The 144,179-nt window shown below is 39.8% G+C and overlaps 5 protein-coding genes and 1 long non-coding RNA gene across 16 annotated transcripts; 3 read left to right on the top strand and 3 right to left on the bottom strand.

Annotated features, from left to right (window-relative positions):
* Window positions 1-1,127: 1,127 nt before the first annotated feature.
* LOC143892895 (uncharacterized) lies at window positions 1,128-1,938 on the top strand. The gene is made up of 2 exons (XR_013255647.1): window positions 1,128-1,228; window positions 1,330-1,938. It is a non-coding gene; the product is annotated as an uncharacterized LOC143892895 (long non-coding RNA).
* Window positions 1,939-15,252: 13,314 nt separating this feature from the next.
* On the top strand, window positions 15,253-77,152 carry LOC143846211 (senescence-induced receptor-like serine/threonine-protein kinase). Of its 9 annotated transcripts, none has more exons than XM_077354633.1 (13): window positions 15,275-15,404; window positions 47,494-48,043; window positions 53,968-54,449; window positions 55,797-55,935; window positions 56,093-56,164; window positions 56,439-56,510; window positions 56,589-56,669; window positions 64,801-64,958; window positions 65,493-65,710; window positions 66,920-67,046; window positions 67,122-67,190; window positions 68,205-68,394; window positions 76,384-77,152. In XM_077354633.1, exons 1-13 carry the CDS (start codon window positions 15,332-15,334, stop codon window positions 76,790-76,792), a joined length of 2,640 nt encoding a protein of 879 aa, XP_077210748.1. In that variant the 5' UTR covers window positions 15,275-15,331; the 3' UTR covers window positions 76,793-77,152. The 9 variants fall into 9 exon arrangements, with proteins under 9 accessions (XP_077210750.1, XP_077210751.1, XP_077210752.1 ...); XM_077354634.1 differs by lacking the exon at window positions 15,275-15,404 and adding an exon at window positions 45,871-46,022; XM_077354639.1 differs by lacking the exons at window positions 15,275-15,404; window positions 47,494-48,043 and adding exons at window positions 50,831-50,983; window positions 51,069-51,461.
* LOC143846213 (uncharacterized) lies at window positions 71,936-75,212 on the top strand. The gene is made up of 3 exons (XM_077354642.1): window positions 71,936-74,396; window positions 74,487-74,691; window positions 74,787-75,212. Exon 1 carries the CDS (start codon window positions 72,601-72,603, stop codon window positions 73,753-73,755), a length of 1,155 nt encoding a protein of 384 aa, XP_077210757.1. The 5' UTR covers window positions 71,936-72,600; the 3' UTR covers window positions 73,756-74,396; window positions 74,487-74,691; window positions 74,787-75,212.
* An 894-nt stretch (window positions 77,153-78,046) lies between the features above and the next one.
* Window positions 78,047-91,050, bottom strand: ATMND1 (Mnd1 family protein). Of its 2 annotated transcripts, XM_077354643.1 has the most exons (10): window positions 90,936-91,050; window positions 89,661-89,741; window positions 85,335-85,451; window positions 80,293-80,331; window positions 79,995-80,102; window positions 79,494-79,556; window positions 79,346-79,397; window positions 78,778-78,822; window positions 78,495-78,574; window positions 78,047-78,276 (listed from the first exon to the last, which is right to left on the bottom strand). In XM_077354643.1, the coding sequence occupies exons 1-10, from the start codon at window positions 90,936-90,938 to the stop codon at window positions 78,241-78,243; spliced, it is 624 nt and encodes a 207-aa protein (XP_077210758.1). In that variant the 5' UTR covers window positions 90,939-91,050; the 3' UTR covers window positions 78,047-78,240. The 2 variants fall into 2 exon arrangements, with proteins under 2 accessions (XP_077210758.1, XP_077210759.1); XM_077354644.1 differs by lacking the exons at window positions 85,335-85,451; window positions 89,661-89,741; window positions 90,936-91,050 and adding an exon at window positions 80,675-81,327.
* Window positions 91,051-93,647: 2,597 nt separating this feature from the next.
* Window positions 93,648-98,658, bottom strand: LOC143845931 (GDSL esterase/lipase At4g16230-like). The gene is made up of 4 exons (XM_077354326.1): window positions 98,205-98,658; window positions 96,479-96,712; window positions 95,445-95,697; window positions 93,648-94,006 (listed from the first exon to the last, which is right to left on the bottom strand). The coding sequence occupies exons 1-4, from the start codon at window positions 98,580-98,582 to the stop codon at window positions 93,780-93,782; spliced, it is 1,092 nt and encodes a 363-aa protein (XP_077210441.1). The 5' UTR covers window positions 98,583-98,658; the 3' UTR covers window positions 93,648-93,779.
* A 9,954-nt stretch (window positions 98,659-108,612) lies between these two features.
* On the bottom strand, window positions 108,613-118,111 carry LOC143845549 (SNARE-like superfamily protein). 2 transcript variants are annotated; one of them, XM_077353927.1, is made up of 4 exons: window positions 117,917-118,111; window positions 111,270-111,335; window positions 109,065-109,133; window positions 108,613-108,945 (listed from the first exon to the last, which is right to left on the bottom strand). In XM_077353927.1, exons 1-4 carry the CDS (start codon window positions 118,055-118,057, stop codon window positions 108,811-108,813), a joined length of 411 nt encoding a protein of 136 aa, XP_077210042.1. In that variant the 5' UTR covers window positions 118,058-118,111; the 3' UTR covers window positions 108,613-108,810. The 2 variants fall into 2 exon arrangements, with proteins under 2 accessions (XP_077210042.1, XP_077210041.1); XM_077353926.1 differs by having other exon boundaries at window positions 111,249-111,335; window positions 117,917-118,104.
* Window positions 118,112-144,179: the final 26,068 nt, after the last annotated feature.

Genomic DNA, 144,179 nt, shown 5'->3' on the forward strand with positions numbered 1-144,179 from the left:
TCATAATCTCCCAGACATATTTCGGGGATCAAAAGAATTACACATGAAAAGACCAAATTACCCCGAAGTGCTAAAATTTGGCGAGACTAGGGAAAACCCTGAGAAATTCTAAAAATAGTAGATTTTCGAAAATTTATGAACGGACTCAAGATTTCTTAGACACAACTTAGGGACCAAATATGATATGTTTGGAAATGTCTAAAATACCCCTGAAGTGCAAGACTAAGAGAAAATCTTGAGAGATCTAAATTTAGCAGGTTTCCCAAATCTTACGAAATTACTCATAATCAATCAGCCGTACCCTCGAGATGGTTTTGGACATATGAGAAATGATTGAAATATCCATAAGATGATGAAAATGTAGAAGCCCCATGAGTTTCTAAAAATAGCAGCATTTTCAAAATTTGTAAAATCACTCAAGATTTCTCAAATATAACTCGGGGGTCAAACGAGACATATCAGGAATGACCAAAATACCCCTGCAGTGCAAAATATGCAAAAATGAGAGAAATCCTGAAAATTTTAAAAATAGCAGGTTTTTTCATTTGCTTGGAAACTTGAACTTTCATCTTCCAGAGGCCAAAGGAACCCCCTAGAGACCTTCAGGATCGCGAATCAACTTCAAAACTCCCATAGTGAAATGAAATCTACCCTAAAATGCATGGATGCCTAATCTAATGCTGAATACGGATTTAAAACTCGATGATACTACTGAATCTTTTGCTTTTTAAAGCGTAGCAAAATGGGGGTGTCTACACTATTAAATAGATTATACATGCGATTTTCATTATCTACATCTGTGTTCGGTAATTTAATAACTTGAGTCCATGGCATTTAAAACATCATAAATGTAAAGCTTACTTAAATATTAAATACCATATATATAGTTATTAAATATCATACACATGTGAATTTCTCTATAGCTATCAAATGCCTTATAAATTTAAATTTCTTTGTGGCTATTAGATACCTTTAAGCTCTTGTTCTTTATTGTTTTATTGCTCTATGCTGAAGGAAATCATGACTGTTAGATTTAACATTTGTATCATTTCTCATTTTATTTAGTACTATTTCCATGGAATTTATTGGACATCCATCATTTCATAATTCAAATGGTAGTTTTGGCTAGAATTCAGGTCTATGCACATCATATCCGTGCAGAAAGAAGCACCGAAAGTTGTACAACTTGCTCTATGCCGAAGGAAATCAAGACTCTTCTGGAACTGATGTATATTGAACAATTTTGTAATGTAATTTTCATTATAGCACTTTTATTACATGAAGTCTTCTCCAGTTGTACAACTTGCTTGACCTATTTTCCTCTCACAGATGATGTGGAGATTGATGAGGGAGCTTAACATAGGATGGGGATCTAGATGACTCTATGAAGAACCCTAAAGTGGAAGAAATCCCTTAACCTGTGAAAGCTCTAGGCAGGAAAGGAAGGTGTTGGCTCAAGAAACATTCCGTCATAGCCTGAACCCCAAATATACCATGAAAGATATGATCTTTGGGGCATTACCATAACACATCGAAAATAAAGTCTCAGTTAGTTTTGCAATTACCCCTATGACTTGAATTCACACAGGAAAGATAAATCTCCATAATTTTGACAAAATGCAGAAATGACCTATACTCACATACATCATGAAGAAATGATCCCAAAATCATATGTCCTATGTGCATAATGGAGGGAATCTCAGTTACCTTGCAAGTATCTAAGACAACTTGAGCTTACAGATGTTACAAGGAGATGCTCACCACAACATATGCCCAGGCATATATATAAAAAGAACAGGAAATTTATGTTGCTTTGCAAACATCCCAAATTTCACAAAAAGATATTCACCCAAGCATCAAATTGTAATCACACCTTATTCACGTCGTCCTTTACTACTCAATGAAGCATATGCCTATCAAAACATGATTGAGCTATAACCTGATATCATTCAAAGAATTGTCAAGATATCATCATAATTCTGAACAGGATCTTGCAAGCTCGCCAAAAGAGAAAAACACATTAGGTCACATACATGCCAAACATGGTGGTGTCAATATCAATAACTGCCAATTAACATCCATGTTACTATGATTTAACAATGGCCCTGTTCTTTGACAATAGTATTACCCGAGACATTATACCCTCTAACTATATCTTCCTAAACCATGCTCATCTTTGGCTGTTTCAACAAAAGTAAAGGAGCATCATGGCTACCATATACTTTTAAGCAAGTTATGGATCTAATCACACCAAGGTTAAGGCACCAAGACCCTGGAATACCAACATGGGTCCTGCAAATGGACAACAGCTTAAATGGGAACACATATCAACTGTAATTACTAGATTAAACCTAAGATGAAGATCGTCACAAGAGACAGTGTTTCACATCTAACACATAGAGAAGGTCAGAATGGTTTGATTGCTGAAGTTCTCATGATTTCACAAAGTCTGCTCTCGAATTGCCATTTCACAACAAAACTAGCAGACCTCACTTCCAACTATCATAGTTCATGCTTAAGTGGGGATTACTAGCAGGCATTCATGGGCAACAAAAGAGCAAAGTTGAACATACAGTTTATAAAGAACATGGATAAGCTAAAATTATTTCTAACGAATAAATGAAGAGTAGGAATGCTCTCCTAATTGCAGGTAATACAGAGCCTAGAAGTTTGAGTTAAAATTGTGATTTATGCATTTGAATTCAAGGCTATGGAATTGAATAAACCTAAATCTGCAGGGCCAACCCATCTATAAAAATCAAGTATCATTCAGGTTTCTCCCGGACAGAACATTAAAACAAAAATCAGATCCAAAACTGAAATTCGAGGAAATTGGCCATCACAATGAGAGTCAGGGATCAAAGCTATGGTAAAAATCAAATTAAATCCACATTCATGGACCGAACACCACTCAATCAGAGGAGAAACTGGTACAAAACTAATCATTCATGGCATGAAATAATGCAGGAGATAGAAAATTTCAGCTTGACCAAGTGATACCTGCTATAGAGGAATTCTTCACATCTCCTTCTTCCTTTGAATTGTGCACGAGCAGGGTGAAATTTACAGAGATTGGCGGTCAGTTTGCCAGGACTTCCAAAGATCGGAGGTGGCGGAGATCATGCCGGAAAAGATGAGAATTCTCTGCAATTGATGATAGGATTGGTGGCGGAGAGCGAAGCTCGATAACGATTGAGACTCGGAGCAGGATTGCCGGAGACAGCGCGGATCAGATTTGGATAGATCTGAGTGAAGCTTGGTGGTTAGGGTTTCAGATTGGTGAAAGAGATGGAGATTGTGGCCGGAATCCATGGCTGTTGTCGGAGTAATGGGTTTGGATTTAGATCTAGGATTTTAGGGGTCAATGTAGAAGAGGTTTTGAGGTGGGTTTCAAATGGCGTAGGAGCAGGGTTAAGGTGGTTTGGGTAGATCTGATTGGCGTGGGCGCTCCGATCGGAGAAGAGGAGATGGGATAGGGTTTGATGGAGAGATGGCTGTGAAGTGGAGGGTAGAGATGGTGGTGGTTCTTGGTGTGGGTTTTGAAGAAGATGGTGGTGGTGGAGGAGATGGGGAGGGGTTTTATATGGAAGCAAGTGAGAATGGTTTGGTAGTGACGGTAATGGTGGATGGGTGCTAGCCGGAGCTCTAATCCGCCGACAATAACGAATCGGCTGGAGATCTATCGGAAAAATGGCCGGAGAAGAGGAGATTCGACCGGAGAAGAAGAGTTTCGAGCTGGGGTTTCATCAAGCTCTGTCCTTACCTCTCTCTCTCTCTCTCTATCTTCTCTACCTCTCTCCCTCTGCAATATCCTTTAACGAAATAAAGAAGACCCCCTTTTCTTGAGAAAATGGTTGAGCCTCACCTTTGCTTCTCCCTCTCTTGTTCTCTGTTATGGGTTCTAACAAAAAACTAAATGAGAAGCAAGGGATATGGTGGTGGAAAAGGGACAGATGGAGGTGATTCAAGGGTTTTAATGGTGGTTGGGGTTTCAAAGAAAAATCAGAGGAGATACGGTGGCTGGAGGTTGAAGATGACAGTGGTTGGAGGTATCTCTGTGGTATTGACGATGGCTGATGGTGCCGGAGAAGATGGGTTTGGATGGATAATGGACGAGATTTTTCTCTTCTCTCTGTATTTCTCTCCATCTCTCTGTTTCTCTTGATTTTAATGGTGAAGAAAAAACCTCTCCCAAAAACCCTAATCCTAGTTGCCTTTTAAAGGGAAATGATAAATTAACACCCCCTTTAACTTCCGATAGACAGCCCTCCTCAAGTGTATTTATAATTACTCTTTTAATCTCAGAAGGGGGTGCCTGGGTAGAACATACCTCTAAGAGAAATGATATATTTGACCCCATTTATTCCTTGGACAACCTTCTCTAATGTATCTTCTCTTCTTTAATTCACCTACAGGGCACTCTTATGCATCTGATTCACCCCATTCTGCATTTCTTTATATTAAGCTCCAATTAAACCCAAGACATGGGTTGGGGTGTGACTTGGGCCAATTTGCGGAGTTCAGGGATCACTCGCGCTTCAGAAAGGTTTTTAGCGATAATTTGTAGATGGGCATTTTTCAACTTCGGGAATTTATTCATCTATGGGAAAAAGGGGGTCGGTCAAAATGGGGTGTCTACAGGTCCCACGGATGGCGCCAATCTGTTAGGCCTAAAATTGGTAACAGATACGGCAGTGACGTGAGAGCTGAGCTGGAGGACCCGAGGAGCCGAAGTGAAGGAGCTGAGTCCTGCACAAGAGCACACGAGGTCAGAAGACCAACCCAGAGTCGTTGCTCCTGACGGGCCCTTCGACACTCAAGTCAGTATGAGAAGGAGTGCAGAGCTAAAAATTTAGGATTGGTAGCTTAGAAGTTATTACCGCTTGCTTTGAGCCTTGAGAGGCCTTTTATAGAGGGAGACCTGGGGTGGTTGGATTACCTACCCCAGGACAGGTGTCGGCCTTTTTGTGGGTTTAGGTTTACCTACTCTTAGGTAATTACCAGATTGCCCCTGGGCCGATGCTGGATTTGTGGTGGGCCCTTCTGGGCCACGTGTCGACAGGTAATTAGTTGTTATTTTTCATACCCATCATGTATTAACTACAAAGATTTGATTAAAATCTTCTAATATGATAGAATTCACACCCAAGGTTTTCAAATGTATGTTTCAATGAAGCGATCGGAGATTAAGTCATAATTTAGTTATCGCTCTTTCGATGAATTTACCGGAGACTAAGGGTGTGTTCTTCCACATTTCTTAATCTCAAGTATTTAGATTGGGCAAAATGGGTGGAAGAGAATATCGCGTAGAGAGACTCTGCTTGCTCGGATAATTCATTGGAAATCACTAAAAATTACAGAAATGGATGGAATGGGTCGCTGTTTGAAGTCAATGCCTTGACACATTTGTTTCTCCTACTTGGATAGATGACATGAAATGAGCATTTCAATAGATTAATCATTTTTGTGTTTGTTTCGGTGTACATCCAAAAACAGCTAGCTAAGGTAACGCATTAAAACATTGGATACAATTGAATTGAATTGGCATGCACTTCATCTCTTTTCCCTATAAGGTTATGGTGGGTGACGATAAAGATCAATGGGTGAAATTAATTAAGGTTGCTGCTAAGGTTTTGTAAGAATATATATTATGAAACTCATAACAACTAGACATCGCGGCGAAAATTGTGTTCATATGGTTGGGAATCACAAGATTTGGAAAGCAATGTATAGGTTGTTGTAGATAGGATTGGGTTTGAACATCACACTTAGCAGGAGAAGTCACCCATGCATATTAATTGGAAACTTCTTAATTGGGTGAGAAGCTTACTCCCGTGTAAAAGCTCATTTTGTAAGTAAAGTTCTTCTCGCTCCCGAAATTTAGTGAAAATACGCTTCCCACGTGCTTCCTGCTTCGTATGCATTTCTTCTTAATTAATATTATGCGTCCTGATTATGTAGTTATTTTATCCTAAAAGAGTATTTTCTTCTTTTCATAATGTAGAAAGAGCGTATTTAAAAAAGGAAAATGATATATGGGCCAATTTTTCTTACTGGACAGCTCTAGTGTAAAAGAGTATTCGCAAATACACTAGAGGGGGCAGCCCCTAGTTAGAAAAGGGGGCAAAATATATCATTTCCCATAGATAAAATAGTGGATTTAAAACTTAAAAGCTCATGTTGTTTAAAATGAAACTTACACAGATATTTTTCAAAAACTAATATATTAAATCTACATGAATAAAATATAAGCAACTGTAAATCTCTAAAATTTACTTGTAATTCTAATTAATCACGAAGTCTTCAGTACTACTTATAATCCTTACTTATACTAACCCTTCCTCATATTATATGCCTCATAGTGACTTTTAATAACACTTCCACACGTTTCTAGTTTACTTTCTTTAGAGTTTTTTCTCTTTTCATATTTTTTATTTTATAAATCCCTCACTTCCTGTATCGCTCCCACTCTAAAAACTACTGTCTCACATAACATAAATGCCATCGATCTCTAAGCGGATTGGTGGGATGTGAATCATGACGTACAATCATATTAGAAAGATAGAATCATCAGAATGGTGATGATCACCAATGTGGGGCATGGTATCAAATGTAATCGGATCAGATCCACTACTGTAGCAAGAGATTTGGAGGTGTAGGGAATTTAATCGGGTAGAACTCACCCCTAAAAGCTAGCCGTTAGAGGGAGGGTGCCCATTCCCTTAGAACCCATCGCCATCCATTTCACTTATCCGATGTGGGACTACTTGCTTTTGCGTGGAACACCAACAATCTCCCCCTCCATGAGGAAGCAATGTGGACCATCTCGCCCCTCTACGCGGCGGCAACGTGGGAACCACGAGATACTACACCGGGGTTTTTGAGATCTTCCCCGAGGGACATTCTCGCCCTCGGAGGCAAACCGTAGTTACCACGCCCTAAGCTGTGATACCATTTGTAGGGAATTTAACTGGGTAGAACTCACCCCTAAAAGCTACCCGTTAGAGGGAGGGTGCCCATTCCCTTATAACCCATCCCTATCCCCATCCATTTCACTTATCAGATGTGGGACTATTTGCTTTTGCGTGTTCTTGGAGTGGGTCCCACTTAAAAAGGCCAAGTGAGACCCACTCCAAGAATGAAATAGATCCGGTGATTTTGTATCACCAACTCAACATGAGGGATGCTTATAAAATCCATCGGGACAACATGGCTGCTACCAGGCGATTGATATTGGTATAGAGAGGCAATGGTTCCTATATGATGAATAACACAAGGGGGTTGTATGCATGTAAAATTAATTATGGAAATGCTAAAGTATGGAAAAAAATCCCCAATTTAATGGAAATCAGAAGCCATGTGCAAATTGTCGACTTTGTGTGTATCCTTATACTTTAATGGATCCTCAACTTCAGGGAGACTGATCTCTTAGAGATAAAACCTCGTTTGAATTCTCAACATTGTTGAGATAAAACTCTTGTGCGGATCTGAAACTCTCATACAGATCCTCAAAACTGGAATGTAAAGGATGTTTGATTATAGTAAAGGACAATCAACATTAGTTCATAGACGCTTAGTGATCAATACAGTTTTGAGCTGGGAACACCTTAGCCACGCGTGTTTTTATTGGAAGGGGCATAGTGATTGGTTAACGGTATATATGCGGGCTCGATGTAAGCCCAATAGATAGGTGTGAGGAACAAGAATCCGTAATTGGTGAACTTATGTATATGTATATGGGGTCTATCCCTACTCTCACATAAGAAGATTTACTATTTCTTCCAATTAGAATCAACATAAGGTTATCGTGGAGAAAGCAATATTAGAATGTTGAGAAAGGCACCTTGTTTCCTATTTTGGTGGGCGGGGTGAAATAGAAAGAATATGTTTTAGAGAGAGAGAGAGAGAGTCTTTTCTCGTGTTTCTCTTGGGAGTTCTCTTGTGGGTTTTTCTCTTTGGTTTCTGATGTGTACGATATTGGGTGAGAGAAGCAAGGAAAGGTTTGTTAGAGTAATTAGGTCAAGCAAGAGGTTGCTTGAAGCATTACACCCAAGGTATCTAATTTGGAATACCAAGTTTGTTGCCTCCAGCCACTATATATATTAGATACACTAGGGTTTTAATAGGTTAGTGGGCTCTAGCCCAAATAGGCCCACTACACCGGTCCATTATCTTATTGGGCTTATATTAGAACATACATGGGTTATATTATATACCCAACAATCTCCTCTTATGTTCTACATATAGCACAATCCAATAGATAGATAGTGTAATATTCAAAACAAAATATTGAATCATCCACATCACCATATGGTCTATATCATAAAAGATCTGTAATCCAACTGAAAACATGAATCCTTTTATGACAAACCAAGAGTTTTAGATATACAACAAGCTAAACTCAACCAAAAGGTAGTTTCACATATAAGTGAACCCCACTGATCTTAGATGAATTCATTCATGAGATATGATTCTCATCGAGATCCAAAATAAAGTTCCCCAGAAAAGTGAACTCTATGCATACTGAAATGTAAGCATAGTCTTTATGACTTTAGAAGATTTACTCATCAAGTAAGTCATCTCCATCAAAGTCCAAATCAAGACAAGCTCCTCCTTTTTCGCCAATCCCTGTGAATTACCAAATATGGATTTCATGAAAATGAATCCAATCATTTGTGTAAAATACTAAAGTATCTAGTTCTACCTGAAGAAGAATTTAGTACAATTCTATAATTCACGAAAGTATCTAGTTCTACCTGAAGAAGAACTAGTACAATTCAAAATGGCTGAAAAAGTATCAGTATCACTCTCACCATAAGCATCATTGTCAAGTTTCAATAAAGAACAAGACCTAAACAGCTTCTTTTGCAAATAACCATTCCTAATTGTCAAGTTTCATTAAAGAACAAGACCAAATAGTTTCTTTTGCAAAGAACCATTTCATGTTTCTTTTTTGAATGTTACAGTCATCTTATCCATATTTGAGTTAAGCTGTATCATCAAGTTTGGAATGTACAACCTTTCCCAAAAAGGACATGTCATCAAATGTGGAATGACACACAACAACTGTAAACATCGTCGAAACATATCAAGTGCTTATCTTGGCCAAAAGGGAGATTCGGAGATTCAAAATAACATGAATGTAGGTTAAGTCCTGTCTATATAGACTTTAACCCCATCTCCCCCACAGTTTTTAATATTCGATCTTTGGTCAGCCCCTATATGAGAGCATCGGCCATATTATCCTTCGATTTCGTATCAATCAAAGTGATAATCTCGTGTTCTTAAGATAATTCAGCATGGTATTTTCAGCTTAAGATGTCTCCTCTTACCATTAAAGAGTGAGTTCTGTACAATCGTAATTGTAGCTTGATTATCACAGAACACACTTAAGGAACTGATCCTTAACTGGGTCAGTGGAATGTCCATAACCAGAATCAAAATCTTTATCTCCTCTGCTTTCATTTGCAACTGAAGCTAGAGCATAAAGTTCCAACTCGACTTCCACACAACAGCAGTAGATTTGCTGTCCCCTGATTCTGATCCCCATGATTCATCAGAATATTCTTCCACGAGAAGTGGATGGCCACCATAGTTTTGAGCATACTCTTGAGTACACGAAAGGTATCTCATCAGCCTCATAAGGGCATCTCTATGCTCATGGCCATGATTGCTAGTAAAACGACTCAGCATGCCAACTATAAAGGCTATGTCTGGCCTAGTGCAACACAAACATGAGGCTACCAATCAGTTTAGAATAATCTAACTGACTCACACTGTCTCTTCCTTAGAGATCAACTTCTTGGTATAATCAAAATGGTGTCTCAATCGGTTTGCACTCATTGCATCCTCAAAAAGGAAAGTAGTTTTTCATATAATGGGCTAGGCTAAGGGTGATTCCCTGCCTTTCAAAAAACTTACTTTCATACCAAGAATGATGTTAACAACACCCAGGTCTTTTCATGTCGAAGTCTTTACCCAAGGGTAGTTTCACATTTCTCATCACAGAAAGAGATTGGAAAGAAGAATCAACATCTACATACAAACAAATAACCATGACCTTATTCGATGCAAAACGATAGTAAAGGCATTTATCCGAGTTATATGTCAGAAACTCAAAGCTCTATACTACTTTGCCAAATTTCTGATGTCACAATTTAGGTGCTTGATTAAGACCATAACAAACTTTGTATAATCACATACATATATCTACTTGCAGCCCGTAGTCTTAGCCCCTTTTGGTAAATCGACTAGCTGCCAAGTTAGATTTTCTAACAAAGAGCTCATTTCATCATGAATGGCTTCTGCCCACAACATAGAGTTCCTAGATCTCATCACGTCTTGATAGGATGATGGATCATTCTCCAATTGGTAGGTTACAAAGTCCTCACCAAATTCTTGGGTACTCTATCATATGGAGGAGCATATAGAGATTTATGATGTGATTTGCAGTCAAAGTTGTCTCTCCCCAAATGCAACTAGGCATGCCAGTTAACATTAACATGGAGTTTAACATGGAAGTTAACGTCTTGTTCTTACACTCAGCTATGCCAATTGATTGAGGCGAGAGAGGAGCAGTAGTTTCAAGGATTACGCCCTGAGAGGCACATAATTTCTTGAACCCTGTCAATGTGTATCTTCTCCTTCTCTATCACCCCTAACTCTCACACTTGTCAAATGTAATTGACATATATAATGGTATCTTATGAGTATTAGTAAGTTAGATCATTTTCTGATAGTGCACATGTCCCAATCGGTTGTGTAACAACTTAGGAGCCATTAGCGGTGAACTGGCCTAACTAACAGTCTCATTATCTAAACTCAAATCAAACATACCATCTATCAAATATGCACAATCAAAATAGTATGAGTTAACAATCAAAGTTACTCTACCACACATAAATGAAGTACATATGCCAGTATAGTCTAAAAACATAGTCTAAAAGACTAATAGAACTTAAATTCTTTTGAAGAGCAAGAACTACTTTAACAATTTTTAAAGTTCGTATTTGTCCTGAAGAAAGGACCAAGTTCGCAGTACCAGCGTGAGGCACCTCTACCTCTGCTCCACTGGCCACTGTAACGGTCTCTTTCGCGGCAACAACATCAACTAGTAGTTTTTTGGAGTTGCAAACATGACAAGGGGCTCATGTATCTAACCACCAATCTGAAGAAGTGCTGGCCTTACCGTTACCCAACATAGCAACAAAACTCTTAGGCGCAGTCTTACCCACCATCATATGAGCGTCATTTTGTGGTGTGTCAGATTTAGCCTTCTTAGGGTGTTTACACACTGCGGCAAAGTGACCCCATTTCCCACAGTTGTGGCACTTGCCCTTCTTTTGCTGAAAGATAGTATTTTTGGCCTCCAACTTGAGATGTTCACTTTTAGGTGACTTGGATTTTTGAGAAAATTTCTTGGGATATATTACCGCGTTAGCAGCATACTGTTGCTGTCTAACCATCTTCAAGTTATTCCTGGCTCGATTCTCATCTTCGATTCAAATGAATCGTTTGAGATCATCCAGTCCCACTTGCACCTTTTTCTGATACATTTCAGATTTAAAAGAGTGTCATGCATATGGTAACTTATATATAATTTCACCCACAAGAAACGAATCACAGACAATTATTTTTTCATTATTCAACTTAGATCTCAAATTCTCTAGATCAGTAACTTGAGGAGTGATTTCCTTATCTTCGTGAAACTTGAAATCCATGAATTTGTCCACGAGATGGATCTTGGACAATTCCTCATTTTTCTTGAATTGAGCATCTAAGTTGTCCCAAATTGCTTTAGTAGTATTATATTTGCTATAGGTTTCTGCAAGACGGTCTGAAAGGCAATTCAACAAGTAGTCTTCATAGAAATCCTCATTTCTAAGCCATTGAGATTCATCAACTTCTTCATCCGTCTCAGCAAAGGTACTCAAAACAGTGTAAAAACAATTCATATATTTTAGACCGAATTGAGTCTTTCGCTTCCATGAGTTAAACTCAGATCCACCAAAGGATTGAAGTTTGACCATCTCAAAAGGCATACCATTCTTTCCCATTGTATTATTTATATGAAATAAAAAGTGGAAAGAGTGCACCTGATTGCGTATCACGAGAACCGAAGTACGAACCACGCGAGAACCGAATCCAAGCCCTGAACCGCGAGAACCGGGAACCGGCTGCGAAAAAACAGGCAAAACCGACGAGAAAGGGACCAGACGGCAAGAAGTACCAGCCACAAGAACTGGCTACTATTCTTTCCACTAAACCGGTCGCTGCCACTACAAAGAACCGGCCACAAGGAGAGAGAGACCGTCAACGGTATTCACCCAAACAGCGGCAAGAGTCCAACCGGCATCAAGAGCAGGTAGGTAGGAGATTGACTCCCTTGTCTTTTTTTTTTCTTTTTCTTTTTGTGAAGAAATCCACGCCCGAAAACTTCTATGGGAGTGAAACCCACTTCAATCAATTCACAAAATTTCATCTAAAACCAAAAATGAATTGCAAAAAGGAATCAAACCAACTGCTGTTGGAAAGAAACCCACACCCAATCGATTTTTATGTGGAATAAACAAACGCCCAAATCTAATTTGAAGTGGAGGAAAACCACGGCCAAAACGATCCTGTGGAAGAGGAAACCCACTTACAAAAGAGATTGCAGCCAATGTCCCTCTGTTGTTGTCAAATTGGGAATACGTGGTGAGGATGGGTAATAAGCCACTAGAGAGAAGAGGCTCCACCAGATGTGCTTGCTCGGATGAGGGCGGGAGTGGCTCTAACAAATCTCCAAAAGATTGATGAAGAACCACCAGCGAAATTTCTCACGAAGGAGTTCTCTTTATAGAGATAAATGTCTGTTTTGGTGTATGTTGCTCAATCGGATTGGTGTATATCTTTCTGGACAAAAACCAAATGATTGGGAAGAAGGCCGCCAAGGAGTGATATGGAGAGAGAGGCTAACGACCCAATATGGCGAGAGGTGTTGACGATCCAAAAAAAAACATCGTAATTTTTTTTTTTTTAGGGTTTGACGAACATGCTTCAAGATTGTTAGAGTAATTAGGTCAAGCAAGAGGTTGCTTGAAGCATTACACCCAAGGTATCTAATTTGGAATACCAAGTTTGTTACCTCCAGCCCCTATATATATTAGATACACTAGGGTTTTAATAGGTTAGTGGGCTCTAGCCCAAATAGGCCCACTACACCGGTTCATTATCTTATTGGGCTTATATTAGAACATACATGGGTTATATTATATACCCAACAAGGTTTGCAGGTTTTTGGGTTTGTGTTAATCCATTGTAATCCTTGTATATTGTTTTCTCATAGCGTTTTCTCGTAGTGGCAGATCGTGTTTCTCGCCTATAGATGTAGGCTTGGCCTAACCATGTAAAATCTTGTTGTTTATCTTATGGCATGGCTTGTGTTGTCTTTACTTTTCCATTTATTTGAGCACGATCGGATTGGATTTGCATGGCAGATTTTCTCAACAAGAAGTGTTATTATCTCTACCTTGGAACATTATTTGTGTTGCAGATGAGCGGTAACATCATGGGATTGAGCGTCGAGGTTTTACCAAGGATCAAAAGCCATACTAGGATGTACTTATTGTTGGGACTCAGGGTAGAACTCACGCTTAAAAGCTTGCCATTAAGGGGAGGTCCATTCCCTTATAAGCCCATCCACATCCTTCAATCTTACCAATGTGGGATCTTTGCTTTCACGTGGAACCCCCAACACTTATGCCCGATCTTTTCCGTGTTTACTATTTCAATCGCATACTTATGGTTTGATCATGCAATGTTACGATGACAATGGAAAGGTTAGGGTTTACAAAGAATCAATGGCCTGGAGGCATATAAGATGACACCATTTTTATCTCTTTTGATCAATGGGCTAGGATCATGTAATGAGTGACGGATGTCAAAGATCCAAGGACCCAATTACCCCATATTGTGGCAGTCCATGTACAATATATCTTTCTCTTAAGGCCATGTTTGTTTTGGAATTGAGTCCAAAATGAATTCTAAATTGCGTATCAAATGCCTAATTTGGCCAAGAATAAGTTTTCTGATTCAAAAAATGATTCTCAAATTCCAAAACAAACAGGGCTAAACGGGGCGTGAACGGTAAGGAAACAATGAATCGTTTCCAAAGGTGCAAAAGTAACCTCGAAAATTATCATCATTCAAGAATTAAGACGTTTTGCTCTCAATGTGGAGGGACCCATTAGCAAAGGCTTGACCTTGTCTTAAGTCGTTTTCGTGGTGTAGGGGGTAGCTTGAGAATGTGTGGGTGCTTTTTTCAGCCATTAGAGGCCAACTCTGACTAGAATATCTCCACCAGAAATGGGTGCTCCTACGGCCTAAGAAAAATTTATCCAACATGTACGTATATTTTACGTAAATAATATATTTGCCCCTTTTTCTTCATCGGGCCACTCTCTTGTAGAATAAAAAGAGTAGTAAAAAATAAACTAGTGGGGTGCTTGGGGAAGAAGAGTGGGGAAGCAATATATTCATCCTTTTTTTTTTTTTTAACTTAGGGGAGCCCCTTCTAGTATATTTATGACTATGTTTTTACACGGGTAATGATAAATTCGCACCCGATGTAGGAGAGCCCCCCTCTGCCGCATACCCTCCTTTACAGGGGTGCGAATTATCGTCCAGGAAGTGCGGATTTATCACCGCCCTTTTACATTAGACGGGGTTGTCCCAAGTAGAACAAAGGGGCTCATATATCAGTTCCCTGTCAATTAAACCTTTGCATTTTATTAGAAACAACAAATGGATTCGAATTTAAACTACCAGGTTTTAAAGAAAGCAAGAAAGAGTGGTCATGTGCATTTTTTGCCACATAAGGATGCAACTTCAATTTTCCTTACAAAATCTTTTTCAAAATGTTAATTTCCCGCATAGTCCTCAAAAAATTGGAGAAAAAAGTGTGCATAATTTTGCGAGTACTTCAGAATTATTCCAAACTGCTTATATCTTAAGTATGGAGTTGCAAAATTGGAGATATTTTCAAGAATTTTATAATTATTCAGATAATTTTTAGTTATGATTGTCCTAAAGGTTCTTCTAAAAAAGAAGTGGAAAAACATGAAGTCTTTGAAAACGTGATTCCCTCACATAATTCCATGGAATGAAAGTCTCCTTATAAATTTTCTATACCCACATCAGTCAATAAGTAAGACCTTTTGCTCTCATCTTAGAGTGACCCATATGCAACGGCTTGACTGCAGAGTCAATCAATTTTCCATCAAAGAGGACTCTTTTGAAATCTAGAATAAGAGGACTCTTTTGCAAAAGGGAGGGAAGATTTGAACAGAAAATGGTGATGGGAGGCATTTTCTTGCTGTTGGCTTTCTTGGTTTCTGCTGCTGTTTTTGTCCATGGACAGCCAGGTTAGTAAGCTCAAAATCTTGTGTTTTTCCTAGTACCATTTTCCAGTAAAATAAGTTATATAGTGATGCCAAACCATTCATTCGATGGCCCTCACATAGATAGGGTGTGCCCAAAAAATCAGCTCCATAGGATCATCCCAACCTTACGATTTGTGGAGAAAAAAATGACGTGTAAAAACCTTAACAAATCTGTCCATTTTTGCCTCCACAGTTTGAAGGGTTGCGATGATCCAATTGAGCTGATTTTTTGGGCACACCCTATCAATGTGAGGGCCTATAGAATGAATAATTTGTTTCACCCAAATAATGTGGGCCCACTGTATTTTAAGCCGACGAATTTCTGGGCGTGCTCGGCAAACGTCTATAATATGCATGTTTTTCGATTTTCTACCTAAATCGAAAGAATGGTTTTCGCTATTTAATAAAAGGAAAATGATACGGAGACCTAGAGTACCACCTAAAACGGGACCTGCAATGAGAATATGCCAAGTGTTAAAGAAAAATTTACATTTTGGTATTTCCCTAAACTTATGGGATAGTGACGTTGTGGCATGAAACAATTTGTTCAGTCCCCTTTTAGGTCCTACTCTCGGTTTCCCTAGCATTCTTAATTGGAAGAAAGAGAATCGGTGTTGCAAACATGGAACCGGAGACATTCTGTTGTCCGTACAGGTAGGGATTGCAATCTCATTAGCCTTTGCTTTTGCTACAGACGTCCTTCAAAATTACTGATGGTTGTTGAATTCCTTAAAAAAAAATTCCATGGAAAGTGCTTGAAATAAGTTGAAATAGTGGATTACAAAAGTTGTGCTCTGATGTATTTCCATTGGAATTGAGTGTTGCATGTCTGCAATGTCCCAATGTTTTGCACGTCACTTGTTTGTGGAATGTTTTCAAAGGGCTACTTTCTAAACTCCTGAGTTGCACAAATAATTTGGAGGAATAACACCTAAACCCATAGTTGTGAAACTCCTACGAGTCGTATGAGTCAACTCCCGATTCAAGTCAATTCGCATGGGTGATTCGCCTATGTTGAAGACTCGTACCAGTCGTCTGGTGACTTGAACGAGTCGCTGGGAGTCGACTCTGTTATTTTATTTTATTTTTGTATGTGTGCTGATATCAATTTGGGGATTTCACATATGGAAGATTTTTGCAAGAAAAGGATTCAATTAAAATAAGGATGGAAAGGGGTTCTATATCAATCTTGGGGGAAGGTTTTGCAGAACAGCTCCAATTCAGGGTGATTGTGGGCACGAATTTGCAGCCTGCTTGAGGGTCCTCCTTCAATCATGGACGTTACTTGTTCCATGCCATGCAGTGAGAGACTATCTCATGGAATGGGATGATTCCAAGGACAATTACTATAGGAGACAGATGAATATAAACCAAACATGTTGAAGGAAGCAGGTAAGAAGAAAAAAAGAATGAAAGGGATGTGTTTGCAGTGTTTGCGGATGGGTCCGGCGGACGGCTAGATCAGCCGTCTGCTGGAGGACGACCTCACAGAGGTCGTGATCAAGGCACCGGAGGATCAATAAGCTTTGATACCATGAAGAATTTTAGAGAATTTCTATTATTCACGTAGGTCAGTCACCGGATATTGCATATTTATTGGTAATTCGCCAATTTCTTGGAAGACCAAGAAACAAACGACTATCTCACTCTCGTCGGCTGAGGCTGAATATAGATCCATGGCAACGACATGTTGTGAGATCACATGGTTAAAGTATGTGCTAAACGATCTTAAGGTGGAGCATCCACAGCCAGCTTTGCTTCATTGTGATAATAAAGCAGCCCTACACATTGCTGCGAATCCAGTTTTTCATGAAAGAACAAAACATATAGAGCTTGACTGTCACCTCATTCGTGAAAAATTACAAGACGGGCTTATTAGAACAACATATGTGTCGAGGGGTTTAGTTCATAACAGAATATGATACCAAACTATGTACAAGGAATGAGAGCCAGATCCTAGAAAATCAAGGTAGAAGAGATACCAACTTAATTGTTGGTACCTTGCTCGAGGGCATTTTGTAAGCTCATAAAGAGCCTTTTGAAGGAGATATACATGGGAGGGAAAGAGGTTGTCGATAAGGCTAGGTGATTGGGCCATATAAATCTTTTCATTCAAAATAGAACATAAAACCAACAATGTAATTGTGTTCTATCTATCTACTGTAAGGATTGTGAAACAACCAATTACTCCAAAAGCTTAACCCTATTTTGGGTTGGGAATTACATGTGGATTTTAAATATCAAGGTGATTTGAACCAAGACCTTTGCTTTCTTTGATGAAACAACCAACTACTCTAGAAGCTTAAGCCGTTGGAGATGCGTTATTTAATCTTTTATACTTTAATAGGGATTTCTTTTTTTTACTGTTTTCTCATGATATTCGCCCCTACAACATTTCAATTCTGTAACCATTTTAGACAATCTCCAATCCAAATAAAGTCGTTAATTATCGATTTTATTGCAGGCTTCATAAGCATTGACTGTGGCATAGCTGAAGGGGTCAACTACACAGACCTCGAAACCTATATAGATTACACTTCAGATGCTGGATTCATAGACACGGGAAAAAACCATAACATATCCTCCACTTGCCATCTCAAGTCAAGTCAACGGGTGTTTCAGAATCTACGAAGCTTTCCCGAAGGAAATCGGAGCTGTTACACCTTAAAACCTGTGGTAAAGGGAAACAAATATCTGATCAGAGCCTCATTCATGTACGGAAACTATGACGGCCGAAATAACACGCCTGTGTTTGATCTTTATTTTGGGGCAAATCTCAGGCACCCCATGGACTTTCAGGATGCAAATAAAAGGAAAAATATAGAGATAATGACGATGGCCTCCATGGATTTTTTTTCCGTCTGTTTGGCAAACACAGGGTCTGGAACGCCTTTCATATCGGCTCTCGAGTTGAGGCCTCTCAAGAACGGACTCTACAGAGATGTGAACGAGTTTCAATCACTCTTACTCCACCACCGGTTCAACCCAGGAGCATCTACTAATAGAGATGTCAGGTATGTGATAGCTGTGAAACAAACAATTACTCCAAAAGCTTAAGCGGTTAGTGTTGGTGTTATTCAATCATTTATACTTCAACACTCCCCCTCACATATGGCTCCTCCTCTTTCTTTCTTTTTTCCGGAGAGGGAAGAGGGGGGGCATGAATTTTTCAATATCAAGGAGTTGTTGAATTTTAACCCAAGACTTTAGCTCTGATGCCATGCGAAACAACCAATTACTCCAAAAGCTTAAGCGGTTAGAGTTGGTGTCATTTTATCATTTATACTTCAACAATAGCATTGCTTGAAAAAATCTTTACATGGTTGGGAAATGTTATAAGCACAACCATATTTTGATATTTACGCAACTCAGTTGTCTTTTCTTCTTTAATTGGTTTGTGAGAGATTTTTGGGAAATGTTATAACTTTTTGGCAGCTCTTTAAATACTAAGAGACAAGATAGTTCGTGAAAATATCAAAATATGGTTGTGTCGATATCATTTAACCTCTTTTTGGTGTTGTTTAATAATTTATACTTTAAGGCTCCCCCTCAGGTGTGGCCTCTTTTGTTTTTTTAGCACTACATATGGATTTTTAATATCAAGGAGTTGTTGGGTTTTGAGTTGAAACCAGGACCTGCCGTGAAGCAATAGCTCCGAAAGCTTTGCTGTTAAGAGTTAGCAATAGCTTTGATACCATGTGAAACAACCAATTACTCCAAAAACTTAAGCTGCTAGAGTTGATGTTATTTAAACATTAATACTTCAACAGGAACTAACTCGGTAACTCAATGATTGATGGATAAGTTTTTGGTTGACTCGGGTGATTCAAAGGACTTTTTAATTGACTTTGCAGTGTCAAAACAGAGTGAACTCGTGAGATTTTAGGCCCTGTTCTTTTTGGATTTTAGGAGATAATTTTGGGTTCAAAACTGATTGTTGGGGTCAAAATTAAACGCAATTTTGAGTCCAATAATCAGTTTAGGAGTCAAAATCATTTCTCAAAATCCAAAAAAGTACAAGGCTTACATTAAAGCATATCACAAATTGATTGTTAAAAACCTCAACTATTAGAAGGTTGTTTAGGATTTAGAGTTTAGGGAAATTTTAAAGTGGAGTTGTCAGTTTTGTGGTTTTTTTGAAGACTGCTTCAACTGTTTGACAAAATGCCTTAGAGGACTGGCCAAGCCCTTAGCTGAGAAGCCTCCACAATTGGAGGCTCCTCCGTCCATTTCCCTCATTTGCCGTGTTGAGGATCCTTTCCCTGCCCTCCCTCAATCAGCAGGAGCAATATCTTTGGTTCCTTCTCCTTTGCTGCCCAAACTAACTATCCATACGACTATTACCAGGTCTAGACGTAGCTACATCGAAAGCTTTTTCGTCCCAAACTCTATCTGGGAGGGAAGAAATCCTTTGAAACTACTTCTGGGTTTCCTGCTCTTTTCTTCAATGACAAAGAGATCCTGAAAGGTGTGGCACCTTTCCGGCCTGCCTTGGTAGCCTAGTTGCAACTATCTGACGACCATATAGTTACCCTTCTGGATCAAAGAAGCCTAATTCTCAGATTTGGAAAGGAGAGGGGCTTCCTAGCTATGTGGTTAGCTGATAATTTGAAAATTCAGGGGTTTCTATTCAGGTTCTAGAGGTGGTCTCCTAAGTTCAGCCTGGGTGATGAGCTCCCCCCATCACCAGCTCGAATTTGGATTACCCGTCCCGGTCTCCTCAATGAGTACTGTTTGATTTCTATTTGCGGATTGGTGGGGAGAGTGCTCAAAATGGACGTTCCTACAATTCAAGGAGTAATAACTGATCTTGCTAGGCTTTGTGTGGAGTTGGATATCAGTGCCTAACTCCATGATTGGGTGTAGTTGGGCACTCAATCCACTGTTGATGATGATGGAGAAGGAGAAAAGTTAAGAGAGAGAGAGAGGGCGATGAGATATGTTAAGAGAGAGAAAAGTGAGATTCTATTATAATAATAACCTCTCACATAATATGATATATATATATATATATATATATATATATATATATATATATATATATATATATATATATAATTAGTGTTACACAAGATTATAAAGACTAAATTACCCTTCAATACTCCCCCTCAAGCTGTAGTGTATATATCATACAATCCTCGGACTTCTCCAATGGTTCGGTGAACACATCAGCCAATTGATCTCTAGGTTGAGTGAACACAGTACATATCTCTCCCTTTTTTTTGCTTCCCACAAATGGAATGACAATCCACTTCAATATGCTTCATCCTCTCATGAATGACTGGATTTGAGGCGATATGAATTGCTGCTCTATTGTCAAAATATAGGGATGCGGGAGATGAGGAATCAACACCAATCTCAGACAAAAGTGACATCAATCAGGTCACCTCTCCACATGTGTGAGGCGGATGCAGGGAGAAAGGCTACTGAATTAGTTTTGGCTACTGTTGCGGGGTCTAAGCAGAGTCCCCAACAAGAAAGAACGGCTCAACAATAAAGAGCGACTCTGAAAGCTAGCATGAAAACTCGAGCTCGATTTGTTACATTGGGTTACCGTACTGTAAGGAAAATAATGCCTGGAATCCTGCTTATAGTGGATAGGCATACAGGGATCAGGAATCCTCCGTTACTACTGGTCCCCATACTATTTTCCTTAGTGTCTATTTAGCGGGAATTGTTGTGAACTCAATTATGAGGCATGATGCCACATGACATGGCATTAGTTTCTACTTCTAGTAAGGCCCTCTATTAGCTATTTCTAATAAGGAAACTGTTCATTCTTCTTGTAGAAACAATCAATGGTAATGAAGAGAGTATATGGGTTTGTAATGAGTATGGGCCTTTTTGGATACCACAAAAAATCATTTGCATATAATCTTTTGCATGTAGTCTTATCTGCAGCTAATTCCAGGTGCAAATAATTGTTATAAATAGTTTTATACCTCTAAAAATCATTTCATATGTTGAGAGGAGAGAAGAGAGAAGAATGAGAGGAAAGAGTGAGTTGGATAATGGCTCCCCTCACTTATGTATTTATATAAAGAGGAGAAAGAGTACAAAGACCAAAGTGCCCTTAGCACACATACACCTTCTAACACTGCCTCTCAAGCTGGAATGTATATATCATACATTCCTAGCTTGTTACAAATATCACTCAGCTTCGCTTTACTTAATAGCTTGGAAAACACATCAGCCAGCTGATCCACTGATCTCTTAAAAGCTGTGCAAATCTCGCCCTTCTGGATTCTCTGACGGATGAAATGACAGTCCACCTCAATATGTTTGTTCCGCTCATGAAAGACCGATTTATAGCAATGTGAACCGCAACCTTATTATAACAATATATCTCTGAGAAGGAGAAGAGGGAGTGAGACCAATCTCTGACAAAAGATAACGCAACCAGATGAGCTCTCCACTCGTGTGTGCCATGGCCCTATATTCAGCTTTTGTGCTGGATTTAGCTACAACATCTTGTTTCTTGCTTCGCCATGGCACAAGTTACCTCCAGCAAAGGTACAATATGCAGTGGTTGATCATCCATCTGCTAGAGATCCTGCCCATTTGCATTAGTGAACACTTCCATCTTCCCATGACCATGCCTCTTAAACAATAAGCCTCTCCCTAGAGCACATTTCAAGTACCTGCTAATCTGAAGCACCTTTGTCTAGTGAGAGGAACTTGGTGAGCTCATATACTGGCTGACTACCTGATGTAGGATAGGGAAGGGAAAATAGAAAAAAAAGGGGAGAAAAGAGAAGAAGAAGAGAATAGATGAGAAAGGAAGAGAAGAATAGAAGAAGAATAGGTGAAGAAGAAAAGAGAAGACGAGTAAGTAGAGAAGACGAATAGGGGAAGAAGAGAATAGAAGAAGAAATCTGGGAGTGAAGAAGAGAGGAAATTAGATGGGAGAAGAGAAGAGGAATAGAGGAAGGAGAAGAAACTTGTAGAGGGGAGAAGCCAATCAATCTTTATTCAATAATCACAGGATGGTTCGGATCAGTTGTTGGACCAAAACGGACAGACTCCCAAAGTTGATCGTTGTAGTGCTTGCACTTGTTATTGACTTTAAAAAGTGGGCTCGATATACTCTAAAAGTTGTCACGAACAACTTTTGTCTTGATGGCGAAATCAAATTTTGAGCAAAGAGTGCCCGGATGAAGAGAGAGAAACTAGTGATGGAGAGAGGAGAGAGAAAGTGTAGAGAGAGAGAGTTGACTTTTTTCTTTCTCCTTTTTTCTGATTTTTTTAAAGTGGGGGGTGCCAAAAGTTAAAAAGGAGGGTATGGTAACTTACCGGGCAAGTGGCAAATTAGTTGAAATAGATGAATGTGCAAGTGGCAAGTCTCTTGAAATTGGTAATTGGCAAGTGGCAGAGGGCATTATTTCTTTCAATATACCACAACAGTATGGTTTCCCTCTTGCTATCTGATAGGAAGAATTAATTGGCCGGGAACAAATTTTCTTTGACTTACCTTTGTTGCAATCCAAAGAGGGCTACTCTACTTAAGTAGATATGGACACATGACTGACTTTCCTTCTTTACTTGGAAAGGGGTTGACGGACAGAGGATGGCAGCAATCGGTGGCGTGGCAAGCTTTCCTCCTTTCAGAAAATGATGACTTGATATTCCGGCGATTTGCTGCGACAATGATTTTTTTTTTTTTTTTTTAAGGATCAGATTTAGGTCAGTAGAACAATAGATGGTGGCCGTTCCATTTCTGATGGTGGAAGGAGGGTCGGATATGGGCTGAAGTAATAGGGATTGTGGACTGCAAATAATGAATGCTTTTGGGTGGGGGGCTGGATTGGGAAGAACTAATGGCGTGTGTATCAGGTAATAGATTATGAGTTCTAAGAGGGCTGGAGAGTAAGGGTGTATACAGGTTCTGGAAGGGCTGAGAAGATGGAATTAATTAGGTTTTGGCTCACTTCTACTGGCTGATTTACATTAAACAAAGGGTGTGGGAAAGAGGAAAGGGTTAAGTGGCTGAACAGAAGGGAGTTTGAGTTGGGGTTTGCGTCAAACTTTCAGGGGTTTTATGCACCGAAACTCAGGACTGATCGTGCAATGATTTGAAGCAGGGAGAGGGAGAGGCTACTTCTCTGGACTCGGTTCTTGCGGCTGAATATTGGCGATGCAGCTTGCGATGGATTGAGAAGACTTGGAAAAAAAATCGCTAGAACCTGTGTCGCGGATTCAGGACGAAACAGACAGAACACCCTGTTTCGTCTGGAATTCCCCTTTTTTTTTTTTTTTTTTTCATCTCGTCTTTCCTCTTCTCGGTTCTCTTTTCTTTTTCTTCTTATAATGTCATTTAAGTAAATGTCTTTACTCTTTTATTGTCTATTTGCTTAATATTTACATGTAAAGTCATTTAGCATTTACTTAAGATTTACATGTAAACAAGGGAATACCTCCCATTTGGATCTATTAAAAATAGGCCACAAAATTATGAACTACATGTAAACAAGGGAATACCTCCCAAAAGTTCATAAATTAGGCCACAAAATTTTAAAAAAATGAGGGTTCAAAATCTTAACCTCCATATGATGGGGTATTTTTCCAATTTTAAAAATTCATAAATTCTATCATGTCTAAAAAATTTGAAATCCCAAAAGTTCAGTAAAAAATCACATAATTTGGTCTCTAAAAAGTTTTCATCTTATCAGACACTGGTCAACATAGGAATTTCAGCTCATAGTGATTTTCCTTTAAGTAAATGTTGGATCTTTTACATATTTTGTTCATTTAGTTGTTTCTTATATTTATCCATTTTTTTGGATTTCTTTTCATATTTTTAACTATTAAAAAAATTTCTCTTGCCGTAAGGGAATGAAATGCCGAACAAAACAGACAAAACACCGTCGTTCCGGTTGAATGGTGAACGAAATGGAATTTACAACTTAGGCCATGATCATCTAACAATTCTCCCTCATTTGGAAGAAGTTTTGCATTCAGGTCCATGGGCACAACAACATGTTCCAACCCGAGAGAACCTGTCTCATCTAATAAGTCCAATACATACTTTCTTTGTGAGATGGAAAGGCCACTGCTCGAATAGGCTACCTCAATCCCAAGAAAGTATCTTAGGCGACCCAGATCTTTGGTGGAAAACTCTTTCTGCAAGAAAGCCTTCAACTTATGTAGCCCACTGAGCCACTCCTAGTAATGATAATATCATCAACGTATACTATCAGAAGAATATATCCGGCATCAGACTGATGGCTAAAGACCGAGTGATCAACTGTACATTGTTTCATGCCAAACTGCATAACAGCATCATTGAATCTCCCAAACCATGGTCTAGGAGATTGCTTTAGGCCATAAAGAGATTTTCGCAAGCGACAAACTGAGAACATCTCCCCTGAGCAACATACCCAAGATATAGGGGCCAACCATGAAGAAAGGCGTTTTTCACACCCAACTGATATAGGGGCCAACCACGGTTAACAACCAAGGAAATCAACACACGAACGCATTAATCTTGGCGACGGGAGAGAAAGTCTCAGTATAGTCGACCCCAAACGTCTCCGTATACCCCTTTGCAACTAAACGCGACTTGAGGCGCTCAACTGTCCCATCTTGCAAGTATTTGATGGAGAAAATCCATCTATCACCCCATGGGCTGAGCACCTCGAGGAAGAGAGACCAAATCTCTAGTCTAATTAGCCTGAAGGGCATCTATCTCAAGATCCATAGTAGCGGGCCATCCTGGATGAGCAAGGGCCCCGATCACAGACTGCGGCAAAGAAACAGAAGACAGAGAAGACACAAAGTTACTAAATACATGTAACGACTCGGAACAACCGAGTCGCTATGAGCATAAGAACCGATTAAAAACCATCATTTCTTATATACAAGGCAAAAGACTAAAGGGAGAACTAATCACATCCACAAACTATTATTCCATAATTAAACCAAATAAGTGATAAAAGTTCTCCAACTATTCCATCATAAAACTAAATATCATAAAAAGTCTTCCAAGTCCAAAATGTTCTAAGCTTCAGAGAGAATTAAAATTTTACAAAATGACGAGGCTCGTCATTAACTCCTAATATTTCCTTACCCTTGCGCACGCCCTTTAGATCTCCCCACCTACCTTGGTTTTGTCATCCACTGTCGTGAAACCTGAAATGCATACGCAACATTAGATACAACGATCTAGCAGGGTCACTCAGCGACCCAAACAAGTATTACAGATCAATAAAAGAGTAAAGTAGTAACGAATAGTGTGAAAATATGAAATATACAGGAATAGAGCTCATGAGGATAAATAAGATAATGGTAATAAGAGTAAATCATGACTAGTGTGCAAGGTGACATAAATACCAGTGTATAAGATAGAAATAAGAGTAACAAGAATGTAAATTCACAGTGTATAATGCATGACGTGTGGGACGGCAACCCAAGGTACTTCAGCTTCCCATAGCCTTTTACCATTGCCTGTACGAACAACCCACTTCTCCGTCCAAAGATGGCGGCCATGAGGTCTTGTTACGGCAGACCCTACCGCCTCAGGGACTCTTGGTCCCAGAGGATTCCACATCGATAAGGGTTTGCACTCACCACCCGTGTCATCCAAATATCCTGCGATTAGCTCAATGGCCTCCCATTCACCCATCCCATTAACTGTGCTCATGTAAAATTCTTACTTTTCTGGGGAATAATGGCATAACAATAATTTCCTTTTAAGTAATAGCGTCTGATTATCATATGAAACATATAACATTACTTTTTCTTTGAGAGAACCAACAGATTTCCAAGTATGATGTGCTGCAGGCATAATAAGTGAAAGTAGTGCAGCATTCCATAGATCTAGGCACATACATGATATTATTTCAAGGAAACTACATTACTTGCATCTACTTCCCTTATTGTAAGTCATACAAAGTTTAGGTCTAGTAGTCACCTGCGTTTTCAAACCTAATATATGCAGAACTTGAGACGACCTCACTGTTGGTGTGAGGGAGATAAACCTGAAGATAAAGTCACACCCACACCTCCTAAGTTTGATACAATATTAAGGAACCGACGTAAAGATTGTAATTCACTTGACACACATAAGTACACAGAATTAATGAAATGATCGAATATGCACAAAATTCATTTAAGACCTTATGCACATGTACTGTTAAGATAGAATATACACAAAATTCATTTAAATCTTATGCGCATACACTGGTATACACAAAAATTCATTTAAAACCTTATGCGCATACACTGGTAAGATGGAATATACACCAAAAATTCATTTAAACCCCATGCGCATACACTGTTAGTATAGAAATACACTCAAAGCTCATGTAGGAACCCTATGCGCATACTGTTAGATTAGATTTACACAGAATTCATTTGGAACCTTATGCGCATATGCTGTTAGATTAGGAATACATACACAAAATTCATTTAGGAACCATATGCTCATACTGTTAGATTTGGATCACACAAAAAATTTCATTTGGAACCTCATGCGCATATACTGTTGGATTTGGAATACACAAAAATTCATTTGGAATACACTCTTTGCCTCCTATTTGTTATCTTTTGGAACTGTTAAATTGATAGTTCATGTTCTATCTTAAATAAATTGTTGAGGCATATTGTGGCAATGTAAACTACTAACCATGACAGGTGTAATTAAATACCCCTCATAACAGAGAGGGAAGAGGTGCGTATAAATTCTCATTGCTTGCATTGTAAATTAGGATGTGGGTGGGAGGCAGGGAGCCAACCTTGGGCGAGATGCCAAAAGCCACCCAGACAAGAGCGTACGATATTGGGCTAGTGATGCATTTCGGGTGGGCGTATTAAGGTGACCCAACGGAAATCCTAGACAGGGCCCCGCTTAAAGATGGGTAGTAGGGTAGGCATGTCCCTTGATGGTCGAGGATCGACGGTCGATATATAAATACCATTATATGAAAGAAAAAGGGAGGATGTGTAATGTCGTACGACCTTGGGGTAGCCATCTCATATGTTTGTAGCATTTTTCTTTTACATGCATTCTTATTTTATGTTTGCTCTCTATTCCTATCTGTTAATTGTTTTGTCTATGCTAGTACATTGATGATAAGAAATCTTTTTATAATACAATTTCATTTTTGTTTGCTCTTATTGTGCGAGCCACTAGATGAGCTTGCTCGTTCTAACTCAGTTACTACACACAATTTGTGTAGGTGATGAGAATGGAGCATTCGCGAATGAACATACATAATCAAGCATCACGGGATTGGGGAAAGTTTTCGTAGAGTTTGAGTTAGTGTTGGGAATGAGGAGTCTGTCATATCCTGTAGTAGTTTGTGATTTATTTTTTTTTAATTTTCAAGAATTGTAGTTATGGAATTTTTAGTCTTATGGAATTAATATGGTGAGTCAGCTTGTTTCCCTTTTGGGATAGAGGTTTGGATTTTGCGATTTAAAAATCATGTTTAAAAATTTATCCCAAATTCGGGTTGTTACAAATCATTCTGCTTGTTTCTAATATGAGAATCAATCATTCCCCATTGTAGCTTTTAAAGTGGATAAGAAAGGAAAGAGGAAGAAGAAGAAGAGTGTGAGAAATTGATAAGTTTCCACTAGGGACTCCTCATGTATTTGACGTATATATAGAGCCCAACTTAGGGTTACATGGTACAAAGACTACAATACCCTTCAACACATACATAAAGACCAAAATACTCTTTAACACCCCCCCAAACCTGGAGTGTTTATACCATACAACTCTAGCTTGTTAGAAAGAAAAACTACAATACCCCTCAACACCAAAAAGTATAATACCCAACAAATAAATATAATCCTACACACTCCAGCTTGGTACAAAACTCCCCCTCAAGCTGGTTTGGTGAATACATAGTGAAAAACATAACAAAAAATGGGCAACGGCCATAGTGAGTACAATAACGAGATCAACGGCCAGAAGAACAATAGTCTCCCCCCTGAATCATCACTACCACCAGACCAATTAGCATAGAGCCTCCTCCTGAATAGAGCAATGACTAACTAATCTACATACCAATAACGATCAAAAGGAGGTGCCTGAGCAGGGAAACAACAACGATCCACCAACAAATAAGCACTTCAAAGGGGCGTGCAACCAAGAACGACAAAGTACCACGAGTAGACATCAGCTGAGCACCACATTGCTAATAGAAGAACCCCAACCATCAGAAAGGTGAGAGGAACCAACCACCAAGGAAAATGCGCTCAACAACAGGGTGCACGACAACCAACCAACGACGGCCAACCGTACGTCGCCTGGAGAAACAACCAACCAACGACGGCCGCATGGCATGTCGCCTAGGAGAAACAACCAACCAATGACGGCCGCACAACATGTCGCTTGGGGAAACAACAACAAGGCTTAAAGCAACGCAAACGACCGGACTTATAGCCACAATGAATGCGTAAAACTACGCAAAGCAACTACACACATGTAGGAGTACCACCAAGGTGGATTGCAACGCAAACCACAACAACTACAATGAATGCGTAAAACTACACAAAGCAACTACGCACACGTGTAGAAGCACCAACAAGGTGGATTGCATCGCAAACCACAACAACCACAATGAATGTGTAAAACTACGCAAAGCTACACACATGTAGAAGCACCAACAAGTTGGATTGCATCGCAAACCACTACAACCACAACAAAGGCGTAAAACTACGCTAAGCAACTACACTCACCATATAGATGCATCAATAAACACGACTCACTAAGCGAGTCCACCAACAATACCTAGCGTTGAAGGAACAAACCAACAACGCAAATAGGCAACTGACCGACCAACAAACTACCAACTAGAGGGCGATACTACATCATCCCGGAGACGAAAACAACTCAACACTTCATCCATGGAACTACATTAGGCGTAATGCCTTTAACTTGCAGAGGAAAGAACAATTTCAAGCCACCACACCTCTCTCAGACATTTCATCAAACAATTGGCGGGCACTTTCCATATCAATACAAACTCCATGAACCACCCACCTTGCACATATCCGGCGATCATGGCACTCCAAGAAACTAAATTCCTCTCCGGAATAACATCAAACAACTGGCGAGCCACACCAAAAGCCTCTAATTTTGCATACACAAAAAAGGAAAGTCATCCAAGCTACAACATTTGGTTCAAGCATTTCGTCAAATAGACGATGTGCAGACTCAACACACTTGCAAACCCCATAAAAAAATGGACGAGCGCATGTTGCACGAACAAGTCTGAATCAAATCCAAGTTTAATAGTTAGAGAATGGGCAGACCAAAAAACCACAGGAAACCACCTTTAAGCTCAAAATAGCTTATCCATTCAAAACCCTAAAAAAGGGCTTTTTGATTACAACCTATGGGAAAATAAAACCACTAATGGATTTGGAAAAAGTTGACATGAGCTTAAAAGCAAAGTTGGCATGTGTAAGAAATTTAATAAGACTGAACCAAACCATAAAATCCAGTGCAAACTTACTTGGATTATCTCTCTGAAATCCCAAAATTGCTTATAAACTAGAAATCCACTTTTTTAAAAAAATTAAATGGATGGTGCTGGAAAATCTAAAGAAGGATAAAGACGAGTATATATATATATAGAGAGAGATCTATGGGAGAGAGGGGGTTCACGGCACAAGGGAGAAGAGATTACGGAGAAATAGAGAGAGGGTTTACGGGGTTAGGGCTGAGAGAGAGAGAGAGATGGGGATTGCTACAGGTCCGACGGACAGCTACTAATCTGGAGAGAGATAGGGATTGCTAGAGGTCTGGCGGATGGCTACTAATCTGGCCATCCGCCGGAGAGTGATGCTTCTAGGATTGTTGTCAGCGTAGGATCGGAAGCTCGGATACCATGTTAAAGTGGATAGGGAAGGAGAGAGGAGGAAGAAGAAGAAGAGTGAGAGGATGAGTCTCCACTAGGGAGCTTCTCATGTGTATGATGTATATATAGAGCCCAACTTAGGGTTACAGGGTACAAAGACTACAATACCCTTTAACACATGCATAAAGACCAAAATGGTCTTCGATAGTAGCAAAAAACAATGATAATGGAGGGTTTGTGTGATTTTGTAATAAGTATGGGTTTCTTTGGGTAGCATTAAAAAGCATTTTTATATAATCTTATGCATGTAGTCTTATTTGCATCTAATTCTATATGCAAATGATTTTTATATATAGTTTTTATCTACCTTATTTTATGGCTTCCATAATGGTCATAGTGTCTCATTTGCAAATAAGATCATCTTCAAATAATCTTATAGGAGGCCCTATCCTAATGAGATTGTTTTATACAGGTACCCAGATGATCCTTACGATCGCGTCTGGACGCATTGCGATGACGGTTCTTGGACTCTATTAAGCAATTCTACTATCGTAAAAAACAAGCAAGACCTTGGATTTGAACCCCCAACAATGGTCATGAGTACTGCAGTCCGTCCACTCGGTGTCAATGATAACTTGAAGTTCAGCTTTCCATTGAATTTCAGCAACTCCGGTTTACAGTTCTATGTTTACATGCACTTCACCGAACTGCAATTGCTAGAGGGCAACCAATTGAGAGAGTTTACCGTCTCTTTGAATGGTGCCTTTTTGCTTGGCCCTTTCTCTCCTAAGAACCAGATTACAAGCACCCTCTCCACTCCATCGCCTTTGACTGGTAATGAAAATTATACGATTGCTCTCGACAAGACGAGGAATTCCACCCTTCCTCCGATCCTCAATGCCTATGAGATTCATTACGTCAAGCAGCATCTAGAATCACCAACAAACGAACAAGATGGTATGTTACCATCCAAATTGCCTTTGCTTATTGTTCTTCTTCATTTGGATGAATCATCCAAACCATTTTGTTTTATTTTGAATATTAGTATTGTTAGTACTTAGTACTCCAAGTTCTTCACTCCGTTTGAGTGGTGCCCCATGAATCCAACATTTGAGATTTCCCTTCATACAGTAAGTTCACACATGCCATTAGACATGTTAGGGGAGAACCTATTGGGGAAATTTAACATATTTTCATAAAGTCCATGGGTATCATGGTGCATGTAGAGGAAACCTATGATTTAGCTAACACTTTGAATTTATTGTTGACTCGTGCGTTAACACGTGTCGACCCTGACACATGTGTCCACATGTGTCGGCCCTCCTTTCGACACTTGTAAACATATTGCTACAAGTGTAGACTTAGTGTGGGTGTGTCGACACGTTTTTGTACTGTGTCAAGTTCGAAATATTGTTTTATTATTAAATATTATGTTTACCTCTTTTTTAATTATAACTCTCATTTTATTACTGTGTCAAGTTCTATTAGCCAACTAGTTTGGGACAAAGGCTTAGTTGAGTTGAGTTGAGTTGTTTACCTCTTCTTTAATGATAACTCTCATTTTATTATTAACCCTTCTTCACTTATTATTTTATGCTATATTCCATACCCCTCTCTTCTCAAACCTAAAACCTAAACAGACTCTCCTTCCAATATTATATTCATTATATCCGATTGGTGTCTCTTTCCTGTTGCATATTTGAGAAGGAAGAGAACTAGATCAGATTGATGATTCCATTGCAATTTGATTATCTAACGTTTATTTTACACTTGTGGTTGTTTAATATAGTTTTTAAATGAATACACGTTTATCTGGTGCAAATCATGATTGATAATCAGTAATTTTATATGTATGTGTGTACTAGCATATTCCCATTTTTGGATTTTTAGGGGTTGTAGTGTCGGACATCTCATATCCATGTCGGCACTAAACACGTGAATCCATGTCCACGCATCGTAGGAGGAAACCATCATGAGTAAATTTGTTAGAAAACTACTAAAATAACCTCTTGATCTAAATTTGTAAAACGTCAATATAAGTTTTGATGGAAACACAGAGAAAGAAAGAAATTACAATGAAACAAAAATTCAGATTTGCATGTTTCATAACTTCTCACTATGTCCATCAATGAATCCAAGAGCTTCCACAATAGGCGAAGATTAATCTAAAGGTCTAGGAACAAGGCCTATAAAGAACCCAACCTCATTCCCATTACAACAGTTCCGCCCACACATGGAAACTATGTGGTTTTTATATGATGGAAATACTCTTATTTTGTGCTTTAAGGTCATTGCGATTGGAGGAGGGAACATAGGAATATACATGGGATAGAATTCGAAACATAAATATAACATGTCTCTCGGCAAAAGATACTCATTTTACATCTTCTCCACTGCATCGGTAGTACGTTCAAATTAGCTATGTCGTGCATCGATCAAGTCCAACCAAAAATTTAACTTATCCACTAGAACATGCTTTTTCATTATGCCTGGTGGGTTTTATACAGTAGTTATCTTCTCCAAAACCATGGTTCCATCAAATATCATTTCATCCATGAAATGATATTTGGTATCGATATGATTCCTATTTGGTATGTATTATGAGAACTGATTGGACTCACAATTGGTTGTCAAAATCCAAAACAAACAAGGACACTTACTGGTTGCTTCAGCCTATCTTTGCCAAGTTATTTTTGTCTGTTCAAGGGGTTTTTCCTCCCTTTTTCAATGATTCGGTTTTTGTTTGTTTTGGATTTTGAGAACTGATTGTGATGTCAATTATTTAGGCCTGTTTCTTTTTTATTATATTTCAATATGGAAATCATTTCAATGACTTAGGCCCAATTTCTTTTGGTTTTTGAGAACCGTAATCTCCATACAATTAATGTGGGGCATATGGGGCAAACAAGGCCTTAAAATGAAAATCTATTAATTGATTTAAGCCTTGTTTGTTTCTCCCTTGTTTCAATTATTTAGGTTCTTCTTTTTTGGATTTCAAGAATTGAATGTGATTTCAATATGGAAATCATTTCAATATGCTTTGTTTACTGCTGACACTTCTTGTATTATGATTATAGAATTTAGTATGTGCTTTGTTTGCTGTTGTGATAAATTAGATGATGAATATATTTGTGCTTTGTTTAGAGATTTATTGTATGATGGATACAGTTTGTGCGTTGAATTACTAATCATGAAATTTTATATTTAATTAAATGATTTCGAATGAAAAATAAATTCTTACTCATTTTATTCTTGTTTTTGGCCTTTTATATTTTTTTAATATATTTTCTCAATTATATATATAAATCTGAATTTTTTTTACGATTTACGACCTTATTTACGATTCAATACATTTCGAACCCTTTTACGATTTATGATTTGATTCTGATTTTCAAAACCTTGGTTCTGGCCATTTCGGCTGAAACAAACCGAAATTCACAACTATGGTACAGGGGGTTTCCTTATTAGTGGAAATCAAATCAATTAGGACTTTTTATTGGATTCCACCCTAGCATTCGAGAAACCAAAATCAAGGTCATCCTGAATGCTTCTTATTTTTGCCTGGATCTTGGTCCTAACTCCGTAACAACGAGAGAAAGCAAAGATAGTCTTAACTTCAAAATTTTTAATTATTCCACCACCCCCATATAAACCTGGATTGCCCTTCGACTCACATCAGTATTTAATCTATGATCTCCTATCTTTCCCAACACACCAGTATAACTCTAAGCACTTTTAATGGTCTAGGAATAATCCTCATGATGCTTAGAGCCATCTTCTCCCAAGAGGAGCAATCAGAGCAAGTGTCTTCCCCCAATTAGTCACGACGTTAATTAGAAAGTTGATTGGCTTAAAAGAACTCTTCATATGCCTATTGCATCTATCTCACCATATCTCTCAGGTAATAGTTGAAGGAACTACCTTTAAAGCAAACCCAAATGTTGTTTTACTTCTCCTCTTACAGAGCTCAAACCATTAAAGCAGCCTAGCATTGATAGATGGGTTCTTAATTAGAGGTACACTATCTTGCAAACTTGTTCCATATAGATTAAGCCACATCACTATCAATGAAGACATGATTTAGGTCCCCTTCCTTTGGCCATGGTTCTAAATTTCAGTCGAAATTTTAACCGAAATTTCGTTTTTCACTCTTATTTACAAAATTTCTACCGAAATGTAAAAGATTTCCACCGAAATTGCCTAAATTTCCATCGACATTTTGTACTTTTCGGTGGAAATTTTAAGGAAACCGAAAATTTTGTCAAAATTTTACATGATTTCGGCCGAAATTTCCACCGAAACCGAAATATTTCTGTTTCCGTTGTGGCCGAAACCGACACCAAAACCGACATTTAAAACCTTGCCTTTGGCCTGGCGGAGTACACACTTGGAAGGGATAGGTATGAGAATATCGGTCAATTTACTATCAAGTATCAACTAGGACAACATGCATGAATATTTTCCACATGAAACATCCAAGTTTAGTTGTGAGGTCCTTCCAAATGAAATTAGTCCATATCTCCTTAGGGACTTCGTTTTGCACCAAATTCCACACTAATCCTGTAGTGAAATAACCAGACTTGTTAAGAGCCCATACCAATTCATCTTCCTTATTTGTTATTTTAACTATAGTGGATTTAATGGCATTGATGGTGTTTTGCAGAATATTGTCCTTTACTAGAGAAAAATTCCATTCTCAATCTTCATTTGCCACATCCTTAACAACTAACTTCAAGTTTACCTGCTCCCAGTTGGAAACATGATTTATGAGAGGATACTTATCAAATCATTTTTTAGTCCAAAAAGTGACATTTCCTCTTCCAGTAATCCATTTACTACTACTGCTTATCCAATAATCTTTCATTGGGATCAAGTCTTTCTGTTGCTTAGAGTCACCTGTTTTTCTATCCAATGTGTGTGTGATACATTATTTTCTATGTTTTACTCATTTTATTTGCTTCCATATACATGTGGATTTTTCCAAAAAAGTGTGACATGCTTAAATAGAGATTTATGAGAGAGAGGGTGATGTGGGAGAGAGAGATTTGACAAGCAAGATAAGATGTTGTGGGAGAGCAAGATGAGAGAGATTCTCTGTGACATGGGAATTTGAAAGAGTTTTATAAAAGAGTATGAGACTTGAGGAGAGATTTATGGGGGGGGAGAGATTTATAAGATGGGAGGTTTTAGGAGAGGCGGATACCAATATTTGTGTTTGAGAGAGATATTTAATCATTTATGAGAGGGTTATTTAAGAGAGTTTATGGGAGTGGGACTTGAGGGAGGAGAGATGAAGGGTGAGGGATTTACAAGAGGAGAGAGATTTTCATGACATGAGAGAGAAGTTATTGTAGAGAGAAAGAGAGAGAAGATTTAAAGAAATGTGTAAGATGGGAGAGATTTCTTACGATTAGAATGTCTGGTAGTAAGAGAGGGGAGATATTATAACCGAGATAGAGAGAAAGAGAGGCTTCACACAATAAACAATTGTGAAAGAGAGGGTTAGTGCACTAAAAATGACCCTTTCATTTTAGTATACGTAGAATGTTGCTTGTGACCATTGCTGAGTACTGTGTGATTATACCCTCATTTACTATACAAATTTCCAAATCCGAATAGATTGCGAGTAGCAATTGTTCAGAGGAAAAAAAGAGATTGCAAGTAGGTATATTAGGGTCGTAATTAATAAAATGTTGGAGATTGTGGCAAGTTTAGATTTTTCTATACTAAATATAATGGGAAACTTAGGTGGCCCCCAAGGTTCTTTGAAACCTTATAAATGTAAAGTTTAACTATTAAATACCTTATATTGCTATTAAAAAAAAAACTATTAAATACCTTATTGATGCTAATTTCTTTATGAGGTTGTTTCACCTCCGTTGCAATTAAGGGCATCGCCCGAAATCAGCCTTACACTTTTGTGTGAAGGACTGAGATTGGCCTCATTATAAGTCATGTTGTTTAATCTTGGCCCTTAACACTGATTCCAGGTGGCGCATTTAGTCGCAACAGAGGTGAAACAATCTCTTTGTTTGTAGCTATTAAATAGATTATACATGCGATTTTCATTATCTACATCTGTGTTCGGTAATTTAATAACTTGAGTCCATGGCATTTAAAACATCATAAATGTAAAGCTTACTTAAATATTAAATACCATATATAGTTATTAAATATCATACACATGTGAATTTCTCTATAGCTATCAAATGCCTTATAAATTTAAATTTCTTTGTGGCTATTAAATACCTTTAAGCTCTTGTTCTTTATTGTTTTATTGCTCTATGACGAAGGAAATCATGACTGTTAGATTTAACATTTGTATCATTTCTCATTTTATTTAGTACTATTTCCTTGGAATTTATTGGACATCCATCCTTTCATAATTCAAATGGTAGTTTTGGCTAGAATTCAGGTCTATGCACATCATATCCATGCAGAAAGAAGCACCGAAAGTTTATTATTCCAGTTATCGTGGGTGTATTGGTTGTAGCAGTTATGGTCGGTTTTACCATTCTGATTGTCTGTCACAAATTTAGAGGGAGAAGACAAGGAGGTAAATTTCTGATCTGAATTTTTTCAATTTCTCAGAATTGTAATAGCAGTGTAATAATGAAATTGCAGAATTATAACTAAATAAAAGTAGTCCCATCATTTGAAATACAGTTCATATGTTTTATTCGTGGGCATTGATATTTTTGAACCATGCAAAGTATTTATTATGATTTTATTAGCCACAGAGCCTGCCGTTAAGGCCAGTGAAGAAGAGAGCTTGGTGTTCTCAAGAAATCGCCGGTTCACATACACCGAGATCATGCATATGACCAAAAACTTCCAAAGGATCATTGGCAGAGGAGGGTACGGGACTGTTTACCATGGCCATATGAAAGATGGGAATCAGGTCGCAATCAAATTGTTCTCTCAAATTCATCATGGGACTAATGAGTTTCAAACTGAGGTAATAAGAGCAATCCTGTGTGTGTGTGTTTGTGTTTTTGTGTGTTTGTGTGTGTGTGTGTGTGTGTTTTAGATTAATCTCAACGCAAGGGGAAACAATACGAAGGCACACTTGTGTCAAGGTCATCCCAAACAACTCTCGCAATGTTGCCACACCAACCCACATAAGGGTATGTATGTCATTTCATACAAAGTAGGATTTTCTTATCATAAAAACTGGTTATTAATGTGATGGTACATGTGGCACAGTAGAGAGGTGTTAGGACATGAGGAGGATGTCTTCCTAACAGCTCTCTTTCGACAAGTAACGCAGTAAGCAAACACCATTGTGTCATGGTCATTCCAAACATCCATCATAATGCTGCCGAATGCACCAAGATAAGGTCATGTGTGTTATTTCGTTATAAGAAACAGAAACATAAACACATCCGAGGTCGACCAGATTGGCCCGGTCGACCGGCCCGATAAATTTCGAGATGCCTAGAATTCCAGGAACCATCCCACGGTCGCCCGACATAGCCCGGTCGACCGGTCCTGAGTAAAATTCTATTTTTAACTTTAAAAATAAGGGGCTTTAGGCTATGGTTTTTGGGCTTAGGTCCTAAGTTTTCAAACACATTTTTGGGTGTGTGTGTGGTTTCCAAAGATGTGAAAAGTTAAGTATGAAAACTATTTGAAAACCTATTGAAAGTGCATTTTACCAAACTATCAAGAGAACTTTAAATACATTCTAAAGAGAATACCGTTGAGTCTTCTTGGAATGTAATCTCTCATTTGCACTTCCTTGGACTTCTTCGGCTTGAGTGAACATCTTCAACTTGATTCGGCTCTTGTGACTTTTCCTCCAATCTTCAATGCTTGATGTGAGGTACATGAGGTGTCACCAAAGCATGTTAAATTCCAAGCTCTTTCTTGACACTTGCTTAGGGAACTTATGAGATCTTCATGATGTGCTTCTTTTTTTGTCATGAAGAAGTGGTACTATGCAATTAAAATGATGGCATAATAAGGAGGGCTGTTAGGAGCATCCCTGACATGGACGTGTCTTCCTAACAGATATTTTGTAGACTGACGTGAAATTTACTCTCCCCAAACGATAGCTCTCAACCTCTCATATAATACTGCTCAATGTGAGAACTCTATCAAAGATTGATGTGTTGGCTTTGTTTTAAATCCTTGTTGATTTTCTTTTAGTTAATAAAATGTTCTCATAGAGTGCTTCTTTTGTGTTTCAAGTAGCACCGTTCCCTTTATTTTTATTTTGTTACTTGAAACTCACTTAATTTTCTTTGTCTCGGATCATTTTGGAATGAGGATGTGCCTACATTCATGTGGCACACAGTGGGCTAGTTACTTCGTGTGTAATCCTTCATGAAGTCCAATGAGTGTATTTTTTTAGAACTCTGAATTTATCTTGGAACTTGGGCCGTCACCTTGGATTTTTTTGAAGATAAAAAAAAAGTACAAAGGTAGCAATAGCAGTCTTGCATTGACCTTGAATATCTCATAATCCTAATAAGAAGACCAGAAGACTGAAAGAAGACATATTTACTGTAGCACTAACCATTAGGGCTATGTACTTTGATAAGAATGTTAGGATTCTGCCACACCTCATTCGGCCTCTCGCCTCTCTAGACAGATCCTCCCAATTGAAAAAAAAAAAAATGCTGGATCGGATTTTATAGGTTTCCTTAGCAAGAGCTAAGTGCAATGAGTACGTTAATAAAATTTATCACATACACACCCGAAATTCACTCAATTACGGTTTCCGTTTGTATTGCAGGCTCAGTTATTAATGAGATTTCACCATAAGAACTTGGTCCGTTTTTTCGGGTATTGCGCTGAAGGTAACAACAGGGCCCTCATCTTAGAGTACATGGTGCGAGGAAACCTAGCAAAAGTTCTCTCAGGTATCAAAAACCTACAGCTTCTTAATCCATCTCAGTTGACAAATACAGTGATGCAAGTATTATCTTCTGTTACAGCCAAAGGCGACGATTCAGTAGTTCTAAATTGGGGTCAGCGACTTCGGATAGGAATGGATGTCGCACAAGGTTAGTAGGAAAATGTGTGTTGCATACCTATTTTTTGTAGAGAAAATATTTTAGATGATGAGGAGGGCTTCTTTTTGCAACTGGTAGCAAAATACTTGGATCAGATCATGTCTATCTTTCTTGTTTATATACTCTGTTTGAGTTGGAAAGTCCAACTCCATCTCAATCTGCTTGGAGCGTGCAATGCTGCACCATCCCCCTTAGGGTTGCACGCATCAACCCGACCCAAAAACCATGGGCCGGGTTTAGAAACCTCGGGTTTTTAAAAAAATAAACCGACCCGAGATTTCTTCTAGGGTAGGGTAGGGTTCTATAAAAACCGACCTGCCCAACCTGAGTTGCAACTCCATTTTTTGTGCCTCTCACTTCCATCATGATGATCATCTAAATTAACCATTACTGTTGAATACAACAACAATAATTTCCTGTGTCCTAGCGATTCCTAGGACAACTAGATTAAATACTGAGGATTAGACATCATTTTAATGTGGGCATTTTGATGTACAAACACGCCTCTACGAGTGTTGAATTCTTATCATATTTGGGAGGTCGTTGGAGAGAAAACCGTTTTCCAAGATGTGTTCCAAATATATAAGTTCAACCATTGGATTGGAATAGATCACTCGCCATAAATTCAACCATTCGAACATAAATTATGGTGTATGCATCGAGAATGTAGAAAAACCTGACCCAACCCGACCTGAGAAACTATCTTGGGTAGGGTCGGGTTTAGGAATCTTTGGCTTTTTTTTAAAAGAACCAACATGACCCGACCCGAGATAGTTTCTCACTTTCTCGTTCTGAGTAGGGTAGGGTTCAGGAAAATCCGACCCGCCCAACCCGAGTTGCAATCCTACTCCCCCTATTACGCCTCCTTACATGCAGTTAGTTGCTCCGCATCCAATCTGCTCAGGCCAAGTGGCCATCACCCTATTTTTCTGTAGCTTCTCTTTGCTTATCTTTGAGACTAACGTTTTATTGTAGGATTGGAGTATCTGCATACAGGTTGTAAGCCACCAATAATTCATAGAGATGTGAAAGCAGCAAATATCCTTATAAATGAAAGGTTAGAGGCTAAGATAGCAGATTTTGGTATGTCTAAAGCTCTCCATGATGAGGATCTCACTCACATATCAACCGATGTCAAGGGCACGCAAGGTTATCTTGATCCCGAGTATGTTCACTTGCCTAGCACGAAAAAACAGTATGATTTTACTAAATTTGACTCATTATTGCAATTAAAGACATTGGTCGATGCAGATGGTCATATTATTATCTTCTACAATATCTATTAGTCCTTTTTTAATATGTGAGGTTTGTAACCCTAAACCCCAACAAAAGGTTTATCCTAAAAATGCTCCACAATATAATATTGGATCGTGTTAAACAACATGCCCAATGAACCCTACCTTCTACACTATTTTATACTCTCTAAACTGGTAGTATTCACACATGATACAGATTCAGAGGATAGGTACTTGGTTTCCAATGAAGAATTAAAAAGAAAGAGAAGAATAAAATTGGTTTTGAATCTTTAGCACAATCTGATCCGTATATTCGAAATAGATCTATAATGGATCTATATTCTATAATGAAATTTAAGAAATGTATCTAGGGAGGATTCATTTTGAAGCGACTATTCCCTAGATACATACGAAGATCATCGAATCAATAGCAATAAGCCCCGTTTGAAGAGGCTCATATACGGACCGTCTCGAAGTAATACCCAGAGCAGGAGATTCAATTAACCGAGATTAGGAAGCTGAAATTTCACCTCTCTCATCGATAGGTTTAGCCAGAGCATTTATAACACGACCCAAATAAGCCTCACTCACTGGTATTTGAGCAATTCTTCTTGTTGCTTTTACAGAACTTCCCTCTTGTATCATCAAATTGTCACCCATTAATACAACACCAACATTATTTGATTCGAAATTCAGAGCAATGCCTACGGTACCCTCTTCAAATTGCTTTTGGGAATGAACACATTATGGTCCAAGCTAATTTGATTTGGCTTTGAATTGGTTTAATAAATTCATGTGAAATGTGGTATGTACTAAATTATCAGACATGTGTGAGTGTGATTGCACATGTCTCTAAGTATTTTATTTTATTAAACCATTATGGATGGTTGTCTTGCACTCTTGCGTATGTGCAAGGTTTTAAATTTCGGTTCCAGTTTCGGTGATCGTCAATGAAACAGAAACATTTCGGTTTCGGTCATCAGCGAAACAGAAACATTTTGATTTTAGTATGAAATTTTGGCCAAAATCTTGTAAAATCACAGAAACATTTCGGTACAAAATCACAGCCAAAATCCAGGTGAGATTCTTCACCACTTGTTTTTCTTTTTATTTCTTTCATTTTTAGAAATAATTTAAAGAAATATCATTGTTCTTCTCTTTTCTACGGTTGGAGTTTATTTTTGTCAGGGTTGCTATCGAATTCATCTAAAAGTTTGGAGGAAATCCCAAGATTTCAGGCAAATCTTGAATTTTTTCGAAACCACGTGGATTTCATTTTGGTAACAACCGAAATCGAAATATTTCGACCAAATTTCAGCCGTAACAAAATGTTTCAGACGAAATTTAAAACCATGCTTATGTGGTGGTTTCTAAGTGTGTATTTGTGCTTATTCTAGTATTTTCTGGAGTTTCATCTTAAAATTCTATCATTTTTATATGTTTCCTTACATTTTCGTGATTTTATAAAGTTTCCACCGAAATTTCCAACCAAAATCAAGATTGAAACGTTTCCGTTTCCATTGCAACCGAAACCGACATCAACGCGAAATTTAAAACCTTGGTTTTAGAACTGTCTCAGATTTCTAAATTAGTATTCTTTTTCCATATATGAGTTCTATATAAGCCTTGGCCGGGCATCATTGGTTTGCTTTAATTCATACTCCATGGTGGAAAGAGTGTGGGCATTGTATCTTGGGGACATTATTTACCTGGTTGCTTTTTCTAAGGGCGTGTTTGTTGGGAGTGATGTATTTGCAAATATTAGTATTTTAAATTATCAGTTTCTTTTATCCAAAAATCATTTGTGTGAATCGGTGCTTCATGTATTTTCACCTTACATAAAGGAGGCTTAATAGTCTCATTTGAAAATAGTTCTAGAACTGTCTCACATTTCTAAATTTGTTTCTTTTTCTATTTATGAGTTCTACATAAGCCCTAAGTTCTACATAAGCCTTAGGGCATTGATCGTAGCTACTTGCATTAGTACAGGAACAAAGGTCTTTAATAACTCCATGAATCGAAGGGTTAGGATGATCCTATGGAAATGATTTTTGGGCACACCCTATCTATGTCAGGACAAATGAATGGTTTGCATCACCCAAACAACAAGGGCCCCTCTTTTTCTAGTCGACCGACCAGATAGGTCGATCGACTAGAAACACTTTTGCGATATGGGGTTCATTGTTTTTAGTCGATCAACCCGATAACTTATGAGTGGACATTGTATCATGGGGGCATTATTCTATGTTAGCCACTTGCATTAGTACAGAAACAAAGGTCTTTAAGATAGAGCCAAGTGGATTGCCTTGCAACAATTCCTTGGTTTCTTTTTCGATTTGTTGTCTTCATTTTAATTAGACGTCATACCAAGCATCCCATATAGGGCGTGGGGGTTACTCAGCCACCTCCCACCTCTCCTAGAAGGAGACTTAGGCAAAAACTAATTTTTTTTTTTTTTTTTAAATTGACATTTATTATTCCAAGAAAGAGCCAAATAAGGGACAAGCTTTAAAAAAGTAAGTATTTTTATTTTATAAAAATTGGATAGTTTCTATATTCGAGTCTAAGTACTTCATTATGCCTAAGGGAAAGTTGAGAGGACATTTCTCTAAGGCTACCATCATTTAGAAGCTGACCACATTACTTGTTTTTGCTCTACAGGTACTTCATTTCTAACAATCTGAACGAGAAAAGTGATGTTTATAGCTTTGGGGTTGTTCTCTTGGAGTTAATCACAGGCAAAACAGCTATAACCCGACACGCAAACTTGGAGACTGTAACATTAGTCCAGTGGGTGACTGACATGATTGGAAGAGGAGACATAAGAAGTATTGTTGATCCAAGGTTGCAAGGACATTACGACGTTAATTCAGCCTGGAAGGCTATAGAGATAGCCATTGCATGCACACCACCCATAGCCATACAGAGACCAAGCATGAGTGATGTAGTAATGGAATTGAAAGAGTTTTCGCAAGTAGACATAGCTCCTGAAGAAAGTAGAATGAGTATGATGATTGAACAACCAGAGATATTACCCTACGATAGTATGAGCTATCCTTCAGCAAGGTAGTAGTTTTTCGCCGCTAGTAGAGAGAGCTTTATGATTTCTAATGCTTTTATATAGAATATGGTTTTCTTTCAATTTGAAGCCGAAGATGTCTCATCACAATAGAGAGACAGAACAAGTTGCCGACCTTTTGGCCAGCTTTGCTTTGATATAAAATCGAATAATGCATTTAGGCACTGGAGGGATCTTCCTACTAATGCTGAGGGTGTTATAAGATGTGATGCCTTAGGTCCAAGTATTCGATGCAAGTAATTCCAGTTTATCTATGGGTTTTCAGGTAAGGGGGGACACCCCCTCTTGTAAAAATTTTTTTTACCTTATCAATAAAATTTAAGGTGCCAGACCGGCACCCTAGATAAATTTCAGTTTAAAAAAAGTTGTCTGAGAATTAAATGACGAACTTGAAGCTAGAAATTTTGCAATCCTGTTATCACATATTCTATGGATCGTCACATCCTCCAAGCAGCTGGAAAAGCTATTCACCATAAACTTTGGGATCAGCCGACCGCGCGATCGATCAAGAGAGAGCCTATGACGCCGAGAACTGAGAGAGATAGAACACAGTGCCATTGATCATTACCGTTCAACATCTCCTCCGAGAGCTTTAATGTAACAGCGCCTTCTAGCGCTTCTGTGCACCCCGTGCCTCCCCTCGGCCTGCTCAGGCCCCTGCTCATCACCGAAAACATGGTTCGCCCAAATACCGACCTGTTGCTCGAACTCGGCCCGGCTCAAACACCGGTGATCACGAGACCATAACTCAGAGTTGCACCCCTAGGTTGGATGCAGCTATCACCCTGGCTGGGTCGGGTTCAACCTAAAACAGTCAGCCTGGGTCGGTTCGGGTTGATTTTTCCTTACCGGGTTGAGTTCAGGCTGAGGGCTTGGGCAACTTGTCCCGAGCAAAACACAACATCTTTAATCACTTTTTTTCTACTAAACTTAAAAACTCAGGTTGGATTGGGTCGGGTTCCGGTTGAGTAAATGGTTCCTTGGGTCGGGTTCGAGTTGGCCTCAACCCGACCCGAGCTGCACCCCTAACCCAACCACCATAGATGATGTACTGTTATCATGGGGGAAGTGATATATTCTCCCTTTTTTTTTTACTTAGGACAACCCCCTCACGAGGGGCATTTTCATAAAAATGAACTAAATATTGCTTAGCTTACGACTTTTTTCCTCGCCCTTTTCTAGACATCTTTTTCTCTTCCTTTCCTCAATTAGTTTTTCTTTCTCTAAACTTGCCACTCACCCGCCAACAAGGATTAATTACTAGAAAGTTTTATCATCACTCACCCTTGAACATTGGGGTTCTTTTCAACAATCATCAAAATCATGGGTTGTTATTAGATATAGTGACCAACTCTTTTCTAAATTGAGGAAGTTTTGGAAATCATTTCAAGTGAAGAAAGCTGAGATTTTTTGTTATTATGTAAGTAGGACCTACTAGGACACTCCGAAGGATGGTCCGATTTGAAATGGATCGTGACCGGGACACAAGAAGTAGGATCCGAAGAACACTCCGAATCCAATGCGACCGATCAGGGATTTGAATGGATCATATGACTAAGACATAGGTGGATCCGTTGACAACCCTACCCTCGAGTATATGTATCGCTACTTTTTACACTAGAGGAGGATGTCCCCAGTAAAAAAGGGCAGTGATAAATCGACCCCCATCTCTCTCTCTCTCTCTCTCTCTCTAAGCACTGCTCTATATATGGGGGTCGATTTATCACTGCCCTAAAAAAAAAGGGGCGAATATATCATTTCCCTATTATTGTGAGAATTTAACCTTGATGTGTAGGGTTATTTTGGTCATTTCACTGGAAGCAACAAATGCCCCCACACGTGCCACTATTCAAGCCCCATGTTTTTAAGATAACTGGGTCTTCCTAGCATCTCTCCGTGATTTATGGGTGGCTTCAATAAAAACTCCCAAGACTTGTCCAAGAACTATTTGGCAAGGCAAATGTTTGAAAAAATTAGGGAAATATTTAGGAAAACTCCAGCGTACAACACATGTTTATTTTTAAATAAGGCATGAAAGGGTGGTTAAATGCATTTTTTGCCACATTAGGATGTAAGTTCAATTTTCCTTATAAAATCATTTTCAAAATTTTAATTTACGGCGTAATCTTCAAATAATATTCGTGCATAATTTTGCGAGAAGTTTTGTGTTCCCTCACATAAATTCATGGAACTTTCCTTATAAATTTTCTACACCTACATTAGTCAAGACGTAAGACCTTTTGCTCTCATCTTACTATCTTAGAGTGGCCCATCCGCAAAGATTTGACTATGGAGCCAACCACTCTGCCATCAAAGAGGACTCTTTCGAAATCTAGAATAAGAGGACTCTTTTGCAAAAGGGAAAGGAAGATATGAACAGAAAATGGTGATGAGAGGCATTTTCTTGCTGTTGGCTTTCTTGGTTTCTGCTGCTGTTTTTTTCCATGGACAACCAGGTTAGTAAGTTCAAAATCTTGTGTTTTTCCTTGTACCATTTTCCAGTAAATATCTATCTTTTTACTTGTTTGTCTTACTTCACTCTATGCCCCTCGCTTATTTCAGTTACACCTTTTTTTTTCTTGAAATGATATCTAACTGAAATTAGACATTCATACAATTCTCCTCCTCTTCTCCATGTACAAGGAATGTCTCTGTTACTCTAATTTATTTTTCTCTTAGGCCAATAAAAGAATGAGGAAAATTTGTATATAGGGAAACCATAGAAAGAGAGGAAGAAATGGGACTTTTGAAACCGAATTACTTCTAGCATGTTAAGCTCCCTCCCCCTCCCTCCTGTTGGTAAGTAAGCTGGGTTACACGAAAAAAATTCAAGATCTTCCCCAAATAATTGAAAGGTTACTCTGTTTAGTTTTTATTTTATTTTGAGAGATGTGGTGAGGATAAAATTGTAATTTTGTGTCTAAGGACATTTTGTTCATTTTGCCTTGCTTGCACATGTGAGTCACCCATGTTTGTTCCATCTTTTAAAATTAAAACCCTTCTTTGAAACTCTAAACCCACCACCATTTCTCTAAGAAATTAAGTCTCCACTTTTTCATACCCATCACCACTTCACTTAGTTAGTAACTCTCTATTTTCCATCGACTAAGCCTATCTCCATTTACTACTACTTGCTAGGGTTTTTGTAGAGATTCTCCACTACGAAGGCCTCCATTGAAACTCTATTTGTGATGTTAAGCAGAGGACCAACTTGCCCCAAATTTTCTCTATGTTTTGAAGGTTTCTTTATTTATTCTTATCTTGTGTTCATGTTCTTCTATCATTCGTACTGAAGTACATCTTATGTGTTTGTTCTTCATTTTTTGTTGTGGTTCTTGAGCTAGAATAAACTTTGCTTTCACTATTTGAGAAGCGAATATTCCGGTATTGCGAAATTCGTCTATCTTTAATGTTTTTTCTCAATAATTGTTTTATTTATAATGGCCCAAGATCATTTATAAAGCTCCATTCATGCATTTGAAGCTTACAATTTTATCTAACGGTTTTAATCCTTGTGCCAAACTACTTTTCTAATTTAGTTTTGTCAGCTATAAATATAGATTTATAATATATGATTTATCATCAAATACTTATCTTCCCCTGTGCAAGGAGTATTTGTTAAGTCACAAATATCGATCATTATATACTATTGCTAAAATTTGGGGATCATTTCTAGAAATGGTGGTGGAATTTTGAATGAACAAGACTATAAAATCAGTTTATATTTAAATTAATTATAACATCCATCTAAATTAATCATATTCATATCATTTACCTCTGAGAAAAAGTATTGTTGATAAATAAATTTTCTGTCAGAAATGTTGTTAGTGGAATCAAAACAGGTCTGTGTTATAACATGATATCTACACCCCCTTGTTTTATTACTGACAGCCAAATGAAGTCATTAATTGAGGACTTTTTGCACAGGATTCATAAGCATCGACTGTGGCATAGCTGAAGGGCTCAACTACACAGATAACCAAACCCAGATAGAATACACTTCAGATAATGGATTCATAGACACGGGAATAAACCAAGAAATATCATCCGTTTACACCCTCAAATCAACTCAACGACTGTATCAAAATCTAAGAAGCTTTCCCGAAGGAATTCGAAACTGTTACACCTTAAAACCAGTGGTGAAGGGCAATAAGTATCTTATAAGAGCTTCATTCATGTACGGGAACTATGATGGCACAAATAAATTGCCAGTGTTTGATGTTTATTTGGGGGCTAATCTTTGGCAAATCATGAAATTCCCACATGCACATAAAAGGATAAGGATAGAGATAATGGTGGTGGCCTACATGGATATTTTTTCGGTTTGTCTCATAAATAGGGGGTGGGGTGCACCTTTCATATCGGTTCTCGAGTTAAGGCCTCTCAACAACTCACTCTATACCACTGTGAACGAGTCTCAATCGCTCTTGCTCTACAATCGGTTCAACCCAGGAGCTCCTAATGATAGAGATGTCAGGTATGTTTTCAAAAAGTAATCAAAATCTTTAAAAAGCACCTATTCAACCCCCGCACTTGGTTGCCTACATAGGCCTTCATATGTGATAGTATTGTTTAAAAAATCCGTTACTGTGTTATTTAATCATGAGAAATGCTAAAATTAGGGGTGCCCTTGTTAGAAGGGGCTGAAAGGGCACCCCATTGGCTGCAGGTCACCATCGTGCATTTATGATGGCTGAAAGTTAAAAGAGAATTAAATGCACATCGGTGACTTGCAGCCAATGGGGGGCGCCCTTTCATCCCATTTTTGCAACGGCGCCCTTGTGTTTAGGATACCTCTTTAATTATTGATGCTTCAACAGTCCCACTCACGTGTGGCCCTCTTGTTTTTTGGGTTGGCCGTAGACATGGCAAATGATGCCCCTCTTTTGGGTTTTAGCTGGATTTTTTAATATCAAGGAGATGTTGGGTTTTGAATCGAGGACTTGCCGTGTTGGAGTTGGTGTTATTTAATCATTTATACTTCAACAAGTACTAATTCCGTAAATCAATGATTGATGGATAAGTTTGTGGTTGACTCTGGTGACTCAAAGGAGTTCTTAATTGACTCAGTAGAGTCAAAATAGAGTGAACTCGTGAAATTTAAGGCCCTGTTCGTTTTGGATTTTTGGAACTAAATTTGAGTCAATAATCAATTTTGGGGTCAAAATAATTTCTCAAAATCCAAAAAGTACAGGCCTTACATTAAAGCAGCCTCAAGTTGATTTTTAAAAGCTTCAACTGTTTGAAGAATGTTTATAGTGAATCATATATGCTATGTTTGGTTGTTTGGGGTGGCTCGGAGAGTAGTGGAATAGGCAGTCAAAGGAAGGAGACAAACATTTTGATTTGCCTAGGATTACCTCAGAAAAATTGTGTGGTAGTGTTTGGTTGCACGGCAAATATTTGGAGAGTAGCAGAAAAAGTAGGGGATGTCATTAGACTCATTACCAATATATATATATATATATATATATATATATATATATATATATATAGAGAGAGAGAGAGAGAGAGCATCATTCCCTAGAAAATTCAACCATAATTCTTTGCTTTTGGAAAAAGGGGACAAGAAAGAGACAAGCAATTATTACATGAGAAAAATCCAAAGAAATCAACTGTTTGTCAAAATGCCATAGAGGACCTGGCTAAGCTCTTAGTAGAGTACCCTCCAATTGTGGAGGCTCCACCATCTATTCCCCCGGTCACTGTGTTGAGGATACTTTCCCTGCCCTTCAATCAGCAGGAGCAATATATGTGGTTCCTCCTCCTTTGCCGGCAAAGCAAATGATGACCTTGTGACTATTAGCATTTCTAGATGTAGCTACATCTTGGTTGCTTCTAGAAGCCTTTTTCTTCCCAAGCCCTTTTCTTCGGTAACTAATATATCCTGAAAAGTGTGATACCTTTATGGCCTATCTTGTTATATGGATCTTTGAGGATCTAATCAAGAGAAGCAAACTGAGATCAAAATTCATCCAAGAACAGTGAATGGATTGAGAGGAATGCTAGGGTATAAAGGACATGCTAGGAGCTCTTCCTCCCTATATTTCAAGGTGTTTGCCTCACTAATTTCTTGGATGAAGATTATCCCACCAAGTTTTAAGCTTGTGTCTGCCTTCGATCTATGGAATGGATTGTAGGAGATTTCTTGGCCGATCATCCTTCGGTCATCGAAGAAATCATCAAGGAAATCAGCCTACTTCTGGCCAAAGTAAACTCTTTGACATTAATCTTTGTTTACAAAATCCTGAAATATCTTAGATTTCTACGCCCCCTTATCGTGCATAAGAAATAGGGCGTTAATTGTGATTATACTCTTTGCGAGATGACTGCTGGACACTGCGGCGGATGCGCTTGCCAAATTAACGTCAGACGTACCACCCTTGATATTTGATCCAACAACATCCTCTTAAAAAGTGCGCTGCTATTGGATCAAATATCAAGGGTGGTACCGCTTTCACGATACTTGACGATTGGCACCATACAAAATTTCCTGTAACCCTAATATGTGGTTTGTGCCCTGGGGATGGTTGGGCAGTGGCAGTGGAGCCACTAGGCGACGACGGCATCCAACGGTGGTGGAGCCACTAGGCGGCGGCGGCTAAGGAGCCACTGGATGTCGGCGGCGGCGACAGCGACCGCGACTGCCTGGCCCTATGGGTGCTCAGTTGGTTCCCCTAGGGTTAGGTGATTTTCCCTACTTCCCTCTACTTTATTTTTGTGAGAAGAAAATGAAAGTGAAAAAGAAGAGGAAGAAGAAGAGGGGAAGACAAGCTTTGGTACCATGTTGATGGTGGAGAAGAAGAAACGTGAAAGAGAGACGGTAAAAAGTGAGAGCCGATAAAACCTCTCTTAGGGGCCGTTTGGATACGTGGATTTTAGAATCCAGGTTTTTAGTTTGAAAACAGTGAAAAAGAGGGTTCATGATCAAGCTGCTGTGTGCTGTCCTGGTAGTGTTTCTTGGATTTTAAGCAAGAAAATCAGGTTTTAAAAATCTCTCCTGCAACCTTAGATTTCTGAACCTGGAAAATAGAAGGATCTTATACTCTCTTGCTGATGGAAAGAAGGAAGAGAAGTAAAAAATGAGTAAAAAACGACGCCGGTCCGCTTCTTCTCCTGTCTCTAACCCTCTTTTACACTGTTTTCAAACTAAAAACCTGGATTCTAAAATCCGCGTATCCAAACGGCCCAGAGTATTCTATATATTACTAGGGTTACAATAAGAGAAAGACTAAAATACCCTTCTTACAGGGCCAAATATCGACTAGTGAGGACATATGCCTAGAAGCAGTTGATGAAAAAATACGTCCGACGAAGCAGCAGGCTCCTCAAGCCAAGTAGATTCATCAAGCGGCACATAAGAAGGTAGAGAGGAAGCTGCAAGCGAGACAGTTTGGTGGCACCATGTTCTGCTAAGGTTTCCTTCTCGTGAATCTACAAGAAATAACTTTACCGCCATTTTTATTCCAGTTAAGCCATAAACAGAGGGCAATGTTTGGCAGGAAAATCGACAGCAATTTACAAGGATAGGATCATGCCACTTGTAGTGCCGATTTGAAGATCAAGGAGAAATCAGCTTGAATAGACATGGGCATGTCAATCGTAATGACCAAGTAAAGAAGCTTCCAGATAGGAGCCCTCCCTCCGCGTATGCAAAAGGGCATGTCACTTGAGTTGGCACATAAATAATGAGGTGACAATATGGGAGACGTGCAGGAAGAGATTCTGACCTTACGAAACAACTCCCCTGAAGACGCTATAGATACATCAAAACATCAACAATGCCTTTCTGATGTATCTAGATTTATTAGAAGACTTCTTTTTTTCCGCAGGGGAGTCTGAAGAGCCTACATTGGGCACTCTGTCTGCTAGTCATCTCAACAATTTTAGAGGAGGTCAGTTAATCAGAGTCACAACCTGGTCTGGTATATCTACATGATTTCATCTTGATGTTTAGTCTATGCTGGTTGGCTACAGAGGTGTCCAAGGTTCTTTGGGCTTCCCCTGTCTCTCTCTGCTAGTTCATTCAGTTCTTGCAATTTTTTATTTTTATTTTTTTTTGAAAATTGACAATTTCATTGATACTATGAAGATTACATTGGGGACCAGGGGAGCATACTCCTAGGCTGGTAAAAAACCAAAAGAAAATCTTCTGGGTCAACCACTAGAGGTAGGTCCACACTTCCAAACGCTTCCACCATGCCGAATAACTATTTCACTTCCCTTTCAAATTCTTCATCTACTAAACAAGCCGAGAGTACCTTCACCATTCAGTTCTTGCAATTTGGGGAGCTTGGATGGATGGTGCAGCCCTTTTATCTTTTTGTGGTGCCTTTTTAGGGTTTTCACCCTTTTATTCTTGAGGCTAGCTGGTTTGTCCCAGTGTTTTAAAACTCCCTCGCGTCCGCGCGTTGACTCCCCTGACTCGACTCCCTTTTACCTTGGCCGTGTCCGCGTTGCACCGTATCCGCCTTTCCACAGTTTGCCCTACAGAGTCAATATAAACTCCTTCGACTCTCCCAAGTTATGACGGCATCAACCGAGTACTCAGCCGCGTCAGCCGCGTTCTTGGCCACATCCACGCCGAGTCGACAAGGATTTTTCTTGTCCATGTTCCGCGCCGTATCTGCGTCTTTAAACACTTGTTTGTCCTCCTCTGGCTTCTTCTGCTTTATCTATCAAATCTTGAGGTGCACCCAGGCCGCATTCTTTTTCAGGTTAAAAAAATTAGAAAAAATTAGCAATTTTTAAAAAAAAATAAAAAATGAAAGATGACATTCGATCAAATTGTTTAGACACGGACAATTTTAAAATTTGGTCCATTTGATCTATTCCGTTCCAACAATATTGCTCACCATGTGACAATGAGAAACAGTTCACTCAGTCATAATTTTTATACCATATTTAGTGTAAACTTACCAACTTCTCCAATAGCTTAAGCTGTTGGAGAAAGGTGTTATTTATCTTTTATACTTTAACATTCCCCCGCACGTGTGGCCCACTTGGCAAACACGTGGCACATGTGGTCCCACTTTGGGCTGACCATTGCATGTGGATTTTCGCTATCCGGGAGGTTTGAACTCGAGACTTTTGGCTTTGATACCATGTTAACTTACCAACTTCTCTAATAGCTTAAGCTGTTGGAGAAAGGCGTTATTTATCTTTTATACTTTAACATTTAGATTAAAAAATAAAATGCATTGCTGATTTTAAGGATATGAAGATCTTGTGATCTTAGGAGACGAGGAATGTCCACACACATTCCTATCTAACTGAGTGTATAGCTTTTGTTATGTCGTTTATCCACACACATTCCTACTACAGCCACATCCTGGTTTCCATCCCTCCCTACCCTTTCCAATGCTCATCGTGCAATCTCGATGAATCTCAATCGTAGCATATATCCATGATGGAAATCACAGCTTATTCCCATACTCCGCATGCATGACTTGTTTGGATTTATCACTTGGGAAGCCCATTGTCCGCCTCCATATCTTTTGTGAGACTCCCCTAGCAAACCCTTATTCTTTTAGACATGGCAGCCATGACCAATTGATCCTCAGTCAGTTGATTTCATAGCTCACAAAGAGACCTCTCGCCCATGTCATTGCCTCATTGGACTCATTAGCTAATCCTAATAAGAGAATTGTTCATCCTGCTTGTAAGAACAATCAATGGTAATGAAGGGAGTGTATGGTTTTGTAATACGTATGGGCCTTTTTGGATGCCACAAAAAATCATTTGCATATAATCTTCTGCTTGTGTAGTCTTATTTGCAGCTATGTAACTAATTGTTATATATAGTTATATGCCACTAAAAATCATTTGCATATGATATTATGCATGTAGTTTATGTCCTTCTCGTGATCAATAGCAAGCTTTCTCTGCTCTCTATGTTGGACACTCTTCTCCATATGATCGGGTGTGGTGCTTTGACTTTAAATCCACCAATCACGTCACCCCTGATTTGATCAATCTGCAGTCGGTCTCAGATTATCAAGGCATTAAGAAAATTCGAGTGGGTAATGACCAAGTTCTGGATATCACTTGTATTGGTGCTTATTTAATTGCGTCATCTTCCTGTCCCTCTACTTATGTAATGTTTTACAAGTTCCTCACATTACTAAACTCCTTCTTTCTGTTTGACAAGTCTGCATTGATAAAATTAAAAATGTATCTGTTGAATTTAATCATTCTGTTTGTTTCTAATGAGAGAATTGAACATTATCCCTTGTAGTAACAATCATGATAAGGGAGGGTGTGCGTGATGATTGTTATAAATAATTTTATATCTACCTTTTTTTTGGCTTCCATAATGGTCGTAATGTCTCATTTGCAAATAAGACTATCTTCAAATAATCTTATAAGAAGGCACTATCCTAATGAGATTGTTTGATACAGGTACCCAGACGATCCTTATGATCGCATCTGGAAGCAATGGGTTGGCCCTTGGACTCCATTCAGCACACCTTCCATCATCGAAATCGAAAACGACTTTGGCTTTGAACCCCCAACGATGGTCATGAGTACTGCAGTCAGTCCACTGAGTGCCAATGATAACTTGAATTTCAGCTTTCCAATGAACGACACGGACTCTGGTCTGCAGTTCTATGTTTACATGCACTTCGCCGAACTGCAACTTCTTGATAGCAACCAATTGAGAGAGTTTACCCTCTCTTTGAATGGTGCCTTTTTGGATGGCCCTTTCTCTCCTATGTACCAGGTTGCAAGAACCCTCTCCTCTCCATCGCCTTTGACGGGTAAAGACAATTACACGATTGCTCTCTATAAGACGACCAACTCCACTCTTCCTCCGATCCTCAATGCCTTTGAGATTCATTCTGTCAAGCAGCATCTAGAATCAGCAACAAACAGACAAGATTGTATGTTATCATCCAAATTGCCTTTGCATATTGTTCTTCTTCATTCGGATGAATCATCCAAACCATTTTGTGTAATTTTGAATATTAGTATTGTTAGTACTTCAAGATATTCAAGTAGTTCACTCCTTTTGGGTGCCACATGAATCCAACATTTGAGATTTCTCTTCATAAAGCAATTCCACACATGCCACTAGGCATGTTAGGGGAGAACCTATCGAGGAAATTTAACATATTGTCATTGAACAAGTCCATGGATATCATGATGCATGTGAGAAAACCATGTCCATGTATAGGTCTAAACATGGGTCTCAATATTTTTTGTAACTGCCCACCTTGATATCATGATTTTGCATTTACATTTATTTACCATAGTCCACCCAACACCTAGCCACAGTTCCATTTCCATGTTACATATGTGCACAACCATGCACCGTTTTGTTGGCATTCATGAAGGTTAGCAATAAATGGTCTCCCGTGTTATTAGAAGTCATGGCCAGATGATATAGGTCATTGTTGGCTGAGCTCTTTTGTCAGCTAAACAGAAAGACAACAGCATGTATGATGCTTAGGGATTGTTTTTTTTTTTCCATTGTTTATGTCTCATTTTTCATTATTTATGTTTTATTTTTTAATTTTAAATATCTATGTTGCTCTGTTGTTTTCCCCATTGGAAGATAAATTCATTTACTTTCTTTCTCATTTTATGCGAGCCATCACCTAATCAACTTTCTTTAAAAACAGGAGGTTTGAGTGCTATCGGCTTTTTTGGATATGTTGTTTCTCATTTATCTGCTATTGGTTGGCATGAGCTTCGAAGTGAAGTCATGTCTTAATTACTAGAAAATGCAAGAAACAGGACACTGGAAGATGAAACTTGAGGGGAATGAAAACAACATTTGTTTCTCCCTGCTTCCAGCAACATAAAGAAACGCTTTGGTTATGGGAAAAGTGGCCGTGGCGTATGCATAATTATGCAATGAGTTTATTTCAACACTTATTTATATGACCACACTGATTATTTTACACTTCTCTGTAAATATAGTTTTGTCTATGTGTGAGAGTGGGTGAGTTTCAATGTTGTGCTATTGCTTGTCTAGATGGGCTTAATCAATTAACAAATCTTGTCACAAAAACAAAAGCAAACAACCAAGATGGTATGGTATGCTTATTTTATACATTTTCTATCCTACTTTTTTCCCTCTTCATTGTACTTATAAAGCACATCCTGTTATACATTGTTTTGTGTTGGCACCCATGATGAATCTAGAGGAGCTTACTAAACATTTCTAGAAGTTCTTGCCAACTTAATCCATATAAACTTGTTGTCTACCTTGTGAAAATATGCAGTTGATTCTATCATGAACATCAAAGCAACATATAGAGTGAAGAGAAACTGGATGGGTGATCCATGTCTCCCTAAAGCTTACTCCTGGGATGGCTTGAACTGCAGCTATGATAGTTCATATCCCCCAACAATTACTTCTCTGTGAGTGTCCCCAAAAGAGAAGCATGTGAAAATAGTATATACCCATGTAAATTTTCTCTCATTATAATTCTTTATTTGCTAGATAATCATGAATTTATTAAAGAAAGTCTGAAGAAAAAAAAAACTGCCTTAATAGATTCACAGCTCTGCCTTGCAGAAACCTATCTTCCAGTGGGTTGAGCGGAGAAATAGCTCCTTCTCTAGGCAATCTCACATCGATCGTATCCTTGTAAGTAGTAAGATGTTCATGTGGCCCATATGTAAAATTAGAGCCATGGGGCCTATTTGGATCCCATAAAAATTGGTCCTTATTTGCATTTATTTTCTTTTAATCTAATTTTCACCATGAGACATTAAGGCCTCTCTGAAAGCCATTAACTGTATTATTTTTAAAACTTAACGATGTTTCTCTATTGCACTGGATGACCTCACTGTGAGAAAGAGAGATGTATAATTTTTTGGATTATTGACTGAACGGTACTCCACTAACTTTTCCATTTCAGGGATTTATCAAGAAACAACTTGACAGGTGCAGTACCAGATTTTCTAGCAAATTTATCATCTCTCACATTCTTGTAAGTTACAAAGCTTAGATAATGCAATTTTATTTTTCCACTAGGAAAGGAGGGGTAACAGAATGTAGTTTCTTTCAGGAATTTAAGAAGCAACCAATTCACTGGATCTATTCCATCAGTTTTGCTAGAAAGATCACACAACGGGTTGCTTACGTTGAGGTTGGCTTTATTGATCCAATACTTTGAATTTCGCATGAGATTTAGAAGCAATATACGAGAAATTGATAAACTATTTTTCAAATTGGTGTTTAATTCTTTTTTTTTGTTTTGAAATTGGTGTTTAATTCTGAAAATTATTATTTATGTATTTTTAAAACATGTTTTGGTCTTCTCACATGAAATTAATGATCTAAACAGTTCATTTTACTGTCCCATCGTAGATAGGACGTGCCCACAAAAATGAGGGTCGTAGGATGATCCTAAGCCCTTTGATTTGGGGATTTTTCAGTGCCATGTTGTCTAAAAATGAGGGCCACAAATCAATGGGTAGGATGATCTTCTGGTCCACATTTTCAGGCATAACTGTTACGAACCCAAATCGGTTCGCAACGTGATTGATCTTCTTAGAGGGAAGATCTACCTCTTGATCCATTTCGAGGGAAGGATCAATCCTCCTTTGTGCAAAAACACAATTTCTGGAATAAGTTTTTTCATTGATTTCCATTAACAGTGACATGTGTTTATATAAAACACTCAAAGATAAACATATAAAGATCGAGATAATAGAAATAACTGCATAAAGATTAATCTAATATTGACTATCCAAATTAACCCTTGTTGCTTAATCTGCCCTACTTGCCTAATATACCATCCAAGTAAGTCATATTGATATATCCTGGAAGATTTGATATAGTCTAAATTCAAACTTATTTACATCCCTCCGTGGGAGCCATCTAGGTACGTAACATTCCACCTGCCTTGAAATCAACCTTGTCCTCAAGGTTGAAGATTAATCACAACTTTTCAGAATTCTTCTCTCTTCTCTCTTCTCTCTTCTCTCTTCTCTCTTCTCTCTTCTCTCTTTTTCTTTCTCCCTCCTTTTCTTCCTCTCTTCATCATGTAATTAGTCACCATTAAGCATGTCGTCATCAAGGATTGAGACAGCTCCATCTTCAAACCGATCTTGTCGTGCCGTTCGTCAAAGCACCTTTGACGTGTTCTTTTGGAATGATTGGGATGTTGATGCACGGATGGTTGTGCGTGAGGATCTTCTTGATGGCGTTGGACAGGTTGAGAGGAAAGGTAGACTCTTTGTCGACGACCTTTCTTTTATGGCTATTTTCCCTTTTCTTCTATCTGATTTTTTTTTCTCTTCTCTTCTTTTCTCCCCTTTTCTATTTCTTCTTTTCATTTTCGTTGTGCAAGCCTTCTCGACGACGCTCTCGTTGAACTCTTCCATTGGCTGTTGCAGAGTTGCAGACATGAGGTTCTTCTAATTTAACGCCAAGCGATAATGCCATCTTGTTGAAATTGGCATTCATAGAAGCTAGATGCCTTTTGATCTCTCGTATATCTTCATCCCATGGATCCATTATTTCTTCGATCTTCTTCCACATGATGACGGATCGCACCGCTCTGATACCAAATGTTACGAACCTAAATTGGTTCGCAACGTGATCGATCTTCTTAGAGGGAAGATCTGCCTCTTGATGATCCACTTCGAGGGAAGGATCAATCCTCTTTTGAACACAATGTCTGGAATAAGTTTATTCATTAATTTCCATTAAGAGTAACATGTGCTTATATAAAGCATTGAAAGATAAACATAGAAAGATCTTATGATAATAATAGAAATAACTAAATAAAGATTAACCTATCCTGGAAGATTTGATCTAATCTAAATTCAAACTTATTTACTCCACTCTGTGGGACCCATCTAGGTACGTAACAACAACCTATCTACAATAGGGCCAATAGAATAAATGCTTTACCATTCATGTGAGACTTTGTTTTGAGCTTCACAAGCCATATAAAAAATCATGTTTACAATGAGTCATAAAATATTAGGGAATTTTCCAAAAAATTTCAATTATTTGGAGAATTTTGTAACAATGATGTAGAGTGATAATACCGATAAACCAGTCTTGGTTCATGAACTATCCAAAAAATCTTGTGCTTCTCTTCAATCTCATACCGCAACTCCATTTACCAGTCTCTCTCTCTATAAAGACACTTCCTATCTATCTCTTCCCAAACACTTGTGTGTCTCTTCAATCTCAGACTGCAACTCCCTTCATAAGAAAATCAAAACCTCCTTATTTATTTTTCTCTTTTCTAGTAATCACCACCAATTCCTTTGCTCATCTTTCTTCTACTGTCTTCTTCGTAATCCAACACCAAGAATCATCGAGAATTGAGCTGGCCCACTTTACCATTGCGCAAGAAATTGATTGGAAAATCCTGCCTTACCCTCTCGACAAGGATTCCTACTGTCTCCTCCGCGAAATCAGTGGCGATTCGAGTGCCATCGTATACAAAGCAGCTTGGTTTCCCTTGAAATTCCTCAATGGTTGCTGTAAAATTCATCAATCTAGAACAGGACATTTTTGGTTGAAGGTTTTGTCAAAAAGGAATGTAAAAAGGCAGATGTGTTTTCTTACTTCTCAAAGACATACCAAAGGAAGACAAACACAGCTACAAAGCCACCTCTCTCTGTGTCATCTCTACAGTGCTTACGAGATTTCTGCTCCTTTCTAATCTTATTCTTTCTCACTCACCACTTGTTTGATGTTTCTTTTCTTTTTCCCTCATCTTCAAAAATCCAAAAAAAAAAACAGAAAAAGAATAAAGACAGAAGAAATCTCACATGGACACAGAGAGTAACAAACTTTGAGATTAAATTTGATGACTTGGTAAGATTATTGCAGGGAAGAAAAGAGTTATAAGCAACTTCAGAGATCGAAGGAGAGTGCCTCTTCCCTTTTGTTCCCTTTTTTAATTTCTTGAAAAAAATACACACTTCTCTCTGTAGTCTAACGAAAGAGAATAGGAACAAAATTTATGTCTACAGTATAGATCTCGCCATCGTTCTTGGCTATGTCACAAATATCTCCAATATTTTCAAAATATTGTGATTTTATCTCGATGTTTTGATAAAACAATAAAATCTCGAAACAATCTTAAGATTTAAAAAATATAGCAATATTTTCATTTATATCATTTACCATGAAAATTTCATGATAATATCACGATATTTTTATGATATTTTTTACTTTTTGCTTAAACTATATACTTTTAAATAATTTATTTTACTATTTTTCCTAACCCGAAAAATTAAAAAAATAATATATACTGATATTTTTCCTTACCGAGAAATTCCCGAAAACAATATTTGTGACTTAGGTTCTCGGCAGTTGAGAGAGAGAACCAAGAAGTGAGGGAAGAGGGGAGAAAGGGAGTGGCTGTTTTCTCAGTAGTTGAGAGAGAGCGAGAGGACTTACTCTTTTAGCAGTTGTGATATGAATTTGTTAAAGGGGGAGTGAATAAATAAAAAAACTGCAAATTTATAGTTCCCATTGGAAAATTATTAGGATTGTCTAGGTGTTAAAACGAGGAACCGTAAGGGCCATATCTTTGAGGTTTGAATTGGAAGGTGTTTGAGTTATGGACATGGCTCATGCCAGAGTTTAGCAATACTTGGATTTTTTTTCTTTAAAGTTAATTTTAGGCTATATTCGACTAGGAAAATGCATTAATTGACATCATTTTAGTAAAACACCATACAATGACATTGTATTGGAAAAAGATTCTGCTAAATTATGCATTTTAAGAAGACTTTTGAAAAACAAGGGAGATGATAATTCTACCCTCTTGCCCCTTTAATTAGTTGTGAGCTTCAAAATGGGTAAACTATATTTAAGTGCCTCTCTCTCTCTCTCTCTCTCTCTCTCTCTCTCTCTCTATTTGTGGCATTTAACTCAGTACTACAACCCCAAAGAAATAAAAAGGATGAAAATTATTAGATGTTGAAGCATCAACATGCTCCCATTCAGACATTATTTGGGATGGAGATTAGAAGTAGAAAAGAGGCAGAGAAGGTGGTGGCTGAGCCACGTGATGGTGATGTTGGAGCGGAGGGAAGGTTGAGGAAGGTAGATTCATCATAAGTGATAGAAAGGATTTTCTAGCGTAAAAGTGGGAGAGGGAAAAGCTAGGTGATGGCAAAAGTAGATGGCCTTCTTCTTGAGGTGGCATGCTCCTTGGAGTCCTTGCAACAATGAATAATGCCTTGATTGTTTGCATCAAGGTTGCCAGGGCGGGAATCGAAAGCAGGATTCGATTCGGGATTCGAAAGCAGGAATTGAAGGCTCCGGGGATGTTTGGGAGCGGGAATCGTGGGTTCGTCGGGGATTCGCAGGGGATTTGTCTGGGATTCGCGGGGAGTTGGGATTCGCCGGGGATTCACGAGGAATCGCCTAGGAATCACGGTTCTAAAAATTGGGAATCGGGGTTCCGACGAATCCGAATCCCGATTCCCAATTTTCGGGGATTCGAACAGATTCCTGAATCGGATCCGCATTCCGGGGAATCGCGATTCCCCAGTCCAGGGAACGAATCCTGCTTCCTTGGTTTGCATCAAGATGGTGTAGCCGAGAAAGCATGCTTGAAGCCTGATTGTTTGGTTGCAATTATTAGAATTTGGAACTACTATCTTGCTAGGATTATTTTTCAATTATTTCACGCTTCCCTATCGCTTTCCTTCACGCTTCCCCGTTGCTTCCCTTCATGCTTTCCCCTTCACACTTCTCTTCACGCTTCCTAAACCCTTCACCACTTGTCACTTCCCACCTTCAAGAGAGCCTTCGCTTCCCACACTGGCGACCATGGTCCAAAACTATTCATCTTCCTTATCAATTATTTAACCATAATGGATTTAATGGCATTGATGGTGTTTTTGAGGAATATTGTCCTCTACTGGAGATGAATTTCATTCTCAATCTTTACTTACCACTTCCTTAACAAGTAACTTCAAGCTTACCTGTTCCCAGTTAGAAACTTAATTTATGAGATGATAGTTTGCAAACTAGATGATAGCTTGCAAACTATATGTTAGTCCAAAAAGTGGCATTTCCTCTTTTAGTAATCCATCTACTACTGCTTATCCAATCCTCTTTCATCGGGATCAAGTCTTTTCATTTCTTAGAGTCACTTTCTTTTCTATCCAATGTGTGTGATGCATTATTTTCTCCGTTTTACTTATTTTATTTACTTCTATGTACATGTGGATTTATCCAAAAAAGCTTGACAAATTAAAGAGAGATTTGACAAGCAAGATGAAATGTTTTAGGAGAGAGATTCTTTGTGGGGGGGAATTTGAAAGAGTTTTAGAAAAGTGTATGAGATGCGAGAGGAGTGATATGAGGGAGGGAGATTTATAACATAGATGAGAGGTTTTAGGAGAGGAAGAGGATACCGATTTTTGTATTTGAGAGAGATATTTAATTATTTATGAGAGGATTATTTAAGTGAGGCTATGGGAGGAGGACTTGAGGGAAGAGAGAGATATACGAGAGAGATAAGAAGTTTTACAAAAGAAAGTGGAGAGAGATTTTCATGACATGGGAGGGAAGCTATTTTAGAGAGAGATAGAGAAAAAGATTTAAAGAAATGTGTAAAGATGAGAGAGATTTTCTAGCTATTAGAATGCCTAGTAGTGAGGAGAGAGATTGTAACTGAGATAGACAGAAAGAGAGGCCTCAAACAATAAACAATTCTGTAAGAAAGGGTTAGTGTACAAAACCCGACCCTTAGTTTAAAAAAAGATTGCAAGTAGCTATAAGAAATTTTAGGTTGGTAATTAATTAACTGTTGAAGGAGATTGCGGCAAGTTTAAATTTTTCCATACTAAATATAATGGGAGACTTACCATTCAACACACATACACACACACACAGATAAAGGTTTCTGAGCGATACCTCAGATAGCTTATCTGAGCAAGCTCATATAAATAGGGTAGGTAGCTATGTTGTTTGGGTTATGTTAGATATTGATTCTATAGGACCTAACATATATAGGGTGTCCCTAAGAAATCATCTCCATAGGATCATGGTAAGCGTTGATTTGTGGAGGTTTAAAATGGACATCTAGAAAATGGGTCCATTTTGTGCTTATACAGATCGAATGGTTAGGATGATTGTATGGAGATGGTTTGTTGGGAACACCCTATCTATGTGAGGTTTTATGGAATGAATGGGTTGGATGAGTCAAACAACATGGGAAATGGTGTATTTATAGTGGCTTGTGCGCTCGAGTGCCCAATCACATGGGTCCCACATTTTTTGTGGTGATCCAAACCATTCATTTGCAAGGCCCTATCATAGATAGGGTGTGTACCAAAAATCAGGTCCATTGAATCATCCTAACCCCTCCAAAAGTGGAGGGCAAAAATGGGCAGATTTGTGGACAAACAGTGTCTGTCCATTTTGACCTCCACAAATGAATGGGTTAGGATGATCCTATGGAGCTGATTTTTGGTACACACCCCATCTATGTAAGGGCCTTTCAAATGAATGCTTTGGATCATCCTAACAAAGTGGGCCCACATGAGTTTTTGACACTCGAGCGCACCATAAGCTTGGTGAGAGAGAGAGAGAGGTGTTGGTAAGCTTAAGCGCACCATATTTTTGGTGCGTTTAAGTGGTTATAACGCCTCCCATTGGTTCGCTTAAGCGGGACCCAAACATTTAAACAAATGGGAGGCGTTATAACCACTTAAGCGCACCAAAAAAATGGTGCGTTTAAGCACACCAACATATTCCTCATATATATATAATGGGAAACTTGGGTGGCCCACAGGGTTCTTTGAAACATTATGATATGAAGTTCAACTATTAAATACCTTGTGAATGTTAAATTCTTTATGAAGTTGTTTCACCTCTATTGCGATTAAGTGTGTCACCGGAAATCAGCCTTTCATTTTTGTGTAAAGGGCCGAGATTGGTCTCATTATAAGTTATGTTTTTTAATCTCTGCCCTTCAGACTGATTTTTGAGCGACGCATTTAGTCGTGACAGAGGTGAGCCCCATGGTATTTAAAACCTCATAAAGGTAAAGTGATGCAGATTGTAGGCCCAATTAGAGGCATATTTTCCCATTAGGATTTATATTATTTAGTTTCTAGGATTCTTATTTCCATATTATTTATTTCCATCTTATTCCTCACTTCTTCTCCTATTCTTCTTCTTCTCTCTTCTATTCTTCCCTGTCTTCTCTTCGTCTTCTCTTTTTCTCCCCTTTCTTCTAGTTCTCTTCCCAGTCCTACATCAAATTTAGTATCAGAGCAAAAGATCCAAGAGTTTCCGCATCTTTTCTCCAACAACCCACCACCTCCTCCATTCTACAACAACCGAACAATCATCCTTCTTTTTTCCCCCTTGAACTCGCCCAGTTCCTCTTTCCAAACCCTAACCTCTACTTCACCACACTCATCCTCTACTTCTCATCAGCCCATCTTAACCACACTTCACTCGACCCTCAAAACCCCAATCAGTCCTCTTTCTTTCATGCCCAAAAAGGACCTAGTTCCAAAAAAACGAAATAACATGGAAATAAGATTCCTAGAAACTAAATTATACGGAAATAAATCGTAATGGGCAAACGTGCCTCTTATTGGGCCTACAATCTGCATCATAAAGTTTCCTTAAATATTAAATACCTTATATATGTATTTATATGGGATTTTCTAGGCCATTTTGCAGAAGGCCATTTCGGGGCTCACTTTTGCGGGAAAGAACAGCCACCTCATTTGAATTAAATGAATAAGACAAAATCTGCTACGAGGTGTCTGTTCTCTCCTGCAAAAGTGAGCCACAAAATGGATTTCTGCGAAATTGCCTAGCAAATCCCTATGTATATTGTTGTTAAATATCATATATATTTGAATTTCCCTATAGCTATCAAATGGCTCATAAATTTAAATTTCTTTTTGGCTATTAAATACCTTTAAGCTCATGTTCTTTATTGTTTTATTGTTCTATGCTAGGAAATCATGACGGTTAGATTTAACATTTGGGAAATGATATTTCCCCCCCCTTAAACGGATAAAATCCCCCCCTTTAAAGGTTTCTGGGAGAATGGTTCACTGCTTGAGGATAAATTCACCCCCTTTCACTTTTTCCTTTGCCTTGAAAACTTAACGGATAACGTTGAAGGTGGGGATTTTATCCGTCAGAGCGTGGGGGGAAGGGGGGGGGATATCATTCCCCTTATAACATTTTATCATTTATCATTTTATTCAGTGCTGTTTACATGAATTAATAAGACATCCATCCTTTCATAATTCAAATGGTAGTTTTGGTGAGAATCTAGAACTCTGCTCTTCGGATTCATGCAAAAAGAAGCATCGACATTTTAATATTCCGGTTATCATTGGTGTATCGGTTGTAGCAGTTCTGGTCAGTTTTACCATGATGATTGTCTGCCACAAATTTAGAGGGAGAAGGCAAGGAGGTAATTTTTTGATATGACCAAGTATTTTTAACGTCTCTAAACGAAAATGATATGTGCACCCCCTTTGATAATGTCACTCTTTTCTTAGGAAAAAGATCTGAAGAAAAACTTGTTTTAGGAATGTCCCAAACAGTCCTTGTCTGTCGGCGACATGTACTAAAGTAGGGGTATGTTGTCATTTTATCAGAAATTAAGGGTGTTCTTCGTTTATTTTGACGTAAAATGGGATTAAAACAAATTTTGCACCAATTTATGTGCTTAAAAGTGGGCGTAAAATTTGTTCTACGCCCATTTTACGTCATTTTTCGTCTAAAGAAACAGAGCCATAATGAAAATTGTATCAATGAATTGTTGCACACGTGGTATAATAAGGGAGTAAATAACTTATCAATGAAAGAGAGGCCTCACACTATTTATGAGAGGGTTATCAATGAAAGAGAGGCCTCACACTATAAATTGTATCACACGTTATCTTCATGGGCATTGATATTTTCGAACCATGCAAAGTATTTCTTATGCTTTTATTGGCCACAGAGCCTGCTTTTAATGCCAGCGAAGAAGACAGCTTGTTCTTCTCAAGGAATCGCCGGTTCACATACACAGAGATCATGCATATGACCAACAACTTCCAAAGGGTCATTGGCAGAGGAGGGTTCGGAACTGTTTACCATGGCCATATGGAAGATGGGACTCAGGTCGCCATCAAATTGTTCTCTCAAATTCATCATGGGACTAATGTATTTCAAACCGAGGTAATAAGAGCAATCCAATTTGTGTGTGTGTGTGTGTGTTTTAGATTAATCTCATGTTAAGGGGAAACAATACGGAGGCACACTTGTGTCTAGGTCATCCCAAACAACTCTTGCAATGTTGCCACACTTACCAGCATAAGGGTGCGTTTGTCATTTCATACAAAACTAGGGTTTTCTTATCATAAAAACTGGTTATTAATGTGATGGTACATGTGGTGCAGTAGAAAGGTGTTAGGACATAGGGATGTCTTCCTAACAGCACTCTTTGGAGAAGTAATGCAGTAAGCAGACACCATTGTGTTCAGGTCATTCCAAACATCCATCATAATGCTGCCACATGTACCAAGATAAGGTCGTGTTTGTTATTTCATTAGAAAGGAGGGTTTTTTGTTATGAAAAAATAGTAATTAATATGCAATTAAAACCGATGGCACAATAGGAAGGGCTGTTAGGAGCATCCTTGACATGGACATCTCTTTCTAACAGATCTTTTGGAGGCTGGCATGAAATTAGTATCCCCAAACGATAGCTCACAACCTCTCATATAATACGTCTCAATGTGAGAACTCATATCAAAGGATTGATGTGTTTGCTATGTTTTAATTTCTTGTAGAATTTATTAAGCTAATAAATTGTTCTCATAGAGTGCTTCATTTGTGTTTTGAAGTTACATTTTTCCTTTTATTTGGCTTTTGGTACTTGAAACTCACCTAATTTTTTAGTCCTGAATCACTTTGGAATGAGGATGTGCTACATACATGTGGCATGCACTGGGGTAGGTGCTTCCTGACGTAGTCCTTCGAAAAGTGCAATGAGTAAATTTTTTTTAGAACTCACAATTTACCTAGGAACCCCAGCCGGCACCTTGGATTTTCTTAAATTTAGAGAAAGTACAGGAGGAGGAATAGCAGCCTTGAATCAACCTTGAATATCTCACAATCCTAATAAGAACACCAGAAAACTGAAAGAAGGCCTACTTACTGTAGCACTAATCATTAGTATTATGTCCTTTGATGTGAATGTTAGGGAGACCCAAACTATCACTTCACATTCGACCTTCACCTCTCTAGGCAGATCCTCCCAATTGAAAAAAAATGTTGGACCGGGTTTTAAAGGATTCATTAGCGAGAGTTTAGTGCAACGAGCACGTTAATAAAATGTATTGCACAAAAAAAATTCACTCAATTACGGTTTCCATTTGCATTGCAGGCTCAGCTATTAATGAGGTTTCACCATAAGAACTTGGTCCATTTTCTTGGGTACTGTGCTGAAGGTAACAACAAGGCCCTTATCTTGGAATACATCGTGGGAGGAAACCTAGCAAATCTTCTCTCAGGTATCAGAAACCCACAGCCTCTTAATCCAGCTCAGTTGACAAATGCAGTTATTCAAGTATTATCTTCTGTTACAGCCAAAGGAGACGATACAATAGTTCTAAATTGGGATCAGCGACTTCGGATAGCAATGGATGTCGCACAAGGTTAGTAGGAAAATGTCAGTTGCATATCTATTTTTTATAGAGAAAATGTTTTAGGTGTTGAGGAAGAGGGTTTAGCTTTGCAAGTGGGAGCAAAATACTTGGATCAGATCATGTCTACCCTTTTCTTTTTGTTTGTTGAAGAGTGTGTAAGGTAGTTTAGTCATTACTTTTAGTATGAGGGGTATTGTAGTCTTTGTACAAGGTTGCCCTACTTTGGGCTTATATATACATCATATTACATGGGAGCTCCCTAGTAGACACTCTCCATCTCTCCATTCCTCTTCTTCTTCCTCTCTACCTTATCTCCATTTCTAACATCGTATCAAAGCCAAAGGTCCTGAATTCAAACCTCCTTGATAGCAAAAATCCACATGCAATGGTCAAACCCAAAAAATGGGCCACATGTGCCACGTGTAGCCCAACCCTAGAAAGAGGACCACACGTGAGGGGGAGTGTTAAAGTATTAAAGATTAAGTAACGCCATCTCCACCAGCTTAAGCTTTTGGAGTAATTGGTAGTTTTCACATGGCATCACAGAGCATGTGATGGTTCTTTTAGTTGTTTATTGTAGTTTTATTTGTAACAAACTGGAGTTCCATAGTGTATATACACTCCAGCTTGAGGGAGTGTTGAAGAGCGTGTAGGGGTAGTTTAGTCATTACTTGTAGTATGAGGGGTATTGTAGTCTTTGTACAACATTGCCCTACTTTGGGCCTATATATACACCATATTGCATGGGAGTTCCCTAGCGGAGGCTCTTCATCTCTCCATTCCTCTTCTTCTACCTCTCTACCCTATCTCCATTTCTAACATTGTTTATAGATATTTTGTTTGAGTTGGAGAGTCCAACTCCATCTCTAACTTCTTGGAACGTGCATTGCTTCACCCTCCCCGTATTACGGCCCCTTATGTGCAGTTAGTTGCTCCCCATCCAATCTACTCAGGCCAAGTGTGCGTCACCCAATTTTTTTTAGCTTCTCTTTGCTTATCTTTGAGACTAATGTTTCATTGTAGGTTTGGAGTATCTGCATACAGGTTGCAAGCCACCAATAATTCATAGAGATGTGAAAGCGGCAAATATCCTCATAAATGAAAGGTTGGAGGCGAAGATAGCAGATTTTGGTTTGTCTAAAGCTTTCCTTGATGAGGAACTCACTCACATATCAACCGATGTCAAGGGCACGCAAGGGTATCTTGATCCTGAGTATGTTCACTTACCTAGCACGAAAAAACAGGATGATTTTACTAAATATAACTCATTATTGCAATTAAAGATATTGGTCGCTAAATTGTGCACATGGTCATATTAGAGTAACATATCTTCTATAATATCTTTAGTCCTTTTTTAATAGATTTTAGCTTTAGAGTTCAATAACTTTTAACTTAATAACGATTCACATTTAGAATTGAAAAGAACTAATCTAAGTGATGTACTCATTAGGACTGTAACAAAATGTTATATTTCCAGTGCATTCATAGTATTAGAGTTTACAGAGAAACCTCTTAACAAAAATCTCATTTTTAAGGTAAATGTTGTGTAAGTTCCGCAATGAAAGAAAGGTTGAACCATTGAACGAGACATATAGATATGATTTGAGCAATAAAAGTTTCAAAGTGCTCTTGATAAGTTTGTCTATTCAAGTGTGGAAGTCAGAGTTTTGCTTTCTATGAATGTATTTGGTATATTTCTAGAGCACTTGCCAAAACTTGTGTAAGCATACAATCATGTATTTGGTATATTTCTAGAGCACTTGCCAAAACTTGGGTAAGCATACAATCTAAGTAAATAGAATGTGCAGGCTTTGAGAGAACTAGTGCCCGCAGTATGATGTGAATTGTGACCTTTCTACACAAACTCAATAATTAAGATCAAGGTGAAATCCTCTTAGGGGGCTTAGATCCACTGGAAGTTCAAGGGTCCTCCGCCTATGTTTGATTGAAGTAGTCAGCTTAGATCCACTAGAAGTCCAAGGGTCTTCCACCTATGGCTTTGTTATACTGTCTTAATATATATTTTGTGCCTTTTCATTTATTTTGAGAGTAGTGGGGGTTTGGGTAGGTTTAAAACATTAGTAGTTTAAATTATCAAAATTGATTTATTTTATCAAAATGTGACTTATTGTGTGAAGGGAGCTTTCATGTCTATTCGGTTACCATAAAAGGAGGCTTAGGGACCTCTTTTGAACCGGCTTCTAGAATTGTTTCCAATCCAGAGGTGTGTTCTCCCATCTCTCTATATGAGCTATGTCTACATCTTGGGCATCAAGGGTTGGTTATATTCGTGGATGCAACCCCTGATCTATGCAAAATCACTAGCATTAGTACAGAAACAAAGGTCTTTAAGATAGAGCGCTACGTGGATTGCCTTGCAACAATTGCTTGGTTGATTTTTTGATTTGTTGTCTTCATTTTAATTAGTCATCATACCAAGCATCCTGTATAGAGGCTGGGGGTTACTCAGCCACCTCCCACCTCTCCTAGACAGGGAACTGGACAGAAACTAAGTATTTTTATTATATAAAAATTGGATAGTTTCTATATTCAAGTCAAACTGTTGTATTGGGTTTAGGGTTGGAATATTATGTATGGTCTTGGTCAATGTTTTGGGACCCATGTGTTTGGGCACTCTAGCAGTCTAGCTCATATAAGCTTATATGAGCTCAAGCTCACGAACAGTTTCCTATATATATATATATATATATATATATATATATATATATATAGAGAGAGAGAGAGAGAGAGAGACAACGGTTCCTACACATGTGTAGATAAGTTATCTACACACTAGCTTAAAATACAGTGGGGGCCACATTATTTGGGTGATCCAAACCAATCATTTTTAAGGCCCTCACATAGATAGGGTGTTCATAAAAAATCAGATCCATAGGATCATCCTAACCATTCGAACTGTGGAGGCAAAAAATGGACTAATTTGTGAAGGTTTAAAGACATCCATTTTACCTCCACAAATCGTAGGGTTGGGATGATCCTATGAATCTGATTTTTTGTAGACACCCTATCTATGTGAGGGCCTTTAAAATGGATGGCTTGGATCACCCAAACAATGTGGGCCCCCACTGTATTTTAAGCTAGTGTGCAGAGAACTCTCTACACATATGTGTAGGAACCGTTTTCTCATATATATATATATATATATATATATATATATATATATATATATATATACATATGAGAGAACATTTCCTACACACTTGTGTAGGTAAGTTACCTACACACTACCTTAAAATACAGTGGGGGCCCAAATTGTTTGGGTGATCCAAACAATTCATTTGAATGGTCCTCACATAGATAGGGTGTCCACAAAAAATCAGATCCATAGAATCATCCCAACCCTACAATTTGTGGAGGTAAAATGGACGTGTATAAACCTTCACAAATTAGTCCATTTTTTGCCTCCATAGTTTGAATGGTTAGGATGATCCTATGGATCTGATTTTTTGTGGACACCCTATCTATGTGAGGACCATTCAAATGAATTGTTTGGATCACGCAAACAATGTGGGCCCCCACTGTATTTTAAGCTAGTGTGTAGGTAACTTACCTACACAAGTGTGTAGGAAATGTTCTCTCTCTCTCTCTCTCTCTCTATATATATATATATATATATATATATATATATATATATTTATATATATATATATATAGAGAGAGAGAGAGAGAACATTTCCTACACACTTGTGTAGGTAAGTTACCTACACACTACCTTAAAATACAGTGGGGGCCACATTATTTGGGTGATCCAAACCATTCATTTTTAAGGCCCTCACATAGATAGGGTGTCCACAAAAAATCAGATCCATAGGATCATCCTAACCATTCGAACTGTGGAGGCAAAAAATGGACTAATTTGTGAAGGTTTAAAGACATCCATTTTACCTCCACAAATCGTAGGGCTAGGATGATCCTATATATATATGAGAAAACGGTTCCTACACATATGCGTAGATAAGTTATCTACACACTAGCTTAAAATACAGTGGGGGCCCACATTGTTTGGGTGATCCAAGCCATTCATTTTAAAGGCCCTCACATAGATAGGCTGTTCACAAAAAATCAGATCCATAGGATCATCCTAACCATTCGAACTGTGGAGGAAAAAAATGGACTAATTTGTGAAGGTTTTAAGACATCCATTTTACCTCCACAAATCGTAGGGTTGGGATGATCCTATGGATATGATTTTTTGTAGACACCCTATCTATGTGAGGGCCTTTAAAATGGATGGCTTGGATCACCCAAACAATGTGGGCCCCCACTGTATTTTAAGCTAGTGTGCAGAGAACTCTCTACACATGTGTAGGAACCGTTTTCTCATGTATATATATATATATATATATATATATATATATATATATGAGAGAAACTACCATGTTAGCTGCCATTCAATATCGTAATACAAATTGTTTGCTAACAAACTTGACACGTGCTAATAATCTATTTCTCATCCAAACCCATGCATATTGAATAATAATCTTAAAATAAAATAAAAATACACAATCATATAAATTCTCAAAGTCTCAAACATCAAATGGCAAATATCAATCATAAAAGACTGGAGTCGTCGGTGTTGTCCTCATTAGTCTTCTCCCATCTCGACGTAAGTAATGCTCTCAAGCACATGCACTATGCTTGGCCGGTTCCATAGTTACAAATTTCGTTTCGTTTCGTCCGAAATGGACGAAACATTTCGTTTTCGGAACGAAAACGAAACGAAATCTGCAAAATTTCGTTTCGTCCGAAATTTCGGTCATTTCGTTCGAAATTGACCGAAATTCCGGATTTCGGACGAAATGGAGAAATTTCGTCCAAAATTCAAAATAACGGCTAGTTTGACTGGATTTTGCAGAATTTACGACAATGCCCCTGGAACGGCTTTTTTTGGTTTTTGACCATTTTAACCTCAAAATGTGACCGTTTATAGCTGTTAGGAAAGGTATTTTAGTCATTTTTAAATGCACAATCAATTAAAAACTCTATAAATAGCCTTTTCCCTATCTTCTTATCCTCCACCTTCACATAAGTGATTCTTTTTCTTTCTCTCCTTCTTTCTCTACTTTCACTTACATTATCTATTCTATTAAATTTCCTACAAATCTATCATCTTCTTCAACTCAATCCAAGTCTATTTTGGAGCAAAGGGAAGGCATACATTCAACTTACCACTACAAGAAGTCAGGAACTATTTCCAAAGGCTTATTTCAAGTGAGTGAAGGCTAATTTTTTCTTCTTCTCTTCAACTCAAGTTCAACCTCAAGGTTCTCTTTATTTCTTTCCATTTCCTTTCTTTTATTTCTTACTTCATTTGTCCCCTTCTACTTCATTTTTTTGTAATTTGTTTCAATTTTCTTTCTTCTAATTCATTTTTCCCCTTCTTCTACTTCATTTCAGAATGAGTGGGTTGGGCTCGGGACCTTCTGCAGGAGCATCCTCTATTGGTTCGACACCCGCTAGATTGGATGACCTGGCATGGGCTTACGGTACATTGGTTCCGGGTCAAAAAAATAAAGTAACTTGCATATTCTGTGGCAAAGTCATATCGGGTGGAGGTATAACCCGCTTGAAAGAACATTTAGCGGCTGTTCCTGGTGAAGTAGCATCATGCAAAAAAGTGACTGAAGATGTAAAATATCGAATGAAGCAACTTTTAGATGCAAAGAGAAAAGAAAGGGCTAGGATGAGCCTATCCAGAGCAGAGGTTGGAGGTTTTTATGGCACACCAGATGAAGAAGAAGAGCAGGATGAAGAAGACATTGGCACACAATTTTCTCAACGAAGAGGTAAGGAAGTTCTTGTAGAACCGAGTGGTACAAAAAGGAAGAAGAAGGGAATCACAGGAGGGATCAGGAATTTCTTTGCAGCACGAACAACCCCTGGAGCCCAGCCAAGCATTAAAAGTGCTTTGGCTACTAAAGAAACAATGGATAGAGCAGACATGGCGGTTGGCATGCTTTGCTACGATGCCAATCTCCCTTTCAACGTTGCCAATTCACCTTTCTGGCAACCTATGTTTGATGCTGTGAATGCCGTGGGTTCGGGTTATAAGGCACCTACTTATCATGCTTTAAGGGGTCCCATTTTGAAGAATACAGTGGATGAGGTAAACAACTACTTGGAGGAGATTAAGATGTCATGGAGATACACTGGCTGTAGCATTATGGCAGATGGATGGACAGACACCAAACAACGTTCCCTAATCAACTTTTTGGTGTACTGCCCTAAAGGAGTCATATTCCTCAAATCCGTTGATGCATCTGGCATAGTGAAGAATGCCGATGAATTATACAATATCTTTGAAAAGATTGTCGGAGAGGTGAATCCGGAATATGTTGTGCAATTTGTAACTGACAGTGAGCCAAGTTACAAAGCTACTGGGAAAAGACTAGAAGCCGCGTTTGGTACATTCTTCTGGACTCCGTGCGCAGCTCATTGCTTAGATCTCATCTTGGAGCATCTGTGCAAACTGACTGTATTTCCTCACATAGCAACCACAATTGAGAGGGTCGGACGATTACAAAGTTCATCTACAACCATGGAAGCCTCTTGAATTTGATGAGGAAGAAGTTCACAGGTGGGAAGGAGTTGTGCCGCCCTGCTGCAACCAGATTTGCTACAAATTTCATTGGCATACAAAGTCTGGTGTTGAATCGGAAAGCACTTCAGCAGATGTTTGTGTCTGATGAGTATAGTACTAGTAGGTTTGTCCAACACCCACTGAGTGAAGGGGTAGTTAGTACTGTGTTGGATAAATCTTTTTGGGACCAATGCAAGTACATTCTAAACATCAGCGAGCCTTTAGTGAGAGTGCTCGTTTGGTAGATCGGCAGGACAAACCGGCGATGGGTTACCTATATGAGGCCATGGATAAGGCCAAAGAGAACATCAAGGAGAGGTTGAAGAGAAAATCAGATTACAATCCCATCTGGAGGATCATCGACCAAAGATGGGATAGACAACTCTACAGTCCCTTCCATGCAGCAGGATATTTTCTTAACCCTGCTCTCTTTTTCACTCCTACCTTCTCTAGGCACAGTGAAGTAACCAGAGGCTTGTTGGCATGCATCACTCGACTGGTACCTGATGACGGTACACAAGATCTCATCACCAATCAGATTGAGGATTATCGAGAGGCTAAGGGTATGTTTGGAATGAAGCTTGCAATCCGCAACTGAACGAAGTTGGAACCAGGTATATTTGAGTTGTTTGTTTAATTAAGTATAATTAATTTTAAGTTTCAGTTTCTCAACAAATAATGCTTTACTATTTGTTACTTTACAGTTGCATGGTGGAATCAATTCGGAGGTGACGTGGAAGAATTACAGACCTTTGCGATCAGAATCCTCGGTCAGACCTGCAGTGCGACTCGGTGTGAAAGGAATTGGAGCACCTTCGAACACATTCACTCTGCAAAGAGAAATAGGTTGGAGCACCAGAGATTAGATGACTTGGTGTTTGTCCATTACAATCTTAAGTTTCGAGAAAGGTATACAACGTAATATAATGTTTTCAACTCTCACCTCATCACTTTAAGCTTTTAAATTTAACCTTTGACATTAAACTTAATGTTTTCCTTTTCAGGGACTTGTTGAGGAAATCATCTACCACTAGTGACCCTTTGAGCATAGACCATCTGGATGTCATGATGGATTGGGTTGCAGAAGAAGAATATGTCATATTCACGCCGGAAGACATTGGGTGGGAAAATCTTGAAGCACCTACTGCTGTGGTTGGGGCCGGGGACGACGACGACGACTTTCTCGTGCCTCTTGAAGAAGATGTCCCTACTGGTGGTCCAGGTGGTGATGACGGCGGCGGCGGCGACGACGACGAAGAAGACATTCAGTATGATCATCCGGGTTATGATGATTGAGAGTTGTTGCTACTAGCTATTGTCTATGTTTCACTTTCATGTATCTTTCTTTTTTTTATGTTTTTCTATGTATCAGACTATCAGTTGGACTTGTGCAAGACTTTATGTGTATAAGTAATGAATATGCCTTTTGGGACACATATTTTGGACTATTTATTAGTTTTTCATCTTTTTCTATTGATTTTTTATTTTTTTGGATTTTTCTCATATTTTTTAATATATTTTTTGTATGAACGAAAAGTTTCGACCGAAATGCACCGAAATGACCGAAATCCCACTAAATTCTGTTTCGGTGGCCAAAACGAAATGGCGACCGAAATGGAATTTACAACTATGGCCGGTTCGGTTCGTTCAAACTCCTACTCTTGTGTCTTCTTCCTTCTAATGAGAGGGATTTCGAAGGCTTATTGTAATGTAGAAAGGAAATGAGGTCTTTCGAAAGGTCCTATTTTCTTTTATGCAAAACTTAATTTGGATAAATAGCAAGAAGTGTATAAATCGTATGATTTACGATCGAATTGTAAGATTCAATTGAAAATCGTAAGATTCATACAAATTAAGATTCAATCATGGGATTCATTATTCAAATTGTATGCATAAGATTTGATTTGAATCATAAAATCGAATCGTAAATCGTAAGATTTTCAAAACAATGGTCTTGGTTATAGATCTTTTTGAGTGCTTTGTACTTTGTTTCTTTGCCTATAGTGGAAAGTCAGGAATGTTCACTCATGGACGTAGTCACATAATGCAACGAACTATGTAAATCTCGTGTTCTCAATTATGGTTTCTCCTCAAATTTCTCCGTTTATTTGTGTATCCCTCGAATCCTAGATTAATAGCTTCACAGCAATATTTCCATTGGCTAGACATGTACTGCACTGTGTGGTGCCATATCTTATGTTGTAGTGAACTTAGATTTAGCAGTAGGGAAAGTTGTGAGGACATTTTTCTAAGGGGCTGTTTGGAATGCGGATTTTAGAATCTTGGATTTCCTCAAAATCCTGGAAGGGAGACAAGAGAAGGAGACCGTCCGTTTCGCTTCTTTTTAGAATCTTGGATTTTAGGTTTTAGAAATCTCTCCCCCATCGTGAGATTTCTAAAACCTGGAAAAATGGGCTGATCTCCTACCCTCTTGCTTAAGGAAAGAAGGGCGAGAAATCAGAAAACGATAGCTGCTCTCCTTCTCTCGTCTCCCATCTACGATTTTTAGGAAATCCAAGATTCTAAAATCCGCGTATCCAAACGGCCCCTAAGGCTGCCATCATTTAGAAGATGACCACATTACTTGTTTTTGCTGTACAGGTATTTCATTTCCAACAATCTGAACGAGAAAAGTGATGTTTATAGCTTTGGGGTTGTTCTATTGGAGTTAATCACAGGCAAAACAGCGATAACCCGGCTCACAAACTCGGAGAGGATAACAATAGTCAAGTGGGTGACTGACATGATTGGAAGAGGAGACATAAGAAATATTGTTGATCCAAGGTTGGGAGGACATTGCGACGTTAATTCAGTGTGGAAGGCCATAGAGATAGCCATTGCATGCACACCACCCATAGCCATACAGAGACCAAGCATGAGTGATGTAGTGATGGAATTGAAAGAGTGTTTGCAAGTTGACATAGCTCCTGAGGAAAATAGAATGAGTATGAAGATTGAAGAACCAGAGATATTATCCTCCGATAGTATGAGCTATCCTTCAGCAAGGTAGTAGTTTTTAACCGTTAGTAGAGATGACTTTATGATTTCTAGTGCTTTTATATAGAATATGGATTTATTTTTTTCACTTTTGAGGATAGAGCTTCATGAAGGAGTCTTTTACTTCTACCGTGAAATGGGTTTTCGAATTAGGCTACTTTCTGCATCTTCTCCATTCTATTCTCTCGTTGCCCAACAGAATTGTGAAGAGAGAAGTGTGATACATTACATATGACGTGTATGTTTTGAATTTTAATGCTTCAACTGCTTGGGTATTCTGCGGTAGTCTCCATTTTAGATAAAGTTGTAGCCCAGCTTGATATTTTTGCCAGAGAATTAAATAACGAATTTGAAGCTAGAAATTTTGCACTCATGTTATTACATAGAAGAAAATTTATATTTAATTAAAATCATATATTGTACGCACTCATCGATAAAATTGAAGTAAAATCCGCTAAGGCCCTGTTTGTTTTGGGTTTCGAGAACCGATTGTGAGTGGGAAATCGATTATTGGACTCAAAATTATGTTCAATTTTGGGTCCAATAATACACTGAAGTGGATTTTCAAAGGGAAATGAAGAAAAATTTTCTTTCAATTGAAAGGAAAGATGACAACTCTTTCCTAATTGACAACTCTCACAACAAAAAATAAGAAGAATTGCCATGCTTGTTGTCACAAATCAGTTGTTATTATGCAACGCTTGATGACACTATTTTATTTTTTTTCACTTGAAAGAGGGCTCTTATTAAAAGAAAGGAATACAAGTGCACGTCAGGAGGTAAAGAAGACCCTTAAAAATACCCTAGAAGCTCCCAATTTCGCTAGAGGATAAGCCAAATCATTGGCACTTTTAGAGATGAACGAATAGGAACTCTCTCTATACAAACTCAGATCTCTAATCTCATCAGTGAACGTGGCTAATCTCCACAGCCCATCACTACTCCCTTTGGACTCCAATAATCAGTTTTGTACTCACAATAGGTACTCAAAACACAAAACAAACAGGGCCTTGGAAAATTTTATGTTGACAGGTTAATTGTTAAGCAATACTTTGTAATCAAACCCTGAGCCCATCATGGTTGCAGAAAGCAGCTCCATCCAACGAGGCCATAGCACTCCCACCAAACTCAATAGTGTGCACATCATGCACTCATAAAAGAAAATTTTACGGGGTGCTCCATTCAATTCGGAGGCTTCTGACATCTTATTGCCATATTAATAAGACAGTGAAACTGGAGAAAAAAGTTTTTAAAAAAAAAAAAAAAATGTCACCCAAAATGCAGAACTTCAGTCTAAAATCAGTTGAAAATACGAGTAAATTTACAGGGAGTATTCACCTTCTACTAAAATGTTAGGGGAAATATTCCGACATTTCCTTAGAAGTCAAAAGATGTAGAGTTCCAAGCTACAAAATTATCAATTCCAGAATCTGATAGTATTTGGCTCACCAACACCATTGATTATTCCAGATAATCCAAATCATCTGTTATTCCCACCTGTAGTAGGATTGACAAAAAACAAAAATTAATAAACTCTGAAATTATTTTTCCTAAATACTAGAATGCATGCATGTGGTAGTATCTGACTGAAACCTTAAATTACATATAATACCGTGTAATCATTTCACATGCAAATGCAATGAGGTTAGAGTCAGATAGCTATACTTTACAGTACTTAGTATAACTACATATCAAAAGAAAAAGGGATATCATACCTCCTTGTACATGTGTTCAAGCTGTTCTTTGGCTTCAGGAAAACTGCTGGAGCACCATTGTTGTAGTGTAAAGATGTTGTCTGTGCAGTAACTCAAGGTAATTAGTTCAGGAAATGAAGTGCTGGGCAGCTAGAGAATACACCAGGGCCCTGTTTGTTTTAGACTTCGAGAACCAATTTTGAGTCCAATATTCAGTTTTGGACTCAAAATCGATTCTCAAAATCTAAAACAAACAGAGCCCAAAAGAACAAAGGAAAAGAGAAAAATCAGGTCAGAGAAAGACCTGTCCACCTGTTTGCTGCTGAATGGGCCACCTCAATCGCATTTTCTGCCAAGTGGATAAAAATCAGATGTCTAGAGTCTAGACTCGAAAAAAAAAAAATCAGATAAAATAATCTCTATACATGGAAATCTACAGCGAGCGTTAATGAGCTTTGATTCTAGATGAGAATATGTGGATGAGGTTCGGCCATAGCTAGCAGGAAAAATTCAGGTTTAATACGGTATTTTAAAAAAAAAACTATAGTAAAAACGGTCAAATAAACAGAAATACGAAAAAACACATTTAATACGTATAAAATTTTGTCATTTACAAACTGTAGTGGCGTCAAGTTGGAAAGTTGACCAAAGAAACGCATTTTAAACATATTCCTTGAACAAAAAAACGGAAATGCAGTATTTAAATGGTGAACTATTTTCAAAAAAAAAAAAAAAAACTGTTTAAAACGGCATTTGCTAACTACTGGTTTGGCATGAATTTAAATGCAATGGTAGAATGATGCCCAAAACTAAGACTCGAGGATTTGCAAAAATGTGGTGTGACAGAGAACTAAATAGATAGCATTCCTTACTCATTGCTTCAAGTGCAGTTGGATCATTGTCTGCATAGAGCCCCATTTCGTCCTAAAAGCAAGCCCACCATTTCATTATGTACTTTTAATAAGCATAACATTGCTTACAATTTTCATTCTAGTTGACAAACATAGGATATAAAACTACCTTTAGCATCTTATGCTTTTGCTCAATAGTCTTCAGCTCCTCCAAAGCAACCTCCCGTTCATCCTAGAATAAAGACTAAAACCTAAATTTACAAGCACAAATAGTCCCTACAGGGGTACTTTTGTCTAAGCAGGGCACCCAATCTATGTCACAAATACCATTCTCGGATTTTCTCGGCAAGGAGAAATCTCAAGATATATTTAAAAAAAAAAAAAAATTTGGGGTTTATATCGGGAAAAAATGATAAAAATAAAATTATTTTAAAAATATATAAATATATGAAATTTAAGAAAAAAATATAAAATAAAAATATCGTAAAAATACTGCGATAAAATCGTGATATTATCTTGATATTTTATGATAAAAATGAAAATATCGCCATATTGTTAAAATTTTGAGATTTTGTCGTTTTATCAAAATGTCATGATAAAAATGCTATATTTTGAAAATATCTGTAATATTTGTGACAGCACCCAATAAATCCTTACAGTAGATACGTACAGATTCCTCCCTGCCCTTCTTTAAGTTATCCCTCTGTTCAACAAGTTCTGCAAGGCGTTTCTTGCTGCTTACAAGATCAGACTCAAGTTTGCAGTATGCATTCCTCAGCTGTTGATAATAAAAGCCAATCGAGAAGAAGGATAAATATAAATCCACAGTTCAGGTACATAAATAATATGAGCCAAAATAAAGTTAGGGGTGGAAAATTACCAAAACAAGGGGGTTGAAATACCATTTCCCTAAAGTTGTTGGTGTTTTTCACTAAAAAGTTATGAAAAGATGACATCAAATGTTTTACCTGATTTCCGGCGCAACTAGGAAGACTCCAAAAGTATATCTGCAAGAGCACAAAGATAAACAATACCAATCTCTAAATATTAATTTATATCATAGGAAAACAAAGGGAATTTAGCCTTTAAATTTGCTTAGATAAATGGCGAATACGTGGCACATAAAGCCAATAGAGAATCTAAAGTTTAAAATAATTTTTAGGACATTCTCTGATGTCTTAAACCCCTCAACTGCAGAATGCAAGAGATTGGCTTGCGCTAGAGACTAGCACTTAGTAAATACAGCTTCCAAAAGAAGCCAAAAAAATCAAGAAAAAATTATAATCGACAGCTCTAGAAGCATGGGTATCATGCAACAGGAAAGAAAACTGGTTCTTGTAGCTTTAATACCAAAAATAATGTAGACCCAATGGGGAAGGGGAACAAGAAAGAGATCTCAGATCTTCTTAAGATTAGAGTTTGAGGTAAAACTGATGAATACAATATAATATGAAGAAATAGGGTTGAAACTAATGGATATATGATGCATAGCATGCAAACTAGATGAAACTAAGGTTATCTATGTGGGTTGAGTGAACGGAATTGGTGAACAACCCAGATCTAAACTGATTGTGGGGTTGGATATGAAGATCTAAAACCCCAAATGAATGATAGGATGGAAAAAAGATGAACTGGCAACGAATAAAAGAATAACAGATAGAAGATGATGATTTCGAAATAGAAAACACAAACTAGAGACTAGAAAGATGATAGAAGAGAACTAAAAGTTCGATAATAAAGATTAACAAGAACCGGAAGTAAGAGCTAACAACAAGAAGTGATCTAATTAACTCTGATGGAAAAGATAGGATAATTGTGTTCGAGTCATCCAACGAGACCAGAGGCATCACACCAATGGTTTTCCTAGGGCATCACATCGAAGGATGATCAAGGCATCACACCAAGATGTACAGATATCGTATCTTCATTTTTGCGAGAGGGCAAAAGAGTCTTTTCATTCATTCATTTTTTTGATGGCCCTAGGCCTTAGAATATATTGACTTCTCCCACAACTTCTAGAGACTTCCAACAACTTAAAACCTTAACATTGGGGCCCTCTTTAACTTGAACAAGTTAAAACCTTAACTCTAGTAGCTTGTCATGAAAATAAAACAACAAAACCCTAACATGTTGGCGAATAGTGATATGTGAATGCTGATGTGGATAGCAAGCCCTAACTAAACCAAACTACTAGCCCATCCCAATCACATTGAACTTCCGATAAGACCATTATACCCCTGTAAAAATAAAAGATAATTATACTAAAAAAAACTAGGAAAAATCATTAAAAAAATGCAAAGTTTATGCGAAATTGTGAACAAAGGGTAATGATTTGAAAATTATAAAAAAAGTGTTGTCAGGTGAGAGAAGATGGCTTTTAGGACAAATATACCCCTCATAATGGTTCCGGGGCATAAAATGTGGTTCCCTAATGGTTCCGGGGTATAAAATGTGGTTCCCTAGTAGTCCCGGGGTATAAAATGTGGTTCCCTAGTGGTTCCGGGGTAGAAAATGTGGTTCCCTAGTGGTTCCGGGGTATAAAATGTGGTTCCCTGTGGTTCCGGAGTAGAAAATGTGGTTCCCTAGTGGTTCTGAGGTATCAAATGTGGTTCCGTAGTGGTTCCGGGGTATAAAATGTGGTTTCGTAGTGGTTCCGGTGTATAGAATGTGGTTCTGTAGTGGTTCTGAGGTATAAAATGTGGTTCCCTAGTGGTTCCGGGGTATAAATGTGGTTCCCGGGGTATAAAATGTGGTTCCCTAGTGATTCCGGGGTAGAAAATGTGGTTCCCTAGTGCTCCTGGAGTAGAAAATGTGGTTCCCTAGTGGTTCCGGAGTAGAAAATGTGGTTCTTTAGTGGTTCCGAGGTATAAAATGTATTTTCCTAGTGGTTCCGGGGTAGAAAATGTGGTTCCCTAGTGGTTCCGAGGCATAAAATGTGGTTCGGTAGTGGTTCGAGGGTATAAAATGTGGTTCCCTAGTGGTTCCGAAGTATAAAATGTGGTTCCATAGTGGTTCCGAGTAGGGCTGCAACTCGAGCCGGGTAAAACCCGACCCGCATCGACCCGACCCGAACATAGCCTGGGTCGGGTTCAGGTTTCATGGGTTTCGGGTCGAGCCGGGTTCAGCATTCAAAAGCCCGCATGAATCTCGGGTCGAGCCGGGTTTGAAGGGGCCCGACCCGACCCGACCCGAGTTACATAAGTTATAGTATGTACATTTTTTTCTATTGTTAGTTAAAAGTTAAAGGGATAATTACATTTACACCCCCTCTAGTTTCTGACACATCCACTTCCACCCCTATAGTTTAAAACGTGACAAATACACCCTTGTAGTTTCAATTTGTTTAAGGTAGGCCCCCTCAGCTGAAGGTTCGTCCATAGATTGAAGGGTTAGGATAATCCGATGGAGCTGATTTTTTGGGCACACCCTAACTATGTCAGGATCCATCAAATGAACGCTTTGGATCATCCAAACAATGTGGGCCCACATTATTTGGATGATTTTTTGGTAGTGTTTGGATTCTGGTAGGGGCCCACATTATTTGGATGATCCAAAGCGTTCATTTGATGGGTCCTGACATAGATATGGTGTGCCCAAAAAATCAGCTCCATCGGATCATCCTAACCCTTCAATCTATGGACGAACCTTCAGCTGAGGGGGCAAACCTTAAACAAATTGAAACTACAGGGGTGTATTTGTCACGTTTTAAACTATAGGGGTGGAAGTGGATGTGTCAGAAACTAGAGTGGGTGTAAATGTAATTATCCCAAAGTTAAAAGTGAAAACCCACGCACCCACTGTTACTGTATGTGAGTGTAATTTCTGCTCCTATGAGTTGAGTTGATTCAAGTGTTTGATTCAGCATTGTTTGATTGTAATTACAACATTGTTTGATTATAGCATTGTTTGATTCAAGTGTGATGTGAGTGTAATTACATCATTGTTTGATTCAAGTGTAATGTGAGTGTAATTTCTGCTTCTATGAGTTGAGTTGCCTTGCCAAACAAGAATTTTCCTTAAAAATTTGCGTCAACGTGAAAAAACCCGACCCGACCCGAACCGACCCGAGATTTATCATGGGTAGGGCCGGGTTTGGGAATCGTGGGTTTTCCGAAAAAAAACCCGACCCGACCCGACCCGAGATATTTCTCGGGTAGGGTTGGGTTCTCCAAAACCCGACCCGCCCGACCCGAGTTGCAGCCCTAGTTCCGAGGTATAAAATGTGGTTCTGTAATGGTTCTGGGGTATAAAATGTGGTTCCGTAGTGGTTCCGAGGTATAAAATGTGGTTCCCTAGTGGTTCTGGCGTATAAAATGTGGTTCTCTAGTGGTTCCGGGGTAGAAAATGTGGTTCCCTAGTGGTTCCGGGGTAGAAAATGTGGTTCCCTAGCGGTTCCGAGGTATAAAATTTGGCTCCCTAGTGGTTCCGGGGTAGAAAATGTGGTTCCCACGCCGGGCCCGTACGGGCCGGGTCGACCCGCATGTCACCCGGATTTTTGCTGTATTTTTTAAGATGTTTTTGGGAAATGTTATCCGCACTACCGTATTTTGATGAGGACACTCCTCACTTTATTAAAAGTACGGTATGGCCCGCACCATAGGATGATCCAAACCGTCCATTAGATGGGCCACAGCCTAAATATGTTGTGCCCCAAAAAGCATTTCCGTAGGTACTAACCCTCTGATCAGAATGTTATATGGCTGGTCCTAACCCCCTATAGATCGGAGGGTTAGGATCAACCTATGGAAATGATTTTTGGGACACAACCAATTTAGGCTGTGGCCCATCTAATTGACGCTTTGGATCATCCTATGGGGGACCATACCGCACTTTTAATTAAATGAGGAGTGCCCTCATCAAAATACAGTAGTGTGGATAACATTTCCCTTTTTTTGTATGGGAATTTGCTAGCCACCTTTGCCGAGGCAACTTCTCGGCTTGTGGCCCATCCTTTGATGCAAAGATTGGCAGAAGTAATATGGGTGCAAAGGTGGCTAGCAAAAGCATAATTGCAAAAAATAGTAATCATTACGGATTTGTGGCTGAAGTGCTAAGTTTTAAATGAAAAATTACGAAAAAATGGAAGCAAAGTATTAAAATTACGAAAAAAAATACCAAAATGATGCACTAACATATGACAATTACCGAACTACAAAGTTTGACTGTCTTCCGTCGGAAGTCCGAACGTTTGTTCGGAAGTCCGAAGTTTTGTTCAGACTTCCGACGGAAGCCAGTAGAATAGGGATAATTCCAAAGATTTTTATTTTCAAATTGAGTAAAAATTCGAAAGATAATAGGGATATACATTGTGATCTTAGTGTCATGCAGGCAACCATAAATTGAAGCTTGATTTTAATGTTTTAGAATAAAAAAATGCAAAGAAAATGGATTTATCTTGAAAATGGGAAAAACAATAAAATTCAGTTTTAAGCTCAAAATTCATTTTCTTTGCATTTTGTAACACTGCTTCGATAAGTTTATCATGAATAAACCCTCATGATTACCAAACCCTGTTGTAAATGGCAACCTTCAAAACCCTTCCATGGAGTTTTCCACGTTAGAAAAGTCTTGAGGAAGAAGAAGGTGGTAAGTGAGAAGGTAATAAGTGCATAGGGATAGGTGCAAAAAGGTGGAGAGAAAAAAGAGGTAGGAGGGGTATATTTGTCCTAAAAGCATCTTCTCTCACCTGACAACACCTTTTTTATAAATTTCAAATCAATACCCTTTGTTCACAATTTCGCATAAACTTTGCATTTTTTTAATGATTTTCCCAAAAAACTATATTGATCCCACCATCATATATAGCCCCCTTTTTATGTTTATAAGGGATGGTTCCCATCATTGTCTTCATATATTTCTTCCTACACAATGTGGACACTAATTTTGAACAAACTTCAAGATATTTCTTCCTTGCTAGTGCATGCAGACAATGATTATGTTATGTACTTGCAGAAATTCGACAAGAATCAAAATTTCAAGATTACAACCTCTCCTGGAAAGAAATACTCACAGAACTACCAATTTTGTCTTTTGAAACAAGGTCATCATCCACTAGACTTTGGACGACGTCTTTCACAGACTGGCTGATAACACCTTTCTTGGGACCCAACTTCTCAAGCTCTTTAAGCTGAAATTTGGCATGTGAGGCATAAAGTAAGGAATTGAAAGTGAACATAAATTTAAAAAAAGCCATACAATCTATCCAGGAGTACAAGAAATTGCTCAAGTACTAAAGCTAGGAGAAAAGGATATAAACAGCAAACACCTCTCAACAACTAAAAACAAGATGAAGCAAATTAAAATTTATAGGATTAAGCACAAATTTGCCTAAGCTTTATTGTTTCTTTTTCTCTTTTCCTTTTTACTGTTAACACGTAATGCTTTACAGTTTCAATACCAAAGGAAAAAAAGCAAATTAAAAAAAGGAATGACTAGGAAATTCGGAAACGCTTAACAGTTTAAGCCACATTATTGTGAGCTATTGGCTTATCCCAGTGCAATTCCTAAAATCCTAATTATATGGGAGATGGAAATTCAGAAGTTGAAACTACATATTGGAGGTGAAATTTAAACCAAATATGAGCTATTGGCTTATCCCAGTGCAATTCCTAAAATCCTAATTATATGGAGATGGAAATTCAGAAGTTGAAACTACATATCGGAGGTGAAATTTAAACCAAATACCCTCAGGAACCACTGTCGGACCACAGTTTAAGCCACATTATCGTGATCAGTATTGCAAAACAGTTCATGTCATAACAGTTTACAATATGTTATATTATAGTGCAGCCTGAACCAGGTTACATGGATCTAGACCGCTTGTTGGAGGACATCACAGCCCTAAAGCATGCCAAAAGTGTAGTCAGAGGAGCAAGATCAATAACCAGATCCATTCATGACCGCCTATTAGTCAATAAAGAGTACGTACTATCATCTTTCAAAAAAAAAATAAAGAGTACATACTATCACTTCATCACAGACAGCCAAAAAGAGCAATCTTGAGTTTAACCACATATAGCTTGAGATACCACATTGCATGAGCATTGAGCTGAAAGTGCGAGTTCAATGCTTATACATGGTTAAGAATGGAAAAAGCAAGGTTGCCAAGGCGGGAATCGAAAGCGGGATTCGATTCGGGATTCAAAAGCGGGAATCGAAGGCTCCTGGGATGCTTGGAAGCGGGAATCGTGGGTTTGCAAGAGAGTCGACGGGGATTCGCCGGGGATTCGCCGGGGAATCGCTGAGAGTCACTGGGGAGTTAGGATTCGCTGGGGATTCGCAGGGAATCGCCTGGGAATCGGGGTTCCTATAAAGTGGGAATCGGGGTTTTCATAAATGGGGAATCGGGGTTCCCAAAATTGGGAATCGGGGTTCCCCAGAATCGGGGATTCGAATCGAATCACGATTCGGATTCGCGAATCCCCAACTCCAGGTACGAATCCTGCTTCTCTGGGAAAAAGTACACCATGTTGCATATAGACATTCAAGCAACATGTATCTCACTTTTAAGTCTAATAGCATAGGTTACATTTGCTCTTGCTTGATTAATCTGAGCAATCATCATAGTATATAGTTCCAGGAAAATGACGGATATTTCCTAAATCCCTAATTTCCCATTTTCCAAATATAAGCATGCCATTGAAGTGGGCAATTATACAGGAAATTGCACTGTGAGGCTTGAGTCAGAAATTAATAAATAAATTGTAGCCATTAAGAAAGCCTTGCTGTTTATTTTCCAAATTTGTTATTTTACTTTTACTTTTCCTAAATTGCAGATTGTACAACTCGTAAAAACACATTTTAAAATATAGTTTTACATTTCTTACAGTTGCATACAGAGGTTTCAGCCATCTGCCTTCTAGTTAGAGCTGCAACATCCTAGAGCAAGTATAATGAGTTTGTTATTTTAGTATGTATTTTTTTCATGTGTAATATATGTCTAACCCTATTAATGAGTTAAAATTTCAAATGGTGGCAGATTTATTGCAATACAGATCTCCAGCCAGCTTAAATTTGCATCAGACTGCGGGTTGGACTAAAGCACCTCCAACCTGATTTGTATGAACTACCTTGGAGCTCAAGAAACTAATATATGTAAATTACAATCTGAAGCTTCATGCAAGAAAGGTCCTACTATAATGAGAATTTCTGCAGTTTTAAATTTACTTAAAATCGAATAGATCCAACCATAGATTAGTTGATTGTGACGAAGACAAAACTACTTAATGATCAGTCTAATCCAAGGTTGGTAAGAGAATTTAGGAGAGCTTCTCGTCAATGAGGAAGATGCAAATCAGAAGGAGCTGATCAGTGGATGTGATAAATGAAGATGACGAAGCAGAAAATGAGGCTTGTAAGATGAGAAAGGGAATCAACACTGCCATTGATGATGACCAAGAGTGAAAGGAAGGCAAGGGGAGCATATGAATGGAATTTGATGATGACAGTGGTGGGAATGTTACAGAGGTGGGGCTAGTAAGTAGTCAGCTTAAGGTTTCCCTAGGTGAGCTTGATACTGGTTGTAATAGACTACCAGTCATAATCGCAAAGTCAGTACCATAACAACGTGGGTTTCACCAACATATTACCACTATGATGCTTATTGTGCAAACAACCATTTTCCGCCTCATTTGGGGTTATAACTTCATGGGTTAGACTTACAATAATCAATCTTTCTAACATAATTGACTAGTGTCTAAATAGCCGTATTTCTTCATATAACATTGCATTCAGTACTTGTGTGATTTAATGTGTAGTGATTCACCCATTTTTGTGATGAACTATGACTTGTGAGTCATGATTATTTGGTGTATCAAGTGTATATATGATTATTTCTCTCTCATACGATGCATTAATGAATAAATGTAATATAAATACTTAATTTTCAAATTTTAGATTGCTCAAACTTCAAGTATAGTTATGCATGTTTCGTTATTTAATAACCAATAGCTAATAGTTTTAACTTTACTGGTGTTGACGTAGTCATTTAACGGTTACAGTTCCTTTAAATATTTTTGAACAAAAACTTGATGAACTTGATTGACTCAAACAACTACTTGAATGCATCTAAGGTTGATTTAGACATGGAATCAGACTTCAATTTTGTGTTTTTACAGCTAGGTTTTGATTAAAAGAAGTGCAGTAATACTTGAAAGAGCGAAATGTGGACACATGAAGATTTGACAACATGCAAAATTCATATCATTTGGTCAGACCATAGTTGCAAAATTGGGAAGTGACTGCTAGAAGCAATGCGAGAGGTAGAAGCAGGAAGCAATGGATTTTTAAAAAAAGGAGAGAAATGTGGAAAGCGAAAAGACTTTAAAGCCAGTAAAGAAAAAACATATGCAAAGTGTCAATGAAAGTCAACATAAAGCATATAATAAGCCTCATTGAAAGCGAAAAAGAAGTGTAAAGAAAGAATAGTTTTGTAATAGGTTAGGGAGAACAGGTTAATTTAGGTAAGGATTACAAGTAGTAAAGAAGACTTCACAACTGTTTAAAATTACAAGTGTTACGGATGTATAGTTTCACATGTGTGTGTGCTATTAATTAGGAGAAAAATGAGTAGAAGTGCGTGGGAATCACACTTCCATTAAATTTGGGAAGCGAGAAGAACTTAGGTTCTGAAGTGGGCTCCCATCCAACTTGGAAGTTTCCGGTAACTATGGTTTGAACTAAAACTAATGGTGATAGTATATAATATTATCATGGGGGCATATTAAATATAACCTCCATGGTCAGAAAAATAAAAACTACATGTATACAGGGCTGAGTTAAAGGGAAAACTTCAAGTCTTCAACTATCCTGATGTCCTATAAATTAATAAAGAGAGCAAATAACATTATTCTTTTTGTCAAGAGCGCTCCCCAGTAAAATGTACAACAAACGTAAACAAACGAGAGGAAAAAGAAATTGAAGCAAAGGGATACAATTACAAACTAACAAAGAACATGGACAATATATGGGTAACTGCATGCCTAAATAAAGATTAGGTTATAGGCTAGAAAACATGTTGATATCATTCCTTTAAACAATTGAAACAAACAAGAAACGGAGTAATTTCACCCAAAAAATACTATATCATTTCTTTGAACAATTGAAACAAACAAGAAATGGAGTATTTCACTCAAATAAGCAAGAAACAATCATGCACAATGTTATCAACCCGATGCTCAAATTTCTCGAGAATCTAGGTGTGCAAGAGAATGCTTCATTACTACTGCTGGAATAGTACTTTAGCTTCCTCCAATAAAATTAGATGGAAAGGGAAATATATATTCTCACTGAATTCCCCAAAAATAACAAGGCTTGAAGCATTTATTGACCCACTCACAAGGAAGAAGTCTTGGGAATCGTAAAATATTTGCAGCATCTGCGTACGCTTCTCTTCTAAAGAAAGGCCTCTTCTCTTTGACTACACAACACAGAAGGAACTAATAATTAGATGTCCACACCACAAATGCCATCCGGATCTAGGAATAGTCACAAGATTAAGCAAATATAAATAAACTTAAAGAGATCTGATAAAATCATGTAAAACAGTGGTAGTGAAATCAAGCGGAATAGTATTTTCACTAACTTGGAGCGAAATGTTTAAATCTAGATTGGACAAGATAATGACACTTTTTTATAGGTAAGCTGGGATTGAACCTCCGACCTCTAGGTTGAAGAATAAAGCCTTGACCATTGAGGCTCAATCCCTAAGACCCTGTTTGGATTCTAAGAATTTTCTCAAAAAGTTTGGAAAGGAAAAATATTTCTAAATATTCGTACTTTTTTACACACACAAAAAAGATGACTTGAACCAACCGTATTCCATGATTACTAAATTTATGATAATATCCCTCTAAATTAACCATAATCATATCATTTCCCTCTAAATTGTAGAAAGAAAAAATATTCCATCAGAAATAGTTTTCCACAGATTGGCGATTATTAGAGGTTTCCCCCAGAAAGTGCAATAATTTGACAAAGAGAACATAATGCTCGTAGAAGTTCATAGAATCATCAGATTTATGCATCAATTCGAATGATATCAAAGCTTCATTTCATATCAGGAGAATGTTAGGGCAGAAAAATTGGCTAAACATAGAACTGATTCTAACCATATCCATGAACGTATACACGAATATTTCTATAGCGTATAGAAAATCATGATTTAGGAAATGAGGTAGGGTTAGGCATTCGATTTTGAAATTTTAAGATAAAAATTTCCAGAAAAATACACAAATATGTATATCACATATCGAAAATAATAACCTACGAAATGAGGTAGGATTGGGCATTCGATTTAAGATAAAAATTTCCAGAAAAATACTCATATATTTCTATCGCATATCGAAAATCAAGATCTACGAAATGAGGTAGGGCTGGGCAAACGATTTTGAAAATTTAAGATCAAAATTTCCAGAAAAAATACACAAATATTTCTATCGCATATAAAAAAATCAAGATCTAGGAAATGAGGTAGGGTTAGGCATTCGATTTTGAAAATTGAAGATCAAAATTTCAAGAAAAAACTACTTACATTAGATTTTCGTACGGAATTTGGATTGATTTACAGAGAAAAAAGAAAAAAGGAAGGAGAAAAAAGTTAAGGGAAAATTACCATGGAGAATGTCTCTAGTTGCAGAAACCAAGAGCTTGAAAGCAGTGGAATTTTTCTGTCGTTGGCGGGAGATTGAGGGTTTTTAATGAATTCACAAGAAAATATAACGCTTGAAATGACAAAAATGCCCTTGATCTATAAGTGGGCCTTGATTGAGTTGGATATTGAAATACGTCCGCCCCTTTTTTTACCTGGAACAGCCCATCTACTCTTGTGTATATAACTATTTATGAGTGCTCTTTTACACTAGAGCGGGCAGTCTCAAGTAAAAAACAGGGCAGATATATCACTTCCATTTAAAATGAATTGGGGTCTAGTGGGACCCGACCCGGCCCATCCAGCCCAAGCCATCAAAACTGGGCTGGGCTGGGTAAACCCGCATGTGCTCGTAAAAACCTAAGTGATCGAGATTTTATATGGTGTAATTGTGTAAGCCCTTATAGTCCCGTATGTTTTAGACAGTAATGTGCAGACCACATCATAGAATGATCTGAACCGCCCATGTGATGGGCAATGGGCCATAATGTAAATAGGTTGCGCCCCAAAAATCATTTTCATAGGATTATCCTAGCCCTCTGATATATAGAGGTTTCAATAAATAATAATATGCAATTCCTCCATAGATTAGAGGGCTAGGATCATCCGATGGAAATGATTTTTTGGGCATAACCTATTTACGTTATAGCGCATCACATGGACGGTTTGAATTAGGGGTGCAAGTTTGGCACTGTCAGCCCTGACCCGCCCTGAGCCCAAACAAGGTCTGGACTGGATTTTCCAACCCTAAGGGCGGGTCAGGGTTCATTTTTTAGGCCCTAACTCAGGATCGGGTCGGGTTCAGGGTTGATACATCGGGTCAGCCCGACCCTAAGTTTTCTATTATAGAATTGAACCATCTATGCATGTTTTCTTTGCTAATGTTTTCTATTATCTTGGATTAATGTTTCTTTAGATTATTATTATTAATTGTCTCTGTTGCCCGTCATGTTGTTGAATTCATATTGTCTTATTTTGTTCGATTTCTCTGTTTATTGATCATTTTGTTCTATATGATATGTGGTTGCTTTATTTTTGGCACTCTTAACAGGTATTTGCACTAGGGTCAATCAGGGCCAGCCCGGCCTGGCCCAATCAGGCCCAGTCAGGGCCAGTCAGGGCTAGCCAGGGCAATGCTAAGCCCTGTAAGGCGGGCGATGGGTTGAGGTTTTTCGGCCCTGACTCAGGGTCAGGGTGGCTCAGGGTCTGGATAATGGGATCCAGGGTTGGGCTAGGGTTATGAAAAACCCGATCCAACCCAACCCTGTTGCAGCCCTAGTTTGAATCATCCTATAGTGGTCTTAAACTTTTTGAAAGCTAATCGAAAGCTAATTATGTTACTCCTAAGGGATTTTCGCTAATTAATCCGTAAGAAAAGGATATTAGCTGAACAATCCTACTATTAGAAATATTTGCTAAAGGCTCTGTTTGGTTAGATGAGAATTTAGTGGAAGTAGTAGTCAACAAGGAGGTGACAAGGGTGGGATATGTGTAGACTTGTCTAGAGAAGATTAGAGGGAATTTTGGTAGTGTGTTTGGTTAGATGTCAAAGCATGTGAGAGAATGGAGGGGTGTCATTAACAAACTAAATAGTAGAAGAGAGAGAAAGAGGAGAGAGAAAGAGAGAAAAAAGTAATGATTACACATGGCATTTCATATTCTACTCTTCTCCCCTTTAAAATTTACCAAAAACAAGGTTTGGCATTGGAAAAGTAGGGGAGGGGACAATCCTGCCACATAGGCGCCACCTAAGCAAAAAGCTAATAATGATGCAAATGGCATTTCCTAAAACTCTCGAATTTCAATTTTCTCCATTAAAAATTTTAAAATAGCAAATTTACAGCCCCCCCCCCCCCCCTTTAATCAATTTTAGTGTTTTTTTTTATTTTCCTTCCAATATTTTTGGAAAAAAAGTAGGAAATAAGCAACAATATTATCTCTTCCAATATTCTCGTCAAAAAACCTTCAACAAAAAAAATTCAAGAAAATTCCTACAATCCAATAGGGCCTAAGTAAAAGGCATTTTGGAAAGGAAAAATGTTCGGAAAGGGAAAAAAATCTAAAATTTCTTATTTCTTACACATAAAAAAAAGATAAGGTAAACCAACCCTATTCAATTTTTTAGTTAGGGACATTCGGTTTATGATGTTATCCCTCTAAATTAATCAGACATAATTCCTTAATGAAAAAAATTCCATAGAAATAATTTTCCATCAAAGATGCTTTCTTGCAAGCCAACCAAGATAGGTATTTCTTAGAAAAGTTAGAAACGAAAATTATTCCTAAAATTTCTTACTTACTTATCTATGAAGAAAAGATAACTCAAACCGACCCAATTTAATTTATTTTAGAGGGATTTTCAATTTATCTAGTTTCTAAAACGATTTTTTTGTTGAAGCTTTTTTGACGAGAATATTGAAAGAGATAATAGTGTTGCTTATTTCCTAGTTTTTTTTCAAAAATATCGGAAGGGAAATCGAAAAACGCTAAAACTGATTAAATGGGTTGTGGGGGCAAATTTGTCATTTTAAAATTTTTAACAGTGAAAATTGAAGTTCGTGAGTTTTAGGGGCCTTTTAGCAAATATTTTCTGAAAATAGGTCTAATCAGCTAATATGCTTTTCTTATGGACTAATAAGCAATTATTTTGCCATGTAGGACTAATAAGCAAAAATCTACTCTTAAAATGGTTTAGCTTTTCAAGGAAAATATTTATCTAACAAAAGAAAATGTGGAATTAAGATGAATATCCTTAATTTAGATGGGGAAATACATATGATGATACCCACAAGAGAAGTGTATATAAGCCTAGAGTGCAACTAGTTGTTGGACATTAATGGGATAGACTTCTGTGGTGAGATTGGAAGCATAGGCCTTCTCAGCTATCAGTGCGTTGATGGCATCCGTGGGATGCAACCCATCAAAGAAAACATGAGCCCTACGATCTATGCATGTGGAACCACCTCTCGTGCAAAGAATCCCATTCCCACTGCTTAAAGATACCTCACAACATGGTTTGCCCGTCTCCTCGAAACCTGAAATTAATCACATCTGCCATTTAACTTTGTATACCAATAATTCATAAATGTTTGACCACAGTACATAATCCATTATTCTACTTGTTTTAGAAAGTGAAATGATATCATGGTCGTGCTGATATCATTTCCCATGTATATTTCCATTTGCCAAAAAAATTACTTGCATTTGAGTATCCACAATTGGAAGTGGGTTTCGGCATCCTATTCTGATTCCCTTAGAAATAGAAGGGGAAAAAAAATAAAAATATGAGAAAAAATTCAATAAAAAAAATCATTCCAATTGGAGTGGAATAAGAATACCATCTCTTAAGTCGAGAAATAGATTCCAACATTTTTCCCCTTGAATTCTGCCTTGGTTTTATTTCTGTTCCCCTTGATTCCATTCATTTTTTTTTTTGAACCAAATGCCAAAATAAAGCGGAGCCAGGATAGGAAACCAATTCCAGCACTTAATTGTAGCATTCAAAAAGCACTCTTGAGAGTTCTTTGGACACTGACTAAAAATCAATTGCATATAATCTAATATGCAAATGGTTTTGATTTTAAATATGATTAATGGGGAGTGATAAATCGACCCCATATATCTTAAATCGACCCCCTGTCTCCATGTCTCTCCTCTTTCTCTCTCTAACCCGGAGGAGAGAGAAAGACACATAGGGAGTCGATTTAAGATATTTGGGGGTTGATTTATCACTGCCCTTAATTGCAAAAATGGTTATAACAGTCTTAGAAGTGATATGGTTAATGGGTTTCAAAGAGGTGTTAAACTCTTAATGCCCTATTTGCAAATAATATTAAGTTTTGCAAACAAGATTAAATTTAAATGATCATATTTGTAAATAAGATTAAATTTTAACGATCATATTTACAAATCCACTAGAATTGACTAACATAAGAAATACAATTTAATAATAATTATTAGTTAAAAGAGCTTTGACCCATTTGCAGATTTGTGTTTTTTTATCTTTAACTTGGTAAGCAGTAAGCTGGGAACCTAACCTCAAGGTTAAAGAACAGTCATAGGCGGCGCAACCTCATTGTCAAAAAATGAGGCCTAGCCACTATGGGGGTCCTACCTTTGAATGATTTGAATTGTCCATTTGACAGGTTTTGCTTTGGACCAATAGCCAAAAATTCAGGTCAATTATCAAATTGTAACATCAAATAATGTATATTCCTTTGTTATTAAACAACTTAATGGCAAAAAGTCCATTGTTTAGTGGGGCCCATTTCTCTCTTAGGCCCTCTTCATTTTGATTTGAGAATTAATTTTAGTCTAAAACTGATTATTGAACTCCAAATTAAACCCAATTTTGAGCCCAATAATCAGTTTTGGACTCATAATCAATTCTCAAAATTCAAAACAAACTGCGCCTTAGGGTGATGATCTCATGAACTAAACGCATGGCTTGATGGTGAGGATGTTGATATTTACCTGTGGGTGAGGGATTATCAACTATGTCCTTGATAATCTTATAGCAATTGACAAGAACCAAGTTAGAACCAGGCATTTCAGGTTTAATTTCATCGACCAAAATCTTTAAGTAAGAGTTGAAGAGAAGGGCAGCGTCGTTGATGGCTTCTATGCAGTTACCAGATGCACCGGGCCTGTTCCGAACTACCGGCACACAACCAAGAGCTTGAACCGATAACAACACAAACTTTCGACCCCCCAAACCGTATAGCCTCTGCCCAAAAATAAAATAAATCAGAATATAAGGCCTTACTACAAAATTATTTGGGTGATCCAAACCATTCAATTTTTTGGCTCCGACTTAGATAGGGTGTGCCAACAAAATCTTCTTCATAAGATGATCTTTGTGGAGGTTTAATATGGACGGCACAATAGAGAAACCTCCACGGATCGGAGGGTTAGGATCATCCTATGGGGAAGATTTTCTGGGCATACCTTATCTACGTTAGGGCCCAACAAATGAATGGTTTTAGATCCACAAACAATGTGGAGCCCATTGTATTTTGGGGCCACATGGGGCTCAAAATTAAGGCCCCATATGTTTTGGATTTTGGGAACCGATTGCGAGTCCAGACTGATTATTGAACTCAAATTTCATTTAGGCCCTGTTTCTTTGAGATTATGACAACCGATTGTGGAGTCCCCCAACCAATTATTGGACTCAAATTTAGTGCAATTTTCGGTCCAATAATCGGTTGGACTCCACAATCGATTGTCATAATCTAAAATAAACAGGGCCTAAGAGTTTATTTGGTTTAAGGGGACGGAGATCACCTCACCCAGGTGTTCTCAACATCATTTGGCTGGAATTATGACTGTTTGGATCAACTTACCTAGTCTTTACTTTTTAAATTGTCTATGGAGATCTTTTTGGGAATTGTAATGGGCTTTGATGGTTAAATAGTAAAAGGCAAGGTGAATTAGTCTTATTGTCAAAACATTATAGTGGTAATACCGGTGGCCTAAAAGTAACTTTCTTGAAATTTTACAATTACCTTGAGCTGTTTGGAGAATGTGACAATGAGGGTCCTTGTGAAATCTTGTAGGCTGATTTTGGGTGTTGTGGAAGGCAAGAAGTAGTTCAATAAATAGTCGTTCCCTCCCGTTCCCAACACAAATAAGTGTCCTGCAATGTGAGAAGAGAGTTTTTGGCCCAGTTGTGCACCCAAATCAGGTAAGGTTACCTCCTCCAAATTTCTGATTTGTTGACTTAAGCTCGTCACGTTGCCCTGAAAATTTAATGCCACAACATTAACGTCATCAAATAGAAAGAAAGTAAATGACTTGTTGGGTTAATAATTCATGACCTAGAGTCCTAGATTGAACCACGGGGTGCCCTTAGCAGTCTTATCCAGCAATAAGTTAACTAACCAAACCCCTTAATTCAGTAAAAGCGGTGTACATTTAGCTTGAAAAAGGCATTTCCTACGCATCTTGTTCCACTTTTTCCTAAAAGTGGGTGCTCTTTTACCTCTTTTTTTTGTGCATAGACAAACAAATGTGGTGGATGCATCTTGATACGGAGTAGGTGTGTAGCTCCGCACTTAATTCGTGTGGAACAAAGGGTCTGCACTTGATGGTTGATTCAACAGTAGCCTCTTATAAAATATAAGATGGCTATTGTTGGATTAAATATCAAAGAGGACACCGTAATTAAGCGCATCTACGCACACGAAAACCACAAAAAGGCTATACACAAACATATGGTGTACGCATTAGCTGTGTTGAAGTATATGGCTTACAAACATAGATTTCTTTTTTTTTGATGCCATAGGGTATCCCCACCCCACTTCGTGGGGCGGGACTAGTCCCTAGGGATGCACGCAGGCAGTCGGTAGACCACGCGCATCAGTTGAACAAGGGGGGATTCGAACGCTCGTCACTGGGGAGCATACCCATGACTTACGCCAAAGAGCCACACCCTCCCGAGTTCTTACAAACATAGATGTAGTATAGCTACGACATAAAAGCTATACATTTTTAAGGGAAATTATATGGTGTACCCACTTAGCAGTGTTTAAGTATAAATGATTAAATAACACCAACCCAAACGGCTTAAGTTCTTGAAGTAGTTGGTTATTTTACATAGTATTGTAGTCATTGCCTCACGGTAGTGCCTGGTCTAAACCCAAGAACTCACATGGTATCAGAGATATTGCCTCACGGCCGGTCCTAAACCCAACATCTCTTTGTTATTAAAGATCCAAGTGTACATGCCATTCTAAAAGAGGGGCCACATGTGCCACGAGTATGACCAATTCAAAAGAGGGGCCAACCGAGAGGGGAAGTGTTTGTTAAAGTGTTAAAGATTAAATAACGCCTTCTCCAACCGTTTAAGCTTTTGGAGTAATTGGTAGTTTCACATGATATCAGAGCCAAAGGTCCCGAGTTCAAACCTACTTGATAGAATCCACATGCAAATGGCCAAACCCAAAAGAGGAGCCACATGTGCCACATGTAGGCCCACCCTAAAAAGAGGGGCCACACGTGAGGGAGAGTGTTGAAGTATAAAAGATTAGATAACGCTTAGCGCTTAAGCTTAGCCGGGAGCACCACATAATAAACAACAGAGGGTCAAGCAACTTGGTTACATGCTTGGACACCATATGCGTGTGTGTGTGTGTGTGTGTGTGTGTGTGTGAGAGAGAGAGAGAGAGAGAGAGAGAGAGAGAGAGAGAGAGAGAGAGAGGAGAGGAGAGAGAGATGTTTAATGACCCTTACAGCAATGGTGCCGGTTTGATCTAATATCCCAGACCCTCCAGACGCATAATTGACACCATGAAGAATTCTTATTCTCCTCGTCCATGGGTCTCTGAAAACAGGGAGCAATGGAGGAAGCTTTAAAAGCTGACCTAGAACGTCAACGGGATTCCTCCCATTCGAAAACCTTCCCGATGGTCCAACAAAATCTATTCCATAAGGAAAGTAGTTAGCCTTAGCACTCGTATTCATCACAAAATTATTATTTCCATTGTCTACTATGGAACTCCCAAACACAAACATTCCATTGATCTTGCCATCCTCACTACATTCAGAGAGAAAAAGGAGACTGAGGAGACAGAAAGTGATCAAAACAAAGCTTGAAAATGTGTTGGCCATGAGATTTAGGAGGTGGGTTTTGTGTTGAATAGAGAGAGAAGGGGGGGGGGAGAGATTTATAGAATTTAGAATAGTGTCTTTAATTTATGGGTAGTTGCGGGCATTTAAGAACAACGGTGAGAATGGGTCTACATGAGGGTGGAGACTTCTGAGTTTAGGTGTGTCATTATCGATTACACTATAAACTTGTCCTGACGAAACACAGTTTGACTAGTTTGATGTGACAGGGCTTTTATGATCGATAAGCATGAAAATCAGCAGAAAACCAGAACTTCTATCTTCATGGGTCAATTTCACTTTCTTTATTATTCTCTATTTCTCTTAACGGAATAACGTTTTAAAAGTGTTTTCCCCTCTTAAAAAGAATTAAGCAACGGAGTGGAATAGTTTTGATTGAACACGAGATACATGTAGTGCTTGTTGAACTTTGTGACGTTAAGGAAAAGCTTTACTGGAAACTTTCCTTTTGTCCATATCCTAACCATCAACACTAATCCAACACGAGATCTTTGCACTCTTACGTAAATTTGTAACATCTTTGAGTATTTCGTTTTCTGTTTTACAAATGAGAAGGGCTGAAAATTGGGTTTTCTAACACCTAAAGGAATATAAGGGCTGAACGCTGACACAACAAGAAAGATAACATGGTGAAGAGTTTCCCCCTTCTTTTATTATATATGAATAGAGTTTTGTATTAATACAAAGGATTATTCAAAAAATGATAGATTCCTAGAATGTAATGATATTGGCACAACAATATATTAATAATTGCAGAAATCTCATCTTGTCTTTTCGTTCTTAATTGCCTTCAGAGAACTTTTTCAGCATTATAATAACTTTTGACAACTGTTTAAATAAAAAAAGACAAAGCTTAGTAAGTGAAATTATCAAAACATCACTAGCCTTCTAGAAATACCCTCATAAGGTGCATAGACGATTTACATGAATTCATATTTCTACATAGAAATAAGAGAGAATCGAAGAAACCCTTTCGTTTCCCCACCCACCATCTAACCTCTACAATGAAATAAGCATGCAGTTATTGAGAAAGATGAGTGAGATTATCTGTCGGCTACAACTTGCTAGCCTCTTTAAAACCTTTTGGTTAGAATTTGAACCCTTTAAACTAGGACAGGGTTGGCACCTAGTGTCGTGAGTTTGCTCCCATAGACGCGAGTTCAAGTACCCTTGGAGTTACCCAATGCAAGTGTTATACGGGTGATTGCGTGCATCCATAGGGATTAGTCCCGCCCTAAAATGGGGTGGGGATACCGTATGCCATCAAAAATAAAAAATAAAAACCTTTTAAAAGTCTCGTCTCAAAGTAGAAATGCGCATTCAGTTATTGGGAAAAGGGCTTGGGAAACTAAATCAATATTTTCCATCATATATTGGGCTGTGTGAGACAGGTTTAATCATTAACATCACATCTTGGCTCTCTTCTTTTTAGATTATGACAACATTTTTGGCCCCAAATCGATTAGTGGACTCAAAGTAATCGGTTGTAACAATAAGGGCCTGTTGGGTTGTGTGTGCTAAACCAATTATTGGATTCAAAATTAAACCTAATTTTTAGTCTAATTAATAATTGGGTTGGCACTGGCAATCAGTTGGACGGGCTCCGCTGTTGCAAGGCCTTTAATATGAGCAAAATGATCGTGGAATCAGATAGCAAAGTTCTGATCGATCTCATCGACGAGAAAGGACAAATCCCATGGGCAATCCAATATCTCTGGAAGGAGATTCAACCACTTCTTTGCATTTTGTCTCCCACTTGCAATCACCAATTCAGAGAGGGAAACTCAGTTGCAGATGCCCTTGCCAACTTCGGCTGCTCATCAAGATCCAATTTGTTCTATCCCTCCTGGGCCTCCCTCACCTGGCAAGAGGGGCAGCAAGATGTGATGCACTTGGCCTTCCCAACATCAGAAGCAAGATCAACTAAGGGCACTCTCCCTTATAAGCATTGATTGTTGTCTTTTTCCTATGGCTTTAGCTTGCTATTTTGTCGAGTTAGAGGCTTCCCCTCCTCCTTACTCTCTTTCTAGGGCTACGGCTTCCTGTATTGATGGCTAGGAGGTTTCCCCTCCTCTTGTATGGTCCCAACTTTTTATATATAAATTTGCCGATCCGCCCCGGGCTCGTTATCTTTCCGGGTTTAAAAATAAAATAAAAATGATAGCTTCATTTGTGAACTAAAAAATTAGGGTTTCGATTTCAGCTGTCTATATTTTTATTTCATAAAAATTGCATTTGTTAGCCAATTTCATGTAAAGCAAAATTGGGGATGACTATTGCAGGAGAGAACAACCATCTTATATGAATTAAATGAATAAGACAAAATCTACTAAAAAGTGAACCGGTGTGGTTGTTCTTATCAAAAGTTGAGCGGTGAAATAGCTTTTTGTGAAATTGCCTAGCAAATCTCCGTAAAATATTAGTAACGTTTTCTTTTAGGAATGTGCTAGGCAATTTTACAGAAAGCCATTTCGTGGCTCACTTTTGCATGAGAGAATAGTCACCTCAGATTCTACTAATATTTTATAGGGATTTACTAGGCAATTTTGCGGAAAGCCATTTTGTGGCTCACTTTTGCATGAGAGAATAGCCACATCAGATGCCACATTAAATGAATAAGATAAAATCTGTATACCGAGTGTGCCTATGTGGTTCTGTTCTCTCTTGCAAAAGTGATCTGCAAAATTCCCTTTTTTTTGGATTAAGTAAAAACTGCCAATGGGGGACACCAAATTACAAGAATTATGAACGGGGACACAATTTTGAAAAACTGTTAAAGAGGGTTGATAACCCCGTTTTGAGAGTTTGATAAGCCCATTTAGAGGGTTGATAACCCCCATTTCGTCCCTCTCTAACAATTTTTCGAAGGTGTGTCCCCGGTTCACAATTCTTGTATTTTGGTATCCCCCATTGGCAATTTTTCCTTCTTTATTTTCTCTTTTTTTGGTTGGTATGCAAAATCCCTTTCTTGTAATACTATATGCAAATAATTATTAGGGTTTTCCCACTACATCTTTAAATGCAACCCACATTTCAAAAAAAATCTTTAAATGCAACCCATGTTGTCTTATTAGATGCAATCCATTCTCCATGCTTCTTTCTCATCCAATCCCTGTTCCCATGCCTATTACATTTCACATGGGCCCACAACAAGCCTCCATTTCCCAACAAATTCCACCACGTCTACCCACGCTTCCCACCCTCCACAATTAAAGCCATAAAAGGAAAAAAAAAGGGAAATGTTATCAGCACTACTGTATTTTGATGAGGGCACCTCACTTTATTCAAAGTATGGTATGACCCGCACCATAGGATCCAAACCGTCCATTAGATGGGCCACATCATAAATAGGTTGTGCCTCAAAAATCATTTCCATAGGTTGATCCTAACCCTCAATAGATCGGAGGGTTAGGATCAACCTATGGAAATAATTTTTGGGGCACAACCTATTTAGGCTGTGGCCCATCTAATGGACGGTTTGGATCATCTTATGGTGAGGGCCATACCGCACTTTTAATAAAGTGAGAGTGCCCTCATCAAAATACAGTAGTGCTGATAACATTCCCAAAAAAAAATTCGAATTCCAAGTTTCCAACTCATATTCAATTCAAACGAATTAAAAAACAATTGCTAAATGATTAGGAGAATATAATATGTATTATGAATGGAAAAATCATCATGGTTCACATTATAAGAAGCATTTTATAATTAAAAAGTAATTAATAGGATACTGGATGTTAGTAGAGATCGCTTCCCTTCCCCTTGTCATGGAAGCAACCAAACGTAACTCCCCATGACAAGGGTCAGCGTTCTCACTTATGTCTCGACTGGAAAAGAAGTTACTAAAAAAATGACATTCGTTCAGTCTCTGCTTTTGGGGGTGGGAGTGCACACTTACTATGGACTGGGAAAGTAGCTTCATACAAGAAGAGGAGCTACAACTCAACTCAACTCAACTAAGCCTTTGTCCCAAACTAGTTGGGGTCGGATACAAGAAGAGGAGCTAGAATTCAAAATTCAAATCCAAATAATGGAGAGGATTGCTGTCTAATATCTTCCAATCCTTTTTTTTTTGAAATGGCAAGATGAATTCATTAAAAAGGAAGGGGACCGAGGTGGGCCTCAACCAAAATTACAAGAAAATAAAACAACAATAACAAGAAAGACAAATCTCAGGGAGGGAGGAAGTCAAACCACTCCAACTCCAACCTCCTAACCCCACTTCTAGCCAAGGAGTCCGCCTCCCCATTAGCAGATCGCCGAACATGATTGAAAACAATAGATGAGCCCGCAATTAAATCATCTATTTCATCAAAAATAGAAGAAAATCTCCAAGGAGGCGACACCAACCCCTTCAACCATTTAATCACATTCAAAGAATCTCCCTTCACAATAGTGATATCCATGCTATCTCTCTCAAGCCTTTTTATGCCATGATAAACCGCCCTCACCTCGGCCTCCGAGGCATCACAAACTCCAAGAGGGCCGGCAAAAGCCCATATAACTTCACCACAAGCATCCCGACACAACCCACCAACACCGGCCGGGCCCGGGTTCCCAATACTCGACCCATCAAAGTTAATTTTGAACATTTCAATAGGCGGAGCCTCCCATCTCTGAACAATCGGATGCCTGATCTTCCTACTAAAGCAAACAATCCTCCAACCCTCCCATAAGTCAAAGGCCGATACAAAACGGAAAGCCGGTAAACTTCTCGCCCATGAAATAGTGATCGCAATAATTTTCATATATATCCAATACGGAGATTTTGCAACCCCTTCAAAGACACGGGAGTTTCTCTCTTTCCATATCACCCACCATGTTGCAAGAAGACACAAATTCCACAATACTTTGCCCTTCTTCTTCCATGGCACAAAGGTCCAAAGAAGAATCAACTCTAGAATAGAAAATGGAAAAATCCAACATATGCCAAATCTCAGAAATATCAAACTCCATACCTGACGCGTAAAGGAGCAATGCATGAAGAGATGATCCACAGATTCACCATCTTTCAAGCAGAGGGGGCAATGGTCAACAAGCATCATACCGCGCTTCCGGAGGAAGTTAATCGTTTGAATCCGATCACGACATACCGCCCATCCGAAGAAACCAACTGTAGGCGGGCAATGAAATTTCCATACCTCGGCTGAAATGGAGGATACACTGCAAGGCAACAAGCTGAAATAGAAAGATTTGACAAAGAAAAAACCTAGACGATTCCGCAGTCCATACTCTTTTATCCATACCGCTTCTCTTAATGTAGCAACCATCTAAAAGCTTAAGAAATTGGGCAACCGACTCTAGCTCCCGATCAAAGAAGTTCCTTCTAAACCTAGGGGACCAAACTAAACTACCCCCTTCTCGAGCAAAGCATTCAGAAACAAAACTCTCTTTCTCAGCGGCTATAAATTTGGGAATAAACTCATAAGAGGCTCATCAGCACACCACACATCCTTCCAAAATTTTATTCGATCCCCCGAATACACTCTAAATCTAACCCTCAAAAGAAAAGCAAATGACATTTTCAAAATGTCACGCCAAACAGTCAAACCTTGTTTCTTGAAATGGTTTTTAGATTCCCACTTTCCCGGCTTGCACCCATATTTACTCCCAATTACCCTAACCCACAACTGAGAATTTTCCTCCCCGAACCTCCATAACCATTTTCCTAACAAGGCATGATTAAATTCTTTCACTCTCCTAATACCCAAACCACCATTCTTAACAGGTAAGCACACACTCTTCCAACTGACCAAAGAAATACCCTTTTTCCTTTCATTGCCTCCCCATAAAAATCTACGTTGGATTTGTTCAATACGTGATACAACACTGACCGGGCATTTAAACAAAGACAAAAAATATATGGGAATATTGGCCAACACCGCCTTAACCAACACAAGCCTTCCCTCTCTAGAAACAAGATTTCTTTTCCATGATTCCAACCTCTTTTCAATTCTCTCAACAACAGGTTCCCACAAAGATTTTTTTGGTCTCCCCACCCCCAATGGGAGTCCCAGGTATGAGGAAGGCAATTGATCAAGCTGACAACCCAGAGTCTTAGCCAATTCAAGCGCCTCATCCTGCGGGATGTTTAGGGTATATAATCTAGATTTATGAAAATTGGATCTCTGCCCCGTAATCAACTCATAACATCTAAGGGAAGATTTTAAATTCATCGCTTGATCATGTTTGGTTCACAAAACAGGAGCGTATCATCAGCAAATTGAAGATGAGACACTTCTACCTGCTGGCTTCCAATCTTAAAACCATTGAATAAGCCCAACCCACTCCCTTTATTCATCAATCTGCTAAGAGTCTCCGCCACGATGACAAAAAGAAAAGGGGATAAGGGGTCACCCTGCCTAAGTCCACGAGATGACTTAAAAAATCCTTTAGGGGACCCATTAATCAGAATGGAAAACCAAGCCGAAGAGACACAACCCCTCATCCATTCTCTCCATTTACTTCCAAACCCCATTCTTCCAAGCAAGTAATCTAAGCAATCCCATTCCACCCTATCATAAGCCTTCTCCATATCCAATTTGCACATAAAACCTCCCATGCCATTTCTAAGATAAAAGTCAATGGCCTCATTCGCAACTAATGAGCAGTCAAGAATCTGCCTATTAGCCACAAAAGCACTTTGGCAATCTGAGATAATGGATGGAAGCACCATCTTTAACCGATCCGCTAGAACCTTTGCCAAAACTTTGTATAAACATCCCACTAAGCTTATTGGACGGTACTCCGAAATTTTAGAGGCACCAGGAACCTTAGGGATAAGGGCAATGAAAGTAGCCCCAGTGCCTTTATCCAATGCCAACCTATGATAGAACTCCTCAAAAAATTTCAGGATATCCCCTTTTACATACAACCAACAGGATTGGAAGAAAGCTAAACAAAAACCATCAGGACCAGGGGCCTTATCCTTACTAATAGAGAAAACACCTTTTTCAACCTCCTCTTCTTCAAAGGGTCTCTCTAATGCAACCCTCTGAGCCATACTCAGCCCACTAAACTCCAGATCTTCTGGAAGTGGTCTCATGATACCCTCAGACAAGTACAGGGACGTATAAAAATCCAAGATCACTCTAGTAACCTCATCCTTCCCTGACACTCTGATTCCATTGTCAACCAAAGACTCGATCCTATTTCTCCGTCTTCTGGCACTGGCCATAGCATGAAAATAAGCCGTATTTTTGTCCCCCTCCTTTAACCATCTCACTCTCGACTTCTGCCTCCATGATATCTCCTCATGAAGCAGCAGCCCTTTATGCTCTTCTTTAACCCTACCCAATTCCTCCCTCGAAATTACGGACCCTAATCCAGATTCTTCCAACACATTTAAATCACCAATTCTATTTTCTAGCCAAACTTTTCTACTCGAATCAGCTTGACCTCTTTCAGCTACCCATTCCTTTAACTTTTTCTTTACATACCTAAGCTTCTGCCCAATAACCACATCCGCTGGACCCTCACACTTATGCGCTACCCACCAAACACCCAATCTTTCCTCCATGAGGGGAATTTGAAGCCACGAAATCTCAAACCTAAAAGGAGGAGGTCCCCAAGACTCCATTCTAGGATCCAAGAGAAGAGGACAATGATCAGATACCGAGTGAACGAGAGCCTTTTGGAGAACCTCAGGAGCCAAATTCAGCCAACCAGGACAAATAAGAAATCGATCAATCCTACTAAGACTTTCACCTCTGCGCCAAGTAAACCTAGCTCCAGACAATGGAAGGTCAATAATATTATGCTTTGAAATGAAAGTTGCAAAAGCAGCCGTGTTTTGATTTGCTCTCCGACATCCTAACCTTTCACAAACAAACCTAATTTCATTAAAATCACCCCCTATACACCAAGGATAGGACCACCTATCCCTAACTCCGTTTAGCTCTTCCCAAAACAACCTCTTATCCGCCCAAAGAGAAGGACCATACACCCCAGAAAACAAGCACACAGCCGCATCTTCCACCCTACGAAGGACAATAGAAATTGAAAACCTACCCTTCCATTCCTCGGACCTAACCCAATTAGATTCGTCCCAAGCTATGAAAATGCCCCCGGAAGCACCAATAGCTTCAACAAAAGAGAAACCCCAATGCGAACCAACACCAATACTTTTTACCATACTCCTATCAATAACCTCCAATTTGGTTTCTTGTATACAGATAAGATCCGGTTTTGACTTTTTAACTAACCCTTTAACTTGAGCCCTCTTTGCCAGAGATCCCAATCCATTAACATTCCAAGATAATGAACCTATTTGCAACATATGTTTGGTATCCTACAGAGTCAAGCATGGGTCCTGGATACTAATCCAGGCAGCATCTCTTCCATAATTGGATTGTGTCCTTTCTCCCAATTCTAGCGACTCCTTGAGGGAGATTTTTTTTTGGCAGCGGCGCCTTCAAATACCAAAATCTTTGAGGCATGTTAGAAAGATAAGCTGGGCAAGAGCAATAGCAAGAGCTCAAACTCACCATATCCATGGTTGATCATGAAATGGTTGCTTGTTTCTTCCTGGACCATGAAATCAGATTGGAGCCAATGTAGGAAAAATATATATATGATCAATTGTCAAATCTATAGAGAAACACAGTAAGATCATGAATGGAACTACGAGTGAAGTGAATGCCCAAACCCAAGGCGCTTCTAAGGTAGAGGAAGAATGCGCTTGACGAAAACTATATGTTTGTAAGTCAAGGGACGATATGGTAACGAGCCTAATTAACAGCACAAATGATGCCTAGTACTGTGAGGTATTGAAGAGCTCCAACAATGCTACATCATCCAATCTGATAGTGAGTCACCATTCAAAAAATGTATTTCTTGGGGATTTCGATATCACTTGTATTCGTGTGCATGTGTCACAACAGAGGGTTTCATCGTTTTTTTTACAGAACGAGTTCCCGTTTTCTTAGCAGCCCTGGAGATATAAGATTTACTTGAAATGGAAGTGTATGGCAATTAAGAGTTCAGGATGCTTCGATTCCAAGGAAGAAGTGAAGCATTCTAAGATACATTTCAAATACGAGAAATTATACAGTGGCCGACCGTGAAGTCCCGTCAAGGTGGCACATCAAATGTACCACCCTTGATATTAAATCCAACAATAGCCTCTTAAAAAGTGTGCTGCTGTTGGATCAAATATCAAGGGTGATATCGTTTTGACAGTACTTGACGGTCGGGCACCATATAAAAACTCTTCAAATACATAGCTGAGAGGAAAGATGAAGGACCAAAGATGGTGCCAAACAATGGCCAAAGAAGTCATTGACATGATCCAATGCAACATGGGAATAACTTGAATGATTTGAATCAAATCATTGGCGGGGTCTACTTTAGATTATTCCTCTATTTCTATGTTCATAACCACCCATCTAGAAATATTGGATGTTAAACCTATTTGTCTAAGTACAAAATCATAGTACTTGTGAGTGCACAAGGGATGGAAGGGAGGGGGGGTCGAAAGCCAAAAGAAGAATCCTAGCCCTTCAAGTGAAAGAAGTATTTAGTAACTTTTTTTTGAAAGAAAATGGACATTGTTGGGTGGGATCTATAATCCTGATCTCCCCAACCAGTTGACAAGTGAGCGTTGGGCCAATGACCATGATTTGGCACCAAAGCCACCTATATGTTCATTACAACTTCATGTAGCCATGGTCGATTCAGACCGTCCATATTTGTGGCCCCACCTGAGAAGGATGAGTCCAGCCAGATGAAAATATGCGCATATTGTTGCATCAAACAGCCATCAAAGTTCTCAACCTTGCCCACCTTAGAAAGATAAATGTGGTAAAACCACTATTTAAAAACTCCCCGAGTCAGTCATCAATTCACCAGAGTTGAACTCTTTTCGCCTTGGCTGAGTATTCACCCGAGTCCGAGTTTGTGCCCTAACGAGTCAATGAAGAACCATTTTTACCCGCCGAGTTAATGGAAGAGTTGAGTTGACTCTTTTTACTTTAGCCAAGTTCTCATCGAGTGAGTTTTTAAACACTGGGTATAAGTTCATCAATTGGACAGTCCTAAATTATATCATTGCGATCCACTGTCACATAAATGAATAGTACAAACCATATGGGAGATGAACATCATTTCCAGCTAACAATGGCTCCCCTTGATTCAAAAGCCGAAAACAAAAGACTGGTTCCAAAATATCATATAACTGATCACACATGACTTAAGAAACAGGTAGTTGAAGCTATGAGGCTTTGTCCATGAGCTGGATCGGCGCCAAAATGTTTGATTTACTAGTCTCGACAATGCAGCCGTTCATGACCATCTCCTCAAGCATGAAATGCGCCTTCTCAAGATGGAACATGATATCAAGTTCGCACTGTGAAAAAGGAGAATGCGAAAAGCAAAATGCTTGAGCTCTTAATTCACAAACAAGAAAGATAAAACAGATATTGTTTAAAGGCAGTTTATTAAGACATGTTTCTTAATAAGTCATACCACATTCCCAAAATGACGGTCCATAGTTTCGACCAACAGATGTATGAATTCCAGAATAGCTAGCTCGTTCTGCAAACGGAAAAGGAAAAAGGAAAAGAAGTGAAGTTAGCGTGCAAAGTCTGAAAGTTGTTGTTAAACCATGTACTGGTACTTCCCCCCAAGAAATAATTTTTTTCATCAATTCATGGGTTTACTTCCAAATTATTGTTTTCAAAAAGGATAAAATCATTAAGAAAATAAAAGGGTTGAAAACCCCTATCCTCCCGGTTAAGCAGGCAGAAACCCAAGACTGTCATCATGATAGGTTGAGATGGGTATAGTAATTAATCATGCCAAAAAGGCCTGATTTATCTGAACCAGTTCTTAATAGACACACATGGTTGGGGGGAAATGAAGTAGAATCTTGAAGTTTACTAACAATAGGAAAAGGACCATTTTTGCAATCTTGAAAAGCTTTTAGCAGTAGTCCTCTGTTTCCTGTACAATTACTGGTCCAAGGCATTACTATCGAGTTTGCCAAATTTTAATAGGCATTGACATTCATGAGCATGACAGTTGGTATAAGCCATAGAATCATAAAGGTTAGTAGATCAGTTGATGGGACAAATCTCGAATTAGCTGAACTATTTACTTATTGAGCGGCCGTTCCAAGTTCAGAAAGATAATGAAAATTTCAAAAAAAAAGAAAGATAATGAAAATTTCTTGAAGATGTGCTGGTGTTTTTTATAATTAGCATTCAGAGGATTTTATGTTATCCTATGTGGTGCAGATGTCTCGTATTATGGCATTATACTGGACCTGACAGACTAATGCGCACGACACACAGGTGGAGGATATTTTGGTAAATTTCTTGATGTAGTGGCATTGATATATAAGCCACATATTAAGGTTACGGGTAACAAGGTTTTCTCTGTTTTCTTAGTTAAGACCTATGTCACAAATATTGTTCTCAGGAATATCTCGGAAAGGGAAAATCTCGGGATATTTTATTTTTTTATTATTTTTTTGGGTTTATAACAGGAAAAACAGTAAAAATAAAATTATTTTAAAGAATTTGCTAGCGTCCATCGCAGAAGGCATTTCGCAGATGGTCTGTTGCATCTGACAGCAGCCACAGAGGCTCACTTTTCAGCAGATTTTGTCTTCATTCATGAGGTGGCTGCTATCAGATGCAACAGACCATCTGCGAAATGCCTTCTGCGATGGACGCTAGCAAATCCCTTATTTTAAAATAAAACTATAAAATATATACACTTATAACCTGGAATTAGAGTTCAGTCGAAGGTTTTAGGATGTTTGGGAGATTTTAGAGTGAATGAGAAGATCGAGATATTTTTTATTATGTCCCAAATTTCTCGCGATAATTTCATGAGAAATTCAATTTCACGCGATTAAAACATAGCTTAGCATTTAATCAAAATCTCGTGATTTTTTGCGAGATTTAAAAAATAATAATAATTTGAAAGATGACTTTTATTATGTGAAACAGGGAAGGGGGGACAAGATGACTTTTATTATGCGAGATTTTCAATTTCTTGCCGATATTTGTGACAAACGTCAAGATGAACGAGAGTTTGTAACCCTAAAAATGAAATCGTGAAAACTCTTCTCCCGTGTGCCTCAACTGCCAAACCCGTGAATTTTGTCTTCTTGCATTGTGTGATTTTGTTTCGCATTCTTTTTAGACGCTTGCTGTATTTCTTGGTTTCTTTTTACATCCTAGATGGCATCTGTCTCAAACCCTGGCAAGCAACATCTTGCTATCACACCCTTTTGTTCATTCTCTCAAGTTCTAGCTCACATGGTTCCATCACAATTACAGAAACAATAGGTCCAGCATCCCTCATTTAGAAGCAGCTTTTGGTTGGTCATGGTTGTGAAGGGTCATGGTGCATTAGTCCAAAGTCATCGTGCATTAATTATATGGATTTATAAATATTAAAATGTATAACTGGAACTTGTTGCTTAGACATGACAGTCAAGAATCTTCGCCACTTTTCAACATATTTATAATTTTCAGGAGAAAAATGGTAGCAAGTTTCTGCAGTATGGTTACCAATTTTATAAGACAGTAGTAGCAGCCGAGCCTAATTTAAGTAGGAAAAGTCTATAAAAGATAGGACAATATTTAGCAATTGTCAAAGACATCGTTCTCCGACACAATTAGAAGCAAGATGGGTTACCTCATCATTGTCCACTCCTACCATGAAAAAAAGTGATGCATAGCGCCTGTACACAACTTTGTAGTTCCGATGCTCAACAAATGAACACTGCATTTAAAGTCAAAACTAGACATCAGTAACAACAAGATGAAACTACATTTCAACTTCCGATATCATAAAACTCTTGGTACAAATGATAATTCAGCGTATGTTAAAATAATAAACTATGGATTGAAGGAAGGCCCATGGTGCCTAGGAGAATACCTTAATACAATAAGATTTGCAGCCAAAAAACAGGGAGGAGGCCCAATAGAATGAGCATGAGGAAATTCTATACTACCATTAATAGATTAGGCTTGGTGGACCTGCAACTAGAAGGGTTGAAACATACATGGTCGAACAAGAGGGACGAGGTGATAGACTCAATAGATCTCTGATATCACTGGATTTGGAGAATCAATATCCATGATTAACCCAGACAATACTACCGAAGTTAATCACAGATGCACTGGATAAGTCAGAAAAGAGAGAAACCTTGATAATGTCTAGATAAAGGTTTCAGGATCTCAAGAAAAGCTAAAAGATTGGTGGAAAGAAATTGAAGGGCAGGAGGATTCAAGATAGCTAAGAAGATGCAAGTCATCAAGAGTGAGATTAAGGAGAGAATGAAATAGAGACCTAGATCAGTCTCTACCAATAAAGAGTAAGGGGAACTCTAAGAGCAATTGATAAAACAACAGGGAGGGAGAAATAGGGTTGAGGCTATAATCTAAAGAGAGGAATTATGCAAAGAATATGAGAATGTCCTTTTATGAGAGGAACCTAGCTGGACGCAAATATCCAAGGCACTGTGGCTCAAGGGGACCAAAATACTGCGTTCTTTCACAAGATGGGATTTGGTAGGCGTCGAAAGCAAGATTCAAGTTTTTTGTATCGGTATGTGCTTTGGTCGTGATAAAAATGGAAACATGTCAGTTTTGGATGGAAATTTTGGTGGAAATCTTGTAAAATCAGAGAAACATATGAAAATATATGATAATGGGAGTTTTTATATGGTGCCCGACCGTCAAGTACCGTGAAAGGGGTACCACCCTTGATATTTGATCCAACAGCAGCACAATTTAAGAGGCTGTTGTTGGATCAAATATCAAGGGTGGTACGTTTGACGTACCACCTTCACGGGACTTCACGGTCGGCCACCATATAATTTCTCATGATAATGGCAGACATTTAAGATTAAAATTCAAGATCTACCAGAATAAGCGCAAATATACACACAAAAAAGTCTTTCGGTAAGTAAAAAATGCCCATAATGCTTTAACATAAAAACAGAGTGACCATGAGATGTCATTTGAAAATTCAGTACACTCCACATTTCACATGTTGTTGAAATAAATATTTATACATAATACCGACCACATTTCACATGATATAATTATGTAACACATATTAGTATAGTATGCTACTAATAAACTTATGGTTTTGGTTCTAGAATACATTTCAGTTTCGATATGCATTTCAGTGGGGATGGAAATGGAAACATTTTGACCGTTTCGTGTTGGTTTTGATGGAAATTTAAAACCATGGCCCGAAGAACTTCATAAGTTGTCTAAAGATTAAATTTCTATCAAAAGCGAAGTGAAATGAAATGTTATCATTTCCATCCTCACCCAAATGCATACTGAAACCATATGTGTTAGTAGTATATGTTACATAATTATATGAATTGCATGTGAAATGTACTGTATGTATTATGTATAAATATTTATATGAAATATAGATGAAATTTGGTATTTATTGAATTATCAGACATGCATGACAAGACATGTCACTAGGTGTCTGATGTTGTGAATCCATTATAGGTATTTTTTGCTTATGTGATGGTTTTTCAGTGTGTATTATGTTATATTCACCCCTTTTCATTCACAGGGACACCCACATCAACACTTTGAGACCGGCTAAAGTTGGTGGCAAGTTAAACCTAAAGTTGATTTAGGAAAATCCCAAATATACCCTTCCAAAACAGCACATATACCTTCAATCCCCAAATCCCTAGCCCTCCGTTCTCCCTCACGTCTCCCTCCCTCCCTCCCTCCCTCTCAATTTGATGATTTTCTCATCAATCTCAGTTTCCAAACAGCACCCTAGCAATTCAGTGTCTTTCTTCTATAAATGCCGACCGGAATGCTCGGATGATGTAGAATTTCTTCAAATCAAGTGAAAATATATCCTTATTTGAGGGTGAGCCTTGGCACAAAGGTAAGGTTGCTCCATTGTGACATGGTGGTCACGGGTTCGAGTCACGGAAACAGCCTCTTTGCAAAGCTGGGGTAAGGCTACGTACATCTAGCCCTCCCTAGACCCCGCAACGGCGGGAGATTCGTGCACTGGGCCGCCCTTGGGCTGCAATTCAAAAATGAGAATGCCCAGATTTCGTTGAATTTCTTTAAATAGGGTAAGAGGATCTCCTCTTTTGAGTATCAAGAGATCGGAAACAGAGAAGAAACCCTAGCTAGGGTCTAATTAGGGTTATCTCAAGAGATTGAAAACGGAGAAAAAACCCTAGCCTTTTAGATTTCAAAGGAAGATGAAAGAAACCCTAATTAGGGTCTCGACTGCGAGAGTTCATGCATGCCCCTTCTTTTTTTCTGCGGCAACAAAACTCCTCTATTCAGCTAAAATCCCGACCAGGTTCTGATTGGAAAAGTGTTGGCTCGATGCGAGATTGAGAACCACAAAGAAATCAGTCCTTTCATCATTCTCCCGCCACTGTGTGGAGAACCCTCACCCTAGAGGGCTAGAGAGAGTCTCTCTGGGTTTTCACCTATTCCTCTTCTTTTCCAGCATTTCCAGATCACAAAAAGATATGCGTGAAGATGATCAAATTCATTTCTACGAAAGGAGTAATTTGGATTATTTTAAGGAAACTAGAAACCAAGAATGAAAATCCAGTTCTTATAAACTCTGATGTGGCCTTCGGTTCCAATGAATGGGATTAATTCGAGCAAGAAACGGAGGAAAGCAGATTAACATCTGTGATGTTGGATTAAACCATTTAATCATCAGCAATGGCCTATAGAAACTGAAAGAAGCCTCTTGGCAACATTGATTCCACTCGTATGGCCCACACAATTCATTAACTAATGGAGCAAGCAGAAACTGTAATGCTCCATTTGGTTGCTGGGTTTTTTTAAATTCTTGGGACTTTTTTTACCCTGGGAACTTTTTAATCCCAACAGTGAAGTCAACTAGGTTTTTTTTTCCCTACAATTTCAAAACTTCCTGCCAAAATTTAGGAGTGTCATTACCAAATATGGGAAGGGAGGAGAGAGAGAGAGAGAGAGAGAGAGAGAGAGGACATCATTCCCTAGGAAAGAAAAAGAGGGGACAAAGAGTCCATGTCACCACATAAGCAATCATTACAAGAGTGGGATTAAAAAAATTCTAGTGCTAAAAGGCAACCAAACATGGGATGCGTTCAAAATTTTACTAGATTATTCCTAGGACAAAAATTTAACTCGCAACCAAACGGAGCATAAGAGATATACCCATTGCTAGTTGGCAAATAGAAGCTGTTAATGGATATCTGGAGGACCTAAATAGCTGTTCGGTTAGAAGCTAGAGAGTCGTTCCAGTGAGGAAGCTAGAGTCATTCGAGGAATGACGAGAAAATAGAGAGGCATGTGGTTATTTTCGTGATTTCAAAAGCTGTTAAGTGACCCCGTTGAATAATCGCTAAAATGAGGTAGAGGGGCTGTCCCTGTGAATGAAAAGGGGCGAATATATCACTTCCCTTATTCTATCACTTCCTGAAGTTTCATACAAAATACCAATCATTTGCATGGGTTTCCATAAGTTCCCATGATTTTACAGGATTTCAACTGAAATTTCCATTTGAAACCGATATGTTTCCATTTCTGTCACAACCAAATGCATACCAAAATTGAAATTTGAAACCTTGGATTGAGAACGTCATTAGAACGGAACATGCGGAGCACAATAAAGGGGGACATCATGAAGGTGGCAGATGAATTCCCTGATAGGAAAGTTCCGGAGCACAACAAACGGGGCATCATGAAGGTGGCAGATGAATTCCAATCGTATCTAGAAATGGACCCCTATGTTATATTTTTAGTCAAGTTCTATCTCTATTTGGCACATAGGGAAGTATTACTCCATCTCATTACATGTGGCCATGCCTTCTCCTCCCCAAATTTTTAGCTTTTTGTTGGACTCCATGCCTCAATGAGATCGTTATTGCATTCCTGCTCCATTGCTCGGTTACTAGGCTCCTTTAAAACCATAAGATTTTGATGCTTGAGGGTAAGGCATAATTTGGTGCCGACCTAACTGAGGCTTGGGATTTTTCTCGATGGTCGGCAAGGGAAAGTTACTTCGATCCCTTTTCTTTCTTGCAAGGAAAGGAATATAAGTGTCTTTGAAGGAAAGGTTAAGCCATATTGCATGCTCAAATAGGTAATGCTAAATCTTATCTTGCTGTAAGAGGTCACCTCTAATCTCCTTAGAAACAGGCCTCGCTTCGAAGTGTGCAGGAATTGGGATTATTGCAATTCTAGTTCTGCGACTAGAGATCCTCCTACCCCTTACTTGATCCAACCCCTTTGGATTCCTTTAAGCTAAACTTGGATAGGTCTAGCTTTGGAAATACATTGGTGACATCTTTAGAGATCATGAGGGAGGAGTCAAGCTCTCCTACACCAGGCAACCAGTATAAAAGACTCAAGCGCACTACTATTCACTTGCCTCCGAATCAAAGCTTAGAGATTGGCCTACCTCACCTGCCTTCGTGAATGAATGACACCCACCCGAACCAAATTCCTTCTAAAGTGAGACCAACCCTATACCTGCTCCTCCGAGGGTCTGTGTGTTATCTCTCCTTGATACGATTCTTAAAGTGGATCACCTTAGAAATCGGAAATGAATGGCACAGAAATCGATAAATGAATGGCACCCACCCTATACCTGCTCCTCCAAGTGCCTGTACATTAAGCTGGACAGCTCTCCATTATAAGATTTTTATGGTGGATCACCTCAGAAATTGAAAAATGGTCATTATCAACCATTGCACCTATGTAGGGAAATAGGGAAGACCATGGACCACATTTTTATTCATTGCAAGGTAGCAAGGGAGGTCTAGACTCTGGAGCCGATAAGGAGATTTGCATGCTCTAGGTATTCCTGCTACGATTGACTGACCTACTATAGTCATGCACTCAGTCCCATGGCCGGAAAAAGGAAGGGCTCTATGGTGAGTGGTTCTATTAGCTACTTTATGGGTGATATAGAATGAAAGAATGCCAGGTATTCAGGGAGATTGACAAACAATCCCGCTCTTCATATACACAAAGGTGATAGCATTAACCATATCCTTGGTTAAGACCCTCCCCAACTTAAGATTTATCTCTTGTTACAACTTCTGGCAGGGATGGAGAGAGATATGTGGCAGAAGGGAGAAGTTGCATGCACCCACTCCAAGTTGGGAACCCCCTGGGCAAGGTATGTTGAAGCTCAACTTTGACGACTCGGGCCTTGGAAACCCAAGACCAGATGGGGTTGGTGGAGTGCTCAAAGATGAGGAGTGCATAACCAAATGGACATTTATGGGTCCAATTGGAATCACATATTCAAACGAAGCTGAGGTGAAAGCATTACTAAAGGGCAAAAGGATTGTAGAGGGCATGGATCTTAATAGACTGATAGTAGAAGGGGACTCCCTCATACCTGTGAAGATTCGCACACATGTTTGATGAGATCTTTGATTGAGTGGAGGGCACATAAATGATTTATCAGCATGTACGGAGATTGGCGAACTCTGACGCCAATCGGCAGACGGACGCTGAAATGGAGAGCCTTGCAATTTTTGAATTATTGACTTCTTGAGGATTCTTTCATCTTATAGCTCTTCCTTTATCTTCTTTTATCTGTTTTCATTTTGTATTGCTATGGCTACTGTATTGACCATCTCGGTCGTTGTTTTCTTAATGAATTGATCTCCTATTCAACAACGACACAAAAAAAAGAGCGAGACCAACCCCACCATCGAATAACGTTCGGGGCACGTTCCTAAAATCAAATCACTTCCTTCTTCAGACGTTCATGGCACCTTCCTAAAATCCGTAATACAAGAATCTTAGTCCTCAATAAGTTTAATCAGTCAATGCATGAAGAAATCGATGGAAGCACGTCTTAAAACCACCAACAAAATTATGTATCCCATAAGAGGAACTAAATATCTTATAATTTGTGTGAACTACAATGAAAATCAAAATTGATTAAATTCACCGATAGGACAACAGTGGTGATCATGAGAAATAGAAAATTTATATCTTTTGCAAGTGCTCTTTTTGGGATCTAAGGACTACTTTGGGCATGCAATCTAATTGGGTTTAAGTTGCACTTTCTGTAAGAACTTGCAATCTCGAGGTAACCCTAATGGCCCTATAATTATACTGATTGAGTAATTGTGACTTAAAATTCTAAAAACACAAGACCCACAAATCATAAACCTCCAGTTATAAAATCCAATAACGAAAATCTACCCATCACAGTACAGAGCACAAAAAATAGTAAATGAGATCAATAAGGACGAAAATTAGAAAACCCATATCCCAACAAAGATGAATTTATAAGATAATTGTGAGAAGATGATGAATGAAGAGAGGTGGTACCTGTTGTTCGGTGCGGGTGAGACACTTTCTGACAATTTCGCCCTCGAGAGCCCTTCTTTCTTCGAGAGTTAGGTATTCATAGTATTGGGCGAGACGGGTTTGGCCTTGCTTGTTTACCATCAATATGAATCGGATCCCCATTCTCTTCTTCTTTCCCTTCTCGAAGAAAATAAGGGTCTGGTGTTTGGCGCAGATACATAAGTGGGAAATGTTATCCGCACGGCTTGTTTTGATATTAGCACTCCTATTTTATCCGCCCGCCCTTGTTGCGTTGCGTTACTCAAGAGACAATGTTATCAGCACTACTGTATTTTGATGATCGCACTCTTCACTTTATTAAAAGTACAGTATGGCTATGGCCCGCACCATAGGATGATCCAAACCGTCCATTAGATGGGCTACAGCCTATTTAGGCTGTGCCCCCAAAATCATTTCCATAGGCTGATCATAACCCTCCGATCTGTAGAGGGATAGGATCAAACAGTCCCTCTACATATCAGAGGGTTAGGATCCCTCTACAGATTGGAGGGTTATGATCAACCTATGGAAATAATTTTTGGTGAACAACCTATTTAGGCACTGGCCCATCTAATGGACGGTTTGGATCATCTCATGGTGCGGGCCATACCGTACTCTTAATAAAGTAAGGAGTGCGATCATCAAAATACAGTAGTGCTGATAACATTTTCCAGAAAAGTCGGTTTGGTTTCTGGTTTGAGATTTGATTGTTTTTTTTGGGGTTTAAACCCTAAAAATTGTACAGAAGTTGGATTCCAAACGAAAATTCTCAAAATACCAAAAGTTGGAATTGTAGTTATATGCAAGGTTTAAAATTTCGGTTTCGGTACCGGTTTCGGACCTTGAAATTTCAAAATTTTGACCGAAATTAATCTAGTACAAAACCCGAAAACAATATTTTATTCATTATTAAATTTCGGTTGAAATTTCGGTGAAATATTAAATTAATATTAAAAAAACAGATTTTTTGGGTCAAATTTTGGAAAAACCGAAATTTCGACCGAAATTCCCAAATTTCGGCCGAAATAAATGACCGTTTCGGTTTTGATTGATTTCGGTGTCGGTCTCCACCGAAATGGAAACCAAGGGGAAAATCATCCAAAAGTCGAGTACAAATGGAAACCAAGGTCTTGTTCTAATTGCAGAATTTCAACCACTCTTCTAATTCTTAACCCAACATCTCAAATGAGAAGGGGACTGCCAAAGTTCCATAAAGGAATGCAGACCTGTTTAAAACATAGCCAAAATCCCTACTAAGGCGAGCCAGATATTTCTTAACCCAATAGGGAGCTAGAAAAACAGGAAGCTAGGTCAGAAGATGATGGCCCTCTTCCCATTGAGGAAAAACCACCAAAACACGGAAGATAAAACACTGAGAACAACCCACCAGAAGTTGAGGAAGAGCCAGAGAATAAGGAAGCTCAGTCAGAAGATGATAGACCCCCTCGCTCAGAAGATTATTGACCTCCTAGAACATTAGGGGTATCACATTCAAGCTATCTACCTAGACTAACACTTCCATCCCAAAGTCAATCCTTTGTCCTTGAATATGTTTCTTCACCATTGGTTCGCTCTAAGGTCACTAGTATTTGGATTATTTGAGTCCTTTTGTTTTCCCTTCCTAATGTGTCTCAACTCTCAAGGATAGGGATGGTATTCATATGTAAATGTACCATCTTTCTTTTCATTTAATAAACATGTCCCGCCAAACCGCAGCTTACCTAAGAAAAAAAGTTATTTATAAGCCCTTGTTAAGTGTTCTATTATGCTGGAACTCTAGTTTAGGCCATAAAAAGTTTCTCCTTGGCCAACCCACAGGTTCTAACTCAAATAAATATAGTTTTGTTCATGAGCTTTGTTAATTAAAGTAATTTAGGGGACCAACTGTCCAAACATGTTACTTTGCGAGGCCACTTATAAAAATAGTTGTATGATAGGTTGTGATGGGTCCGGACTCAGCACTGAGGGAATCCGGACTCAGCACTGATGGGTCCGAACTTAGCATCCAATTAGCTGCTGGCACGTGGCCCTCACAAGGACCGTTGGAAGGCCAACACCTGTCCCCACTAGGTGTGGCACCTGGACCAATCAGGGACTTCCACCTGCCCTCCTTAGGTATGAGACCTGGTCCATACAGAGCCCACCACCTGTCTTGGACAGGTGGCTCAGAATTACCACCTGTCCTAGACAGGTGGCTCAGAATCACTATAAATAGCCTTCACTTGTACTAAGGTGAGGGTCCTGAAATCTGAGAATCAAAACTCTAAGCTTTTGCTCTGACATTGCTCTGCACTCCTGCTCATACTGACTTGAGTGTCGAAGCGCCCGTCCGGAGTATCACTCCGGGTTGGTCCTCTGACCCTTTTCTTTCTTGTCTGTATCCTTGTGCAGCGCAGGACTCAACCAGCCCTTCAGTCGTGACTTGTTAGCTCGGACCATCCAGCCCTACCATAACCTGTTACCGATTTTAGGCCTAACAGATTTGGCGCCATCCGTGGGACTGCCGCAACAAAAAGCTGTTCGACATCTTACTTAAGAAACAATGGTAGGACAGACCGGCAAGCGAGCACCTCCGACTTCTCGGGCTACTCGGGCTACGGCCCCCCGTGAAGGACGAAGTGAGTGGCTGGCCTCGCAGGTAGAGGTCGGGGCGGCCGTGGAGCGGACTTCGCCTCACTCGGACCGCTCAGACCCTACCCCGACCCCGAGGGAGATGCGAGCCCTTTTTCAAGAAATGACTGCTGTAGTTGCGCAGTTCAGGAACGCGGCCCCCGCACTCCAGCAACACTCAGTCGAGGTTTCTCGACCTGTTCAGAGGGGGGAGAGCTCCCGCAGAGAACGCGCGTCTCCACCCCGGGATCAGACTCGTCACTCCACAAGAAGAGACCATCGCTCGCGGGACAGGAACGTGCGCCCCGAGCCTCGTCAGCATCACCGGTCACGGTCTCCCTCCGTGCAGAAGCGTGACAGCAAGAGAGAGACCCTGCACGGAGAGGGATCGCGGCACCGGCGAAGGAGTCCGCTCAGCCAGTCCGGATCGGCAATGAGCCCATCAGCCATAAAGAGCAGACCTGCCCGTCAGGCCGAGCAGAGGGATGATCCGATGTTACTGAGGATCCAGAAGATCGACAACAGAATCGAAGAGCTGGCCAGAGATCATGGCCGCCCTGCTTCGAGGATCTTCAGTAGCAATCCCCCTTTCACAAACAGGGTACTCGGTGCGGCAGTCCCCCTGGGCTTCAAGATGCCGCAGATCCCGCAGTACGATGGGACCACCGATCCCGTGGATCATCTGCAGACCTTCAGGACCACGATGCTTCTCCACGGGGCGTCGGACGGGTTCCTTTGCAGGGCACTCCCCACCACAATAACTGGAGCCGCGAGAGACTGGTACTCGCGGCTGAAGCCCAAGTCTGTGGACAATTTCGACGACTTCGGGGATGACCTGGCCCGACATTTCATGAGCAGTAGAAGACCTCGAAAGACAACAGCTTCACTGATGGCCCTGAGACAGGAAGACGGTGAGGCCTTAAAAGCGTTCGTTGGCCGGTTCAACAGGGAGGCCCTGCAGGTACCCAACCTGGATCCCTCCGCGGCAACGAATGCTCTTATGGCCGGAGCCCGGTCCACTGACTTCAGAAGAGCAGTCGCCCGGCGCAATCCGCAGTCCCTGGCAGATCTGATGACCGGGGCGGAAGAGTACATTTCCGTCGAGGAAACTCTCGCCGCCCTGGATTTCGTCAGCAAGAGAAGACCAGAGGAGAAGAACCCTGCCAAGCAACGTAGGGACGATAGACCTCAGAGGAAGGAGAGCAGCCCGCCCCGGAAGGAAAGGAGCTCCCCCCGGCCCCGAAAGGAGAGGAGCCCCCCGACGAGGGAGCGCTACACGCCGCTCACCGCATCCAGGGCCCAAATCTTGGCAGCCATTCGGAAGGAAGACTTCATCCGATGGCCGAAGAAGCAGACATCAGAGGCGGGCACGCAAGATATGTCCAGGTATTGCCGGTTCCATAAGAGTCACGGCCATGACACCAATGCCTGCATTCATCTCAAGGAGGAGATCGAGCAGCTGATAAGCAGAGGGTACCTCGGAAGGTACTTAAAAAATAATGACAACAGAAGGGAGCGCCAGGACAACCCGAGGCCCAGAGACAGAAGCCCCCGAGACGCCCAACCTCTGGGCGACCGCATCCAAGCTCCTGCCCCGGCCGTTCTCCCTCCTCAGGTACCTCAACCTCAACCTCAACCTCATGGTGTTATTGGTACCATTTCAGGAGGGCCGACCGCGGGAGGGACCTCTTCATCGGCCCGCAGGACTTATGCCCGGCAGGTCAACGCCGTCCATGCCTGCAGCGCCGAGCCGGAAAATGAGATATCCTTTTCGGAAGCAGATCTTGACGGCCTGATCCTCCCGCACGATGATGCCCTGGTCGTCACCATGCTAGTGGCGAACTGGGAAATGAAGAAGATCCTGGTCGACAATGGAAGCTCCGCCGACATCCTCTACTACCACGCCTTCGAGCAGATGCTGATCGGAACTGACCGTCTGAAGCCGGCCAACTCTGATCTGTTCGGGTTCTCAGGAGAAGTTGTCAAGGTTGAAGGGCAGATTGAGCTTCCAGTTCTTACCGGGGAGCCGCCCTGCCAGTCCTTCGCCATGGTGACCTTCCTGGTGATGAAGGCCAAGTCAGCCTATAATGCCATTCTAGGACGCCCTGGCCAGAACCTCCTCCGAGCTATTCCCTCCGCTTATCATCAGAAGATGAAGTTCATTACGCCAGGAGGCGTAGGTGAAGTCAGAGGGGATCAGCCCCAATCAAGACGATGCTATGCGGCGGCGCTGAGAGGGAAGAATGCGTCTGAGTCTTTGCCAATCGAGCTGTACGATCTGAGAGACGAAGCGCAGATCACAGTCAACGAGCCCGCAGAGGACCTCATCTCTATTCAATTGAACAACGATGACGAACAGAGGGTTGTCCAGATCGGCTCTGCCCTGCCAGAGGCCGCGCAGCAGGATCTCGCTCAGTTCCTCAGAGCCAATGCAGATGTCTTTGCCTGGATTCCTTCAGACATGCCCGGCATCGACCCGTCGATTAGTACCCACGAGCTCGGTGTCGATCAGACCTGCAAGCCCGTGAAGCAGAAGCGGAGACACTTTGCACCAGAAAGGCGGAGAGCCATCAGAGAAGAGGTGGAGAGGCTTTTGAAGGCCGATTTCATCCGTGAGATCCAGTATCCGGACTGGTTCGCGAATGTGGTGATGGTGAAAAAGTCCAACGGGAAGTGGAGGACCTGTATAGACTTCACAGACCTGAATAAGGCCTGCCCAAAGGACAGCTACCCACTCTAAAAAATAGACCAGCTCATTGACGCTACAGCAGGTCACGAGCTGCTCAGTTTCATGGATGCCTTCTCAGGATACAATCATATCAGAATGTACGAGTCAGACATCCCGAAGACATCGTTCGTTACCGACCAGGGGACTTATTGCTATCGGGTGATGCCTTTCGGACTGAAGAATGCAGGAGCCACTTACCAGCGGCTCGTCAACAAGCTGTTCAGAAATCAGATCGGTCGGAACATGGAGGTCTACGTTGATGATATGCTAGTGAAGAACAGAAGTACTTCCAACCACGTCTCCGACCTCGAAGAGGCCTTCCAAGTCTTGAGGGAACACAACATGAAGCTTAATCCGACCAAATGTACGTTTGGCGTCGGAGCAGGCAAATTCCTGGGCTTCATGGTAAGCCAGAGAGGAATAGAGGCGAATCCAGAGAAGATCAAGGCAGTAATGGAGCTGACTCCTCCCAACACTATCAGAGAAGTGCAGCGGCTGACCGGGCTGGTGGCAGCCCTGGGGCGGTTTATTTCTAAATCCGCCGAAAGATGCCTCCCGTTCTTCAATGCGGTCAAATGTATAAAAACCGCGCCCTGGACTCCGGAATGTCAAGCAGCGTTCGAGGAGCTGAAGCAGTACTCATCCTCTCCCCCCTTGTTGTCCACGCCGGAGCCAGGAGAAGAGCTGATTCTGTATCTCTCAGCGGGACCCTTGGCAGTTGCAGCAGTACTGATCAGAGAAGAGTCTAACCAGCAAAAGTCGATCTACTATGTCAGCAAGGTCCTCCACGATGCAGAGACCAGATATCAGCGAGTAGAGAAGCTCGTGTACGCCCTCATTATGGCGGCCAGGAAGCTAAGGCCGTACTTCCAGGCGCACACGATCAGGGTCTTGACAGGGCAGCCTCTCAGACAGATCCTCCACCGACCAGACACTTCGGGCCGACTTGTCAAGTGGGCCGTGGAGCTCAGCGAGTTTGATATCCAGTATCTGCCCAGGCCGGCGATCAAAGCTCAGATCCTCGCAGACTTCATAGCTGAGTGCACAGTTCCGGACCCAGACCCCGGGCTGGTAGCAGTTCCTTCTCCAGAAGCAGAGCTGGCTGTACCGGAGCCGCGAATCGTTTCCAGAGCATCACCGCCCCCCGGGACTGAGTCCGTCATCGCGCATCCAGTTTTGGGAGAGCCGCTCTAGGAAGTTTATGTGGACGGGTCATCGAACAAGACAGGGTGTGGTGCATGGCTAGTTCTCACTGGACCAGAGGACTTCGTCCTGAATTATGCCCTGAGGTTTGGTTTCCGTGCGTCCAACAATGAAGCAGAATATGAAGCGCTCATAGCCGGGATGAATCTCGCTGTGCAGACCCGTGCTCAGAGGTTGAAGGCGTACTGCGATTCACAGCTGGTCGTCTGTCAGATCCAGGGGGTATATGAAGCCCGTGAAGAGCGGATGATCAAGTACTTGGGAAGGGGTCGCAGTCTGGCCGATCATTTCAAGAGCTTTGAGGTCGTCAGAGTCCCCCGAGCAGAGAATGTAAAGGCGGATGTGCTATCAAAGCTTGCAGCATCAGGTTACACCGCCCTCAGAGAAATTCGCATGGAGTTTCTGAAGAGGTCCAGTATCGATGCCCAGTCCGCCGTGGTGATGCAGATTGACGATGAGCCGTGCTGGATGGATGAAATAATCAGGTATCTGCGCAGCGGAGAGCTCCCGGGAGAGAGAAAGGGGGCCCGCAAGGTCATGCAGCGGGCAGCGAGGTTTTCACTGGATGGCGAGACTCTATACAAGAGGTCATATACCCTCCCGTACCTAAAGTGTCTCCGCCCCAGTGATGCCTTGTTAGCCCTGCAGGAAACCCATGAAGGAATCTGCGGAGAGCACCTCGGGGGCAAGGCCCTCGCCATTAAAGTCCTCCTGAGAGGTTTGTACTGGCCTACATTGAGGAAGGACGCTCTGAGCCTTGTGAAAAAGTGTGAGAAGTGCCAGAAGTTCTCTCCGGCCGTCCACCAGCCACCTGTTCCAATGGCTCCGATCATCAGTCCTCTTCCTTTCGCAGTATGGGGAATGGATATTCTGGGCCCCTTCCCGCCGGCCTCGGGAGGCCGTGAGTTCGTCGTTGTCACCATCGATTATTTCACCAAATGGGTAGAAGCAGAGCCTCTGGCCAAGATCACGGAGCAGAATGTACAGAACTTCTTCTGGAAATCAGTGGTGTGCAGGTTCGGAATCCCCCGGGTCCTCATAACGGACAATGGCAAGCAGTTCGACTCAAGGAACTTCCGAAAGTTTTGTTCTGACCTGCAGATAGAGCAGAGGTTCACATCTGTGGCACACCCTCAGACGAATGGGCAAACAGAGGTGACGAACAGGACCCTCTTGCAGGGGATAAAGAAGAGACTGGATGGTAAGGCCGGGCGTTGGGCAGACGAACTGTATCATGTGCTCTGGGCGTATCGGACTACTCCGCGCACGGCTACAGGCGAGTCACCCTTCAATCTCTCCTTCGGAACAGAAGCAGTGATCCCGGTTGACATCGGCGTCCCCTCCCCAAGGATCGTCCATTTCAATGAGCAGCTCAACGGGGACGGACTCCGTGCCAACCTTGACTTGCTTGAAGAAGTCCGTGAGGAATCTCAGATCAGGGCTGCGGCCTATAAGCAGAAAGTGTCCAGATATCATGACGTCAAGATCCGACCAAGAGAATTCCGTGCCGGTCACCTAGTCCTGAGGAAGGCCTCCGTTTCCCAGCCAAGAAGCGTAGGCAAGCTCTCTCCGACCTGGGAAGGGCCGTACCGAATCAAAGAAGTCATCCGCCCAGGAAGCTATCGGCTAGAGTCCCTTGACGAACAGATGCTACCGCACGCCTGGAATTCTAGAAATCTTCGGATCTACTATCAGTAATTTTGTTTGCCTTCATAGACTTGTAAAGAACTGCTGTAATTATCCAAGTTCCGGAATGAATAAAATAAGTTTCCCGAACAAGTGTCCCTCTTTGAGTCACTTATATAAACATCAACATACAGCACTGGACCACTCCGGCTCATCCTGGTGGCTTGGAGATCAGTTCCAGCCGAGGACGCCCGCAGTGGAAACCACCTTCAAATATTCTCTAAGTGTTGGAGTACCAAGCTCCCAGCTCGGTTCTCGCAGACTAGGACGAGCAGCAGTGGTGCACTCCGGCTCATCCTGGTGGCTTGGAGATCAGTTCCAGCCGAGGACGCCCGCAGTGGTAACCACCTTCAAATATTTTCTAAGTGTTGGAGTACCAAGCTCCCAGCTCGGTTCTCGCAGACTTAGGACGAGCAGTAGTGGTGAACTCCGGCTCATCCTGGTGGCTTGGAGATCAGTTCCAGCCGAGGACGCCCGCAGTGGAAACCACCTTCAAATATTTTCTAAGTGTTTGAGTACCAAGCTCCCAGCTCGGTTCTCGCAGACTTAGGACGAGCAGTAGTGGTGAACTCCGGCTCATCCTGGTGGCTTGGAGATCAGTTCCAGCCGAGGACGCCCGCAGTGGAAACCACCTTCAAATATTTTCTAAGTGTTTGAGTACCAAGCTCCCAGCTCGGTTCTCGCAGACTTAGGACGAGCAGTAGTGGTGAACTCCGGCTCATCCTGGTGGCTTGGAGATCAGTTCCAGCCGAGGACGCCCGCAGTGGAAACCACCTTCAAATATTTTCTAAGTGTTTGAGTACCAAGCTCCCAGCTCGGTTCTCGCAGACTTAGGACGAGCAGTAGTGGTGCACTCCGGCTCATCCTAGTGGCTTGGAGATCAGTTCCAGCCGAGGACGCCCGCAGTGGAAACCACTTCCAAAGAATCTAAGTGTTTGCATACTTAGTTTCCAGCTCGGTGCTTGCAGACCTTCTCGGTCGTCGAAATGGGGCTGAAGTGGTTCACTCCGGCTCGTTGTAAATGGCCCACAGACCCTCTCGGTCAACGACGGACAACCACTCCGGCTCGACAGAAAGAAAAGAAAGCAGCACAGAAATTATGCGTACAAAAAACAAGAATGCCGTACAGACAGTTGAACAAAAGTGTATTTGTATTCATAGTATTCATATTACAAAATTGCTCTCTTCACCGAGCTGGCTTACAAAGAATGGACCTTACAAACTGTGCAAAAAACATATCACCAAAAAGAAAGAGGGCTGCTACTCAGGCCTCCTCGTCGGCCACTCCCTCGGTAACGACCTCTGTGGGAGTGAGGGTTGCAAGCTCGCCGCCCTCAGCAGAGGAGACTGCGGCCGCAGTCACCTCCGCATCCACCTCAACAGGCCGGGAGGAGTCCGGTTCGTCTTCCTCTTCGTCATCCTCCTCCTCCGGAGGTGCATACGGAACGGTCAGTCCGTCCAAGGAAACGCCGGGGTGAAGCCTCTTCACCTGCTCGGAGCAGAGAAGGAAACCCGCCCTATAGGCCTGGAGGCCCAAGTCGAAGTGCTGAGCCTCCTTCCTCTCCTCGGTTTCCTTCACGGCCTTCTCCACGGCCGCCTTCTCCTTCTTTCCGGCCCTCTCCGCCGAACTTAGGAGATCCTGCATGGCCTGGTTTTTGACCCTCTGCAGTTCGTCCTGTAAGCTGTTGAGTTCGGCTTCTTTGATCTGGACGGCTTCGGTGAGCTCGCCGTTCTCTTTCTGGAGCTGGGCCTTCTCGGACTCAATCCTTGTGATCGTCTCAGAGAAGAGATATCGCTTCTTAGCCATGTCCCTCGAGTAGACTTGGAGTTGATAGAGGGCGGAGCTGATTGCCGCTTCGCAGGTCTCCGGCACCTCTTTTTCGACTTCTAACCGGTCGCGTGGGAGGACGCCCTTGTACATCAACTCTGTGGCCACCCGGGTATCCCCCAGACCGGTGTCCGTTTTCTGCACGGCCCAGTTCGGGCGGAAGACGTTGTCGCCTCCAACAGACGCGGCGGCAGCAATGCCCAGTACTGCCCCGCCGTGTTGCGGCCCTGTCGTCGCTCCGGACTTGGAGCTCTGACCCGTGGTATCTGCCCGGCTCGATAGGGCAAGCTTATGCGTCGCCCGGCTGCTTTTCAGAGGCTTAGCCAGCGCGACCATCGGCGGAGTCGACTCCGGCACCTTCCTCTTCTTGCCCTTTGTTTGGGGCTGCTCCTGCGCTGGGGACGCTTGGGAGGTCTGCTTGATTCTGTCAAACAGGGACATCTGCTTCACCATTTCTGCAAGACAGAACAGAACGCAGTCAGAACTACGAAAAATTGAAGAACAGTTCAGGAAAATAAAATGCTGGCCTAAAAAGTCTACATACGTGCCAGCGTCGCACGACTGACCCCAAGCGCTACCAGCTCGGCCTCCTCTTCGAACTCTGAGCAGTGTATTTGACCTCGCTTGAGCTCTTCTTTGATCAGAACGAAGGTCATAGTCCTCAAGGGCTGGTTTCTTACTAAGGCGACGAGTGTCCGGCGTTCTCCATTGTAATGAGAACGGCCAGTGGGAGCCCGGCACGGTGTCCTTTACGTAGAAAAACCTGTTCTTCCATGTGTGAATGGAAGTAGGTATCCCAGTGATCATTCTCACTTCAGGCCTCTGGCTGATGTAGATCCAGCCGCCGTCCTTATGCCTCTTCAGATGCGCACACATCCTGAAGACGGGCACGGTGGGGTTCCTACGGAGCCGGACTTCCAGAAGGTACAAGAAGCCGACCAGCGTTCTCCAAGAGTTTGGAACGACCTGTGTAACTGCCAGCCCGTAATAATTCAGTACGTCAGCAAAAAAGGGGTGGAAGGGGAGCCTAAGCCCGGCCCGTAAGGCCTCTTCATATAGGCAGAGGTCTGCACTATCGTTGCTGGCCCGATCCCCTTCAACAGCCGCCCTCAGAATGTACCGACTAGGAATACAGTATTTGTCCCTGACGGTCTGAAGCCTGCCCGGCCACAGATGGTTCACCTCGTGTAGGGCCCCGATGTTATACTGTGGGTTGGCTTCCATCTGTGCCTCCGCTATCACCTCGACTGGCATGCGCGACGAGCGAGGAGCTGCCGTTTCGACGTCCTCTTCATCGTCGCTGGTTTCTACCCGGTCCGGTCCGTCCCCACAGACCGGGATTGTGTCTAAGTCCACACTCATCTCCTCACCGCTCTCCTCGTCTAATACGATTACTATTTCTTCGTCCTCAACACCGGCCTCCACCATAGGTGAGGCCGGCACCGCCCTCTCCGACGCCCCGGACCCCGTGGTGGTACTGGTCGAACCGGACTCCTTTGAGCTAGAGTCCGTCTCCGAACTAGTGCTAGACATTAAAAAGGGAAGAAAAGAAAAGCTAAAAGAGATTACCGAATTGAAGTGTTGGACGAAGATCTCCGGGCTCACTGATCCGAAGCGGGCAGAAAACTTGGATAGTCGAACAGAAGAGGAGGAGAGTAAAAGATGAAAAGTGAATAATGAAGAGTAAACTTCAGTATTTATAGAGAGGCTGGGAAGAGTGGGAAAAATCCCGCCCTTTTCCCGCCAGCCGGAGTGCGCCACGTCGCCTGCCGCATTAAATGCGCCGTTCGCATTAAATGCGCCATCCGCATTAAATGCGCCGTCCGCATTAAATACAAGGCACAGGTTCCAAAGCGCTAGAAGACAAGAGACCTGTCCGGCTGGCCGGACAGGATATGGCGCATTCGTTAGACGACAAAAGTGCTAGAAGACAAAAGACCTGTCCGGCTGGCCGGACAGGATATGGCGCATTCGCTAGACGACAAAAGCGCTAGAAGACAAGAGACCTGTCCGGCTGGCCGGACAGGATATGGCGCATTCGCTAGACGACAAAAGCGCTAGAAGACAAAAGACCTGTCCGGCTGGCCGGACAGGATATGGCGCATTCGCTAGACGACAAAAGCGCTAGAAGACAAGAGACCTGTCCGGCTGGCCGGACAGGATATGGCGCATTCGCTAGACGACAAAAGCGCTAGAAGACAAGAGACCTGTCCGGCTGGCCGGACAGGATATGGCGCATTCGCTAGACGACAAAAGCGCTAGAAGACAAAAGACCTGTCCGGCTGGCCGGACAGGATATGGCGCATTCGCTAGACGACAAAAGCGCTAGGCGACAAAAAGCGCTGGAAGGCAAATACCTGCCCGGCTGGCCGTCCACAGCCTTAGCCGGACAGGATCGCATGAACCGCCTGAACCAATTACGCCCGGCTATGACGTCCAGGAAGCCTCGCCGGCCAGACTTCTGGTCCAAAATTTAGCCATCCTGGGTAGCTGAAAGCCTTCTGCCCGGCCTTGCTCCTTCAGGCCAAACTTCAAGGCCAGGCCAGGGTGCCCGGAGGCTCCTGTCCGGCCACGATTTCTCCTAGCTGAATCTGAGCCCGGCCTGAACTGCCCAGAGGCCTTAAGGCCGGCCAGACGCTGTCTTTACCTTCTCTTTGCTTCTTCTAGCCACTCTCATGGCTTGAAGAACCAGGGGGCAACTGATGGGGTCCGGACTCAGCACTAAGGGAATCCGGACTCAGCACTGATGGGTCCGAACTCAGCATCCAATTAGCTGCTGGCACGTGGCCCTCACAAGGACCGTTGGAAGGCCAACACCTGTCCCCACTAGGTGTGGCACCTGGACCAATCAGGAACTTCCACTTGCCCTCCTTAGGTATGAGACCTGGTCCATACAGAGCCCACCACCTGTCTTGGACAGGTGGCTCAGAATTACCACCTGTCCTAGACAGGTGGCTCAGAATCACTATAAATAGCCTTCACTTGTACTAAGGTGAGGGTCCTGAAATCTGAGAATCAAAACTCTAAGCTTTTGCTCTGACATTGCTCTGCACTCCTGCTCATACTGACTTGAGTGTCGAAGCGCCCGTCCGGAGTATCACTCCGGGTTGGTCCTCTGACCCTTTTCTTTCTTGTCTGTATCATTGTGCAGCGCAGGACTCAACCAGCCCTTCAGTCGTGACTTGTTAGCTCGGACCATCCAGCCCTACCATAACCTGTTACCGATTTTAGGCCTAACAGGTTGTATGTGGAACGTTTGACTACGTGGTTGAGTAGATGGTTGTGTGAGATTTTCATATGAGGCCGATATCGAAAAATTGTGAATATCAACTTCTAAAGGAGAACCAATTAGCTTAGGGCAGTGCTAAATTCACTCCTTATAAGGATGAATTTACCCTTTTTTATCAGTTCACAACCGGTACAAATGTTATCGACTTTTTAAATGGTGCCCAACCGTCAAATCGATACCAACCTTGATATTTGATCTAACAAAAACGCTCTTTTTAAGAGGCTGTTGTTGGATCAAATATCAAGGTGCCATCGTACCACTTTCATGGGACTTGACGGTAGGCCACCATATAATTTCTCCATGTTATCATCATTACTCTTTCTATCTCACTCACACACGGTACAACCATAAGTGAGTGTCGCTCGCTCACACACGCACTCACTCTCTCTCTCTCTCTCTCTCTCTCTCTCTCTCTCTCTCTCTTAATGTGAACTTTTGGAGGGGCCTAGCTCCATTTGTAGGTACTCTCTCTTCTCTCGTCTCTCTTTGAGGGCAAACCCTTGGTGGGCCCAACAATAAATGGTCTAAATTGAACAAGGTGGACCCCAGAAAAAAAAATTTATTCAAAATAATCACTTTGGTTTATCTGGTTCAAAGATCCAAACCATTCATTTCTTGGACACCAACTTAGAGAGGCTTTGCCCATAAAATCATCTTCACAAGATGATCCAAACCCTCCGATTTGCGAATCCGAAAGTTAGGAGGAGATGATTTTTGGTGAAAGGCCTATTTACAATAGGGCCCATCAAATGAACCGTTTGGATATTGAAATAATGTGCGCCGCAATGAATTTTTTAATAAATATGTGTGCACGTACTTTTGTAAAATAGAGTGAGCCACCTTGTTCAAAGATCTAAACCATTCTTGTTAGACCTTAACGTAAAAACGCCGTACCACAAAAATCAACTCCATTCGATAATCCTTGCTCTATGATTTGTAGAGGTTTCTATATGGCATATCTATCTTTCTACATATTTGATGAGTCTGGATCATCTATTTATAGATCGTAGAGTTAGGATCATCAAATGGGGTTGATTTTTGTGGTACGGCAGATTTATGTTGGGGTCTAACAACTGAATGACTTAGATCTTTGAACAAGGTGGGTCCACTCTATTTTACAAAAATACCTCCACACATAATTATTAAAATTTCATTGCGGCCCACATTATTCCAATACCTAGATCGTTCATTTGATGGGCTCCATTGTAAATTAGCCTTTCCTGAAAAATCATCTCCATATGATGATCCTAACTCTCCGATTCATAAAGGTTGATTGGAGGGTGTGGATCATCCTATGGAGATGAATTTATGGGCGAGGCCACTTTACGTTGGTTTGGATCTTTGAACCAGGTAGGCCAAGTGATTTCTTTTTTTTAATATACATTTTATGGGGTCCACCTTCTCAAACGATCTAAATCATTTATTGTTGGGCTCACCAAGGATTTGCCGGCAAAGAGAGAGAAGAGAAGAGAGTGTACTTACAAGCATGGTTTCAAATTTCGGTTTCGGAATGCGTTTCTGTCCTCGCCAAAACCGAAATTTTAGCCAAAATCCTGTGAAATATTAAAAAAAATATTTTATTTAAAACAAAATTTTGGGAAAATATTATTTAATTGTTAAAATGGAGATTTTTGGGTTGAAATTTTGGAAAAAACGAAAATTTGACTAGAATTTTGAAATTTCGGCCGAAATAAAGTACCATTTTGGGTATATATAATTTCGATTTCGGTTTTGACTGAAATCCGAAAAATCCAAAATTTCGGTCTAGGTCGAAATTTAAAACCATGCTTACAAGTGGGCGCCAAAAGTTCACGTTGGGACGAGAGAGAGAGAGAGAGAGATGATTGTACAGTGTTTAGATCAATTTGACGTGGGATTCACAATTCATCGGATTTGATTGCCACGTACACTGCAGTTGGAAAGAAATAGTCATTTTTAGGGAAAAGAAGAAAAGGGGTGGAAATATCATTTATTTGGGTTCAAATAAAAAACAAATATATTTTAAGTATTTAATGTATGGGGAAATGATGTCCGCACTACCTTTCCTTGACAAGAGCACTACAAATTTTATTAAACAATTTTTTGATCGGCTTAAAAGTACAGAGGAGTGTCATTACCAAAATAACGGAATCTCGGTAAAAGTATAGTTTCTAGAGCTTTGCTTGGCAATTTTGAGGAGAGCCATTTCGCGGCTCACTTTTCCAGTAGAGAACGGCCACCTTAGATGGATTAAATGAATAAGACAAAATCTGCTAAGAAGCGAGTCCGTATGGCTGTTCTCTCCTGCAACAGTGAGATGTGAAAAGACTTTCTGTGAAATTGCCTAGCAAATCCATAGTTTCTGTTATGAAAGAAAAGAACTTTTCGAAAAATTATCAATTTTTTTATGTAAATTAGAAAAGTATAGTTTCTATTAATAGCTTGAGTTGTGCTAGAAAAACACATTACACTTATGCCATGTTCGGGAACCATGAAAATTTTATCTTGTAATTTTTTCTGTTAAAAAAACATTGTCTAAGGATTTTAACCCTTTTATTGGGTATACATGTTTCAGCTAAAGCTTCCTAAGGTTTTTTGCAGAAAAACTTTCTGCAAGAAATAATGTTCACCTACAAAGGACATTACAAAAACTTCGTAAAATCAGTTTCCTTGGGGCTTTAATAATTGATATTGTTGGCAGCCACATTTTATGTAAGCTGTTAGCTAGAGTCTTACTGACTATATAGGTGTCTGTTGACATCCACCACCTTTAGCCACATTGCACTTTGGAAAGAAAAAAAAATCCAACTCTTTGCTCTTGTCCTACCCACACTTCTCGTGCACTAGGTTTAACGTGTCTATTTGAACAGGAAAAAAATATGGTGATCTCCTACTACCATTGTTGAGCGAGAGTCGGGTGCTACTGCCCTGCCTAATATGCCATATTAATGTCATTGCCACTGCACGCCACAGTCCATGATTGTTGCAATCATCATAACAAATCCCACTGAAGAGACTGAATAATATTTCCCATGTAACTAAATACACCATCTACTTGCATATATTATGTATTTTGAATTGCATTATTGTTCACATGTATGTACTTGGAACAATGTTTCCTAAGAACGTACTCTCTTATACTTTATGTTGATCACAAGAAATGAGCCTCTAGCTCAATGGACAAGGCTTTGTTCTTTGACCTAGAGGTTTAGGCTTCAATTCTAGCTTACCTACCAAAAAATATATACTCTCTTATATCACCGGTTTTTTGTATTAAGTATTAGAAATAATAAAGTATAAATTATCAATGTTGCTTCCTGATCTACACAATAAATTATAAGAGATTATAAGCTTACGAAGTATTAATTATAAGAGATTCAACTGTAAAATATTATTTTTCATGAAAAAAATTATGATTGCAAAACATGTCCTCAGCCATCTTTCCATGCCTTTTGTTATGTTCTATTCAAAACAAGAAAAACCTTAAAAACAGAGTGACCATGAGATGTCATTTGAAAATTCAGTACATTCCACATTTCACATGTTGTTGAAATAAGTATTTATACATAATACCGACCACATTTCACATGATATAATTATGTAACACATATTAGTATAGTATGCTACTAATAACTTATGGTTTTGGTTCTAGAATACATTTCAGTTTCGATATGCATTTCAGTGGGGATGGAAATGGAAACATTTTGACCGTTTCGTGTTGGTTTCGATGGAAATTTAAAACCATGGCCCGAAGAACTTCATAAGTTGTCTAAAGATTAAATTTCTATCAAAAGCGAAGTGAAATGAAATGTTATCATTTCCATCCTCACCCAAATGCATACTGAAACCGTAAGTGTTAGTAGTATATGTTACATAATTATATGAATTGCATGTGAAATGTACTGTATGTATTATGTATAAATATTTATATGAAATATAGATGAAATTTGGTATTTATTGAATTATCAGACATGCACGACAAGACATGTCACTAGGTGTCTGATGTTGTGAATCCATTATAGGTATTTTTTGCTTATGTGATGGTTTTTCAGTGTGTATTATGTTATATTCACCCCTTTTCATTCACAGGGACACCCACATCAACACTTTGAGACCGGCTAAAGTTGGTGGCAAGTTAAACCTAAAGTTGATTTAGGAAAATCCCAAATATACCCTTCCAAAACAGCACATATACCTTCAATCCTCAAATCCCTAGCCCTTCGTTCTCCCTCACGTCTCCCTCCCTCTCAATTTGATGATTTTCTCATCAATCTCAGTTTCCAAACAGCACCCTAGCAATTCAGTGTCTTTCTTCTATAAATGCCGACCGGAATGCTCGGATGATGTAGAATTTCTTCAAATCAAGTGAAAATATATCCTTATTTGAGGGTGAGCCCTGGCACAAAGGTAAGGTTGCTTCATTGTGACATGGTGGTCACGGGTTCGAGTCACGGAAACAGCCTCTCTGCAAAGCAGGGGTAAGGCTACGTACATCTAGCCCTCCCTAGACCCCGCAACGGCGGGAGGTTCGTGCACTGGGCCGCCCTTGGGCTGCAATTCAAAAATGAGAATGCCCAGATTTCGTTGAATTTCTTTAAATAGGGTAAGAGGATCTCCTCTTTTGAGTATCAAGAGATCGGAAACGGAGAAGAAACCCTAGCTAGGGTCTAATTAGGGTTATTATCTCAAGAGATTGAAAATGGAGAAAAAACCCTAGCCTTTTAGATTTCAAAGGAAGATGGAAGAAACCCTAATTAGGGTCTCGACTGCGAGAGTTCATGCATGCCCCTTCTTTTTTTCTGCGGCAACAAAACTCCTCTATTCAGCTAAAATCCCGACCAGGTTCTGATTGGAAAAGTGTTGGCTCGATGCGAGATTGAGAACCACAAAGAAATCAGTCCTTTCATCATTCTCCCGCCTCTGTGTGGAGAACCCTCACCCTAGAGGGCCAGAGAGAGTCTCTCTGGGTTTTCACCTATTCCTCTTCTTTTCCAGCATTTCCAGATCACAAAAAGATATGCGTGAAGAGGATCAAATTCATTTCTACAAAAGGAGTAATTTGGATTATTTTAAGGAAACTAGAAACCAAGAATGAAAATCCAGTTCTTATAAACTCTGATGTGGCCTTCGGTTCCAATGAATGGGATTAATTCGAGCAAGAAACGGAGGAAAGTAGATTAACATCTGTGATGTTGGATTAAACCATTTAATCATCAGCAATGGCCTATAGAAACTGAAAGAAGCCTCTTGGCAACATTGATTCCACTCGTATGGCCCATGTTGATGCCACAATTCATTAACTAATGGAGCAAGCAGAAACTGTAATGCTCCATTTGGTTGCTGGGTTTTTTTAAATTCTTGGGACTGTTTTTACCCTGGGAACTTTTTAATCCCAACAGTGAAGTCAACTAGGTTTTTTTTTTCCTACAATTTCAAAACTTCCCGCCAAAATTTAGGAGTGTCATTACCAAATATGGGAAGGGAGGAGAGAGAGAGAGAGAGAGAGAGAGGACATCATTCCCTAGGAAAGAAAAAGAGGGGACAAAGAGTCCATGTCACCACATAAGCAATCATTACAAGAGTGGGATTAAAAAAATTCTAGTGCTAAAAGGCAACCAAACATGGGATGCATTCAAAATTTTACTAGATTATTCCTAGGACAAAAATTTAACTGGCAACCAAACGGAGCATAAGAGATATACCCATTGCTAGTTGGCAAATAGAAGCTGTTAATGGATATCTGGAGGACCTAAATAGCTGTTCGGTTAGAAGCTAGAGAGTCGTTCCAGTGAGGAAGCTAGAGTCATTCGAGGAATGAAGAGAAAATAGAGAGGCATGTGGTTATTTTCGTGATTTCAAAAGCTGTTAAGTGACCCCGTTGAAGAATCGCTAAAATGAGGTAGAGGGGCTGTCCCTGTGAATGAAAAGGGGTGAATATATCACTTCCCTTATTCTATCACTTCCTGAAGTTTCATACAAAATACCAATCATTTGCATGGGTTTCCATAAGTTTCCATGATTTTACAGGATTTCAACTGAAATTTCCATTCGAAACCGATATGTTTCCATTTCTGTCACAACCAAATGCATACCAAAATTGAAATTTGAAGCCTTGGATTGAGAACGTCATTAGAAAATTACATGATGGACAGGGCAGGTGGAGACCAACGCTATATGGAGTGCCGTTTAGACAAATCTCGAGGGGAAGATTGAACTATTAGAGCCAAGAACTGAAGAAGAGGTTAGGGCAAGTATCTTCTCAATAGATACGGACAAGGCCCCATACATTTGCATTCTTCCGGAACAATAAAGGGGGACATCATGAAGGTGGCAGATGAATTCCCTGATAGGAAAGTTCCGGAGCACAACAAACGGGGACATCATGAAGGTGGCAGATGAATTCCAATCGTACCTAGAAATGGACCCCTATGTTATATTTTTAGTCAAGTTCTATCTCTATTTGGCACATAGGGAAGTATTACTCCATCTCATTACATGCGGCCATGCCTTCTCCTCCCCAAATTTTTAGCTTTTAGTTGGACTCCATGCCTCAATGAGATCGTTATTGCATTCCTGCTCCATTGCTCGGTTACTAGGCTCCTTTAAAACCATAAGATTTTGATGCTTGAGGGTAAGGCATAATTTGGTGCCTACCTAACTGAGGCTTGGGATTTTTCTCGATGGTCGGCAAGGGAAAGTTACTTCGATCCCTTTTCTTTCTTGCAAGAAAAGGAATATAAGTGTCTTTGAAGGAAAGGTTAAGCCATATTGCATGCTCAAATAGGTAATGCTAAATCTTATCTTGCTGTAAGAGGTCACCTCTAATCTCCTTAGAAACAGGCCTCGCTTCGAAGTGTGCAGGAATTGGGATTATTGCAATTCTAGTTCTGTGACTAGAGATCCTCCTACCCCTTACTTGATCCAATCCCCTTTGGATTCCTTTAAGCTAAACTTGGATAGGTCTAGCTTTGGAAATACATTGGTGACATCTTTAGAGATCATGAGGGAGGAGTCAAGCTCTCCTACACCAGGCAACCAGTATAAAAGACTCAAGCGCACTACTATTCACTTGCCTCCTAATCAAAGCTTAGAGATTGGCCTACCTCACCTGCCTTCGTGAATGAATGACACCCACCCGAACCAAATTCCTTCTAAAGTGAGACCAACCCTATACCTGCTCCTCCGAGGGTCTGTGTGTTATCTCTCCTTGATACGATTCTTAAAGTGGATCACCTTAGAAATCGGGAATGAATGGCACAGAAATCGATAAATGAATGGCACCCACCCTATACCTGCTCCTCCAAGTGCCTGTGCATTAAGGTGGACAGCTCTGCATTATAAGATTTTTATGGTGGATCACCTCAGAAATCGAAAAATGGTCATTATCAACCATTGCACCTATGTAGGGAAATAGGGAAGACCATGGACCACATTTTTATTCATTGCAAGGTAGCAAGGGAGGTCTAGACTCTGGAGCCGATAAGGAGATTTGCATGCTCTAGGTATTCCTGCTACGATTGACTGACCTACTATAGTCATGCACTCAGTCCCATGGCCGGAAAAAGGAAGGGCTCTATGGTGAGTGGTTCTATTAGCTACTTTATGGGTGATATAGAATGAAAGAATGCCAGGTATTCAGGGAGATTGACAAACAATCCCGCTCTTCATATACACAAAGGTGATAGCATTAACCATATCCTTGGTTAAGACCCTCCCCAACTTAAGATTTATCTCTTGTTACAACTTCTGGCAGGGATGGAGAGAGATATGTGGCAGAAGGGAGAAGTTGCATGCACCCACTCCAAGTTGGGAACCCCCTGGGCAAGGTATGTTGAAGCTCAACTTTGACGACTCGGGCCTTGGAAACCCAAGACCAGATGGGGTTGGTGGAGTGCTCAAAGATGAGGAGTGCATAACCAAATGGACATTTATGGGTCCAATTGGAATCACAGATTCAAACGTAGCTGAGTTGAAAGCATTACTAAAGGGCAAAAGGATTGTAGAGGGCATGGATCTTAATAGACTGATAGTAGAAGGGGACTCCCTCATACCTGTGAAGATTTGCATACATGTTTGATGAGATCTTTGATCGAGTGGAGGGCACATAAATGATTTATCAGCATGTACAGAGATTGGCGAACTCTGACGCCAATCGGCAGACGGACGCTGAAAGGGAGAGCCTTGCAATTTTTGAATTATTGACTCCTTGAGGATTCTTTCATCTTATAGCTCTTCCTTTATCTTCTTTTATCTGTTTTCATTTTGTATTGCTATGGCTACTATATTGACCATCTCGGTCGTTGTTTTCTTAATGAATTGATCTCCTATTCAACAACAACACAAAAAAAAAAAAGCGAGACCAACCCCACCATCGAATAACGTTTGGGGCACGTTCCTAAAATCAAATCACTTCCTTCTTCAGACGTTCATGGCACCTTCCTAAAATCCGTAATACAAGAATCTTAGTCCTCAATAAGTTTAATCAGTCAATGCATGAAGAAATCGATGGAAGCACGTCTTAAAACCACCAACAAAATTATGTATCCCATAAGAGGAACTAAATATCTTATAATTTGTGTGAACTACAATGAAAATCAAAATTGATTAAATTCACCGATAGGACAACAGTGGTGATCATGAGAAATAGAAAATTTATATCTTTTGCAAGTGCTCTTTTTGGGATCTAAGGACTACTTTGGGCATGCAATCTAATTGGGTTTAAGTTGCACTTTCTGTAAGAACTTGCAATCTCGAGGTAACCCTAATGGCCCTATAATTATACTGATTGAGTAATTGTGACTTAAAATTCTAAAAACACAAGACCCACAAATCATAAACCTCCAGTTATAAAATCCAATAACGAAAATCTACCCATCACAGTAGAGAGCACAAAAAATAGTAAATGAGATCAATAAGGACGAAAATTAGAAAACCCATATCCCAACAAAGATGAATTTATAAGATAATTGTGAGAAGATGATGAATGAAGAGAGGTGGTACCTGTTGTTCGGTGCGGGTGAGACACTTTCTGACAATTTCGCCCTCGAGAGCCCTTCTTTCTTCGAGAGTTAGGTATTCATAGTATTGGGCGAGACGGGTTTGGCCTTGCTTGTTTACCATCAATATGAATCGGATCCCCATTCTCTTCTTCTTTCCCTTCTCGAAGAAAATAAGGGTCTGGTGTTTGGCGCAGATACATAAGTGGGAGATGTTATCCGCACGGCTTGTTTTGATATTAGCACTCCTATTTTATCCGCCCGCCCTTGTTGCGTTGCGTTACTCAAGAGACAATGTTATCAGCACTACTGTATTTTGATGATCGCACTCTTCACTTTATTAAAAGTACAGTATGGCCCGCACCATAGGATGATCATAACCCTCCGATCTGTAGAGGGATAGGATCAAACAGTCCCTCTACATATCAGAGGGTTAGGATCCCTCTACAGATTGGAGGGTTATGATCAACCTATGGAAATAATTTTTGGTGAACAACCTATTTAGGCACCGGCCCATCTAATGGACGGTTTGGATCATCTCATGGTGCGGGCCATACCGTACTCTTAATAAAGTAAGGAGTGCGATCATCAAAATACAGTAGTGCTGATAACATTTTCCAGAAAAGTCGGTTTGGTTTCTGGTTTGAGATTTGATTGTTTATTTGGGGGTTTAAACCCTAAAAATTGTACAGAAGTTGGATTCCAAACGAAAATTCTCAAAATACCAAAAGTTGGAATTGTAGTTATATGCAAGGTTTAAAATTTCGGTTTCGGTACCGGTTTCGGACCTTGAAATTTCAAAATTTTGACCGAAATTAATCTAGTACAAAACCCGAAAACAATATTTTATTCATTATTAAATTTCGGTTGAAATTTCGGTGAAATATTAAATTAATATTAAAAAAACAGATTTTTTGGGTCAAATTTTGGAAAAACCGAAATTTCGACCGAAATTCCCAAATTTCGGCCGAAATAAATGACCGTTTCGGTTTTGATTGATTTCGGTGTCGGTCTCCACCGAAATGGAAACCAAGGGGAAAATCATCCAAAAGTCGAGTACAAATGGAAACCAAGGTCTTGTTCTAATTGCAGAATTTCAACCACTCTTCTAATTCTTAACCCAACATCTCAAATGAGAAGGGGACTGCCAAAGTTCCATAAAGGAATGCAGACCTGTTTAAAACATAGCCAAAATCCCTACTAAGGCGAGCCAGATATTTCTTAACCCAATAGGGAGCTAGAAAAACAGGAAGCTAGGTCAGAAGATGATGGCCCTCTTCCCATTGAGGAAAAACCACCAAAACACGGAAGATAAAACACTGAGAACAACCCACCAGAAGTTGAGGAAGAGCCAGAGAATAAGGAAGCTCAGTCAGAAGATGATAGACCCCCTCGCTCAGAAGATTATTGACCTCCTAGAACATTAGGGGTATCACATTCAAGCTATCTGCTTAGACTAACACTTCCATCCCAAAGTCAATCCTTTGTCCTTGAATATGTTTCTTCGCCATTGGTTCGCTCTAAGGTCACTAGTATTTGGATTATTTGAGTCCTTTTGTTTTCCCTTCCTAATGTATCTCAACTCTCAAGGATAGGGATGGTATTCATATGTAAATGTACCATCTTTCTTTTCATTTAATAAACATGTCCCGCCAAACCGCAGCTTACCTAAGAAAAAAAGTTATTTATAAGCCCTTGTTAAGTGTTCTATTATGCTGGAACTCTAGTTTAGGCCATAAAAAGTTTCTCCTTGGCCAACCCACAGGTTCTAACTCAAAGAAATATAGTTTTGTTCATGAGCTTTGTTAATTAAAGTAATTTAGGGGACCAACTGTCCAAACATGTTACTTTGCGAGGCCACTTATAAAAATAGTTGTATGATAGGTTGTATGTGGAACGTTTGACTACGTGGTTGAGTAGATGGTTGTGTGAGATTTTCATATGAGGCCGATATCGAAAAATTGTGAATATCAACTTCTAAAGGAGAACCAATTCGCTTAGGGCAGTGCTAAATTCACTCCTTATAAGGATGAATTTACCCTTTTTTATCAGTTCACAACCGGTACAAATGTTATCGACTTTTTAAATGGTGCCCAACCGTCAAATCGATACCAACCTTGATATTTGATCTAACAAAAACGCTCTTTTTAAGAGGCTGTTGTTGGATCAAATATCAAGGTGCCATCGTACCACTTTCATGGGACTTGACGGTAGGCCACCATATAATTTCTCCATGTTATCATCATTACTCTTTCTATCTCACTCACACACGGTACAACCATAAGTGAGTGTCGCTCGCTCGCTCACACACGCACTCTCTCTCTCTCTCTTAATGTGAACTTTTGGAGGGGCCTAGCTCCATTTGTAGGTACTCTCTCTTCTCTCGTCTCTCTTTGAGGGCAAACCCTTGGTGGGCCCAACAATAAATGGTCTAAATTGAACAAGGTGGACCCCAGAAAAAAAAAATTTATTCAAAATAATCACTTGGGTTTATCTGGTTCAAAGATCCAAACCATTCATTTCTTGGACACCAACTTAGAGAGGCTTTGCCCATAAAATCATCTTCACAAGATGATCCAAACCCTCCGATTTGCGAATCCGAAAGTTAGGAGGAGATGAATTTTGGTGAAAGGCCTATTTACAATAGGGCCCATCAAATGAACCGTTTGGATATTGAAATAATGTGCGCCGCAATGAATTTTTTAATAAATATGTGTGCACGTACTTTTGTAAAATAGAGTGAGCCACCTTGTTCAAAGATCTAAACCTTCTTGTTAGACCTTAACGTAAAAACGCCGTACCACAAAAATCAACTCCATTCGATAATCCTTGCTCTATGATCTGTAGAGGTTTCTATATGGCATATCTATCTTTCTACATATTTGATGAGTCTGGATCATCTATTTATAGATCGTAGAGTTAGGATCATCAAATGGGGTTGATTTTTGTGGTACGGCAGATTTACGTTGGGGTCTAACAACTGAATGACTTAGATCTTTGAACAAGGTGGGTCCACTCTATTTTACAAAAATACCTCCACACATAATTATTAAAATTTCATTGCGGCCCACATTATTCCAATACCTAGATCGTTCATTTGATGGGCTCCATTGTAAATTAGCCTTTCCTGAAAAATCATCTCCATATAATGATCCTAACTCTCCGATTCATAAAGGTTGATCGGAGGGTGTGGATCATCCTATGGAGATGAATTTATGGGCGAGGCCACTTTACGTTGGGGCCCAACAAATGAATGGTTTGGATCTTTGAACCAGGTAGGCCAAGTGATTTCTTTTTTTTAATATACATTTTATGGGCTCCACCTTCTCAAACGATCTAAATCATTTATTGTTGGGCTCACCAAGGATTTGCCGGCAAAGAGAGAGAAGAGAAGAGAGTGTACTTACAAGCATGGTTTCAAATTTCGGTTTCGGAATGCGTTTCTGTCCTCGCCAAAACCGAAATTTTAGCCAAAATCCTGTGAAATATTAAAAAAAATATTTTATTTAAAACAAAATTTTGGGAAAATATTATTTAATTGTTAAAATGGAGAAAACGAAAATTTGACTAGAATTTTGAAATTTCGGCCGAAATAAAGTACCATTTTGGGTATATATAATTTCGATTTCGGTTTTGACTGAAATCCGAAAAATCCAAAATTTCGGTCTAGGTCGAAATTTAAAACCATGCTTACAAGTGGGCGCCAAAAGTTCACGTTGGGACGAGAGAGAGAGAGAGAGAGAGAGAGAGAGAGAGAGAGATATGATTGTACAGTGTTTAGATCAATTTGACGTGGGATTCACAATTCATCGGATTTGATTGCCACGTACACTGCAGTTGGAAAGAAATAGTCATTTTTAGGGAAAAGAAGAAAAGGGGTGGAAATATCATTTATTTGGGTTCAAATAAAAAACAAATAGAGGGTG

Source organism: Tasmannia lanceolata, unplaced genomic scaffold (genome assembly GCF_043159265.1).
Source record: "Tasmannia lanceolata isolate RefF3 unplaced genomic scaffold, GAP_Taslan_0.1 ptg000015l, whole genome shotgun sequence".
In the NCBI taxonomy this organism is placed as follows: Eukaryota; Viridiplantae; Streptophyta; class Magnoliopsida; order Canellales; family Winteraceae; genus Tasmannia; species Tasmannia lanceolata.

Bases quoted from the DNA above. Each gene is read 5' to 3' on its own strand.
- LOC143846211 (XM_077354633.1), top strand. From the start codon at position 15,332: ATGGTGATGGGAGGCATTTTCTTGCTGTTGGCTTTCTTGGTTTCTGCT. The intron at 56,670-64,800 runs GTTGGCTTTATT...TTCAAATGGTAG, and splicing joins AACGGGTTGCTTACGTTGAG to TTTTGGTGAGAATCTAGAAC. The intron at 64,959-65,492 runs GTAATTTTTTGA...TATTGGCCACAG, and splicing joins TAGAGGGAGAAGGCAAGGAG to AGCCTGCTTTTAATGCCAGC.
- LOC143846213 (XM_077354642.1), top strand. From the start codon at position 72,601: ATGAGTGGGTTGGGCTCGGGACCTTCTGCAGGAGCATCCTCTATTGGT.
- ATMND1 (XM_077354643.1), bottom strand. The intron at 79,398-79,493 runs GTAGTTTTATAT...GCTTGCTTTTAG, and splicing joins AAAAGCATAAGATGCTAAAG to GACGAAATGGGGCTCTATGC. The intron at 78,277-78,494 runs GTATGATATCCC...ATCCTACTACAG, and splicing joins TTGAACACATGTACAAGGAG to GTGGGAATAACAGATGATTT.
- LOC143845931 (XM_077354326.1), bottom strand. From the start codon at position 98,582: ATGGCCAACACATTTTCAAGCTTTGTTTTGATCACTTTCTGTCTCCTC. The intron at 96,713-98,204 runs GTAAGGGTCATT...TTAAATTTTCAG, and splicing joins ATCAAACCGGCACCATTGCT to GGCAACGTGACGAGCTTAAG. The intron at 94,007-95,444 runs GTAAATATCAAC...GATTAATTTCAG, and splicing joins TGATAATCCCTCACCCACAG to GTTTCGAGGAGACGGGCAAA.
- LOC143845549 (XM_077353926.1), bottom strand. From the start codon at position 118,057: ATGGGGATCCGATTCATATTGATGGTAAACAAGCAAGGCCAAACCCGT. The intron at 111,336-117,916 runs GTACCACCTCTC...CTTTAAATGCAG, and splicing joins TCACCCGCACCGAACAACAG to TGTTCATTTGTTGAGCATCG. The intron at 109,134-111,248 runs GTAACCCATCTT...TTCCGTTTGCAG, and splicing joins TAGGAGTGGACAATGATGAG to AACGAGCTAGCTATTCTGGA.